The sequence below is a fragment of the Coffea eugenioides genome, chromosome 8 (genome assembly GCF_003713205.1).
Source record: "Coffea eugenioides isolate CCC68of chromosome 8, Ceug_1.0, whole genome shotgun sequence".
Taxonomy (NCBI): domain Eukaryota; kingdom Viridiplantae; phylum Streptophyta; class Magnoliopsida; order Gentianales; family Rubiaceae; genus Coffea; species Coffea eugenioides.
The window spans coordinates 41,915,869-42,038,406 of record NC_040042.1 but is presented as its reverse complement, the minus strand read 5'-3'; the positions used below and the strand labels follow the sequence as shown (position 1 = coordinate 42,038,406).

At 35.5% G+C, this 122,538-nt stretch overlaps 13 protein-coding genes across 18 annotated transcripts; 9 read left to right on the top strand and 4 right to left on the bottom strand.

Moving 5' to 3' along the window:
• The first annotated feature begins 20,524 nt into the window (after positions 1-20,524).
• Positions 20,525-24,626, top strand: LOC113779869 (eukaryotic initiation factor 4A-14). The gene is made up of 5 exons (XM_027325633.1): positions 20,525-20,762; positions 21,943-22,012; positions 22,231-22,340; positions 23,032-23,462; positions 23,705-24,626. The coding sequence occupies exons 2-5, from the start codon at positions 21,945-21,947 to the stop codon at positions 24,338-24,340; spliced, it is 1,245 nt and encodes a 414-aa protein (XP_027181434.1). The 5' UTR covers positions 20,525-20,762; positions 21,943-21,944; the 3' UTR covers positions 24,341-24,626.
• Positions 24,627-28,671: 4,045 nt separating this feature from the next.
• On the top strand, positions 28,672-29,623 carry LOC113779930. The gene has a single exon (XM_027325720.1). The coding sequence runs from the start codon at positions 28,895-28,897 to the stop codon at positions 29,345-29,347; it is 453 nt and encodes a 150-aa protein (XP_027181521.1). The 5' UTR covers positions 28,672-28,894; the 3' UTR covers positions 29,348-29,623.
• Positions 29,624-33,127: 3,504 nt separating this feature from the next.
• Positions 33,128-40,905, top strand: LOC113779974 (probable magnesium transporter NIPA9). The gene is made up of 9 exons (XM_027325788.1): positions 33,128-33,364; positions 35,475-35,573; positions 35,779-35,908; positions 36,818-36,906; positions 38,406-38,462; positions 38,578-38,636; positions 39,475-39,595; positions 39,912-40,060; positions 40,313-40,905. Exons 1-9 carry the CDS (start codon positions 33,254-33,256, stop codon positions 40,527-40,529), a joined length of 1,032 nt encoding a protein of 343 aa, XP_027181589.1. The 5' UTR covers positions 33,128-33,253; the 3' UTR covers positions 40,530-40,905.
• Positions 40,906-49,049: 8,144 nt separating this feature from the next.
• On the bottom strand, positions 49,050-51,748 carry LOC113779978 (cytokinin riboside 5'-monophosphate phosphoribohydrolase LOG8). Of its 2 annotated transcripts, none has more exons than XM_027325795.1 (7): positions 51,485-51,748; positions 50,904-51,001; positions 50,752-50,785; positions 50,332-50,431; positions 50,180-50,250; positions 49,953-50,096; positions 49,050-49,401 (listed from the first exon to the last, which is right to left on the bottom strand). In XM_027325795.1, exons 1-7 carry the CDS (start codon positions 51,596-51,598, stop codon positions 49,309-49,311), a joined length of 654 nt encoding a protein of 217 aa, XP_027181596.1. In that variant the 5' UTR covers positions 51,599-51,748; the 3' UTR covers positions 49,050-49,308. The 2 variants fall into 2 exon arrangements, with proteins under 2 accessions (XP_027181596.1, XP_027181597.1); XM_027325796.1 differs by having other exon boundaries at positions 50,752-50,782.
• Positions 51,749-63,896: 12,148 nt separating this feature from the next.
• On the top strand, positions 63,897-64,490 carry LOC113780808 (pectinesterase inhibitor-like). Its single transcript, XM_027326586.1, has one exon. The coding sequence runs from the start codon at positions 63,897-63,899 to the stop codon at positions 64,488-64,490; it is 594 nt and encodes a 197-aa protein (XP_027182387.1).
• Positions 64,491-66,795: 2,305 nt separating this feature from the next.
• Positions 66,796-67,507, top strand: LOC113780807 (pectinesterase inhibitor-like). Its single transcript, XM_027326585.1, has 4 exons — positions 66,796-66,900; positions 66,955-67,150; positions 67,213-67,220; positions 67,349-67,507. The coding sequence occupies exons 1-4, from the start codon at positions 66,796-66,798 to the stop codon at positions 67,505-67,507; spliced, it is 468 nt and encodes a 155-aa protein (XP_027182386.1).
• A 1,025-nt stretch (positions 67,508-68,532) lies between these two features.
• Positions 68,533-73,249, top strand: LOC113779146 (mitochondrial carrier protein CoAc1). The gene is made up of 7 exons (XM_027324609.1): positions 68,533-69,606; positions 70,341-70,426; positions 70,517-70,724; positions 71,551-71,683; positions 72,120-72,304; positions 72,640-72,768; positions 72,991-73,249. The coding sequence occupies exons 1-7, from the start codon at positions 69,415-69,417 to the stop codon at positions 73,090-73,092; spliced, it is 1,035 nt and encodes a 344-aa protein (XP_027180410.1). The 5' UTR covers positions 68,533-69,414; the 3' UTR covers positions 73,093-73,249.
• Positions 73,250-74,114: 865 nt separating this feature from the next.
• Positions 74,115-78,580, bottom strand: LOC113779114 (elongation factor 2). Its single transcript, XM_027324564.1, has 4 exons — positions 78,475-78,580; positions 77,425-77,487; positions 77,247-77,334; positions 74,115-76,823 (listed from the first exon to the last, which is right to left on the bottom strand). The coding sequence occupies exons 2-4, from the start codon at positions 77,425-77,427 to the stop codon at positions 74,383-74,385; spliced, it is 2,532 nt and encodes an 843-aa protein (XP_027180365.1). The 5' UTR covers positions 77,428-77,487; positions 78,475-78,580; the 3' UTR covers positions 74,115-74,382.
• Positions 78,581-84,345: 5,765 nt separating this feature from the next.
• LOC113781292 (IQ domain-containing protein IQM1) lies at positions 84,346-88,605 on the top strand. Its single transcript, XM_027327205.1, has 9 exons — positions 84,346-84,677; positions 85,247-85,749; positions 85,840-85,954; positions 86,046-86,111; positions 86,641-86,729; positions 86,828-86,915; positions 87,089-87,319; positions 87,415-87,516; positions 87,738-88,605. Exons 2-9 carry the CDS (start codon positions 85,277-85,279, stop codon positions 88,206-88,208), a joined length of 1,635 nt encoding a protein of 544 aa, XP_027183006.1. The 5' UTR covers positions 84,346-84,677; positions 85,247-85,276; the 3' UTR covers positions 88,209-88,605.
• A 4,159-nt stretch (positions 88,606-92,764) lies between these two features.
• On the top strand, positions 92,765-95,470 carry LOC113781293 (protein IQ-DOMAIN 1-like). The gene is made up of 5 exons (XM_027327206.1): positions 92,765-93,131; positions 93,280-93,540; positions 93,913-94,140; positions 94,263-94,376; positions 94,464-95,470. The coding sequence occupies exons 1-5, from the start codon at positions 93,066-93,068 to the stop codon at positions 95,154-95,156; spliced, it is 1,362 nt and encodes a 453-aa protein (XP_027183007.1). The 5' UTR covers positions 92,765-93,065; the 3' UTR covers positions 95,157-95,470.
• Positions 95,471-95,625: 155 nt separating this feature from the next.
• LOC113780974 (cytochrome P450 711A1-like) lies at positions 95,626-99,899 on the bottom strand. The gene is made up of 5 exons (XM_027326774.1): positions 99,526-99,899; positions 98,420-98,572; positions 97,331-98,108; positions 96,967-97,062; positions 95,626-96,396 (listed from the first exon to the last, which is right to left on the bottom strand). The coding sequence occupies exons 1-5, from the start codon at positions 99,780-99,782 to the stop codon at positions 96,067-96,069; spliced, it is 1,614 nt and encodes a 537-aa protein (XP_027182575.1). The 5' UTR covers positions 99,783-99,899; the 3' UTR covers positions 95,626-96,066.
• Positions 99,900-101,923: 2,024 nt separating this feature from the next.
• On the bottom strand, positions 101,924-105,103 carry LOC113781394 (heat shock factor protein HSF30). 5 transcript variants are annotated; one of them, XM_027327318.1, is made up of 6 exons: positions 104,643-105,103; positions 103,123-104,021; positions 102,752-103,045; positions 102,440-102,548; positions 102,113-102,323; positions 101,924-102,011 (listed from the first exon to the last, which is right to left on the bottom strand). In XM_027327318.1, the coding sequence occupies exons 1-2, from the start codon at positions 104,961-104,963 to the stop codon at positions 103,173-103,175; spliced, it is 1,170 nt and encodes a 389-aa protein (XP_027183119.1). In that variant the 5' UTR covers positions 104,964-105,103; the 3' UTR covers positions 101,924-102,011; positions 102,113-102,323; positions 102,440-102,548; positions 102,752-103,045; positions 103,123-103,172. The 5 variants fall into 5 exon arrangements, with proteins under 5 accessions (XP_027183119.1, XP_027183117.1, XP_027183120.1 ...); XM_027327316.1 differs by having other exon boundaries at positions 101,924-102,046; positions 102,154-102,323; XM_027327319.1 differs by having other exon boundaries at positions 102,154-102,323.
• Positions 105,104-107,883: 2,780 nt separating this feature from the next.
• On the top strand, positions 107,884-110,328 carry LOC113780806 (zinc finger MYM-type protein 1-like). The gene has a single exon (XM_027326584.1). It carries the CDS (start codon positions 107,884-107,886, stop codon positions 110,326-110,328), a length of 2,445 nt encoding a protein of 814 aa, XP_027182385.1.
• Positions 110,329-122,538: the final 12,210 nt, after the last annotated feature.

The following is a 122,538-nucleotide window of genomic DNA, read 5'->3' as shown; positions in this document are numbered from 1 at the left end:
TCATTGGAACAAATTAGCAGCATATGAGGTGAAAATTGTACTTTACTCCAATTTAGTCAACCGCAACGGATTCAACTTACATGAAAGTACTCATCGAATTTAGCAAAGCGCTCACCTTTCTGTTGTACTATATTCAACCGACCTCACCTACTGGAGAAGCTAAAAGTTGTTCTGCAGCCGACGTCCGGGAGGGATCACATTATATCCTCATCTGATGGAAAACCCTTTTATCTTTCCAACACAAAAAGCATCTTATCTTCGTCGCCGCTCTCTACCACTGACTCCCGAGCCGAACAAAGTCAACTTTCCTGGATGGATGTGTTCATTAAGGAGAAAGAAAAACTCCATGAACATCAATTCCAGCAGCAGATAACGAATCAAAAGGAATCGAATACATGCAAAAAGGAGAGAGAGAGAAGAGGTGCGGGGTGACAGATAGAGAGTGAGCACGCATAGCTTCAAGCACGGGGACACAATTAATCATGCAAGAAAACCAACCATGTGTGCTCACTCTCTTCTGTCACCACCCCCTTACCCAATGAAACTCAAAACCCTTGTAGATTTACTCCAGAAGACTATCCTCTGCAACCATCCCAGATGGAAATCAAGAAATTTTAACCAAACCCTTTGTGAGATTTAGCCCAGAAAACTCAGTCTGGAAATTTCCCAGATGGAAACAGGCTGGTTATGAGTGAGCCAGTGAAGGGGAGTTTTTTAGTTTTTACTCCTACTTCTTCCTTCTCTCTGGAAGGTTGGAAACCCTAATTCTGGGTAGGAATAAATACCCCCGGAGGGAGGAAGAGGAGAGGAGTAGACAGTACTGGCAAATATTGGGCAGTGGAGAGTACTGTTCCATTAGAAAAGGAGGAGGGCTTTTGATTTGATGTGCGAGGATCTGAAGGGAAGGCTGTGGTTTATATAGGACGGGAAGGGAGCTAGATTCCGTTACGTATGGAATAAATGTAGGTTTATCTTTTATGGGCCTCTCCTAATTTTATATTTCCAGCTTCCCAGAGATCTTGGTGAGAGAGATAGATTAATACTGGTGAGAGACGAGGAAAGAGAGAAAGAGGAGAAGACACGCTGGTCAAAACATCAGTAGTGCTATTCTGTTCTGTTCTGTCCTGTTTTCTTGTGTTACGTTATCTTTAAGGGTTAGATGGATACAAATCCAAGAGCAGTCCAACCATATTTCATTAATTCGACCATAACTACTAATACTACAGCACTACTGCTCCTGCTCAAGTGCTCATACCAAGGCATCTAGTAATTCTAAATCCCCACCATCCAATCTCATCTTTTTACAGTTTTACTTCCATTTGTAGTATCTTTCATCTTCCCAAAATCAAAAGCATTTCTGTCTACACCTGTGCTTATCGAACTTCCCTTGAGGAAAGTTTTGCAGTTTTTTAAGAAAAGGGAAGGATGGCGAGATTTTCCTAATTAAGTGTAATTAAGTATTCTGATTTCATGACCAAGAGATAGAGTGATAGACTACCCCACTCATTCACATTCACTATGATCCATGAAATCTGATTCCCACCGTGAACATAGTTGTAAAGGCAACCATTGATTACTGCAAAAGCATGAAATTTGGATCATAATTCTTATCATATGGTTTTTTTTTCTTTTCTTTTCTTCTCCCTTTTTGATTGCTAGAAGAAATGGGCAACCAGCTTTAGCTACCTTCATTAATTGTGAATTTTTCCCTTTCGTAGTGGGGTGTACAACTCTTGATTGGAGGTATAAGATGTTGACGACTTTGAAACTAACTGGTGTTCTAGGCTAAAGGATTATAACACTCTTCCAAATAAACAAAATCCTACAATTACTTGCAGCTCTCACTAATATAACTAAATATTGCTTACTAAACATTCTAAATCTCAACTCTAAAAAGATAAAGCTAAATGGATATCCTCAAAATTAGCTTAGTTTCTATGAAATTTTTGTATGGTTTAATTCGAAGTTTAAATTTGTTACTGTATGGTTCATATGCTGTATTTTGATTCTGAACTCCATATTTTAGACACAAGGGTTGTTTTTTCTTAAAAACATCATTTTGTTGTAAAATATTTTGTTATGCTTCTGAATCTTCTTCTGTGTACGTTAGTGAGCTAGCAATGTTCTGTCTATTTAATTGAAATTACACATTGAAGGATTGCGTAAATTTAGGTAAAAAGACAATTTAGATCTTAGAAGACTGTGGATTGGCCTATATTCAAACATGAAAAGGAAAATAAAAACAGATCATAATTTGTATATGGTCCTACCATATGCTAAATAGGATAGAGTGAATATTTTAATCACTGCTCCACCAACCCTACTTATCACAATTTTGCTAGCTCTAATCCAATGCACCAGTTCAATAAAATTATATTGCATACCCTAATCCTATTCAATCGATTAACAGGTCATCAATTAACCTGTAAAATAGAATCGAATACATAGGAAAACCTAACCCTTTTATATTGAAGGGAAAAAAAAGTGAATTAGATTAACAAAGAAAATAGCAAAAAAATATGCCCAAGTCAAATAAGAGTATTCAATCATAAACTCTAGAAATCCACCAATAGAATACATAATTAAAACATTACAAATCAAAACACATTCTATAAAAAAACACTTATTATTCCAAACGTCTATTTTTGTCTTCTTCACTTCTTAAAAGCTATCAGCTCATTGTTCAATAGTGATGATGGGTTCCTCCACAGCCAAATATGAAAGTTTTAAAATTTTGAAAAATTAGTAGATTGAAGAAGAACATTAAGAAAACTAGTGAAGAAAAACATCGATTTTATGAGCAAGGAAAAATAAATTTGGGGCAGAGAGAGCGATATAGGAATGGAGTATATGAGGTCAACGTAGTGATTGAGAAAAGGTGCAGAGGAGTTAGGATTATCCGATTAAGTGTATAAGTCGTAAATAAAAATATGTATGTTTAATAGGTTTCCTAATCTAATTTACTAGAAAATGCTAAATAATTATGAATTAAATTATGAGTAGTAATTACTTTAAGCAATCCTACACATATATAGGTTCGGGTAATTCTAATTTATAAAAATAAAAAATCATACCCTAGCCTTTTTTTTTTTTTGAATGTTCGAGTAATTTTGCCATTTACAAAATTTTTCTATTTGTCAAATTTTACCAGCTAGGTTTTTTTTTTGCAGTTACCCTTTTTTTTGTGGTTCTTTTGTTTTTCTTCTAACACTACTACTAGTTGCATGTCTGATTAGGCTTGGTTTTTATAAAGGGAAAAAAAAATTGAAGATGAATCAAATAGTGACGTTTGACAGACTTTGTGTAAGAGAAATCAGAGCCAAAAAAAATAAAATTCATGGATTTGAATCCCATAAGATGCCACATACTTCTCTTCCAAACAAACGAGAAGAAATAAAAAAACAATTATATTGTAGATTTACTCGTTTATATGCAATTTTTATTGATCGAAAAAAGGTGGAACACTGATGACTAAATGTGGAACTCACTACTTAGCAAGCCTTTTCGACCAATACTAATGCTCCAAATAAAATTATAGAATTCACTAATGTCACATTAAATCCAATTCAGATAAGATTGTAAGACCTTTATTTGTCTAATTGACATTATTTTATTAGTTAAAAACTAACTACTAGACTTGTCAAGTATTAGTTCTGATCATGATAAAATGCATTCATTGCAGCCAAAGGAAATAGCTAAATTTGGGTTAGCTAGGAGATATATAAGAATGCTATCGGAAAAGCTAATATAGAAAGCTAAAAACCTAAAAGTTGCATGTCAATGAACATTGCAATATTTCACAGAGCACCTGTAAAACACTGATAAGACTTCATCATGTTTCGCTTTTCTTCTATCCAATCATCAAAGTTTTGCCACCTTTGGCCCTACACTAAACTTACACAATCATATTATCAGAGTATGTAGTTAGTGAAACATACATAAATATATATATATATGTATATATTTGTATATGTGTGTGTGTTTGTGTGTATATATATATATATATGGTGAATAGAGTATGTGGTCATACGATGTTCCAAAACTTAAGTGGTGCCATCACCTAGGTCAAGTGGTGGGAACAATTGGCAACATACTCTCATAATATGATTGTGTAAGTTTATTGTAAGTCGAAAGGTTGCAAAACTTTGATGATGGAAGAAAAGTTATGTGGAAAAAATGAAGTGCAAGAAGATGAGGTAAATGAGAATAAAAATGACTTTCCTATAACTAGTAATATATTTTTTTTTTAATTTAATTTTTCTGCCAACTAGACATGCACAAAAGAAAAAATAACTAACTTATCTTTACTTTTCTATAGTTATCTTTGCAACCAAACATTACCTTAGTATCTATTTGAATAGAGGAAAAGTCATGTGAGAAAGTGAAATTTGGGAAAGCGTGGTAAAGGAAAATAAAAAATCTTTTGGAAAAACGTTTGTTTACCAAAAAAATTGAGAGAAAATTAGAAGTTAGTGATACTTAGTTGTAGTTCTTAAAATTTTTGCTTCTAAATAACCATTTTTTCTCAAAATTTTGCAAATTTTTTGCAAGACACAAAGTGCAGGAAAATTTTCTTATTTTCTTGCTAAGCACACACACACACACACAAATAATCATAACTAGTGCTAAATGCACACTCAATGTGTGTGTAATAAAAAAATACATATCATATATGGTTATATATTTTATATAAAATTTTTATTTGCTTCATCTTTTAAATCTTTTTCATAAAATAAATTTGTGTTGGTAAATTATAATGATTAGGAATAGTTATGTTGAAAACATATGTTTTAATAGTTTTAAGTTAAAATTAGTTATAGATAGTTATCTTGATAACATATGTATAAATAAAAGTAGTTTTATAAGGACAAAAATGGAAGTTCATATAGTGACTTTTAATGCTCACCTCAAACCCCTTTCCTCCTCTGTAGAGGTGTCAAAATGGATGACTTTGGGCGGGTTTGGGTTGGGTAAAATGGGTAATGGGTATAAGTGAGTCAACCCATTTATATCCATTTAATTAGATGGGTATAAATGGGTAAATCAAAAAATGAATTGGGTAACCCAATTGCCCATTTATAACCCATTTATTTTAACTTTTGTAAACTCATTTAAATTCATTTTTGCAAACTAAGTTATCAATTTATACCACTCTTTGCACCCATCATTAGTTTTAAATATTTACTTATAATGTTCAATAAGCCTAATTATCAATTTTTTTCCTATCCGTACTTTATGTCGCAAAATTACATGCTATTTAATAATTGAATAATAAGAATATAAAACTAAGCACGATAAAAGTTAACATAAAAACTTAATCCAAAAATTTTGAACCCCTATCATTTTTTTCATGTATAAATTTAAAATTTGATTTTGGAAAGATAGGAAAAGAGGTTAAAACTTATCATAAATTAGTAATGCTGAAAAATGAGCAAGTTAACAAACTAAGAGAAAATAAAATGATTAGATAAAACCAACAAATAATAATAATAATGAAACAAAAGTAGTTAACATCATGACAAAATGAAAATTTTGAAAAAAAAAAAAGGGTGAGGAAAGAGAGGAAACTTGGAGACAGACAATTTTAAATGGGTTAATTGAGTTTGATGGGTTACCCATTTATACCCATATGCAAAAATTTAAGATACTCATACCCATTTATTCATGGACGGGTATGGGTACATTTAATTAAATGGGTTGATTTGCCACCAATACGCCTCTGCGTTTATATATAGTATACTATAGATAATTAACTTTCCTTTACATTGCCACACTTTTCCTTGCAAGTTGCAAACAAATACTACCTTAGAATTTATAGTCACATGATATTTTTCAACTTAATTGTCCAACAACCCAAGATTCAAAGGAAAATGCTATAATCCCTTTGGATATGATACCTGATTTTAGAATTTGGCTCATCTCCAATAGATTTCGTCTCTATTTTTCACAATACATATCTGGATGTATGACACGTGTTTTTATTTATTATCAAGGATTAGGATTTGGAGAGAGAATCCATTGGAGAAAAACCAAATCCATTATTCTAATGCACTTATATCCTGACATATCATATAGTAATTTAAATTCTCGAAATAACATAAGGATTGATAATTTTTATTCTATATCCAACAGTAAATTTAATTTTATCGGTACAATACATACAAGAGACTTCAGAAGTCCCCACATTCAATAGGCTTTTCCCTTTTCTTTTTTCGGGCAATAATGTATAACTTTACTTTTGCTGGGCTTGATGAGTAACAATCTGGGTGCATAAATCTATAATTCATGGAACCAAAGATCTTGCACAAGATTTTTTTTTTTTTTTTTTTTTAAAACCTTGGCCACAATTAACGTTCTACGGGTGAATCACTATGAGATTATAAAAAGAAGGGAAAAAGTTTACTTCACTCAATTGGTTAACAGATTAAATGATGTGAACTAACAACGTACTGTGTCAATCGAAAAATTTTCTCGCAGGCTTAGAGATTATGAATCATTGTGAATGGCATTTTGCTGATTATGCGAAATGAAGACAAACTTATATATTGTGTATCTCTAAATCGTAAGTTATATATTACCTCATGTCCTCAACTATGAAAGTGTTAAAAAAAAAATCTCAAAAAGAGTGTATTAATTTCCCTCCCTCTGTGCTTAATGCTAGTGACTTAAACGAATAAAAATTCTTCTTGCTTTACCCCCATAGAAAAAAAAAAGAAAAAGAAAAGGATAACAGTATTTTGGGACTACTCAAGTTTACTTTCCAAAGTTTGTCCTGGAAAAATTTTCCACTCAGAACTTTCCAATTATTACAGACTAATCAAGTTACTAATCACTAATGGTGTAAATTTAATCACATGAACGAGAAACACCACATGAGTAGACGCCTTCCAGAATTGAAAATGGAAGTTATCCAGGTTAAAACATGACACAAATGATGAAGAGATGTTTTGATTTTTTATTTTCTATTTTTTTAGTGATGGAAGTCTTGAGTTTTTATTAAATAATTCTCAAAGAGTCAAGCATGAGAGCAGGCTCAAGAAAAGTTGGAGCAATATGCCGCCCTATTAATTCATATCTACAAAATCGTAATGAGTTTTTCTTGCCCAATAGGTACTCGTTAACACATTTAAAATTTACTTAATTTAACATGTATATACATATATTAATAATTATTACCATCCCTTACATTTATATACTTTTCCTATTTAATCTTACTTACCATCCATTATATTTATTTACTTTTCATAATTAATTTTGCATTTCTAAAAATATGACACCTGAAATATATCTTAGCGTTAGACAAACCCAATCTTAATTAAATGAAAGAGTAATCTAGATATGCTAAAGCAAAATAGAAATTTGCTCCAAAGTTAATTTTTTTAACTCAAAATTTATAGGCCTCATATCAAATTCAAAGATATGGAATTCTGTTTGGCAAGAACGGAAAAAATTTAATCAGCCATTTAGTCAAAAGATTAGGTTGCAAACTTCACAAGAATGTAAAAAAGTTTGACCAAAATAAAAAGAGAAAAGAAAAGAAGTATTTTATGTTTCTGAACTTGGGATGAAAAATCTGCATCAATAGTGGTCCCAAACTCCAGTCCTTGCTTTTTTGCTACAAACTAATTTGACTGTATCAATCTTTTGAGGAATAATAGTTAAGCTTCCAAGTAACAATGCACTGCTAATACTTACATGCATGCTCACTTAAATCCTAAAATTTGGAAACTCATTATATTTATGTCGTTTTCTTTTCCATAATAACTTTCACAAAATGGACACTTTTTGCATAATGGATTTTCTGTAGTTCGGATTGTTGTAGATTGTTGTAATTGAGTAGGTTCTTGTGTACAATTTTTTTTTTACAATAGCATGTTTAGATCAAGCCAAATAACATGAATTTAAATTTGAAATTCAAATCATGCAAATATAACATACATCTATAGCTGCTAATGTAAAAAAAATTATTACACTGTCAGTGCATAAAAAGTTAAATCAGTAATTTTATAATCATTAACGAATCATGGCTCCTCTCCCAAGTCCTTTCAAGTTTCAAATTCCCCAATTGTTGTTCTTCACTTTTTTAGCCAGTGCTGGATATATGCTTCTTGAGCTAGCATGGATTTGATTCCAATTGAAAAGCACGTCAGAATTTGAGTTTTTGGAGCTACATTTAGTTTCTGATTTAAGAAAATCAATATTTTGATATTCTCAACTGATTTTTCTTTCAAATTTTGACTTTTTTTAATTAAAACCCAAGAAAAAACTTGAGTCAAAAGCTACAAAAATACTTGTGATTTTAGATTTTGATTTTAATTTTTCAAAAAATCAGTTGAGAACAAGTCAGTGCATCCCCTACACATGTTATGCTTCAGATATGCCTTTGTTTATATGCATGCATTGGTGATGAAGAAAGGAAGAAGTCAAGGGCATTGAACTGAAAAGAAACAGAGAATCATGAGGGAAGGGCCCCTTTCTTTGGACAAAGATAAAGAAAAAGAATTAAAGATAAAGGCATGTAATTATTTATAAATTGATGAACCAATGAAAGTTGAACAGGGCCTCAACCGCATGAACCCACGCCAAGATCTTCTACGGCGCTAAAGCAGCTTAAAGTATATATGCTTTGTATAAATTACCTGTAATTAGTGCAAAAGAATCATTCACATTAATGCTCGAAATAATCAGTACGAAAGCGTGATTTGCAGGACGTCACACCCTGTATGGATTGTGGTTCGATTTAGTAAACCGTGATTGGGACTATAAAATATAGCTAAAGTCTTATTAATCAATAAAGAAACCCTTAAATCCCTTAGTTGTTAGAGCATAAGCATTTCTTTAATCATGCATGCGTGCCATATAAGGTAAGGATTACATCATTTGGGGAGCACATCAATTAAGATCTTCGTTTGGGGACAAATTGACATTGTTCTTAGTGTTCGTGTCTCATGGCATTTGCTGCTTGGATAATTATATTTAATGAGTAGGGTTTGTCTTAGCTTCTTAGGCTGAGGAGTTATCAACTTCACTAGGGAGATCTTTTAATTTTTTTTTTAAGGTAATTAAGGAATCTGACTATGTGGAATGTATTTCATGTTTAGTTCAGTGGTGGGAGAATGACTTTGTGACGATGATCATCCAATTTTCAAGCATCATTTCATTCTCTTCTATCCACTTTACATGTGTTTAATTTGCTGTTGTTACTAGTTGAAAAATCTTCTTTACGAGCCTAATTAAAGGGCCCTTTGCTAGCTATTTGAGTAATTAATTTCTTTTTGATATGATCAGTTGTCAAGTAGGTGTGTATTGTAGGCCTCCATAGTAAAATCAAATGAGGAGCCTCACAGTTGAATGTTTAACTAGGGCTTTCGTTAACGAGTGCTCGTTCATGACTGCAATTACCAAAGCAGCCATAGCCTTTGAAATGCCTTGAAAATGTGAAAAGCGGTAAGTCTATGTGTAGAGTGGAATGATTTTGCGATAACTAAGCAGTTTTTAGTTACAAACTTATATGTGCCACTCAATTGTTTCTTCTGGTCGGAGATGTATGGTTATGTGGTTGTAGAATGGAATTACTTAAAATTAAATCCCAAATATACAACCGCAAAGCTGCCCAACAAACTAATTTCATGGCAAAAGGTCCACATAATTAAGTAGGCACATCGCAAGACACAATTTCTTGTCAAAAAAGCATGACAATCATCGTGATTAAATGATTGAACGATCCTACTTAGGGTTGCGCGAGGAATTAATTAGCAAAGCTATAAGGTCTAATCACCAAATCTAGCTAGCAAGTAATAGTAGAAGTACTTGCTAACTGATCCCCAAAGTAGTCTTGCTAATACTCTCGCTGCAATGATGACAAGGAGTGGATACAAAAGAATGATTAAAAATACTTTCCCTTTACGGAAGTGGGAATTTCTTTACGATGGAGTTGAATTCTCTGGACTTTCCCTTTTCAGGAGTGGAGGATGAGAAGATTGCTTACATACAACTGCACGAGTTGGATTCTCTTCTTTCATGTTACAATGATCTGAAACATTTTTTTGGTTAAAATATCCAAAATGGGCATCCACTAGGACTATTGATGATAAGCATCTTCTAGCAAATGAATCTGTGAATGGCTGGTTAATAGTCCATATGGCTTACTGATTGGTCTGCCATGTTCTCACCCTATCTTCTTTCTTCCTTTCTTCCTTCTTTGACAAAGAGGCATTATAGATTAACTTTTTGGTGGCTTTGCCCTATCCACATATAAATGTTCTATTTATTTTTAACTTGTTCCCTAGTTTGTAATGTTCATACATAGTTGACTATGTACCTCCTACATGCTGAGATTGTTTCTACGATCAAATCAGACTGATAGAGATACCTATGGAAGCTCTTAATACGTTAATTTGCTTTCCTCACAACAGTTGAAATAGTCGAAAATAATTGAGAGTGAAATGGAGGGGGGATGGCGGGGTCCGGGAGATTCTCTATTTTCTTCTTGTTCTCTAACGCGTGAATAAGATCGATGTATTTCAGCCATTGGGATTGTACTGGTATATGATAGATAGGTTTGGAAAGAACTCCAAGGGAAGTTGAAGCATCTAGTTTAGTTCTCACCAATAATTGTTAGGTCAAGTAATAAGAAACTTCATGATCTTGTAAGCAAGGTTTCATGTTCGAATCTTGTGAATAGAAAAAACACGTTGGAAGAGCCATTCTCCTAAAAGGGATTTAACAGTGCTCGATTCCAAGTTAATATGCTCTAAATCGATAGATTTATATGAAAAAAAATTTCTAGTTTAGTTCTCACATGTCAACGTTAAGAGCCCGTTTTTTATCCAGCGTGACTCTAGAAACATAGAAGAAAAGCAATTGAAGCCTAAAATTAATTGCTATCCATGTTGTGGCAGGATAATCTCAATTTCGTAAAATTGATAGAAAGAATAAATCTATTTCTTTTTAAGTAGGAAGAAGAAATCTTAGTGAGAAAATAAGGATAAATCCTTTTGAATTTAGTATAAGCAAATAGGAGCCTTCTTTTACTGTTGTTGTGAATAAAAAAGGAAAAGAAAATTAACCCTAAAAATTTTCACATGAAATACCATTATCTATAATAGAAGAAGCGTTCTCCTGAAATATAATTTTCATGCTGTATTAATTTATTATGTGAACATCCATCCTTTATTCACCCTTCATTGAATTGAAAATTGTGTGTACATTCATGATCACGATAAGGATGTAAAATTGTTTAACTTGTAATCATGATGGGAAGAAAAAAGGGAAAAAGCTTACTTCTCCTAAACAAACATATAAAGAATTCATATTGTAATTTTCAAAAGAGAACCTAAAGATTTATGCAGATAGACAAATACAATTCAAATTGGCATACAGGTTGAGTTTGTCCAAGTAACTTGTATTTAGTAATAAGGTTTTGACTTCTCTTGCATATGGAAATTCTTTGATCTTTATTCTTTTCCTTTTGAAAAAGACACTCAAAGCGAAACAATTGCTTTATATTCTTTTTTTTAGATAGAAAACATTGAGAACGTTGAATTTAATGGTCCATTAAAAATGGGATAATTTCACAAAGCTCCCCTGAGGATTCTAATAATTACAGAGAGCTTCTCTTAAGTTTTAAAAATTACATATACCTCCCCTATTTTTATTATTTAATAACAATGTAGATCCAACAAGTTAAATTTTCTTTCAAAACTCCTAAATTGCCCTGTATACAAAACTAAGAAAGAAAAATATAGTATACGCAATTATTTTCTTCCATACTTTGCATAAATCAAAAAGTGTAATTCTTAACAACCATCCAAATATAAGATCTAAAATCAAGTAGCCGTCCAAAAAATCCCAAATTACATATACATTATTAATACTTGCTATGATAAAAAAAAACACATAAAACCCCATTGAAAACCAATTTTGTACCCCCAAATTAAATATCAAAGCTCAAATACCTTTTCATTATAACCTAATCTGACCTAGAACCACCATTACAACCCTCCTATGGATTTAAAAATATTAATCTCTCAAAAATAGAGAATAAATTCTACCTCCATAATAAAATCATAATAAAAATTTTCTAATCCAATGAAAGAAATCCTTATATAATTATTGATATTTTATAAAAGTTTTTCTTGACAACAAACAAAACATGATAAATTCCACATCTTAGTTCTTCTTTCTATTTCAATCATCAATTTCATTATTTTTTTCTCTATTATTGTGAGTCTTTTCATTTTCTTTTAGTTTGACACATTATCTACTCCTTTTGTAGATTTTATAATTTCAATTGGCTAATATTCACAAAACCGAGAAGATAATAAAAAAAGGTTATATTAATTGAAAAATAGACAAGAGACAGAAAAATAGATTTTTTTAAGTTTTGTAAATTTATTGCCTTAAATTTAAAATTGTCTACTAAGTGGAGGATACTATAGGTATTTTACTATGTCAAGGGAGGTAAGTGTAATTTCTTAAACCTGAGAGGAGCCAAGTGAAATTGTTAGAAACCTCAAGGGAGGTTTCTGAAATTATCCCTTAAAAATGGCATGAAAAAATATCTAGGTGTACCTAAACACAGCACATGTTTAGGTACCTAAATACAAACTATATTTCCTAATTTTTTCCCTCTGCTTGCATAACTAAATGTAGGTGCAACAATACAGGGGAAAAGAAGATTGAAGATCCAATGATTTCAGATCTCCACAAGGAATATTTTGTTGCTCTTCTTATAATGGAAAAAAGTTTCAAAAACATTTTTTTCCAAAGAACAAGGTTACCATATTGTATGAATACATACAAAATGCAGGTTATCCAATCTTTCAGGAAATCAGAACATTTGGCATCTAACAAAAAATACCTCTTTATATACACGATAGCTTAGCTTTTGTGGATATAAAATTTGTAGAATACTATTGTTCATAAAGCAGTGCTTGCATGGATAAGAAACACTGAAAAACTTACTCCTCAAGCTAAAGAGCAGCTGTTGAGACCATGTCACTTAACTCTTCTTAGTGCTTTGATAGTAGGTATCGTGTGTGAGGTATGGTAGCAAGATCGATCAGTCTGGGAGGTGCGTGCAGAATTTGTGATGTCAACCATACAATAAAAGTAATGGCACTCTTTTCTCTAGCTTTTTTTTTTCCTCACTGATTTTGCTTTTGAATATTTAACTTTAGTTTCTATATATACCATAGTGATTGATGTATGTAAATTGAAAGGTGATTGAAAATGTAGCAAGGAATATTTTCATAAGTTCTCTGCAAAAAAACTGGCAATCTAATCATCAGAGACTTCCACTTCGAGTCACTTTGACCAAATTGATATTACAGACTACAAAGTGAACTCTTCCTGGACTAAGCAACTAACCTAATTACAAGAATATACAACCATTATTGTGAACATCTATTATCGTCAATGTGACAATTGTTAAGAAAAAAGTTAAAAGAATATGCAACATTTATTTTGTTGTCTAGGGAGTGGACAATTATTTTGCTGTATCCCATAAGCGAACAACTTCAGGTGCTGTAAATCATCTGAACGATTCTTTGCGCCAACTTGAAATGTTAAATTTCATCCAGGAAAAAAAAGGACTTGTTTGAAATGTTGAAGATTTCTGAATATCTATGGGCAAACTTGAAGCATCTCTCTAGACTTCAGTAACTCTTTGCCATTATTGGATAAGAATGACGAGATTTCTCAAGTAGTGGAATTAGGTCGAAGATAGCATCATCGAATGTAACAAGTCTATGGTGGGCTATCTTCAGTGGACTAGCCGATCAGTCATAAGCACATTTTCTTTGCTTTTCAGAAATTCGCTTTTAGCCTTTGGATCCTATCTGTCAAGTGTGATTGTAATCGAATCGAGTCCAGTTCGAATTTGAGTATCACTAAATTTGAGCTCGAATTCGATCCTAAGTAGATATACTCAAACTTGAGTTCATCGAGTATGTATTTTCTTGACTCGAGGCATATTTAAACTTGAGTTCAAACTCAAGTTGAACAGTCCAATTTTTCAAATCCAAGCTTCAAAAGCTAGAAATGTCGGTAAAATATTTTTCTAATCAACTTCCAAAACAAAAATGTATAAAATTTGTATTTTCATATCCTTCAAAAAATCAAGAAATTCATCCTTATGCAATTTTTCAAAAGAACTGACCAAAAATTAATATTCAAATAGCAAAAGAAACAAATTTACCATGTTCAAGTGGAAGTGACTATTACTCATCCGGATTAATTATCACTTTGAATCTGAAGCCTTTTGCAATCTGTTCTTTTGATCGAGATAAAAAGGTTACTAACCTTGGCTAAATAGACTAAACCATCTCGAGTGATTACATGGAGGGAGAGAGGTGGACACTGATATATAGAGAGAGGCGGGGAAGCGGCTTGGGAGCGATGATAAGAGGATTAACGAAAGAAAAAGAAAAATGATGTAAGAAACATAATTGGCGGAAAAATATACGAGAGCCTAGTATATATAATACATGATAAGGCTCATGACTGCTTAAGCCTAGTATATTTTGTTACTCAAGCTAATCAAGTTCGAACTCGAAATGAACCTAGTATATTGGAACTTGAACTCGATTGGATTTTGTTAGTCTAGCTAATTGAGTTTGAACTTGACAAAATTGAGTTGAATCTACCTTTTTTCAAGTCAAGAATAGTTTGATTTTTTTTTAAATTGTAAGTGGGAGCGTTCGAATCCAAAAATTCTCATTGACACTCCCTCTCTCCAAATTATTCAACCTATCCAACTCCCTGAGAATAGCTCGATTTGCTTACACTCTTACTCTCAAATCTCTTCTACCTGTTAGGAGAAACTTCAAATGTTAAAAGAATTTTTTTTTGGGTCAATTGTCATATCCTACTTCTGCTTCTGCAAACTCCAAATGTTAAGAGAAAATTTTTTTTTGGGGTAAATCATCATATCTTACTCCTTTTTCTTTTTTCTAACCTTTTTTTTTTTTTTTGTTGATCATCATATTCTACTCCTACTCTAACTTATATTAGGTAAGGATCTAACTGGTTTTGGGGGGAGAATGGGGGAGAGATTAGAGGAAGAAAATTCCTCCTCTAGACCACAGGAGTAAGAGAGAGAATCCCACATTTAGACCAAAAGAGTGCACTATTACACGCCTTTTAGATTTTATTGTAGGAGCAGAGACCTACACTTTATATTTCACCTGGTGGCCTACTCGTCTAAAGAGAGTTGATTTGCTAAGAGAAATTTCAAATATTAAATTTTTGCAAAAGTGAATCTTATTTGAGGAAGTATAATAAATATGGATGAGTATATGCAAATGATAAATTAGTTAGGTGTAGTTTAGGTAATCAACAACACGGGTATCCGTTCGAAAAATTTTATATAATCCCAAATATTTGGCGTTTATCTGGATTCGGAATATGTTAGCGTTTCACACAGTAGTCTTTATTATATTCTAGATTTATTAGTTCTCGTGGGTTTTTAGATTTAATTATTTTACCTATGACATCTTCCATGTATTTTCTACGGTTAGGGCACATCTCATCTCATGTAGCGAAATTATGTCTTTCATTTTATTTTTATTTTTTAACAGTGCATTTTGGCAACGTAACGCTTACCATAGCCGTATCTGGCTTCTGAGCGTGGGACTTTAAAGGGCAGGGAAGATGGGTAGGAGGATGATGGCAGATGGCTCATCGCTATCTGCAACGAGAGGAGAGCATATGCAAAGCGATGGGAGAGACGAAGGGCCATCATCAACCCAAAGCTCCTACCAATCACACATCTTTTTTCTTTTTTTTTTGAAGGAACCAATCACACATTAGATGAAGTTGAAGTGACAAATCCAAGGACAGCAAGGATAAGAATTAGACATCCCCTAGGATCTCTTTCAATGGAAAATTCAATGATTTATGTCAAGTGTTTCGCCACATTATATTTGAGGAAATTTTGCTATCCAAACAAACACTTTTCATGATTCAAGGGTCATGTGTTCAGCTTTTTCTCATATATGACACTCTATTTTCCTATGGAATGTTCAATTATAGTCAAATTAATCTAGAGAAAAATTCTGCTAGTTAACCGCGGAAAGTTAAAATGATCCATAACAAAAATGACCTGTTGATTCAATTTTATTTTTTTTTGACAATCCTCATATTATATTCCTGCTTCTATTCTAATCGGATTCCAGCACGAGCAGTTGTCAGGTCAACCATATTTGCTAGCTTTGTCCAATTGTACGTGATATACATTCATTTCTTCGTAATGTAACTCATTTTAAATACAAAAATAAATATAGAACAATTTTTTGTGGATGGCGTTAAAAATAACGCATATATAATGATCTGAATCTTTTTTTTTTTTTGATCAATCATGACCATGAACCTTTCGGGAACACTAATGATCGACCCTACCCCAAGGCTTATTCATCTGTACTAAGAGAGGGCCCAATTAGGCTAAGGGAAGTTAAAGGAAAATAATCCCACCTCTAAATCAAAGGATTGCATTATCGCTCATCTTTTGGACTTTAATGCATGTGCAGAGGTTTGAACCCTAAACCTGCGATGCTGTATTTTATGTTTCATGTGGTTCATTTTAAGTTGTCTAACACGTTAAAATTGCTTCGTGTGTAACTTTTTTTTTTTTAATTACGTACCTTTTTTTTCTTAAGATAGTGATAACTATAAGATGTACACTTCTTGGAAGGACCACAAAATGCATTGTTTTGGTAATCATTCTGCCCTTTATTAATCCTAGAACTAGCTGATACGAGTTGAATTGAATAATTAACGTACTAACAACCATCAAATGTCTTCTACTCTATGTGTATAAAAAATAAATGTCATCCTCTTTTATTTTTGTTTTTATTTTTTTGGGACCTTGAATTTTTAATATGAAATTGGAAATAGAAAAATTGCATCAATCATCCCTCACATATCACTGATGTGAAAATTTAATACCTTAAAATGAAAACGAGTAATTTTAATCCCTCGTATATAAAATGTGGTCGTATTTTAGTCCTTCGATACTTTTTCGGACTAATTTTAGTTAGGATGAACCATAGTATCACTGCTTTATATTTAAAGAGTAAATTTGGCAAATCACTTATTCCATTGACCTAAATGTAAAGAACCAAATGGCTAGTATACCTATGGCACTTTAAAAAATTAGGCTTATATACCTATGGCTAGTCTTTTTACACATTAACGTAATGCCCAACCAAGTCAAATAATAAATATTGGACTAATACATATAAAATTACCGATTTAGAATCTAATACCTAAACGTCCTTTTAAAAAATCTAGATCACATAGCTTTCTCTTTTTCTGCTAATCAAAGTTATACAAAACTCTCCACTCCTAAATAAAAAATTTTGCAGCACACCAAAATTTCAAATTCAAACAGTAAATTCATATTTACCCAAGGGCAGATATATAGATCTATTTCCATGGCAACGGAACTTGGCTGAGTTCGTTTATTCCTTCCAAGGAATTTTCAATTGCTTTTGTGGGTGGCCATGATGACAATGGCGGCAGCAGCATGAGACAGAGGTGTGGAAATGGAATTCGTAGAAGGGTTTTAGAAGAATATTTCAATTGAGAAATCAGGTCATGGAAAAGGGAAATTTGGGCGGATACAGCAAAATCACAGGGTCAAAAAAATTGTCTTTAGTAGCTTGTTACTTGAGAATCCAAAGGAAGAATTCAATGGAGAATGTGAGGAAAAGTCTACAATTGGATGTTCTTCTAATTTCTTGCGAATCAAAAAACCTCAGCTTTCCTTTATGGTATGTAGGAGAAAGAATGTAACTGAAAAATTTCGAATCTAAAAAAAAATTCAAATAAATGGCATGGTTGTTTATTGTCCATGATATCTACCATCAGTCCTTTTACATTTGATTCAACGCAACGAGTGATTTGTCAAGTTTATCCTTTAAATATGGAGCACGTGATAGGTCAGTAGCTCATTTCGAATAAAATTAGCTTGAAAAGGCGTTGAGGGCAAAAAATAAGTACATTTATATGTTAGGAATTAAAATTGCTCATTTTTTGTTCCGAATGACTAAGGGGGTGCTTGTTTCACAGATTGGAATCGGAAATGGAAATGGAATCATAGACTCTGGTTTCATTCCAATATCTAGCTTGGTTCACATATTGGAATTAGCATCATTCCAATTCCTGATGCTTGGTTTGATGAGTGTTTCGGAATTAAATGCAATTAAATTCCAAATTTACCCCTGATATAACAATTCTTATAAAACAAAGGGATAATTGCAGGAACCTCCCTTATAAGAACAGAGTACCTATTTTCCCATAAACAAATTTATTTATCGGATAAAATAAAAATAAACCCGTTTTTCAATAAAACACCAGTTCTTTATGGCTTTCCTCCATAATAAGAACAGAGTACCCATTTTTTCATGAATAAATTTATTTATTGAATAAAATAAAAATAAACCCGTTCTCCAATAAAACACCAGCTCTTTATGGCTTTCCTCCATTATAAGAACAGAGTACCCATTTTCCCATAAATAAATTTATTTATCAGATAAAATAAAAATAAACTCGTTCTCCAATAAAACACCAGCTCTTTATGGTTTTTCTCCATAAATTGTCCATTTTCCCATTTTTCCATAAGCTAATTTATTAGTTGGATAAAATCAGAATAATTTTAAATCACAACGCCTACAAAGTCTTGGATTTGGGTTTCCAATATGTAATTGCAGATTTATTGCAGGTTTGGGTTTCCCATTCTTATCTAATGACATAACCCACAGCTCAAACAACTGCTTCATGTTATTCCAACTATGTGACGTCATCCAATGGGCGAAAAGATCCATCAATCCTTGAACATCCAGGGTCTGCGACAGCGCTTGCAATCGAGAACCCGCCCATTGGTTGAAAATCCCTAGCGGCATTAGGGAGGAGGAATTCTCATTGAGGGATGACGGGTAAGGGTTCCGCTAGTTTTGATTGTAAAGCGGATTGCCGGAGGCCGGGTTAGGAGGCAACGAATGGTAGTGTTGGTGGTTTGCGACGGAGATATTGGCGGAGGTGGTTCGGCGAGTTGAGCTTCCTGGGAAAGAAACGGAAAAGTGGAATTGGATTTGAATATGGTGAAGTCATGGTGATTGAGAGAAAGAGAAGGTAGAGGAGTTATAAATGTTGTCTGAGAGAATAAGTTGAGGGTTTTGTCCAAAATCTCCCAATTTGCTCGGAAATGATTTTTTAGAAATGATTCCAAAAATTGCATACCAATAGACTTAACCCAAGCAACAAATAAGGTGTTTATTCCATTCTTTGATTCCCAAACCCTTTAACCAAGCAGCCTAAATTTTCACATCATTTACGTGATGGAATGGACAATTGGTTCAATTTTTCCATTGGAATTCTCCACCAAATCGTGGCGTTGAATTTGATGTTATTTATCTAAGCCCTTTGGAGTTACGATATAGGGCTCTAGTAAACTGGACATATCTGTTCTCGGCCTGTTAAACAATTCATTAAGCCGTTCTTGAGAGATGTTTTGGCCCAAGTTAAATGCTCACTGTGGGCCTACTCCATTTAGCCGACGGTAGGAATACATGCTATTGCAAGAAATATAGACCTATGGCTTTTCCGCAAAATCAGTATAAGATAAGGTTCAAGTCCATTTTCATTAGTAGTAAGATTTGGGAGTTTTCAAAAAAAAAATAAAAAAATCCTTTGGGAATTTAACTTGGCATTAGCAAAATCCTAATGATAAAGAGGAACATCACTTACATGTTTTTTTTTAAGCACCATCTTCTTGAACTTACATGAAGATTTTTAGTAGCTGTTTCTTTTTTCTTTTCAAAGTGGTCTCTCTCTTTTTGTATAATCTTTTTTTTTTGTTTCACGAAGATCGTGGATTAAGCGATTTTCAAATATGAAACACAATTCCATCATAATTTACATGTAAAATTTCCCAAACTAAAATATATCCTCAAGTGTTGTAACTTGGCCTTTTCTTGCACCTTTAGCTTATCTTGCAATAATATTTTTATTTCTTGCTCATCACACTTCAAGAAAGCGTATGTTGGAAAACTTCCCTATAGAATATAGACTGTTTCTTTCTGAAACTTTTATAAAAATAATAATGTCCTTTGACTTTCTCTTTTTTTTTTCCCCCCACCAACAAATTTGTGCCGCCTTGCATATCAAGAAGTCAAAAAGTTGACGCATGTTGAATAGGTTGAACCTGTCTTTGTCAACCAACTGTGTCTTGGGTTAGGAGAGCCCAGATTTGCCAATGGAATTACCCAAGAGCCCAATCATCAGACCCATAAACTTTCCACCCAGAGACGCATATAAGAACCCACAGCCCAATCACGGTGTCACAGCTTTTAACCAGCCCAATCAAAACGACATCGTTCACACCATAAATCACTCAAACCGACATCGTTCAGAGCAACCCTGAGTGGCAAAATTGGAAATTGACAAGAAGAAGACAAAGCACCAGGGCAGCAAATCCCAATCCCTAAAGGCTTTGTGTGCTTTTTCCTCCCCTCTCTTTTTCCCCTTTCAGCGTCCCCGCAGCCCACCGCCCTTTCAAGGCATAAAAATAAACAAAGCAGCAGTCTTTGTTTTCCCTCTTTTCATCAGTTCACATTTTCTTTCTTTTCCTTAACTCCGCGGCGTAGATCCGAGGAGTTTCGGAAACAAAATCACAGCTTTAGCAAAACCCTATTTCGGCCTTCTTTCGCAAACCTCTCTTTTTCTCTTCAGATCTTCATCTCATCGCTACTATTTGCGAGGTATTCATCTCATCGCTGTGTTTCTTTATCTATTTATTTGTTGTTTTATTATGTGTAGCTCTTCTCTTTTATTTTGCGGGCTTATTTGGACTTGATTTACTAGATTTGTGGAAGATTGGATTTTGATGACCTTTCTGAGATTGCATATGATGGTCCGTATGGGTTTTCTTCATGTTTTGATGGGTTCGTCTTGTTTTAGTCGTTAAGTTTCGTGATTTCTTTTTTTGGGTCTCCGTTGATTGAAGATCTATTTGCTTATGATGTTTTTTGTTAAAAAATTTTTGTGCTTTTTGTGTTTGTATTGTACCTGTTGATGCGTCTTGTTGCTTTTATATGTCAAATAAAAGATGAGTCCTTTGTGGTGGTTTTTTCGTTGAAGATGGATTGTTTTGGCGCATGTGTCTCTTCGTATGCTTCTATAATGAAGGGTTGTGGTTCATTATGGTGGGTCCGACTTTTTTCTTTTCTTATTTCAGCTTTTTGCTCTTGGTGGAATGTTTTAGGGGTGTGTCTATGTTTCATTCTTTGAAGAGTCAGAAGATTCAAAAATAGTTGCTTGTAAATTTAATTAGGGTCATTGTGTAGATATTCTGCAGAAGCTAGCTTAAGAATCGCAGTGTGGAGCGTGGGATGTTAATCCATTGACGTAGATTCTCATCCTACCGTCTGCATGGAGATACCCAATTCTATTAAGAAGCTACCAACTTTTTGTCCTGTTTGGTTTTTTTGGGTTGCTTTTTTTCTTGTTGAGTTAGATGGTTATGAGATGATTCTGTTGGTGTGATTGTTCTCTATGCACTACAATGTTTGGTAGACTATGGCTTACGTTTTCCCCTTGTTTTCTGGATCATTGGTTTGTAAGAATTGGCTTTATGGTTTTCCCAGTAATCCATGAATACCAAATCATGACCCTTTGTGTCTAATAAGTTAATTAGGTGACTGGAGCTAAAGTATGATATTGTGATAGATCTCATGATTTAAGGAGATGCAACATGAGCTGTTGATGCACTGGACTTGAACTGTATTTCTGTAAATGGAGATATGAATTTTTCTTACGTGGAAGCATCTTTTTGCAAGAACTAAATATATAGCTCTTTGTTTCTTGAATTGTATCTCTAACAATTGGAATATTCATGTTATTGCTTTTTACTCAATTGATACTTGGTTGTTACTAATGCAGTCATGGCTGGCATTGCACCGGAGGGATCTCAATTTGATGCGCGTCAATATGATGCTAAAATGACCGAGTTGTATGTCCTTCCTGGCATTTGTCTCCTCTCATAAGAACAAAATCAAAATTGAAAATTTTTGGATTCCTAGTTATGTATTTTTATATGTTCGTTTAAAATACACCACTATCCAGTTCTACATCCCATTAATTTATTTGTGCTTGAGACTGATTAGCCTATGATTTGGTTATGATGTTTTAGTCTATTTCTTATTGTTGATTTTTGTTTCATCTGCATAGGCTTGGTACTGATGGTGGTCAGGAATTCTTCACTTCTTATGATGAGGTTTATGACAGTTTTGATTCAATGGGGTTGCAAGAGAACCTTCTCAGGGGCATTTATGCTTATGGTAAGCTGTGGCTGGGAATCGCTGTTTGCCTAGTCAATCATGTGGCATAGGCCTAAATTTAATCCCTTGCAGATTGGTTTGCTGGCATCTCTATATTGTTTCTCTCTAACTTTGTTTTAAATTTAGCTTGTCATAGTTGGTTAAGAAAATTTGTGTAACATGTGGCATATTGGTATCGAGTACAGCTACAATAATATATCCTAATAAGGTTGAAAAAATAAAATCTGTTGATCACCAATAAGGGTTCTTGAATAAAGTTTTAAGCAGATACATGTGTAAATTAGTATACGATTGACCTAGATCTGATTTAAGATTATTTATGTTAGCGGTTATGTGAATGGTTAGATGCTTCTATCTGCCCCATAATCTTCTGGATTACTCCCTTAGTGTTGTGAGGCACTCTACTTACTCAAGTTGCCATCTGTTTTGGTTTCCTTCACATCAAGCTAACGCTTCTTTGGTTTTGTGATGACAGTTTTGTTTTCTATTGCTCAATATGTTACTAGGCTGCTAATTTTTTCCATTCTTAACTGATTTTGTTTGTCATTGTGATTTTATGTTTTTGATATGCTATACATGCCTCCTTGTACATTTTGTTTGTTATGTTTTCTGCTATGAACTTTTTAGTTTGGCTATTTTGATAGTTTTTCTAAAAATATTGACTAATAAATTCTGGATTTTTAATTCAAAGGTTTTGAGAAGCCCTCTGCTATTCAACAAAGGGGAATTGTTCCTTTTTGCAAGGGACTGGATGTTATTCAGCAGGCACAGTCTGGAACCGGAAAGACAGCAACTTTCTGTTCAGGAATCCTCCAGCAGCTAGACTATAGTGTGGTTGAGTGTCAGGCTCTTGTTCTTGCCCCCACCCGTGAGCTTGCGCAGCAAATTGAGAAGGTTATGCGTGCTCTGGGTGACTACCTTGGTGTGAAGGTTCACGCTTGCGTGGGAGGTACCAGTGTCCGTGAGGATCAGCGCATTCTTTCCAGTGGGGTTCATGTTGTAGTTGGTACTCCTGGTCGTGTATTTGACATGTTGAGGAGACAGTCACTTCGCCCTGATTACATCAAGATGTTTGTGCTGGATGAAGCTGATGAAATGCTTTCCAGAGGTTTCAAGGATCAGGTTCTCATTTTTTAATAGTGTAGTTTTGTTGGCTTCTGCAGCTAGGTTTACATAATCATATTTGTCATTTCCACCTTTTGTGTTGTGCATGTATATGTTGGAAAAGTTGCCTCTCTCAGCCTTTTAAGAGAGGTTGTGTGTGTCATGTGTGCATATTTCTAGATTTCTTGGAAGACTGTGTTGCGGGTTGCAGATAATTTTAATATAAACTGCCTCTGATAAATTTACTTTCTTTATTTCAGATTTATGATATTTTCCAGCTCTTGCCACCCAAGATTCAGGTTGGTGTATTCTCAGCTACAATGCCACCTGAGGCACTTGAAATCACAAGGAAGTTCATGAACAAGCCAGTAAGGATTCTTGTGAAGCGTGATGAGCTTACTCTTGAAGGTATCAAGCAATTCTATGTCAATGTTGAAAAGGAGGAATGGAAGCTTGAAACACTTTGCGATCTTTATGAGACCCTTGCCATTACCCAGAGTGTCATCTTTGTTAACACCAGGCGTAAGGTGGACTGGCTCACTGATAAAATGCGTAGCCGTGACCACACAGTCTCAGCCACCCACGGGGACATGGACCAGAACACCAGAGACATCATCATGCGGGAATTCCGCTCTGGTTCCTCTCGTGTGCTTATCACAACTGATCTTCTGGCCCGTGGTATTGATGTCCAACAAGTCTCACTTGTTATCAACTATGATCTCCCAACTCAGCCAGAAAATTACCTCCATCGTATTGGTCGTAGTGGACGATTTGGAAGGAAGGGTGTTGCTATCAACTTTGTTACTCGTGATGACGAGCGCATGCTCTTTGACATACAGAAGTTTTATAATGTTGTAATTGAGGAGCTGCCAGCCAATGTTGCTGATCTCCTTTGAAGAGGTTTTGGTAAGGGCAAGGTAAATTTTTCCTTGTTTGGAGTAATTTTATATCTTATTTCGTAGGTTTAGCTAAAAAGTGTACCAGACTTGAAATTGGGAGCTGCGGGTGCAATGATTTACCAAGGGCACTTGCATCTCTCAGTTTGGTTTAAAATCAGAACCTGTTCTTGGAAATTTTTGTTGGTTGTCTTTGTATTGTAAGTGCTCAAAATAACTGCTGATTTGGAGTTGTTTGAATATTATTGAGTTCTACAGTTAGCTTGTCTTTGTGTTTGACCATGTATATGCTGTTCACAATTTGGTAGGAATTGTTCTTTGATGTTAGCATGCACGATGGTACGTTATTTTTAAGCAATGTGCTTGTTATTAGAGTGCTCAACTGCTTTGTTCATTGACCAACCAATTGGCCGTAGGATGAGCCTGCTGGAATTCTTTGTTGATTGCTTGGGCTGCTGGCTGAACTAATGTTAGTTAACATGGTGGTCTATGTTTTGATCGGAGGCCACAGGGTCCTCTTGCAGCTTTTGGTGAATTACCACAAATGTACGTGGCGTGTTCACGAGGAAAGCTAGAATTTTGGACATAGTTGGCAAGGTCTTTTTTGAGTAGCGGTGGTGGAGCTCAGTTATGAATTTCCCTTTTTTTTTTTGTGGTGGGGGTTTGGAGGAGGGGGTTGATGAGATGATGAAAAATTGGACATGATTTGTGGTATAGGGACAAATACATGCAATTGTGCCCCTTGAAAGAATTACATAAGCTTCAGTGGTGATTTTTTATCCTCATTGTCTTGGGAGGCTTCTGGCCGGCCTATATGCAGTCGCCTAAATTATTCATTTGGTTAATGATTTGATGTTCATTAGTTTTTCGAATTTGAATTCAAGGAAATTTGTACCATGTTTCAAGCCATTCATTCCAAGAAATGTGGAAGAGGCTGCAAGGGTTTTGAACCGGCAACTTTTTTTTTTTTGGGGGGTGAGGGAATGTAGGGGGTAGGGGAGGTTAACGCATTGGTGGCGTTAATTGAGGTAAAAATTTGTCCTCGTCCATATGGTTCATTTTCTCAAGCGCTGTGGTGAGACCTTGCCAGGCCAATTGAGCCGGGGGAGTTGGGGGACGGGTAATCTACCGATTGATTGAAGAAAGAGTTTGAAAATAATGCAGCAATTACAAAAACGAGTAATGCTTTCCAGTATAGATTGGTCCCATTCAGCTCAACGACGTTTCGTTCATTCTGACTTGATTGTGTCAAAGCTCCATCCATAATTTGGATGTAGATTCATCGTTGGATGAACTGCATTGCTGAAATTGAAGTGAAAAAACAGACGGTAGGCACAGCTACGAGTTGCCAACCATGGCACGGTAGAAATTCATAATCAGGTGTAAAAAAGTATAGAATAATTGTTCCATCCATCGGACTTTCTTGAAGACCCTAAGAAGAAGGAAGGGGTAATAAGAGTAGAAGATCGGTCGTTGCTTATTCATGAGGATGAGTGGGACATATTGATTGGTAGCAAGACTTTTTAGCAGCAAGAGCACATGCATGAGGAGTGAAATGGACTTTTATGAAACCCTCATCATTCCAACTTCGTAACCTCCTGGTTCATCTTTCACCCGAATATGGCCAAAGATTTCTCTTGGATTTGATGGAAGACTCTATTCGCTATGATGATGATTATACTCCACAAACCGAACCCCACAGCTGTTAGTTAATTGATGCTTCTGGGCATGCCGGAAAAAGCAGCTCATGGCCATAAGAGAGGCGGCCCCAAAACCCCTTATCCTGCTTAAAGGCTTGAGTGGGGAATGGCACGGTTCCACTGATACCTGTACAAACACCCAAAAATAATTAGACAGCCACCCCATCATAGCTGTGATTTGAAAGAACTTTCACATTGGTTGTCGTGCCTCATTTATGCATAGGCTTTTTGTGTGATGCGCCCTGTTTAATCTTATTTTTCAAGAAATCTAACACCTGAAATACATTTTAACGAGTGTCCAATGAACATCTGACTTTCTATCAAGTTAAGGAAAAGGGGGGAAAAAGGATATACCCTTTTTGAGAATTGGTTCGTGTAACATGGTATCAGTAAAGATACCAGGGAAAGATTAGTAAAAATGCATGTCTGGATATTCTTTTATTCCTTTCTAATATTAGATGCTAATGTGTCTCTTTCTCGTCCTATGAACACGTCAAAAAAGAAAAAACGCTGAAGATAAAGAAGGAAACGGTGGAAGGAAAGCAACATTCATTCGGCAATATAAAAACACAGTAGAGCAACGTTTCTTTGTATGTCCTTTGCTGGATTTAAGTACGTATGTTTACTTTAGGTACGTCAATGGGACAGATTTTACTCAAATTCAATCTAGATCCAATATATTTTGGTGGGATTTGAATTTAATTTCTGAAACCCATATCCAAATCCTATAAGAGAGTTATGGATCTGGGTAAGGTTTGATTTTTCGTGATCCATACCCAAATCTAGACCCGTGTATAAATAATTCAATAGAGTAAATTTTATATACACTGTCAGTGTGTATACTCTCATGGTTGGATAGATGATACATGAGCAAATTTTAAATTTCAAATTCAAATTTTACGCATGTGTCATTTATCTAATAGTGATAGTGTATACACTGATAGTGTGTATAAGATTAATCCAATTCAATAGTATATACACACATACATACATAGTAGTAAATTTATAATTTAATATTCTATGGTCATTAAATCGAACATAATAAGATTTCATGATTGTTTTCTTTTTCAAACTAATTGCAATGGCCATTATAATTGGTACAAACTCTTTTTTTAGAAAAAGGAGAAAAATAAAGACAAACAAATGAAAGATTGGACATGGATACAGAATTTTGACATTAAATAGAAGTAGTCAATAATATTTCTTTTTTTTTGTTCATCATATAGCATTCAACTTACTGAATATTAATTTCATTATTCTAAAGTATAAATTGGATGGTATTTCTATTATTTTTAAATTGTATATATTTTTAATATACTTTTACTTTAATATGTTTAGAAAAATACAACGGATGTCTATTGAATATCCAGATCCACAAGGGTCTGGATCTAAATTTATTTTTTTAGACTTATAAGGATCAGGGTCTAGTTTGAATTTAATTAAATTTAATGGGTCTGAATCTAAATTAAATGAATATAACCCAAACACTATTAATTGACGTGCCTAGTTCACTTGTTGAAGTAACTGCCACGTTGGTCAATCAAAATTTTCAGAAGAAAGAAAAAGTTGCTTTGACTATTTTTGGTTTCTTTCAAGTTTCAATTTTTCATATAATTTCAATGATAAATTTTCAAAAGTTGAGGCGCCTTGTGTTTTTTTTTCCTCAATGAGCCAACTAGCCGGCGGTATATATCCAGAAAATTCTAGTGAATGCAATTAGATGTTGTACTTCGTGCCATTCTCGTCAATAACTGTCAGTCACAAAATTTGAATTCTAAATTCGACAGTGGGAAATATATTTACAAGCTACTAGTATTAGTATCAGTATTAATGTATACTAGCATCAATCCCTATTGATCATGTAAACAGAATTTTTTTTTAAAATAATGAAAAATACACTAATCTTACTTTTTTGAAATATCAAATTTACAAGATTTTATTGAAAATTTTTCTTTAACAATGATAAGAGTACTTGGTTTCACATGGTAAGGGACCATTTTCAGGTTAAACACTCCCAGACACTACCTAATATTCACAAGGCAATTAGGCAACACACCCAACCTTAGGAGATATTGAAAAAAAAAACTGCACCAATGGTTTCTAACAATTGTAAATTTTTCCTTTCAATCATTCATATTTAAAACGTTGCACTCATTCCTCCCTCAATCAAACCAACTTTTCATGTGCATATTTTTCAAGTTGCATGGAAAGTTTTGTATTCCAATTTTGCTACTCTAACTTCTTGCTTGGTACTCAGTCTTCGGACGAAAATGCTTCCTTTTCCTTATGGTGACAAAGAAGTAATAATTAATAAATGGGATTTAGATACTTGAATACAACTCTTTTACACGTTAAAAAAACAACTGTTTTAATAGTAGTATAAAGGACCAAAAAAAGAGAAATATATTTGCATACAACCCCACAAAGTTAAGCTGGTATTAAGTAACTTAAATGTAGAGATAAAATAATACGTAGTAATACTACTACCGAAAAAGACTTTGAGCAACTCGATAAAACGGCCTGATTGACTGGTCTTCACTTCAGATTTCCAATGATTTCCATAAAAAATAAAAATAAAAATTACGCAATCAAGAATCACCTATGCCTACCAAATTCAAACATAAACAATACTCTACTACTACTATTATCCACCACCATCCTTCACCATCTATAGACTATAGGCAACCAGCCCCAGTACTTTCTTGTTCTCTCTGTCCATTTTTTTCCTGTAAAAGCAGGCAGGATCCTTTGCTGCCTGCTTTTACTAGTAGGATTTGTCAAAGGGTCCATAGTCAAAACTCAAAAAACTGATCATACTTTTCTCCTTCATCCATCCATCCATCCATCCATCCCCATGGCAGACTATAATTATAACAGATCAAAATCCTACTCTTATTCGAGCCATCACAGGAATAATAATATGCAGATGGACAACTACTACAACTATGGATCATCATATGATGGACCAAGGTCCATTTCTGCGTATCCTAATAATAATCCTCCTCATGACTTCAGGTCTTACAGCGTTTCATATTCTTCTTCCTATGATGCACCGCCGCCTCCTCTGCCGCTGCCGCCTCCTCCTCCTGGACCGGCCCAGCTGAAGGACTGGAAGCTCAAGAAAGGCAAGAGCATGGGTGGGTCAGCTTCAAAATCTTGGAGCTTTAATGATCCAGAGTTCCAGAGGAAGAAAAGGGTTGCTAGCTATAAAGTCTACTCTGTCGAAGGCAAAGTCAAAGGGTCTTTTAGGAGGAGCTTTAGGTGGCTTAAAGACAAGTATACACAAGTTGTTTATGGTTGGTGGTGATTTATACTTATTTTGCTTGTTTTTCTGCTCTTCTCAATCAAAAGAAACTACTCCTATGTGATTTGAAACGCAAGAGCTTGTGTTTTTTTTTTTCTATTTCCCCTCTGTGATCAAACATAAAATTTCACAAAATTGGACTTAATTTTCTTGATGTCTATTTATTTCCTGCTGTAAATTTGGTTCTGCAACAACTTTTTTTTTTCTTCTTTCTTCTGGGCTCTGTTATTATTAAATGCCTCCCTTTCTGGAGTAATCTAGCAGTACTACTTTACTTGATCCTGGTACGCTTCATTATTCTCCATTATGATCTGATTTTACTTTTTCTTCTGTACCATGCTTGCGTGATTAGGTATACTTTGTTTATGTAGTAGTTGCTTGCGTGATCAGATATGCTTTGTTTATGTAGTTTAAATAGTCCCTATTTTTCTAAGATTCCGCCAGCCAATCACAACCCGTTGTCTGCTAAGCGGATGCAAAATCGAAGGAAATGTAATTTTTGTGGTTATTTGTCCTTGTTGGTCATGGAAGCTGAAAAGCTTCTATCTGAAAATTCTTCACATTCAGAATTAGAAGTTGTTACTGAAGATGTTGGTACTGTTAGCTTAACTGGCTTGATAAATGACAGACATCTCTGTAATCTGCATCGGAATGGAGAATTTACAACTGGCAAGATTTTGTTTTTAAGGATATTTGGTAATTTTGGGTAGTACTTGTCAATTTGTCAACATGGAATTGGTTAATCTTTTAATCAGCATTGATAAACTAGATCAATCTTGTGCAGTTGGCTATAAGGGTGTCAGGCATGAGATTTGTCCTTACAGAATACATGTATCCAATATGGTATATTTGGATTGCTTGTTTCCGTTGAAAAATATTATCGTTTTCCGTGATCACATTTCCCTATCACCTTTTTCCCTCACATATATCAAATCGCTACAGTAATTTTTTCATGAAAAATGACGGAAAATGCAATCCAAACACAACCTGGACTCAACCAAGTTGGGCATCTTCTGGGTTTCAATTTCCACCATCAACTAATTCCTCTTTTGGGTTGGATACTTGGAGTTGGTTGCTTCTGCAATTTGGGGATTGAGTTCTGCTTGGGACATGGTTGATCTTGTGCACATTCTCTTCTGAATTCTTGCTCTTTCAGTAGTGTTTTCTTTTCCAAATGCCAAATAGAGAGAGAGGGAGAGAGAGTATTTGGAAACAGGTTGGAAGAAAGGGAGATTGATGGAGTGATCTGGATTAAAATCCTTGTGAACTCGATGATATCGATAACTGATCTTCGTTTATTTGCTTGCCAAATTGGTCCATAACTCGCTTAAGATTTTTGTACCCTGTCAAAACTCATAATGTTGTGGACATCCAATCTGGTTCTAAATATTACTCTGTCTTGGATTCTTGAATGTGTCGAGCAAATGCAAATGGTAGTCATTTGGGATCGTCAGATGTGAATTGTTTATGCTTTCATCTGCAATCAACACAACGCAATCTAATTGAACGGCTTAAAATGTCAAGGCTGGTGAGCTGATGATTTAGCTTACTACTTTTGATTCCTATTAGAACTATACATAACTGTTGGATGACTTGTATCATCACTAGTCCTTGATTTCATCAGCCGCCAAAGTTGTAAAGAAAGGACGTCTTTTGATTCAGGTCAGAAAATGTTGTGATTCTCTCGATGTGAATGCTTGAAATTTTGCAGTCTTCGTTGAATGATCTGAAGCCTGATCATGATGCATTCAGCTGTGAATTTGTCAGGGATAGTTACAGGTTTGAGTCATCAATTGAGAATCGCTATCCATCCTTTTTAAACAAGAAGCCAAAAAAAAAAAAATCAAAAGATCTTTGCAATATCCTAGTTTACTGAGTCAAGGAAAGTTATCTCGAATTGCATCGAGGGGTGAATTTAATATCTTGAAAAAGGGTACTGTGCCTGGAAAAGTCAAAGAATTAAGGGTCGAATTTTGTCTTGTTGGATTTTATCAAGCAAATAACTCACGGACTGGACCCCGGACACCCACTCCGTCAAGAAAAAAAAAATTAAAAAAAAAAATAACTCACGGCACCGGTTGGAGATATGCAAAATCATAATAAGAATTAGAAATGTGCCTCTTGAAATAACCAAAATTTTTCAAACTTTTCCCTCTTGTCAACAGGGCTTTTTTCCGGAAAAGAAGAAGAAAGAGTGAAAACAATTGAATGGTAAGAAGCGCAGGGTGTTGTGAGAGAAAAGCACTACCATTTAGTATCTACTAATCTAAGCTTCTCATTTAGTCATGATATTCCATAATAGTGAGAACGTTTGATCTTTCCAATGTCTTTCTAACTTGAGATTATGGTAAACAAACGTTCTCATATAATCCTTTCTTGTATTTATATATATTTTCTATTTAATCTTATCTATCCTCTCTTGTATTTATTTACTTTTTTTAATTAATTTTATATTTTTAAAAATATAACACTTGATATATATATTTTAACAGGTGCCCTAGACAAACCGACGGTAAACTTGGGAGGATTGTGGATGTGTAGAGTTAATTGTTGAATCACTGAAATGAATTCAAAAGAAGGGAAGTGCACTTGAATATTCAGGAAACGGTTCAACTCGTTGTGCCTAAATTCCATCTCTTTTAGGGGCAAGTTGGTTTGTTGTTGCGGTGAGCCATCGTCGTTGGTTGAATACAAGTTCAACTAATCGGGGACTAAATATGAGAATTACAGTAGAGAATAGGGTAAAGTGAGATTGGATATAAAAAAATTACTTCAAAAAAAAAATAAAAAAAAATTATATATATATAGAGAGAGAGAGAGCAAAAAGTGCAATTCATCCCCATGTTATTATCAGAGTGGAGTTGACGCATCGAAAGAATTAGTGGGGACATAAACGTGTCCAACTCAAATAGACATAGGTCATAATAAACAAGACCTGGCACAAACTTATGGACGTAAGGTTTGGTTTACACTTTACACCCCCAAAAAAAAAAAAATCTTACCTTTTGTATTTATTTTTTTAATTATATATATATTTTTTCTTCTTTCTCTCCTCTCACTTTTTTCCGTGACACAGAACAATTAGTCTCTTGTAGCAATATACCAAGTTGACAGAATTGCCACTTAAAAGAGAGAGTTGAATTCGATAATAAAGTGAAAAAAATTATAAATTTAAAATCTCTCACTTATTTAAAAAAAAAATCACTCAAAAGCGACACAGTCTCGATCAAACCTCTAACAAATGGACAGTGCAGCCCAAGTTAAAAGCCGTTTGAGAGAAGGATCTGAAAATCTTGGGAAAAAAAGAAAAAGAAAAGGAGAGAAAATTGAACTGTTAAGATAGACGGAATAACGATTAATTAACACAATTAAGGATTTGCAAACTATTTGAAACTTTTAATTATTGAATGACTGCAAACTTACAATAAAAATAATTAGCTGCCTCCAAAATTTGACTATACTTTTTAAATTTTGGTTTGATTTTTCATTGCAAGCAAAATTTGGATAAATCTCTCACCTGCAAAATTATATGACAAAAATTATAATAAATAGTCCAAGAAATAGAACTCAAGATTAGAAACAGCAAATTAATGATTTTAACGAGGCTTTAATCTGTTAGATAAAAAACTAAAAACTAAAAACAAAAATTGAGGTTACTGTCTTTTTTTTTTTTTTTTGTGTTTTTGTGGGGGGGGGGGGGTGTTGGGGATTGGTTGTTTGGGTTGATTTGTAATTAGTTCAGTTGTAATAAAAACTTAAAAAAGGAAAGCAGCTGAAGAGACCTTTGAAAGCAAAAGCCTTGGGAACGTATTGATAACAGGAAATCCCACCGGTCACCTCATTAAATCTGGCAAGTACAAGTATAACCCAGTTCCCTGGTGTGCTCGGGAAAAGATTGGCCGCGAAAAGATGTGGGAATCGATCTGCCTAACCATAGCAGCTACGGCCGGTAACAACATCGGCAAAGTTCTTCAGAAAAAGGGCACCCTTATTCTTCCCCCTATTTCCTTCAAGCTCAAGGTATATCTGAAAATTCTTCCTGGGCCTTTTCTTTCCCTTTCTTTTATTTTAATAAACATTTTCTGTGTTTCCAGTGCTAGCTGCATTTTTTTTTTCGAATTCCTGTATGCTTTGAATTGAGTTTTCTATCTAATGTTTTATTTATTGGTGAGTCTTGGTTGATCCCATTTCACATTCTGAGGTTCTGTATTCAAAATGCCCATTTATTTGAAGGTTTGGTTGTGTGGAAGACTGGAACGTTACATGATTAGAATCTTGTATTGGGTTATCTGATGATTTCGGTTTATTTTGCTTGTTGATATACTGTATGGGTAATATTAAGTATAAGAATTGTACTGTACCTCAGTAAAATCAAGAAGGGTATAGATGGTACAATGGTGCTTGTCAAAGAGTCCTGAGACAGAGGCCGAGCTCTGAAGCCTCCCAATGTAACCTTATCAAATGATATAGTGTGGGTGGATATGCCTAGCATTTGGATTTTCAGAGATTGTATTTTGGAGGGACCATTGTTTCTTGTTAGCAAATGCTTAAGCTTGTAAGAGTCTGATGACTTGTTACCGATTCTCGAAACAAAATAATGGCCTATTTGGATTCTTTTATTTTACTTTTTGGTTTTAGAGTGTGATTTTTGGTTCTAATTTTTTCCTTGAACGTTGGGGTACTAATTCTATTTTCATAAAAGTGATTCAGTGCAATTGTGCCACCACACGCAACAACATGTATGGTATAGTAATTTGTCAATAAGGACTAAGAAAAGTAGGGTATTTGAAAGTATTTTGCAAGCGTTATTTATTCTGACTCAAATTCTGATTAACTAACTTGATGCTGCCAATAGTAGCAATATTTTTTCTAATGACTAATTATCTCGCAAATAACTCCGTCATTATCAATTTTTTTTTCTTTGACTTAGGTTATCCTGTTTGTAATGCACATGAAACATTTCCTCTGTACAATTTATTTAACAAATTAAAAAAAGGCTGCTTGGATGAAAATTCTTGTGTTTGGATCAAAAGATTTCTTGTTACTGACTTCTCCTATGAGTTACATTGACTTAAGTGTACTTATCAGAAATTTGCTGATTTTTTTTTTAAAATATTTCGGAAATTTATGTTTACTCTCTTTAACAGGCTTATAGTTATTTTTTCGTGAAATGCTTGATTCGGATTGGAGTAGATATAAATGACAGTTGGAGAAGGATATATGTAGATCCATAACTTCTACACTGAGATATCTTCAGCTTCACTAGTTAGAAAATTTTTAAGATTTTGTGGCCATCTGATGGAATTTGACTGTCTTTTGTTTACACTGTGCATATAATTCCTTTTCGTTTCTCTTAAATGGCAAATCTCCCAACATGCCAATGCTTCTTTTAGTTCTATGTGGTTAGAATGTTACTACACTTTTATCAATGACAACTATACTTACATGTAGCAATAAATCACTCCAACACTACGTGCCTTACTAGCTTTTCTGTCAAACTTACATTCGCTATGTCAAAAGGCAAGGTTTTGAAAATCAACTGATTATCATAGATGTAATTGTAAGTTATACTTAATGAATTGCAAATTAATTTTTGCTTTTAAACAAATCTTATGCTTGAGATAATGTTTATCGTTAATAGGGTGGAGGAGCGAGAGAGTTGTTTAGAAAAGTTGGTATTGGTTCACTGTCATAGTTATATGTTTGCAGTCATGGAAATGCCTAATGTTAACATTTAAGATGTTTAAAGCAGACAAATTGAATATGTTACTGAATGGGAACCGAGTTTCGAACTTAATTGTCTCTATCTCTTGCTTTCTTTGCAAAATTCCATACTCTTAAGATAAACGTAATTATGCTCGGTGGAAGCCACCCTTTTCGGCTTCCTTTTGCATCTGTGGAGGACAATTGTAAGGAACAAACATATGACTCAGTTCAGTAGATAGATTAGCTGGTGAAATAAAGTTCTTTAAAGTTTAGAATATAGTCCTGTTATTCCATTATAAGCTGAATTTGGTCAACCGGAATTTAGAACTGAACTTGGTGCAAAATCTGCTGTATTTTATTTGCTACTGCCAATGTCGATAAGAAGTTATGTGTGCGTTGTCTGACGAATGATCTGTGTATGTAGGTAATAAAAGCATATGCTTTTAACAAAGCTTGGGTTATGGGTTTTCTGCTGGATATTTTTGGAGCCATGTTGATGTTGCGAGCACTATCCCTAGCTCCTGTAAGTGCATCATCACCTGTAATTTCTTAGATTACTTGTGCTTAGTTTCAATGTTCCTTGAAACTGTTTTTCCTGCATATCAATTTGCACTTAAGGACTTTCTTAGTAGGACAAAGGGGTTTAAGGTGATGAGGAAAAATTTACCAGAGATTCAGATGCTATGGATGTTGCTGAACATGTAAATTTCCTTTAATTATGATTTCAGGTGTCTGTTATTCAACCAGTTTCTGGCTGTGGACTTGCCATACTTTCAATATTTTCCCATTTTTATTTAAAGGAGATCATGAATGCTGTTGACTGGATTGGAATTGTTTTGGCTGGCATTGGAACCATAGGTAATGCAAGTTCCTTTGGTATGTCTTTTCTATTTGCAGACAAAGAAACAGTCAATCTTGATTCTGTTTGGTAATAAGATAACCTCTTCCCCTAGCTCAAACTAAATACTGACTTAATCAGTACAAAAATATCTTCAAACATAATTTTCAGGTTTTCGGTGGCAAAATTGCTACTTTCTTCTTTGTGTTCTATCTATTTGGCTATTCTTTGTTGTATGTAGGTTTTTAAAGACCACTGTATACTTTCAACATTTCTTCTTGTCCAATATATTAGAACATCTTCAGCCAAATTTTATCTTCACATCAGTATATTAGTTTGTCCAAACAATCTAGAAGAACTAAAGGTTGGAGACAATTAAATTTGTTTTGTTTTGTGGACAACCATAATTATATATGTTTATGATGTTTGATGTTATAATTGCTGTTGGGGTTTCTTTTACTGTTGTCTGCATATTTGATGAGCCACTGCTCTCATGCTTTCACCTCAAAATGACCGTTGCATTCAAAATGGATACAAAAGAGAAGGAATGGAAATAGGTATAAGAAACTTCATGAGAGATCCTCATTATTTCCTTTAATATTTTTCACATGCCAGAAAAGATAAGAGAAACAAAATGGAACTTATGAAGTACCTGAGTAAATTGTTAAGGACAGAAAAGTCCATTTTCTGGTAACAGGATTAAAATAAATATCTTCACAAGAAGTCATATTTTGAAGTTTTCTTTCATGGAGATGCATATTGCTTGCCTCATGTATCTTCTGTCACCTGATGCCTAATGCAGTTTGCTATTTCCATTTTGAAGCAAAGTGTGAACAAGGACTTGGAAAAAGTTTGATGATTAATTGCATCTTCTTCAATGATTAGGTCCCTTCTCAAGCTTTAATTTGTCAGTATCCTCTGATATGCAGGTGTTGGTGCTGGAGGAGAGGAGCAAAAGTCATCGTCAATCTCAATGTTCCGTATACTTTGGCTAGCATGTGCTGTTGCAATCTTGTTTGTAGGTATCTTACTCTTTGGACCATCTTTTGTATATTTCTGTTTACATGATTTCTAGCTACCAAAAAACCAAAGCTTCTTTGATTTTGGGTGAATTTTTTTTTGTCTTTGATTTTGCAACTTAGTGAATCATTTGTAGAAAAAAGGGCATATGTTACTTGAAACCTCAACTTAGAAATGGTAATCAACAATCTGTTAATCATTTTTAAATCTTTTATTGTAACATGGAATGAGGAATGAGGTACTTCAGAGTCGTATGTTTTTCTGTTTGAGGCACTAAACCCCACGGCTTGCTGGCCCAGAATTTTGCAATCCATCTGGGTACAAATTTAGTTAACATTTTTTTGAAACTTTGTGAACTATTCTTTAACTAGATGACAAAAGCCCATTTGCTAGCAACCATTGGTGTTGCTTGCATTGTTTGGTGGTTGTGGTTTATGTCTTCAAAACAATGCAAGTGTCAAGTCTAATGGCACTTTTGGCTCTAAAAGGTTAAACTAATGAATTATTTTATGGAGATGAATGGATAAACTGATGGCTAAAGGTTCCACTTATATCCTGTTTGTTACATGTGAAGATATTATTTGCATGGAGAATGGCCATGAAGAAGAATAAGAAGAAAATGAAGAAATGATGGTGATATTTTTGATGTGGAATAATAGATTGTGCCATCAATTCAGAAATATCAGTTTCATCAGTTCAGCCACTTAATTTGCTTAAGATCCAGATGCTAAATGCTGGCAAATTTGAGAAAGTAAGATTATGGAAAAACAGGGAGTGAAACTAATAGGTCAATTTGAGCCATTACATAGTAAACTATCAGGTTCAGAACAATGAAGTTCATCCAAAACTTTGATTATCATATATAGGTCCAGAATTGAGATATTCTGAGGACTTTTAGCAAAACAGCAATGCTAGTGGGGCATACCTTTGGTTGGATGTTAAAGTCATTATTTGCAGGAAGATGTTGGCTTGAAAAAGTATATTAGAAAAAAAAATAATGAGAAGCAAGTGATTCAAGTTGCTGTGAGTAAGGTTCTAAACTATAATGTAAAGAGTTAGTTTATAAGTTCCTAATTCTTTTAATTCCCTTTGTGGTTACATTGCGTTATTGTTCAGGAATCCTCATACATATAATGTTTTCTGTATGACTGGAAGCATCAATACTTGGAAAACACATTCTACTAACATGTAAACAGAAATTCTCTTTCTTACCCTTTTACTGTCTAGTGCATGTTGTCCATTGGGATAAGAGAACATCTTGCTTGGAGATTTCTGTGTCTTAATTTGAATCTTTGTGTTGCGGACAAGAAGTTTCAAATGGGAGTGCGTTTCATTGAATTATAACTGGTATCTTGCATATCTAACGAGTTGCAAGAACACATCTATATGTATGTTGGAAAATAATGGTTTTTTTTTGGCGTGTTGGGGGGGGGGGGGGTGGTGCGTTTGTACTTTTTGTACTAAGACCTGTTGCATTTACTAGTTTGCTGATTACAGGTCCTTCTTAATGGATGGCTGCGAATGTACAGAAGGCAAAGAAGGGAGCACGAATTGGTAATCTCCTTTAGTCTCTGCCTTTTTATTTTATTTTATTTTAACTCTTTGATCTGACTGTTGCATTTTATCTTCTAAGAATTCTTTATAATGAGAACCTTTTTTCACTGTGCAGATGCAGTATGAAGTTGTTGAGGAAATAATTTATGGCTTGGAATCTGGCATCTTATTTGGGTACTTTTTGAACTGGATTTTAAGTAAAAAGATAAAATTCTTGGTTTCATATGTAGCTTAGACATCTTTCTATTACTTTTTCCTTATTATGATTTTAATTACTATGTTTTCATAATTGAATTTCTAGTTAGCAACTTCTATTTTTTTTCCCTTCCTTTCTTGTCCATGCATTTGTACTTCTGATTGTAAGCATGCGATCTCTTTTTCTACTTTTGCCGTGTTAACTATATTATAACGTCATTCTTTTCCACAAGAGAATTGGCTCTGAAAGTTTCAAAACTGGAAGTTTCTTTGTTTGATCAATTTTCCTTCTAATTCTTAGAGTGCTGAGTATTTTAGTTTTGCCATAGATTTATGTTTTCGTTGTGTATCTATTTTCCAATTTTCTCCTGCAAAGCACTATAGGGTTCAGCATAGTGGTGGTAAACTTAAACCTAAAGAGATTTCTGGACTGCCTTCTAAAAAAAGTTTCTAGTGCTGTTGGTGATCCCTTTTTTGGGCAATGTTTTAGTTTTACCTAGCAGAGTAGGCAAGTATAGTTGATCTTTGCTTGGCTGATTATTTGCTTTAGTATCAGTGATGATGTTTTCAAAATTACTCCGGATTGTGAATTTTGTGGAATGTAAGCAAATTTCTGCCCTGAATCATGATGTCCATATATCTGTCTACTGACGAAGATGGACTGCAAAGTGCCTTGATCTGATACCATAGAGATGTTTTAATTATTAAAGGGATGCAAATTGCTTTTCATTTTTTCCGATAAAATCTTACCTGTTGAAAGTGTCCTCTTTGTTTGTGGAACTGCTTGTGAGAAACTACTTTGATGATCTGGTTGCAGGATTTCATCTGTGGTGTCAAAGATGGGCTTTGTACTATTGGAGCAGGGCTTCTCCCACTTACTGGTCCCCATTTGTATTTTAATGAGTATATGCTGCAGTGCTTCTGGTTTTGTTTACCAGGTTATTTGAACAGTAATCAATTTCATGTATGCTCGATTCCCATGATCTGACTTAGGGACAAATATTAAGAGGCCAAGGGAACTTTTTGTTCCGACGTTTGAAAATGCTGTGTTGTCCAATGCAAAGGCTAGCGCACCCACAACAATGTATATAAACTGTGTAATAATAATCAACACTTTTGCTTCTTGGAAGGCAGACAAGTTCTAACAATCAGAGACCCATCAGAACATTTTGAAAGCTAAAATAGATTCTTTTGGATGGATGCTTCTAGTGTAGCCTTAACATTAAGTGCTTATTATTCTCTTTTGTAAAGCAGACACGTGGCTTGAAGCATGGGAGGGCCATTGTGGTGTCCACATGTGCTGCTGTTGCATCAATTGTGACTGGTGTACTGGCTGGAATGCTTGCTTTAGGTGAACGATTGCCTGAAGCACCCATTGCTCGTCTCTGTCTTTTACTTGGATGGTACATAAATTTTCTATGCGTCCTTTTCCTATGTGTTACTCAGCATGTTCTAAATCTATATTCTACTTAATATGCTACTGTATTTTGAGCTTTACCATCAAGGGTGTCTGAACAATTGTAATCCAAAAGATCTTGTCATCATGTTTGACATTGCCTGTACATTTTCTTAATATTCAGGCCAAATAGATAGTTTTCATATTTCTCGTTTATTATCTGGTGATTTCTTGTTGACACAGAGAACATCTAATACAGGTTATTGATTATATCCGGCGTGGTTCTACTAGTAACTTCAGCAAGGCTGGTGCGGTACCTTCCACGCCCTTGGCGACGTGTTTTACGAAGCAGTGTTGAGAGGAACGTTGGCATTAGGCATTCCAGTTCAATCCGTGGTAGAGAACAGAGTCCAAGTACTGTTATTCAAGCGTCTGCATTACATCATTTGATAACATCTCCTAAGGAGAAAGCTTAAATTGATTAACACTGCACCCAGTTAGCATGCACCAAATTTTTTTGTAAATGAGCTTGATTTTGACTTGACATAATTTTTGGTGTTTTTGGTTCTGGAGTGTATAGAGCACAACCGCATGTTACAAGTGATACTAAGGGTGAAGTTCACTATGATGAGCATTTTAGGGCATGCTGGTATAAGCCTATTTCAAAAGAGTTTCAGTTGATTCCTTTGCTGTCTTATACGCAGTCCTCTTTTGTGCATTCTTTTTGGCTTATGGTAGAGAAGGGTCCACCCAATCTGTGTCTGTGTGTGCTTTAAGCACAAAAGGAAGCACATTTGAATCTTGATGATCAGATCAGTAACTATTTGCTTTCTTTTTTGTATGATTAGGATACATTTCCTGTGAGAAAATTAGAAGAAAGAAGCAGGAAAATGCCTTCCCTAGTTTTACCTACTTTGATGTGGGGTAGAAAGCAAAAGCTTCAGTATAGCATCAGCTGTTGTCATTGCTGATTAGCTAGAAACAAATAAATGTCTGCTTAGCTTTAGGAAAAGTAGTTGAATGCACGTAATCCCAATTAAGCACGATTGAGGTGGCGGCTATCACTTTTTTTTTTATCTTTATTTGATTTATCTCTCTGGTCTTAACCTCGAAGGTTCAGCCACCTGATCCTTTTCTGTAAACAGCCAAAAAATAATGGGTCAAAAAGTCACTGCCCTTGTTTGGAAAAACCTCTTTCTTATGATGATTCTCTTGATTCCATTCAAAGGACAATTCAGGGCCTACCCTTCTGAATGGCCCCATTTTGGCAGTCGATTCACACGTCAATTCAGTACCTTTATCGGCCTTTCCATGATAGAGTTGAAAGTTTAAAGAAGAAAAGAAACCTGAAAGACAGGAGAATGACATCAAACGGAAAAAGTCCTATCCACCCAGCTTGGCCACAGACAAAATTCACCTTAAAAGCCCCAAACAAGAAGTAAGATTGAATCATTTGATGTTCTCTTCTCCCCTCTTTAACATTCACAGAGGCAACATGGATTTCAATATCCAGTTGGACCAATCACGTTTGTAACAATGATGGTTGTCATGGTACCAGCAGAAATAGCTCCAACAACTAAAGCAGTTCAGTTCGAGAAGATAAAAAGAGGAGCTGTGCTGGGCGATTTGGTCCTAGAAGTACACAATGCCAGAGAAAAATGCATGTGAGAGCTGCAATGGCACATGCAAAATGGACAGTCTTATTTAAAATAAAAAGCTTCAGACATAAACTGAACTCCCACAGATGTGTCGAATGAGTTTGGTTCCTAAACTGTAGGACATGTGGGTTTCTTGTGTCAAGCTCGAATAACCACAGAATGATGTACATTAATAATTTTAAGATGAATGTGTACAGTTCAATAGTTTGAGTTCTTTTTTTTTGTTCTTTTTTTCTTTCCAGTTGCTTGGATTCGTATGAGGCTCAAACTCGAGACCTAGCCTGGAGATGACTCGAATACCACTAAACTAAGCTCATTAGTAATGATTTTAGGTGTTTATCTCTAAAGAAAAGGCAACATTGACCCCACAAGTAATTAACAACTTCAACGGCTTTCCGTGATCAAATAATCCTCTTATTAGTATCATCAATTGTGGCAAAGTTAATGCTCTCTCTGAAATACTTTGATAAGTGGATTGACTTTGTCTGCTTGACGTGCCACTCTCTGAAACTGAGTTAACTTTTAAATTGTAGAGTAGATGACAGTCTAAGGTGCAGGGAATCCCTTAACAATTTTCTAGTTGAAGGAGGTTAATAACCTCCTCTCCCCTAATATGATCTTTTTGTGTGAAACCAAAAGCAAGATTGAATATATGGAGAAGGTAAAAAGTAGGTTGAACTTTGAAGAATGTTATGTAGTAGAGGCTCTGGACAGATCTGGTGGTACGGCACTACTGTGGCATAGTAACATTAAAATGCTGGAGATCTATCATACAACTTTCGCAATTGAAATTCATGTGCAAGATCTAAAGACGCAAACAGATTAGTGGTTCATTGGCATACATGCAACTTGCTTGAATCAATTAAGAAGGGAACAATGGAAAGTGATTGGAGAAAGAAAGGGACTCTGGGAAAACAAGAGGCTAATAGCTAAAGACTTTAATGATATTGTGTCAAATGAAGAAAAATGGGGTGGGAAAGCAAGAGAAGAGTGGTTTTTCAATCAGTTTAGGAACTTCATTTCAGACAATCAATTGGTGGATGTAGGTTTTGAAGGGTACCTACAGACTTGGTGTAATAACTGGGGCAATGAGGGAGATGCAAAGCAGAGATTAGATAGAGCTTTAAGTGGTCATAGCAGGTCCCAAACTTTTGACAGAACTAAATGTAGACATGTAGAAAACTTTAGCTTAGACCATAGCATGTTGATGATTGACACTAATCCAAATACTCATAGGAAAAAGAAAAAATTTTACTTTGACAAAAAGGTGGATACAAAAAAAGAAGATTCAGCAGGTGATAAAGGATAATTGGAATAGGGATTTTGAAGGTTACAAAATGTTCAAAGTGACCAAAAAGATAACCAATTGTAGAGAAATACTTTTCAAGACAATGCGAAGCTAAAGATAACACAAATCAAAGAATAGTTGGAGGAGATGCAAAGATCAGGGGGAGAAAATAGAAAAGAAAGGAGAAGAGAACTAAAAAACCAACTGAAGCAGGCACATGCAGAGGAAGAATTGCACTAAAACAACAAGGCAAGATGCAACTGGCTGAAAGAAGGAGATAAAAATATTCAATTCTTTCATGCCAGTTTCACAAGGAGGAGAAAAAGAAATAGAATGAAGAATTTACAGAGAGGAGATAGGACATGGACTGGAAATGAAGAGGAGTTGGAAGAAGAGATAGCCAATCACTACCATCAATTGTGTTAGCAGCTTAGGGGTGGACTATCTAGATGAGATTTTGGATGGTATATCATATACAATCTCCCAACAAATGAATGACAAGCTAACTAGGAAGGTGGAGAAGGGGAAATAAAAAATGCAGTCTTCTCCATGAACCCAAATAAATCCCCATATATTGATGGCATGACTCTTTTATTTTTTCAAAAGTTCTACTCCTTCCGTCCCATTGAAAGTGTTATACTTTTCTTTTTTAGCTGTCCTAAAATATTTGTCATGTTTGACATTTCTAAGTACTTTATACGTTGAAATTTCCCTTATGCCCTTCATTAATGATGCATAAAGACAAATATGATGGGATTGTTTTCTACTTTTTACTTTGACCAGCACATGATTAAGGGTAAAAGTGAAACAAAAGAAAAAACTTTTTGGTGGAGTGTACCATGCATAAAAAGTACATATCCCCAAGCATGACTAAATATATGGGAGATAGGGAATAGTACATCATAAAAGATGATGTCATCAATGCCATTCAAAACTTTTCCCATTCTAGTCACATGCTCAGTCCTTAAATCACATTGCGATCTCACTAATTCCTAAAGTAAATAACCCCACCACCCTAAAGCATTATAGACCTATAAGTTTTTGCAAAGTCTTGTACAAAATAATATCTAAAATCCTTGCAAATACACTAAAGAAAGTGTGGATATGTGCATTAATAGAAATCAAGTAGCATTTGTCCCTGGTATGCAGATCTTAAATAATGTCATTATATCTCATGAATTTCTGCACTACTTAAAAACAAAAAGCAAAGAAGAAATGAATTTTTCGCTTTGAAATTGGATATGTCTAAAACTTATGACAGGATAGAGTAGAAGTTTCGAGAGGAAATAATGAAATGAATGGGTTCATGTGAAAAGTGGATCAACTAGATTATGAACTGCATCAAAATAGTCACCTACTCTTTCAATGTTAATGGTGAGATAAAAGGCTATATAACCTCAATGAGAAGAATCAGACAAGGAGATTGTTTATTTCCTTATCTGTTCTTACTATGTTCTGAAGGCTTTACCAACTTGCTCAAGAAAGCAAAAAAGAAGAGGAAAATCATAGGATGAAGATTTGCAGGTAAGGACTTGCAATTATTCATCAATATTTTGTAGATGACTTCTTTATCTTGAACAAAGCAGATCCCAAGGAAGTAGAAAAGCTTATGGAGATCTTGAGAAACTATAAGCGAGGCTTAGAACAAATGGTTAATCTAGAGAAATCTTCGATCTTCTTCAATAAGAATATTCCTCAATCACATCAAGTGGAAGTGTGCAGTAAGTTAGCAAGATACAAGTAGTGGCTTAGGGAAGATACCTTGGATTACCTATAGTATCTCCTTATCTGTTCTTAGTATGCTCTGAAGGCTTTACCAACTTGCTCAAGAAAGCAAAAAGGAAGAGGAAGATCACAGGGATGAAGATTTGCAGGTAAGAACTAGCAATTACTCATCAATATTTTGTAGATGACTTCTTTATCTTCTACAAAGCAGATCCCAAGGAAGCAGAAGAGCTTATGGAGATCTTGAGAAAGTAAAAGCGAGGCTCAGGACAAGTGGTTAATCTAGAGAAATCTTCGATCTACTTCAATAAGAATATTCCTCAATCACATCAAGTGGAGGTGTGCAGTAAGTTTAGCAATATACAAGTAGTAGCTCAAGGAAGATACCTAGGATTACCTGTAACAATATCTAGATCCAAAAAGCTAGTGTTTAACTTTATCGAGGAAAGCTGTGAAAAAAAGATGCAACATTGAAAAAATAAGCTGTTCAGGATTGCTGGTAAAGAAGTTCTCCTCAAAGCAATAACTATGGTAATGCCCATCTATGCAATGTCATGCTTCAAACTATCGGTTAGACTATGCAAAGAAATGAGCAAAATGATGTCTAATTACTAGTCGGGAGAGGAAAATGGAAAAAGGAAAATGTATTGGTGCTCTTGGCAACAAAAAATGGTGGCTTAGACTTCAGAGACTTGCACAATTTTAACAAGGTTTTGCTAGGTAAGCAAATTTGGAGGCTAATAACAATGCCAAACTCCTTGGTAATTAAAGTGATGAAAACAAAATACTACCCAACAGAGACCATCTTCAACTGTAAGGTCCATAACAATGCATCATGGATCTAGCAAAATCTAATGGCTATGAGAGAAGATGTTCAGAGAGACACTAAGAGGAAAATAGGAAATGGGAGAAGCACAAAAATTTGAGAGGACAATTGGATACCAGAAAATCTTTAAGGGAAGCCTGTTTCAATTAGATCTCAAAATTGCCAAATACGGAAAGCGAAGGACCTAATCCAAAACTTCAGATAGAAAAGACCCTCAGTGTTCAGATTATTAAACGAAGAAAAGGCAAAGAAAGTCTTGAGAATACCCAGAGGTCTGGCAAACAGAAAGGATTGTCATTTCTAGATACATAGTGTGAATGGCCACATGGTTGCATCAGGATACAAGAAACTCAGTAAGCAGGAAGACAATTAGAAGCAAAAAGAACAGTCAAGAGAAGAGTCCAGTTTGGAGAAGAAACACCTTTGGAAACACTTGTGGAAACTCAATGTAAATCACAACTTGAAGATATTTATTTGGAAATGCTTGAAGAAAGCCCTGCCTATGAATGAAGTTGTTTTCAATAGGACAAAGAAGGGATCTCCAATATGTGAAAACTATTGTGAAGGCATAGAAACTATGGAACACCTACTTTTTCACTGCAGACATGCTAAGGAAGCATGGAACCTATTACCAGTGAAATGGGATACAATTGAAGACCAAAAAAGAAACTTCAAAAGATGGTGAAATGCTTTAACAGAAACTAGTAATAGACTTGAAGGAATGGAACATATTGCACTAACGGTAAATATTCTTTGGTAGATTTGGAATGCCAGGAATGAGAAAATTTTTATTAGAACAGAAGATCATCAATCAAGAAAATTCAGAAAGCTTAGTTGGAGAGGATAGAATTTCAAGATACAAATGCAAATGAGAGCAAGGTAAGCATGCCAGAAACAATAGCGACTAAAGCAACACAAAAAGAAAGCAGAGACATAGATGCCCTAATACACATTAGTTTTGCTGTAAAAACTCAAGGACAAGACAGTCAAATGGGACTTGGCATCTATGCATTGAATGAGAACAACCAACTGATAGCTCAATGGGCAATAAGGGAATTTAGTGTAGGGAACAGTATGATGGACAATGTAGTGGCTCTCAAACTTGCAATGATCAAGGCAGGAGAACAACAATGGAGGAGGATTGAAGTGGGAATCCCACAACTGTAGCTGGTGAAGATGATAGAAACCAAGACCGGTGATATTAGACTGTTCTCTCATTTAAAGGACATTAAAGATTTAAACTCTATGTTTGTGGAACGCTCATTTGTTTTGGCTAGGAATGAGAATAGGACTGTCAATGGGGCTGGGCCAGCCCGAGCTCGGCTCGCTCGGCCCGACAGAAAGCCCGATGAGCCCGATCATTTAGTGAGCCGGTCTGAGTCTGAGCCTAAAAATTAGGCCCGAATTAAATGTGAGCCGAGTTTGGGCCTTATTAGGTTCAAACCCGATATAGGCCCGGCCCTTTAATTACCTATATATATAATATTTATATTTTGATATTATGTATAATTATATATCCAAATATATTATTACTAAATAATAAATATATACATAAATTACAAAACACAAAAATACATCTAAAAACTCTTTCATGAGCTTTCTTGAGAGCCAATATTGGTAATGCATAACTAAATCTCTAATTTTTCTTATTGGTTGAGTAAATTTTTGTATTGGCATAATATTTGTTGATTTTTTTTTGGTCTACAAACACAAAAATCATCAAGCATATTTTGATTTAAATCACAAGATTATAAAAAAAGTTTCAACTTTTAAAGATGTATTGGCTTATGATCGCATGTTTTATTACTATTTTTCATGCATTTTGAATGGATTAAATATAAATATTGTTGAAAATTTTTTGGTTTATATACGTTTTAAGAACTATTATTTGTTCATGTTTAGTTTTAATATTATAGTCTTGTAAATGTTAAATTAGTTTTACAACTTAATAGTTATAGTAATTATATTAAGAAAATTAAGGAGTAATAAGTGAGTTTGGGTTAAGCCCGATTAAGGCTCACAACCCGAATATTATGTGAGCTGAGTATGAGCTTCACATTTACGAACCCGAAACTCATAGCCCGAAGCCCGAAAATGATTCAAATCAAATGAGCTGAGCTTGAGCTCATCAAAGCCCGGCTCATTAGGCCTGATTGACAGGCCTAAATGAGAATAGTATTAAGACAAATAATATTTGTAATCATGCGTTAAGCACATCTTTTGATGTAAAGTGGTTAAATTCTCAGTGTCTTTAAACACTTGTATAGATCTAATTAAGTTTTTGCTCACTAAGTGTATAGTTCATACATAAATCTAATAAAATTATCTACCAGCTGGGGGGGGGGGAAGAGTAGATGACAGTCCAAATTTGGTACGGACACTACAAAACACATCAGAAAATCAAGATTCAGTTGTGGAGATCAATGAGCACAAGTTTTGGCCCTATCTTCTCCCAAGAAAGAGCAAAACGAACAAGACAGTAGTGAATTTCCGCATCATGAAGTTCAACAGAGAGATGATGCTGCCAACATGCAATCTAAACAAGAAATCCAGTCTGAACTTGATGAATGATGACGATATATAGATGCAGGGCAGGTAACTGGCTTTTCCTTTGTGTCTACACTTGTTTAGAATATAGAAAGACACGAGGCACAATGCGTGTTAATGGATACTACAAGAGATTTGAAATTAAACACGGTACCGTACTTTCTCTCAAATCGTCATCATGGGAACCTTTCAACTTCCAAAACGACATCCCTCAAGACACTCAAGACACAAGCCAAGCTTTCTTTAACGCGTTCTGTGCATCATGTCAAGCTCAGCCAGTTGGTTGATTGATAACGTTGTCATTGTCAGTAATTGCACCAGTGAAACGTCTTCTCTCAGTAGTGAGTTTAACTAATCAAAGGTGCATGAACACCCTATCCACTCCCCCACCAAAAGACTTATTAATGTAGTACAGAATTTCCCTTCTGTTGTAAAGTCAAAACCCATTATATTGAATGAACATTTTTAAATTTGGAGGCGAAAAAGGGCAATGCATCTTCTGTATCACTTTGCACACAGCCCTCAAAAGATAACAAGAAAACTCGTCAAAAGATGACAAGAAGGTATGTTTTCAATTTTGATTACTTCAATTCTAGAAATATTTATCTGCAATGTTCAAAATACAGCTTAGGAATAAAGATTAGTAGGTTTTTCTAGTATGGAGGAAGTCAGCATAGACCCCACAAGTTGATCTGGCAGAATTTGCAACTTTCTAGTTGAGAGGAACAAAGTTTTTTTAGTGGTAAAGGAAATGGGGCTCTCCAAGAGAACCTTCTAAAGCCAGGATTTGCAATTTGCATCACTAAATGTGGTATGCCAGATTTACTACTAAATGCTAAGTAGGACCACCACCACCACCACCCCCACCCCCACCCCCACCCTTTTTCAAGAAAAGAAAAAAATGCCACTGTAACATTCTGTTTTTAAACAGTTGTATAGCTCTTCCATCAAATGTGCATCGCAAAGGCTAACAGCCAACATCACTACTGAACAGTTTACTGATTGAGCATTCTAACATTGCAATCCAGAATTGGCTGTGCAAATCAGGAATGCCGACTCTAATTAAATGTAAACCACAAAAAATGAAAGGGGCACCTAGTAATTATAGTTATATGTGGCCCCAAAGAACCAGAATCTCATACAAAACTCAAATGATGGTCAAATCACATCAGGAATCTATTTTTGACATAGGCCTACCACAAACAGGGATTTCATTGGGGACTCTGCTCACTTGGATAGTCACCCAGTTTCTCCAGCTGCCAGCTTTCATGAGGGGCAACATGATCATGAGAAGGGGTGTATTGCTGCAAAATTAAACAGCGATTTATAAGATTCCAAGTATAATGGTTCCACTTCTATGTAGATCAGCAACCATCCTCGACAGCTCTACACAGCTAATGCATTAAAGGGAAAAAAAATGGCACAAGTTGTGGCTGGCTCATACTTGACTGTTTCATGACCTTAAAGAACCCCAAGTCAAAGTAAAGCTAAAACAACTCTCAGACAGTACGGTGTAAGGCTTTGATTGCATTCTTATAAAACAAGTATACCAATCATGTAACTTTAAAAAAAAAAATGGTATACTAATCACGTAAATCAAAATCCAAAAATTATTTTCAGAGGTAACTTATGATCTGATAGTTATAGTTGTAAGCCAATTCTACTATTCAATTCTTATCCATTGTCACAGAATGGCCCAAGAATCTTAATCAGCATGTGAAGCAAATAGAAACTTGATCTTGCCATCTGTGCATGGCATTGATCTTCAAAGTAAATTCATCCGAGCTCATGAAGGAAAAATAAGCAATAAAACTTTGGAAAACACACACACACACACAGGATGGCTGGCGAGTACCTCCATTTTGTCTAGAAGTTCTTCTGCTGTAGGAGCAGCGAGGACTATGTGCCGAGCACCTGGCTTGATGAAGCCTTCTTCAACTCCATTGTCAAACAATGCCAGCAAGGAATTATAATAGCCATCCACATTAATTAAACCTACCTGTAAGAATAATCAACTAGTCATCATACGGAAATCTAACACTTTATATCATTAGACCTCACAGGTGAAAGCAGATGAGCGACCGGCTTTTTATGGATGCCAAGTTGTGACCATGTTATCATTTCCAGTGTTTCTTCCATAGTTCCATATCCCCCTAAAACAAAATAAATAGACTTCATAAGTTTGTTTTAAGCAACAAATTTTCCTATCAGAGTACTCTTTCTTTCATACTCACCAGGAAGAGCAATAAAAGCATCAGCATGTCTAGCCATTTCAGCTTTGCGCTCATGCATGTTGGAGGCGATTCTCACATCCCCAACAGTTTCACCAGATATCTGTTTAGCTTCTTGTGTTAATAATAACCAATTTCAACTGTAAGTTTACATCTAGGTCTCAAAATCAGTTCCACCAGCAAGAGACTAGTAAGAATTCCATGTATTCTGAACCACATTCCCCTTTCAATGACCTTTGAAACAGCTAAGATTTTATTGCGTAACTTACATAATCAAACGAGTAACTAACAAATGTTGATATGATCTCTGAATACTTGAGCACTTGAAAATATTGCAACAAGTGCAAGGGAAAAAGTTTGTCTCAATTAAAAAACAGAAAGAGAAGGAGAAAAAGCATGATATTGCAGAGTGAATGCAGGTACCTCAATAGGCACGAGAGCTTTTGGAATCACCCTGCTTGTTAAGAGCAATCAAGATTATAGTGAAACCACATCAGTAGAACAAACAAAGCCCCAGGCATAATACCAATAAACAGTAGTACATAATGCAATTCAAACCAAATTGTATTGCTTACCCAAGAACATGGCAACCTCCATCATAAACTCTCTGGGAAATCAATCCCATCAATCCAACACTTCCGCCCCCATATACCAAGTCTATCTTTCTTCTCACCTGAAATGAACATCCATTTACAAAGTCAAATTAGCAAGACACGGCAAACATTCGGCCCAAAATATAGTCAAACCAAGCACAAGAAACAATCCAACGAGAAGTACTGCTAACAGAGTCTAAATAAAGTATAAAGATCCTTAGAAAAATCAATCCAGCCTAAACCTTAATCTTATTGTCAAATGCAGGAAACCAGTTTACTAAATAAAGGAACCACCGACTATATCAGAACTCCATTAGTACTAAAATGTGTAAGATTCTCTAACTCTCTTATTAAAAGTCAAAACCCAAGAGTCCCTTTTATCAGCTAGGATTGAGACTTTGTCAAAAACATCAAAACCCAATTCAGAAATTGTCACAGTTTTCACAAAACAAAGACTCAACCTTTGACAAAACAAACATAACCTTAAACAAAACTGTCAATCAACACAAAAGACTAGATTGGTTGTTTGACTAGGATATCCTATATAAGTAAGACCAACCAACCAGTTCATTCCCCAATTCAACAGCAGCATCACTGAATACTTTCCTGTGGCCTGGATTGCTCCCGCAATACACACAGATTCTCTTGAATTGGCTTCTGTTATTGCTCTCCTCCATATTAAAACTTGTATTGTCTGTCACGGCAAATTTACTTGTAAAATTCTATACTATTGCTTATCTGTTGTATTACCTCTGTATAGTAACAGTATTTTATGATACAAAGGAAAAAGAAGCAAATCAAAAAGTAAAGATGGGGTGTTATTAAAAGACAAGTGATACCGAAGACAATCTGGACATTTCTTGATAGAGTGAATATATATATACTAGTAGTAATAGCAATTGAAGTCAAGAAAAATGTGCTTTTATATATGTATATCTATGCTTCGTTTATGGTTATATATCTGACAGCACTAAAGCCCACATCACCCTTTTCTTTATTCAATTTGTCGGCTTTCATACATTGAATTAATCAAATAGATTGGCAGCAGCAACAAAAAATTGCTACACAAGAAATCGACAAGAGGGACTTCGTGATGGGCGTCTCTTCTACTTCTTCTTCTTCTTTTTCCCCCCCTTTTTAGACAGGGGAAGGAAATTGAATCTTCTTGATAGGTACTATATCACTCGTAGCATGCAGTTGCACTAGAAAAGTGAATTTCCCAAATTCTTCCGCAATTTAGAAGTCGGCTGTGGAGTGGGTAGTGGAGTGGGAGAGGACTCACGTCCCTTTCTTGCTCCTTTTTCTCATCATTCCCCATATATTTGGTTCCTAAAGCTATTTCTATCTTTTTTTTTGTATTATAAAACATTTTTAGTGTACTTTTTCTAATCATTTTTTGAATTAATGGATTGTAGTTTTCCATCAAAAAATTTTTATGTTTTTCTTGAACACATTTTTCAATCACTTCTTATTTCACATATGTCAAGTTATTATCGTACTTTTTTTTTTTAACAAAAACTCCTAAAAATAGCAATCCAAACGATCAACGTGACAAAGTTTATAAGTAATGTAGGAAATAAACCATGTAATGTTTCATGCCCTTTATGACTTTTTGTGTATGTTTTGTTCTTTGTTTCCTAGGTCTTGTGGCCCTTGTGCCCATTTTTTGTTTAGGAGTAACAAATCTAGGGAAACCCTTAAACTATCATCATTGTTTATTTTTGGTTCCTGATCTATTTTTTTGTTTCCAGCTAGCTTCTGAACAATTAAAAATGCATAGTTTAAGGATTTTTGGCCATTTTAGACATAAGACTAGCCAGAATTGAAGGGCCTTTTTGTCCAATATTAATCAAGAGTATCAAGAACTTAATCAAAAGCATCTAGGGTAGGAGTAGAAGTTGTAAATAGAAAACTTCATTTTCCTTAAACTCTTCATCAAATTTCTCTACAAAATTCCTAAATTCATTGATTTCATACTTGAGAGGTGCATAAAAAATCTGATAAAACTTTCGCTACTCAGATTTGAAATCAATGAATTTAGGAATTTTGCAGAGAAATATAATGAAGAGTCTAAGAAAAATGAAGGATTTTCTCTTTTCAAGACTTATACTCCTATTCTCGATACTTTTTATTAAGCTCCCATACTTTTGATTAAGATTGGAAAAAAGTGCCCTTTGATTCTGGTTGAACTTATGTTTAAAATGATTAGAATTTCTTAAACTATGCACTTTTAATTGTTCAAGATCCAATCGGAGACAAGAATAGATCAAGGATCAAAAGTGAACAATAATGATAGTTCAAGGGTTCCATAGGCTTTTACTCTTTGTTTTAGCCTTCACATCTTTGATGAGGCTTTAATTTTTTTAACCCATTTGGATTGCTATTTTTTGAAGTTTTTATTAAAAAATAAAAAGTATTAGAGTGATTTCATTTATGTGAGGTAAAAATATAATTAAAAAATATGTTCATGAAAAACGTAAAAATTTTCTGAAAAAAAAAAAGCCAATCCAAACATAGAGGAGCTCAATCCAAATATAGGGTATTATTTGAAATAATTACTATATTACTTTTTGTGATGTGATGTATGCGAGATAAAAAGATAATTGAAAATAGAAAAGGTGAGTCGGAAAATGTATTTATGATGTAAACAAAATATTATTTGAAAATTTTGGAACTCTTTTTCCTGTTGCATCAGAAACGGTTATCTTCTCGCATTCCTTCTTATTTACAATCTCTTTGTTTAGTTATATCTTGTGGGAACAGAATTGTATTCATAAAGATCCATTTTGAGGTACATAGTAATGTCTTGACTCTTGAGAGGCTACTACAGTAAATTCTGAAACTTTGGGCAGGTTCCTATTTGCATTTGTCGTTGGTTGTATACAATGCTCAGGGAAAACTTAAGTTGTGTTTTGCATCCCGCAATAATTTTCTACTACTCCTCCTACCATCATAAAATTAAGAACTTATTACTCTTTTCTTTTCTTCCCAAATGGGTTGAAAGCCACTTTAGAAAGCTCTTTAAATTGACGTCTTTACGAGTTTTTCGGATGACTGCCCGGTTAGCACTATATACATATATATATATATATGTATATATATATATGTATATATATATATGTATATATATATATATGTATATAGTCGCCTAAAGAGTCCAGGCACACCTTGGAGAAATCCATCTTTTATTTATAAGATAATAACCAATTATCACTTACACAATTCTTGCTTTCACCCTAAAATCTTTTTCTTTCTTTTTGGATATAGAGATTTTCTTTTAAATTTAAAGGGGTAAACTATCTAGGGAATGCCTAAATTATTTCAACAGTTAGTTTTTTGCCCCTCATCTATTTTAAATCTGAAATTAACCCCTCAATAATAATTTTAAAAAAGTCATATTTTGATCATTTAGTCCATTTCTACCATTGGAGCCTGGCCATTAAATCTATCACCTTGAATGGTGGAAAAGAAACGGAAGAATAAAAATCTAACATATCTTATTATTAAGGGGTCAATTTAAGATTTGAAATAGATAAAGAGTCAAAATTGACAATTAAAATTAGGGATAATTTCAGAAACCTTCCTTGAGGTTTTTCATAATATCACTAAGCTCTCTTGAGGTTTTTAAAATCTCACTTACCTTCCCTATCAGCTTGACAAAACTAAATATTCTTATCAAATGTCACAAATTGACAATATTACCCTTACTTTTAATAACTATTTAACCAAAATGTCAAAACAAAATCAAATTTTTAAAACAAAAAATAAAATTTTATCTAATAATGATCTATATTTCTCTAAGTCGAGATCATGGTGAGACAGCAAAGAATGTGGATAATTAAATCTAGTTAAAATCAACCACTTAGGAAGAATTTGGTGAATAATTAACACCTTGAAAACTTTCGTAGACAGTTTTAAGAAAGTCAAGCAATGTTTTTAGGAAATACATTTTAATACATGATGTAGTTTAAGTTGTATTGAAAATTAAAATAATCTCTTCATATGTATGAATTCTTCAAGGTGTAAATTTTGTTTTGTTCCAAAACAACTAAAATAAATAATTTAAATCAAGAAATTTACACCTTCCAATAAGTTAACCTTATTTTATTTTTTATTATTGTTGTAAACTTTATAAGTAAGATAACATAAGGGTAGTACTGGAATAAAATTTTTATCTTTCTTGCATTTCCTCCAAAGGGGCTAAAATGTTACAATAAATGTTAATTCAAGGGAGTTAAATGAGATTTTAAAAACCTCAGGAGAGCTGAGTGATATTATGAGAAACCTCAGGAGAGGTTTCTGAAATTATCCCTTGAAATTATGTAGGAGCTCCTTGGATAGTTTACCCAAATTTAAATAAACATTAGACTGTAGTCTGGAAATCAAAATCAAACTAATCTTGGGAGTCAAGCATAGCCTTCAAGAGGTAGGGAGGGAAAGAGAGAGAAGTTGGGGAGGGGGGGGGGGGTGGTGGGGAACATAAGCTAATAATCAAGATTTCTGTTTCTGTTATTATCATATGGTCTTCATTCTCCTTCCTCTTCTACTTCTTCATGAATTACTTGTAAACAACAACAACGTCAGAAACATGCATCTTCAGAAGCATGTCAGATCTTCAACTACATTCACCTACCAAATGCAGCTCCAGGCTCCATGTACCCATAGGTTCTGTCCTCATTTTCTATACTTAATTTCTTGTCTACTCTCTTTCCTTGCTAATCTAACGACTCTCCAATGGACACATGTCTGGTTCTAACCATTATGCAGACACTAGCATCAAGATTTCACATTTTGAGGTTGAAATGAAACAGGAACAATCCAACATGTCTTTACTTGCCGGATTAAAAGAAAGGGTCGTAAATACTAATTTAACATGAGCTAAAATTTAATTAGCAATCACCAATCATCTATGGCTTTTCGTTGATTCTATCCTCATCAGTTGCTACTCAGCTATACTGTTGCTTGTTCAATTTATTAAGGTATAGCGTTGTTTCCTTTTTTTTTTTTTTTTTTTTTTTAACTGAAGGTTGTTGGAACTTCCTTTCTTGATGTTTTAAATTCATTTTTTTTTTAGCTCAAAGTAATCAGCTAGATTCCCTGTGAAATTCTATTGCACAAGATAAGAGGAGAATCTTAACATTATGTTTGTGAGGAACTGAATTAGTTGATATGAATCCAGCTAAAATAAAGAATTCTGTGGTTGAGAATCCCATGACATCTCATAATTCCTTTTAACAGTTTATCTAAGTTTTGTTTGTATCGGAAAATCCATAGCCTCTGACAAATAGAATCAGAAGATAATTTAGTAAATTAGCAGATGAAACATGATAAGAACAGGCGAAAACTTTCATTTTAATAAGTAAAGCTTACAATACGTGAATCCGAGACCAACTTCATGCCTTTTTTTTTTAAGTGTAAAAGGGAGGTTTCAAATTCGGAATCTCGTAGCATTGAATTCAGGATTTTCACTTTTCTGCTCATGCCAGGAGTAAGACTTGAACAATTAACACACAATTAACACAAAATGGAAGGATCGATACAAATATACAATTCAATAACATTACACTAAACTCACGATTGTGGGATGAATGCCAATATTAGTTACACTAAATTCAAGGGGAGGAAAAGTGTAAGGCTTTGTTTGATAATCTAATTCAGTATTTAAATTGAAGGGATTCAGATCTTAATATGTTCGGATGCGTTTGATAATCAAAATTTGAACATTTGAATTAATTAAGTGACACTGAATTTTCTAGACAAAACTTTCCTCCAAAATAAGTGATAAACTAGTTACTTATTATTAAATGTGATATACACTCAATGTATTTGATTAACAATTCAATAATTTAATGAATTCAATTTTCAGATTTCAGTTTTCAAACTTTAGTTTTATCAAGCGCACCCTAAGTGTAAGGTCGGCTTGAATTCAAGACCTTCCACTTACAATAAAAAGAAAAAAGTTATACTAAATTCATGATTAGTACTCGGATTCTAATGTACTACATTTTCCTGGAGTCTCAACCTTTTTCTTTAACTATTAGACTGAAACCTCGTTAACTCGATTTTAGAATTAACAATTTGTGGAGTTTATAAATTCTGAACGAACTTGGTGGATTCGTACGAGTTGGGCCATTAACGTGAGAGATGAAAATCATGAGACTATGAGTCCATGATGATAAAACTGCCTTAGTGGGCTGCTTTTAGGCCACGCACCGCTCAATTGCTCATTTTGAACGACCAATTAAAATGCCTCAGCTACTTCCCTCCCACCCCCCGCCCAAAAACAATTTAGTCTTATACAAAAGAAAAAGGAAGAATTTGAGAACAAACTAAAAATTTTACGATAGTCTGACTAATGTCTGTCCTAAAAGAACTCGGTCTTGAAGGCAATGCCTCAACTATTTTAAGGTACACTCTAGCTACACTAGTTCTTTTGAAAAAAAAAACCAAAAGAGAGTTTTTTTGAATATCAAATTGAACACCCTTCTTTGATTTAACTTCATTTTTTAAAAAGACAACTCTGGCGTCTCTCTTTTCTTAAAGGAGGTGCGTTCGATCAAACTGAAGTTTTAAAATTAAAATCTAAAATGTAAAATTTAAAGTTTGAATTTATTAAGTTATTAAATTATTAAGTATTAAATTTGATATGTTTTAATGAAAATCACATTTAAGTGATAAGTGAATAGCTCGTCACTTACTTTTAGGAACAAGTTTTGTTTAGAAAATTTCAGTGTCACTTGATTAATCCGGATTTTCGATTTTTTTTATTATCAAAAGCACTTGAAGATGGTGGTGAAATCCGTCTCTAATTAGTTAGACAATCCCTTCAATGAAAAATGATAGGGAGACAATTTTAAATGTGAACATAAATATGTAGCCTTCATTACTCGAGACAGTCGACTTACTCCTTTCAACTGTAGTGAGAATTGCCATGTATTGCACTTACAAAAATACGCCAAAAGCAGAACTTGAAAGAAAAAAGAAAAAATTGTACGCGCTGGATGCGAATTCCAAAACTAGCAAAAGAAACGCTTAACACGAGGAAAAATCTTTGGTTTTGAGCCTCACCTTTGTGCCATGGAGTCCTCAATTCAAGCAATTTGTTTCGGGTACCAACTGAGAGCAAGAGAAGATTTAAACAAAAACTTTCATTTCAATTCCAGTAATTAAGCACCATTGCCTTCAGCATTCAAAAAAAAAAAATTTTTTTTTATAGATTCCTTCAAGAAATTGAACCTAGAATCTGTACAGAGTAGGTTAATTAAGATCAATAGGAACAAGAAAGTGAAGGAAAAAAAAAATAAAAAGAGGGATCCTCTTATCCTCCCCATTTTTCCCCACAGATATGGGAAGGGAGTTTCCCGTAGGTGAAAGTGCTGTAGAAAACCATCCATTTGTATCGATGTCATTGTTTCTTGCGTCTATTGCCGCTACAATTGCAATAGTTTCATCTTTATGTGGTGCATTATCTCGAAAAAAGGCAACAGCCTCCTCCTCTTCATCAGGTGCTGAAAATCAAATTAAAGAAAATAAGGATGTAAATATTCCTTCACCAACGTCTGGTAACGGCGGATCGCCACCCGAGAAAGTTACAACGTTGACAATCCCGGGATCATCGTCGGATTCTGATAATGCAACAAAAAATGAAGAACTTTCTCATCAACCATTGCCACCTCCACCTGGATTCCAGCATTTATCAGGTTCAACTTCTCACCATTACCGGTCGAATTCAACGGCTTCTTCTTCATCCCGGAAAAAGTTGCCTAAAACTATGAGCATGAGGGCGCTGGGAAATGGGATTGGGATATCATCCAGACAATCGTCCAAGAGGGATCAGGAGAATGTCCATGATGATTACGCTAGTAAAAAGAGAGATAAGAAATTGAAACATGAGGATTCTATTTGGAAGAAGACTATTATATTAGGAGAGAAATGCAGAGTCCCGGATGAGGATGATGATGCAATTGTTTATGATGAAAAGGGAAATAGAATTACAACCTATCATCGCAAGTCCACCTCTATGGCTTTGTCTAGGCAAAATTCAAACACTGATCCGGATGCAATTCCAACTACTTTGGAGGGACAGAAAGATGATATCTTAAAAATTTCCTAGCTAGGTAAATAAATACTACTATATATCAGAAGAAATGTTAATTTCTCCTCTTTTCATTTTTCTCGTCTTCTCTTCTTGTGATATCTTGGAATTGCAAGTGATTTTCTTCATGAAAATTATGATTTTGAGATGCTTTAGTTTGCCCTTGTTTTACAGTGTCTTAATTTATTGGGATTTAGTAATCTATACCCAAGTCGTGGAAGACAAAGGAGACCAATCAATAGTGCAGTCATCATAAAAACATCTTCGAGAAGATGCACAAAACTCTTGCACTGGTTCAGTTAATATGATTGTTTCAGGTAGAGCGGAAAAATTGTTCTTCTGCAGCTAGGGATAGGTTTGGACTTCAAACTTTGGTTCCATGCATCTAAAAAAAGCCATGCAGAAAAGTGCATCAAATAAGTACAGAACGACTCATGCATTCAAATCTTAAAAGTTAATTAATTTGCAACAAGTAGTGGACTGATATAGAGGAACCCTTGAATAGTTACTAATGATATTGTCACAGACCAGTAGTAATTTCCACATCAATTTTGGTATAATGGCAAACTTTCTTTCAAGTCTAAATTGCATCTGGACTCCGGAAGAAGAATTTTGGCATTTCATCCAAAATTGGACTGGTAAAAAAATTCCAGGCAGTAGCATTTACGAGGATTTTCTTTCAAATCCATATTGCATTTGGACTCTGGTAGAACGATTTGGGAATTCCATCCAAAAGTTGGACTGGAAAACCTTTATCTGAACTCATGAAATCAGAGACTGAATTATAGAGCAGAGAAGCAATGACTGACTATTTATGCAGCTTGATATATAATCACCAGATATTCGGCTTTGCTAGTTTACTTTAGCTTTGTTAAATTTGTCATTAATGAAGCTTGGAAAAAGCTGTTAAAGAAATTGAGAGGATATATATGTTATTCAAATATTTAAAACGCAAATCGAAGCTCTAAATTCACCACTCTTCACTTGAAATAAGCAAAATGTAACGATAACAGATTTTTTTTAAAAAAAAAAAGAAGAAGACATGTGAAAGTTAATTTTCAGAAAGTATGATTTACTGATAAATCTTTCTTCAATCCTTTTTTCCCTTTAATTTTCACTCTACTACTTTTGCAGTATATGGATTCTAAGTTGACAAGCACGTCTCATTAAGATTTAAAAGTACGTTTCTTATAATAACAATAAGAGAATAATCTTCAATGATATATGATCACTCGAGATTGTATAGAAGGAATCTTTCAATGATATATGATCACTCTGAGATTGTATAGAGAATAATCTTCAGTGATATATGATCACTCGAGATTGTATAGAAGGAATCTTTCAATGATATATGATCACTCTGAGATTGTATAGAAAATAATCTTCAATGATATATGATCACTCTCGAGATTGTGTAGAGAATAATCTTCAATGATATATGATCACTCGAGATGTATAGAAGGAATCTTTCCAGACGTTGAAGAAATTAATTTCGTTATCCTTGAGTTTACGAGTTTGTAATTGGAAAATGTATTACTTGGGATTTAAGAAAGAGAGTGTAACTACCTACCTACCATTTATGTCAATCTCTTCAATGAATTCCAAAAAGTGGGACTCTTTTTTTTTTTTTATTTATTTTAAAGTGAGATGTCTTGAAATCAGGATTTCTCATTTACAATTCCTCCTATTTTATCATCCTAATCAACCCTCCCCCTCCAAAAAGCAATGTTTTTAAACTCGGACCGGCCAGTGAACCGGAGAGGTTGCCGGTTCGGGTCCGACCGGTCCAACCGGCCGGTTCATAGGTTCATTGTTTTTTTTTTTTTTTTTTTGTGTTAAGTACTAAGCAGGTTTCATTCTACACTTGAACTTTACCAACATAACTTCATTTAAGTTATGATAATAATAAATTTCGTAAAAGTTATACATAAAACATGGAATGATAAATATAATTAAAATATCATAATTCACCACAAGTTTTCATAAATTCATTATAAACATAAATAGATACAATCCAAATGGTCACCAATTATCACAGATAAAAACACAAAAAATAAATAAATTAAATATTGAAATTCTTTTACAACCCTTAAAAAAATCCATAAAAGAGTTCAAGTTAAGACAAACCATTTGAATAGCAAACTTTTATGAGTGGCATGATAAGCAACCACACCACCTTCACAATTTAATCAACTTAAGCTGAAAAAGTTAAAATTTTATTATAAAAATATAAATCTAATTGCTCAAACTAAAAAAAAAACTAAAAATTTTTGAAAAACAAATATACAGTTAAACACATAAAAAATTAATTGCTACTAAACATTACTAATTAACATGTTATATTAAATTCAATGATCCTATACCATTAATTATTTTAAATTCAATTATCAATAGCTTCGATTATGTGCCAACTACCATATTTTTTACCAGCCCAATGTTATTATTTGTAATTCCTACCCAATTCCTACATGGATGTGCACTACTTTTGCAAAAATTTCATCCTTAATTAATCAAATAAAAATAAAACAAAAAATGAGGGAAACATATGAAAATTGAGGGGAAAAAGAAGAAAATGCAAAAAAATCAACTAAAGATAATAATATAGAAAAAAAAAGCCTTGAAAAGAAAAAAATTAAACTTACCAAGATGTTGGAAAACAAGAAAAGTTGAAATTTTCAACTTGTTTACAATCTGCTAAAGATAATAACCTGATAATAATGGTGAAGACTTGAGAAAATCTTGTTGTGGATATTTGGGTTAAAAATGGTTAAGAAGAAAAAATTGAACAAAAAAAAAAGAGAGAAGAACTTGATGTTTTAATATATTTTTTAGTCAAGTAGAATTCTCAACAAACTTAACTACAGTCTAGCAGTAAAATTGTCATATGCAAACCTGGAGACCCAGGTTCGAATCATGGCTACACCATTCTTGGTATTTTGTTGAAAAATTTAAAAACCGCCGGTTCACGGTTCTTAACGGTTCACACGGTTCGTCCGGGTTTCAACGGTTCTCCATGAACTTCCGGCTTTAGCATTAGACCGAACCGGTGACATGGCCGGTTCGCGGTCCAACCGGTCGAACCGGCCGGTCCGGTCCGATTCTGCAAACACTGCCAAAAAGTGGGAATCTAGCCAAAAAAAAAAAAAATCTCAAATCGTGATCAAATGATGATACTGTTGAAACCTTACCGCCGGTTCACGGTTCTTAACGGTTCACACGGTTCGTCCGGGTTTCAACGGTTCTCCTGACATGGCCGGTTCGCGGTCCAACCGGTCGAACCGGCCGATCCGGTCCGATTCTGAAAACACTGCCAAAAAGTGGGAATCTAGCCAAAAAAAAAATCTCAAATCGTGATCAAATGATGATACTGTTGAAACCTATCTGTAAAGGGTGAAAAATTTATCTAGTAAGTATGGATTAATCTTATATGCACTGTTAGTGTATATACAATCGTCATTAAATATACAACACATGTGCAAATTTAATTTTGAAATTAAAATTTTGCTCATGTATCATTCATCTAATCATGATAGTCTATATACTTAATACATACCTATAAAATGTAGTTCATGAATCATATAACAGATTCATTTGCTCGACAAATTTTTTCAAGGCTCTCACTGTTTGGGATTTCTTTTTAAAAACTATCATAATTTGGAAATTTTCTCATCTCTGAAGTGAAGCATAAAAATATGAAAAATAGACTTGCCATGCACTAATTTCAATATTTGAGTGGTACACCGTATTCTTTAAGATTTACAAGAGTACTAAGCATTAAAACAGGAAAATGAATGCACCTTGCTGATCATGAATAGTACAAAAAGATTCTCTAACCCTTCCCTTAAAAGCCAATACCACAACATTTTGGCTCTTTTAACTCCATTTATTTGTCTTTTTTTTTTCTAATTTTGGATATAATCCTTTATGATGGTTATTTCTCTTTAATCCTTTGCACGATTTCTGTGTTCAGTATTTATTTATTCCAAACATGGAAAGCATCAATCAAAGATTATACCAGGGAATTTAAGAAAAAGAACCCAAAAAATTAAGGAAAAGAATCTCATGATTGAGTTTTCACTATGTTTAGGCCCGTGCACACAGGCAAATTAATCACGCTCTTTTTACTTTTTTTTTGGGGTAAAGAGTTCATTACTTTTGATAGGGTTGTGTCCTAATTAATTTAGAAATATATGGTGGAAATAGGGTTTTGGTAAATAAGTACTTTAATAACTAATTAGACGGAAGAAATTTCCTCCAATTTTCACCTCTATCGCTTTGTCTTTGGCTTTTCCAATCCATTTTGAATGAAATCAGAATCTGAGTGAAACCAAATATCAAATCTAATAAATAAAGGTTCAAAAAGAGAACAGATGGAAGAGGCACATGTAAGCACAAGAAGGGAAATTTTTCAGAAATTTATCGTCCAACTCCTCAGCAATTATGAACCAAAAAAATAAGCAATTTAGGATGTAATACTTTGGGGAAAAAATTATTGTAGTATGTTAGAATTTTAGTACTTAATATGCTTAGTCAATAAATATTTGATGGGATTTCAGAGAGTAAATTTTTAAAACTCCTTTTGAAAAAAAAAAGTTTGATTGAGACTTAAATTAGGAAATAAAAAGGGAAGCTGTCCATGTACATCTGCACATTAAAACATGAAAAGCATAAATCAAAGATTTCATTAAGAAAATTCAAAAAGAAGCAGTCATTAGCAATACATAACAAGATGATGTTTCTATTATATGAAGATTGAGCATTTAATTCCGATAAAATCTTGAGATTACTTTTTTTTAAGGCGTTATGCCTATTTATTCACTCATTTACGTTTTGCATTTTCAAAGAATAACAAGTAACTTGTACTAGTGAGAAACAAGCCAATGGCAATTTCAGAATCCTTCTCCCCAAGAAAACACTTTCTTGCATTTCTTCTGGTAACAATTGCGGCAGGCTGCAGCAGCCGTACCACCCATGCAAATCCTAGCATCAAAGCATCAAGGGATCTGCTTAATTTCGTCTGCAGCAGATCATCCAACCCTCCTCTGTGTTTACAAGTCCTAAGCTCCGATCCTCGTTCCCGTAACGCTACTCTCAAAGACCTAGGATTTATTTCACTTGACGCAGCAGAATCCCAGGCTAAAACCACGCAAACATTGATCGGATCCCTCCTGCAGAAAGCAACTGATCCAAAACTGAAGGCGCAGCTCAAATCATGCCAGGGTTTTTATAACGATTCCATTAAACAACTGGATCAGGGGAGGAATGCCTTGAACGCTGGCAATCCCAGGGAATCAGGTGGCTACGTCTCTGCTGCTAATGCCGATGCTGATTCTTGTGATGAGGGCTTTGCAGGGAGTTCTACTCCAGAACCTTCGGAACTTCAAGATGCCGACCAGAAGTTTGAAGTTATTTCTGGCATCACATTGATTGTTACGGCTTTCTTGCTGCTTCCTCCTCCTCCTCCGTCCCATTAAAGTGTCATATTCTCAATTTTCTAATGTTAAAATAATTATAACAGTCAATCTTTACAGTTAATCAAAGGGTACTACTTTAGTATACTTCCAAATTTTGTGTTTAATCCCCACATTAATACATACGATCACAATTCATACATCCTCATATTTAGATATTTATTCCAAATTAACTATATAGTTTTTCAGAAAATTAGCGCTTGAGCCCTTCCAACGACTGCCGTTGGGAATGGGAACGCAAAATACAAGATAGTCATTTTTCAAGAATGATTACTTTATTTTCGTTTTAAGTATTGATGCTTTGCTGTAACCTGATTAACTTAATTTAGATTTTTAGATAAAAGTTTAATTACTCATAGATGCTTTCCATCTCTGAAATTAGTTAATTTGTGTGACATCATTCTAAAAAATATCACAAAATTGTGCATAGTCTAGTCAGTAAATATTCATATTATACTCGTATATACATGTTCTATATATAACTCAAAAAAATTCCATATTTTGTATATTTCAAAAAATATTCGGAGAAATACTCATATTTCTTACATAATCTTATTTGCTTATTATATTTCAGGAATTATATTTCAATTTCTTTGAAGTTTTAAAATTTGTAATGACAATGACATATCTTTATGATTCTATACAAAATAACATTTGTATCATAACATTTGTATACTTATACATATAAACATAGTAAGATGATGAATTTTTTTTAAAAATTATATGTTTGATACACAAATATTTGAGTAATAAAAAATTGGTATTAATGTATTATAATCTTTGAGAATTATAATAATTTTATTTGTATCTTTGGTTCTGTAAATTTCAAATATATTTTATTGCTTATGTAAGACATAGTAAGATGATGAATTTTTTTTAAAATTATATGTTTGATACACAAATATTTGAGTAATAAAAAATTGGTATTAATGTATTATAATCTTTGAGAATTATAATAATTTTATTTGTATCTTTGGTTCTGTAAATTTCAAAAATATTTTATTGCTTATGTAAGAATTTATACACATAATTTGGCCGAACTTATATTTTTCGTCAAACTTTTAATTGTATTATTTTTTTAAAAAAAATTGTACAATATAGCTACGTACTATACTTCAAAGTATTCACCGTCCCTTATTTTACCAACTATACTCTACAGAAGTAGTCCTCACAAAATATTCAACGGAACTAGTTGACCAAATTTAGCTAAGCAAAAGAAATTTCTAATTAAGACCCTGTTTGGGTTATAGGTGAGGGTTCAAATCTCACTTGCAATAAAAAAAATTCAAGAATTGTGTCAAAACACTCCCTTGGTTTAGCAAGGTTTGTATACCTACTAGTTCCCAATACAAAGCCTCTTTAGGCTCCTCCTTCCCAATAGTTTAAAATAGATAGATTATACAATTGTCGTAAAGTGAGATAATCAGGTTGTCGGTACAATACAAAGATCTAATTTCAAGTTTCAATGACCCAAACTGCAGTGTATGGGAAGTACCAATCAAAAAATCTTAGTCATAAGCCAAGGAAACTGATTAATTGAGTAATTAGAATGATATGACAACCGATTTTGAGTTTCCAAAATATCAAGCTTCATTATTTGCCCATCAACCCAACAGATTCCTCCTTGGAGCTTCCTAAAAAAAAGAAAAAGAAACAAGAATTCCTTTTTGCGGTGCCTATCATCTATTTATTTAGGTGATTTGCTAAGGTTTTTCTAACGAGTATTCAATGGATACTCTTTAATGCAATTAAATTCTATTCAATCTATCATATATATATATATATATATATACTTTTTTAATTAATTTTACTTATTCAACCTATCATATATATGTACACATTAATAATTATTATCCTCCCTTGTATATATACATTTTTCTTAATCAATCTTACCTTTTAGGCACCTTGTTTTAGACAGACCCGATTTTTCTATTACGAATATGTCACTAGGCCAAGCTAGATTTTATGATTATGACCTAGTAAAATAGATGTCTATTTAATTTGTGCCGAGAGTCAAAGATCTCGTTTTGACAATCAGTAACATAATTGCAGGATACGGAAACTAGCAATCAAAGATCTTATGCATCGACCTGAGCAATTAGAATAATTGCAGGATACGGAAACTACCAGTCAAAGATCTTATGGCTTATACCTGAACTGAGGAAATGGACCTGATCAGCGATTAGAATTTAGGAGTGCATCACAAGACATTCAATTTCCTGATTTGCCTACAAGCAACGCATTTGTATGTAGTACGTACGCGTGACTTGCTTGATGAATTCAACACTCAAAGAAAAGGCAAAAAACAATGAAGAAAGCAGCATTCTTCTTTCTTGTCTTTGTTCTGGTAGCAAGTTTAGTCAGCAGCCGCAAGCTTCCAGAGCCCGGCAATAGCATCAAAGCATTGACCCCTGTGATGGATGAAATATATGCAACAAAACAAGAAACCCTTCTTTTTGTTTGGTAGGTCCTAAACTCCATTCCTCGTACTCCCGGAGCTTCTCTTGAGGATTTAGCCCAAATTTCAATTGACTTGGCAGAATCCCATGCAAATTCCACGTACAAGTTGATTGAATCCCTTGCGAGAAAAACAAATGACCCAAAATTGAAGGACGTCTACCAAGCATGTCTGGAGAATTATGAAGAGTCAATTGACAGCCTAGGTGAAGGCAGGAATTAATTTGGCTTTGTTTGGACAGAGTATTCTTCCAAATAATTACTGTAGCACTTTTTGTGATGTGATGTATGTGAGATAAAAAGGTGGATTCAGAAATGTATTTATGATGCAAGCGAAAAATTTTTTTGAAAAAATTTGCTATCCAAATTTTCTGGGGACCCCGGCTGATGGCCTAAATATCCAGGCCTCGGCTGCTGAGACCGGAGCTGATACTTGTGAAGATGGCTTTTCAGAGGGTTCTTATCCAGAAGCTCCAGAGATTAAACAAGCAAATCAAAAGTTGGAAGATCTTTGTAGCATCATAATCGTATTGGTTATATCTAATCGTTTATTAATGGCCTGAACATATATTATGCTCTTTTTCAATTTTTTTTTCATTAGATTCAATATGCATCATTAATCAACTCCACTTTTTGACGGACGTAAAACTCTTTAAGTATGAGTTGGAGAGTATTAATCACGAGTTAGAATACAAACCTACCAATGTCATTTTCGATTGAATAACAACTCACAGAATTTATTCAAGAAATATTATTGGCACTCTACTTTCTGCTATTTGCACTTATAACATTTGTTTTGTCACATAATCTAATAAATCAAAATTATATGATTAGAATGTCAATATGAGTTTGATTAACAAAAAATGGGATTACGAATAACGTTTTCTAATTTATTTTTGTCTAAGCAATATGTCTTAAGGATAACCTTTTTTTTTGTAATAGCGTAAATGGGAGGGTTCGACCTAAGTCCTTCGAAGCCTCTCATGTACACTCCCTTTTTCAAAACGCTCCAACCCATCCCCCACCCCATATTGAGGATAACCTCTTTAACTTAATTCAAACGCAACATTCAAAAAATATAAGCATACATTATTAATATTTAGGATTAATCTTCTATATCATATATACACTATCATTGCTTGCAACATGATAACCAATCTGAATTTACATTTGAAATTCAAAATTTTGCATCTAATCATGATAATATATACTTATAAAAGGTTGAATTTCGCTATAAAGTGTTAAAATCTTGAAAGGACCTGGAAATAACATTTGCTCCATTTGGGTATCTGCCTTGTGGTGAGCGTAAATTATGGAAAAACAAGGCTTTAGACTGTCTAAGGCTGATTGTGCGGAAATCCCATAACATTAGTTTATGTACTAATAAATTCATCATCCCAAACAGGAGTAGTTGGATTTCTCAATATTCCTTTAGCACAGGCCAAACCATTCATCTGTTGGCATTTTTAAAGATTTAGTTTCAAGTGCTTTTCTTTTCTTTCTTTTTTTTAAAAAAAAAATAACTCAAGTATGTAGGTAGGGTCTGCACTACGCACTCTGGTGCAGACCCCAATATTAATTCCTCCAAATTTGAAGTCATCCAACGCCGCGCGACTCCATCGACCCCCTGTGACATTTCCAAGACCCGAATTAGGGAGACCTGTTCTTCATTAGCTTCAATCTGAAAAATTCGGTTTTGATTCCCGTAAGTTTCCAAGAAAGTAGGGAGATTCTTCACCCAGCTTACCAGCTTATTATTCCTACATATCTCAAAACCAAGGAAGATTCCCCAATTATCCAAGGTTAAATTACTCAGCATCTTCATCAAGCTTGTATCCGAAACATTTAGTTTTTGCGCCTAATTTCTTGTGGGTCCTGAAGATTTCGCCTTGGTTACATCTGGGTTTTGATTATTTTCTCTATTGGTTGCAATTCTCAAGAGGGTTCCTGGAACCTTATTGCCGTCACATGATATTAGGCCAACCGTGGCTATTGGCAATTTTGTATTTTTATCTGTATTGCGATCTGAAATTTGGCTATTCAGTTCCAAAGATTTGATTTTTAATCCGTTTTTGGACCTAGGGCTGTTCCCCTTAGTGATGAATTTTGATATAGATCTATGGGGTTTATTTGTTTGATCGAGAACGTGTGGATTTAGTTGTAGTGGTGGGCTTTGATCAGTTCTCTTTGTCCTCTTGTCTGTTTGATGTATCTTGTTATTGCTGAAGAGGAGTTTGGGCTTGTGAACAAGCGGTGGTCGATTCCGGGTGTTCTCAGGCCATTGGCTTTGCCATTTGAGCAGCAAGTGTTCCCATTTTGTATCCCACTGGATAGATGGGATAAGGAGTTTTACAAGTTGCAGGGTGGATAATTAATCTTAGCCCTATTGGATTGGATTGGTTTTTTAACTTCGGAGAAGTGTTTGGTTTCTTGGATACTAGTTGAATTTTCAGATTGATTTTTTTTGAAGATGGGTTCCTCCCAAGGGTCCTCTTTATCCACAAATGTGGCAGGGTTTGTTGATGGATCTTCGGCTCGCAGACAAGTTTCATATGTGGATCATTTGCCCGTCTATGTCAAGGAGCTGATTGCTGGAGGAGCTGCTGGTGCATTTTCTAAAACTGCCGTTGCTCCGCTGGAACGGACTAAAATTCTTTTGCAGGTGACTTGCTTTTGCTTTTGCATGGCTCCTGCTAAGACTTTTGATCTTTTGATCTTGAGACCTTTTTTGTTTTTTTTGTTTTTATATTCGAAGTTTCCCTTTCTAGTTTATTTTGTGTGTGTATCTCTGTATCAACTGATGTTTTCCTCGTTAGCAGTTTGCATTACATACTTTTTGTATGTTGTGGATCAGCTGAATGTATACTACTCCTAGCTCTATAATAATTGGGGATTAACCTTTCAAAATAACTTCATTGAATGCCATTTTCTTAACTAACTGGATTCCCTCATAAACAATGATTATCCTAGATGTCAAGTGCAGACGTTGAGCCTAGAGTTCCAGAATTTTATTTTTATCTTAGATAGGTATCCTTCTAAAGTCTCAAGAATTTGGTTCCTAGAATTGTTTCCCGAGATCTGGTCATTGGAGTTGGTCCAGTATCTTTCCAAGACATGTTTGCAAAATGATTTTTAAGCTTTGATTGCTTTTATTGAGATTCAATTAACCAGTTGCCATGACATTCCTATTGGTTCAATATGCAAATAATGATCATCTTGGCTGCTGTTATTGGGATAGCCATGAATCGAGCTGTTACTCATCATCTGTTGTTTCTGATTATGAAAGACAAATGTTCAATGTCTGTTTCACACTATCCATTGTAACCTAATTTAACATTTGCAAATTTAACTTCCTAACGTTGTTCCACCCACTGCACCCTCTATTCGAATATGCAGACAAGGACAGCAGGATTTCATTCTCTTGGTGTTTATCATTCTCTAAAGAAGCTAATGAAGCATGAAGGTGTGATGGGATTTTACAAGTAAGTTTGAGTCCTACCACTAAATGTTCTTTATATATCATCTCAAACTTTTCTGAGTTCTGACTGACTCACTCTTATTATCTCTTTTAGAGGAAATGGAGCTAGTGTCCTTCGAATTGTTCCATATGCTGCACTACATTTCATGACTTATGAGCAGTACCGGTCTTGGATATTGGATAACTGCTCTGTCTTTGGGACAGGGCCTGTTGTAGATCTTTTAGCAGGTTCAGCTGCTGGGGGAACAGCAGTTTTGTGTACCTATCCATTGGATTTAGCCCGTACCAAACTTGCTTATCAGGTATATAGTTTGGGAACCATTTCGGGACTTTTGTTTCTTCCACTGAGAATTTTATTTGGGTTTAGAATGTTATTACTAACTTTTCAGAGTTGATGTTGGTTGGTAGATGTAATACATGGCACTCTTAAGTGATGCTCCTACATATCTTGTTTTGCATTCTTGGCCTATGATATTATGATTTCATTCTTGTTACTTTTTGAAGAAATGGTTCCACAATGTGCTAGAATATCAGTATCATCGAGATGTACATTGTCCTTTCCTGATGTGGTGTGCCGAAGGGCTGTCTAAAATTGACCTTTAGTAAACAATGATGCCCGATGTTTTAAAGTTTTTGCACAACCGTATCAAACCACTGTGTACTCAGTAGTTAGTGATATTTATCCACATTTCCTTGAGAAAGGAGCATGAGTACTTGAGATTCTGTTTGTAACTTGTATAGCACACTTTGCTTTTGTATCAAAGAGAATCGGCAACTGTGATCAGACACCTCTTTTTGGGCGTAGAAATTCTGAGACTGCAAGTGTCAAATGCTTGAAAGTAGCATCCAAAAGAGATCAAATATGAATGATTCATTTATCTGTACAGATGGTTTAGTGGAACATGTGGACTGAAGACAGAAATAGGCAGTAATCAATTTTTCCAGTTGGCTGCCACCACTCTTTTGCATTAACCCTCAATGCTTCTAAATTTTTTATTTTCTTCTCCTGGACATGCTAAAGAAGTTTTGACATGGTTTATGTTGTGCTTCACCTGATGGTTATTATTCTTCTAAATTTTGTTTTTTCTTTTACCTGGTGGTTATTCTTTTTCTTCATCCTTTTTGCAGGTTGTTGATACAAGAACAACTTTGCAGAATGCTACAAGATGTATTTATGTGCAACCTGCCTACACTGGCATAAGAAATGTGATAGAGAGTGTATATAAAGAAGGGGGAGTCCGTGCACTTTATAGGGGTGTAGGTAAATATCTGCTTTTCATGCTATTTCTTAACTTATGTCATATTCTTTGTTATTGTGTTGTAGTTGATTTTAGTTGTGCATTGCTAAAATGATACTGATTCTTGGCTGCACTTATGTTGCTTACTGTGGTTGCATTTTTTCCAACTTCAGTTGTTGATGCCTAAAAGATTTGAATATATAGGGGTGTAGGCACGTCTACTTTTCATGCTTTATGCCACCTTCTTCTTTATTGTGTTTGGAATCAATTCTAGTTTTGCACTGTCAAAACGTGATGGTGACTCTTTGTTGGAGTTATGTTGTTCATTGATGTTGCATTTGTACTAAGTTGATGGTTGGTTTCTACAACTATTTGTCTGGTTTGCTCTTTAGTTTGCTTAGCTTAGTAGGTATTTGCTGTATGTTTGTATTGACGTCATGTTGTAATTACTTTGAGCAGGTCCAACACTTGTTGGTATTCTTCCTTATGCTGGTTTAAAGTTTTACATCTATGAAGAACTTAAGAGACATGTTCCTGAAGAACACCAAACATCTATTATGATGCGGTTATCATGTGGAGCACTAGCTGGTTTACTTGGCCAGACTTTTACATATCCTTTAGATGTTGTAAGAAGACAAATGCAGGTAAGCTGCACGAACTTTGGTTGGGATATATTGTAGTTTCACTTTTTTTTTCTGTGTTTTCTTCCCTCTTCGATGTCGTGTCTTGTAGCATACTGTAATTGGATTTTGAGCTGATTCTTGACAATCTTGTTTGAAAATTGCATTTTACATATAACCTTGATGCTATAACCAATCATTTTGATTGTTATTTTGTAATCGTGTGTTTTTCCAACTTGAAGTGCCATTGACATTCTAATGTGGCAGAAATACATGGATGTGATTTTGTGCATTAAATATATGACTAGTCTTAGGAATATATGCTAATCATGGATTGGATTATCATGTCACTGTTTCAGGTTGAGCATCTCCAACCTTCATTGCAAGCTGGTGCACCGCACAAGAGCACGTTGGACAGGCTGTTAACTATCGCCCGTCATCAAGGTTGGAAGCAATTATTTGCTGGCCTCAGCATTAATTATATCAAGGTAAAATTTTAAAACTCCTAGACCTGGAATGGATCATTATGCCTGATGCATTCCAAACTAAATTGTTTTTGATGATAGTTAACAGATTCTATGGAAACCTTTTGGGACGAAATTCAGAACAGCCACTTCAAAGTTTCCTTTTAATTGAGACTAGTTGAAAATTAGGTGGGATATAAGTACTTCCAACATGCTGATGTGGCTGGCTCTTTGATTTTGTTTCAGATTGTTCCCTCGGTGGCAATTGGTTTCACAATGTATGACATGATGAAGACCTGGCTTCATATACCTCCTCGGCAGAAATCAAAATCAATCTCTACTGCATAAACACACAGTTACATGCAACATTACAAAATGTTCCATTAGAATGTAATGCAGGATTTGTCTGACTCTCAGTCATATTATCATGTTAAATTCGGTGATCATGAATGACATTCAATTCCAACCTGAGAGTTCCATTAGAATTTGCTTGATTTAACTTACAGATTATTATGGCTTTCAAATCCCCAACCAACTAGCCTTTAATCTTTAGATTTTGTTAATAATTCTGTTAAGTGCACTTCACTCCTTGCACTATCATAACATTTGTAGTTTATGTCCGGCGGGTGATAACACTGGGGGGTCTGGAAGTTGATATGCTTGAAATTCTCCATACAGCAATAAGGAAAGTTTTTGTTCTGTTGTTGTCCATGCCTCTGACAGAATCAAGCTGGATGTTCTGTAAATACATTGAGACCAGGGCAGCTGATTTCAAGTCTCAGGTTAATTATTCATGCAATTCCTCAGGAAGAGAGGCACTTGGTTGCCCCTTTTAGGAGGATGGAATTGCCAAGGAGAATCACTGTGGTGTGGTGATCATTTTGGGTGTCAAACTTTCCCTACCCTACAAGGGAAGGCCAAAAAAAAACCTCTTTCGACAAAATAATCATCTAATGAACTGTGCAGTAGCCAGGGCATGGCGGAATCCAAGGATTCAAAGGAAACTTAAATTCAACCTGACAATAGACGAGGCAACAATATAGCATCTTGTTTTCCAAATGCTGGTGCCTAACCTTTTCAACTTTTACAAGAACTCGAACATGTTGCACAATCGAAAATGATGAATGAAAAGGCAAAGGATTTTTAACCCCCTAATTCAGAACAGCCACTTCAAAACAATTTAGTTTGGATCTGAATTTTCAAAGGAACCTGAGTTTTAACCGGAGTTCCATTCCACATCTTTAAATCTTCGAGGGCAACTGTGTCTAGCAATAGGATTCGTATTCCTCAAACTAAACCAGTTGAGCGCAAGACTGATCAGATTACTTCGTGTTTATTAGTCAAAAAACCAGTAACTAGAAACAGTAGTATAAAATAAGGGGAAGACAGGAAATAAATTGAAGTTCCAACCAATCTTGTAGTTCTCATGGAAACTGAAATCAAAACATAGAACAACACGACATTTGCGTCTTCCCATGACACATCTAATTAGAGTGTGACTCCACGGCAAGAAAAAGGGCTACAACTCACTCAACACCTAAAATGTTAAAAAAAAGTTCAAAAACGATGAAAGACAAAATTATACTCCGCCCAGCTTTCATGCGCTTATCAATGATATAGTAGCTGATTTCAGCAGGTTTACAGCTTGTCCTCGAACTCTGAAAGTGGTGTGATCTGATCTTTCAAACCCTTCCTCTTTCTGATCTCAGTAACAAGCTGAGCAGCTTGCGATCCAGATTCTAATGGATCCGAGGACATCATATCCCAGTGATCAAAGACACACTGGGGGAATGCCTGTCCTGATGTAGAAGCTCTCAATGTACCTGAGAAACCAAATGACTCGACGACAGGAAGATAGGCCTTGATATTGTAAAGGGGTGTGCCTGGCCTCTGCATCTCCTCAAAGACGTGTCCACGCTTCTGGTTCAGAACACTGTAGATGCCACCGAGAGCTTGTTCGGGTGCTTGGATCTCCACAAGGTACACGGGTTCCAAAAGTCGGGGCTTAGCAGTAAGTTGGGAAGCATAGATAACCCTCCTAGCAGTAGGAATAACCTGGCCACCGCCTCTGTGGATGGCATCAGCATGCAGGACGACGTCACAAACCTCAAAGCAGATACCTCTCATGTTTTCTTCAGCCAATGCACCTTCTTTTGAAGCCCACTGGAAACCAGCAACAACAGAATCCTTAATTTCATTCAGGTACTGAACTCCCTTGCACATATCAACCACCATGTTGGGTCCAGTAGTCTCAGGACCAAAACACCAGATTTTCTTTGCAAGATCCTTGTCCCATCCAAACTCCTCTGACAAGATCTTAGAACGATTCTTTGGATCATCCCTTGGACCAATACGACCATCATCAATGGCCTCTGCAAGCCCCTCTTCCAGGGGCCTAGCTTCCATATAGAGACGGTTGTGCTTGTTAGGAGATTTGCTCATCACAGTGCGACAAGACTTCTCGAGAACTGTCTCACGGAAAGACACCACTGGATCAGACTTAATAATCTCAGCACCGCCCATAAAATCATCTTGCAAATCCTTTAAGCAAATTTCAAGGTGCAGTTCTCCAGCACCAGCAATGATGTGCTCTCCAGATTCCTCAATCGTACAGACAACCATAGGGTCAGACTTCGCCAGACGTTTCAAACCTTCAACAAGCTTGGGGAGGTCAGATGCAACCTTGCACTGCACAGCAACACGCACGACAGGGGAGACAGAGAACTTCATTGCTCTAATTGGATGAGCATCAACTTCCTTTTCATTGGTCAAGGTTGCATTCTTGGTGATGAATTGATCCAAACCAACCATAGCAACTGTGTTACCACATGGCACATCCTCAACTGTTTCCTGCTTCTTACCCATCCAAATAACTGTTCTTTGGACATTCTTAACATACAAGTCCTTTTTCTCTCCAGGAACATAGTTGGGACCCATGATTCTAACCTTCATGCCAGTAGCAATTTTTCCAGAAAACACACGGCCAAAAGCAAAGAATCTACCTTTGTCAGATGCTGGAATCATCTTGGATACATAGACCATAAGAGGTCCCTCGGGATCACAGTTCCTGACGGCATTAGCATATTGATCATCAAGCGGACCCTCGTACAAGTTTTCAACACGGTACTTCTGAGCCTTGGCAGGAGATGGAAGATGGTAGACCATCATTTCAAGTAGAGCACTACTTGCTGGAAGCCATGTCTGCATGACACGCTTCATGAGTGCCTTTCCCATCAACTCTTTTTCATCAGACTTCATCGTTACTCCAAGCTTTGACAACATTGGCCACAGCTTGTCCTTCTGATCATTCATGCAAGTGCTGATGATCTGCTTGATGGGCTCATAACAGAACTGAACAAAACCACGCTTGCATGTAGGTGAGCCAGTGTTCTTGCTGGTCCACTTCTTGGTAGCAGGGTCAAAGAAATTCTCACCCCACAGTCTTTCCATCATCTTAGACTCATCAACACCAAACTTGGAGGCATACATTTTGGCGAAGTTACTAAGAGTGAAAGCCCAGCCATGTAAACCAGCAGAGAAAGCAACGGTACCTTTCTCTGGGTAAACCTGGACATCACCAAGGAGAGGATCTTCATATGTCGCCATGATAACGTTGGCATTCTCAATAACCTTCTGAAATGTTTGGTAAGCCTCCTCCCCCTCAACCTGGAGCTCAAGGAAACACCTGTCCATTTTGTTGACAGTTAAGACAGGCCGAATCCTTTCTCCCAGAGCCTGTCGAAGGACAGTTTCTGTTTGGACACACACACCCTCGATACAATCAACCACCACCAATGCACCATCAGTAATACGAAGGGCAGCAGTCACCTCAGATGAGAAATCAACATGCCCAGGGGAATCAATAAGATTAATAAGATACTCATTTCCCTGCCGCTCCCCTTTGTAGGCCTTTAAAGCTTCATCAGTCATCTCATAATAAAGTGAGATACCAGTGGACTTGATTGTAATACCACGCTCAGCTTCATCTGCTCTTGTATCCGTCATTCGAACATCTCCAGCAACTTCTTGAGCAATGATACCAGCAGCAGCCACAAGAGAATCAGTAAGAGTGGACTTCCCTGTGAGATGTCAACATGAGTTAGAAAGAAACTTCCACAGAATCAAAACAAATCTTACAAGTGAAATTAAAAACAGAAGCAGAAGTAAAAACAGAAATGAAGATGAAACTAAAAAAAAAATAGTAGCAATTTTAACAAGCAAGACATACGAGATGATGATATATAAGCTGTGTCATGAGGAAAATTCTAATAGTTGAAATGCAATTATAGTAACATACGCCATTTTCATGATTGTTGTTTAGAATAAATGCATTAGGATGAGAAAATACAGACAAATGATGGCATAAAACCATTTCTTTTCATCTTTTCTTTACTTAATGAAGGATTAACTAATCCACTTTCAAATCAATTCTTATGACTTTCTTATCCACATAAGGGTTATGATCGGGTTCTCCCAAAAGAATAATGGACAGTCCTACTTACCATGATCAACATGTGCAATAACAGACATATTACGGATATTGTGCTTGTAGTCCATAATCCTTCGAAGCTCTTCTGCTGTGAACTTCACCTGCAAGTGCCCCATAAAATTAACCATCAGTAAGAAACATCTAGCAACAGTTGATGTTACTCAAGTAGAACAGAGGAAAAACTGACTTACCATCTTGATAGGCTTTCAGATATTAACCGCAAAAGAGGATTGGATAAAAATAATTCACAGAACCTGCTCATCAAGAAAGTCAGAAAATGAGGAGAGACAGAAAGCATCATGATAACAAATAGAAACAGTCATCAAAGTTCTCCATAATTCCCTAACGCTAGATTATGCAATGAGACTGTCATATGTTGCGGAATTCAAAAAATATCCTTTCCATCTTCAGCAACAATAAAAATGAAAACACACTCCTGCATATGCTCTCATATAAAAATAAGACTGAGTCCATATCTATTGCTCCCTCACACCCTACTAATAACCTACTAATAAAGCTGCACCCATATCTATTGCTCCCTCACACCCTACTAATAAAGCTTGTGCACGGAGAAAAGACTCCTGCACAAAAAGATGCAAATTTTTTTCCAAAAAAGAGCAATTATTAGATAAAATGGATCCAGGAAAACTTCTTTTCCAACAGGGGTAACAACAAACTATATCGCCCTTTCAAACAAAAAGAACAAACAGACTTGAAACAACAGAATATGGCATAAAATCCAGAAAAAGATTTGCCAAGCACAAAAATAAACTGAAACAAAAAAATCCAGATCAGCAACAGCTACTATTAAAATCACAGACAGGAAAATTTCTTCCCATAAATGAAAGATTCTTTTATCGATGACCCCGTGCAGAAACTCCAGAATAGTAATACGAATAAAGCAAGCATCTATTCACTCATCGTTTCTGGTTTGCTTAGACACAACAAAAAAAACTCATCAAGAACAGCAAACTGATTAGTTTCCATCCTTCAAAGAAACAAGTTTTCCGAGAACCCAGATTGGATCTAGATCTAAATAAGCTAATCAACAAGTCAACATACAAAAAAAAGCTCAAAAAACAACAAACCCAGATGGAAAAAGTAAGACTTTATACCAGATAGATGCCAAAAACAACAACAGCCCAGATCAAAAATCAACAAATCAATCAAACAAGGCAACTAACTCTATGCAAAATCTAGCTATGTTAGAGCAAAATAAAAGGGGGTCGCGGGCATATTACCGAGAATAGGGAAAAAAGATGGAGAGAAGGAGGCGGCGATGTTAGAGGAGGAGGTAAGGCACACAGTGACCTTACAAGCTGCAGCCGCAGAGATCGAAGGATAGTGTGGGAGAATGGTTCTATTTTAGGGGTTTGCGATTATATATACTGTCGATTTGATGTCAGCCACGGCGTCTGCAAATTAAGCCCATCAAAGGCCCATTACTGTTCCTACTAGTTTTAATGGCTCACATAGTGTTTTGTAAACCAGGCCTATTTGTACAAATTCTACATCATCGGTGGGTTTACAGATAGTCCAGATATGGCTGGTGGTGGTGGTGGGTTGATCCGCGACCACAGATGGTGGGTTGATCCGCGACGACAATCTGTGGTCGCGGATCAGTAATTCAATATTGGTTGCCCTTTGGGTTTTGTGATCAAACAATTCGATCTTGTTAGGGCAACTAGCAGCGTGGCAATGGGCTGCTTGTAGCAGGGTATCATGGCTTAAAGCATGTTGAAATCGAAACTAATTCCCTAAGTCAGTATTTATCTAGTTCATCATGGTGGAACCACTCAGCTACCCTTTAATATTTTGTGAATGATTTGATGATTGCTCAGTTGTGATCGAGGAAAGGAGTGTAAATGAACAAAGTAAAACTCGAGCTCTATGGTACTTGAGCTGGACTCGAGCCAAAATATTCGAGCTCTTAAAACTTGAGCTCGATCTCGATTTAGTTTTAATTTGCTCGAAATTGAAATTGGATTCAATCAAACATAATGGAGTTCGATCGTCTTGAAGTACTACAAATATATATTTTATATAATTTTAGACAAAGAAAATGATAGACATTTAACTCTCTCTATTGTTGTCGATTTATGATCCCATAAAAAATTATACATTTGTGTAAATATTAGATAAAACTAAAGATGCAAAAAATAAAAAATAAAAAATCTAGAGGCTCAAACATCAAAACTTAAAAATTGGTCTTTCTTATAGAAAGAAAAGAGTTCAACATTTGAGAAAATAGAAATAATTTATTGACAAAATTGTTGAAAGTTAATTAAAGGGAGGCATTTGATTAGGGCAATTAGTTATCTGATTTATACGAGGGATTAATCTTGTTAGTTGATTACCTTTTTTATCCAATTGAATATAGATGTAATAGTTATCTTATTTGTGTGTTTGTGTATTTAGAAAATATAGTGATCTGCTGGTTTCTTTCTTTTTTTTTATGTAATTTGTGTGAGTAATTTTTAATAATAAATCAAAGATCAAGAATTCCACCTCTTTTTACTTATTATGGGCCAATGACAAATTTCATCAGCAGTACTTTACAATATTAAAATTTGACCCCACTTACCATGTGATTTTGGCTCAGCCGCTGGTCCCGTCCTCGCTCGCCTTTGAGTGGCCCCTATAATGTTCAACTCTGCTTGTACCGTCTTCTAATCAGTGGGATGTCTATATTTTATCCGCCCCTTGTTCCCAGTGAATCTGATTACACTTGACGAACTTCTGAGTCTCAAGTATAAGGCTGAGTTTGAACTTGTCCACCTATTCACACTGCTAGAATTCAGCTTAAATTTGATCAACGTGAGTTCAAACTTAGGATTGATCGAGGAAGCCGTATTAGGGATGATAATGAGTCGAACCAACCTCGAACATTGATGTACTCAAGCTTGAGCTTGAACTGTATTATCCAAACTCAAGGTTGAGCTTTGTGAACCGTCGATTTTGAGATGCAATTTATCCCGTAAAATATAGGAAGCTCAATTTGAACTCGAGCTCGCTCGAGATGCAAATTAAGATTGAACTTGTGCTCGAGTTCAAATGGTAAGATATATAATTTTTCTAAAAACATAGGTCATCAGGTAATCTAACAATTATGAAAAATCATGCACATATATGCATGCATACACACACGTGTGTGTGTGTGTGTGTGTGAAGTTCGAAAAGTTCAATGAGCTTTCGAGCAAAATACCTAAATGCTCGAGTTTGATTCTTTAATCCTATTTGAGTAGTTTGAACTCGAGTCAAGCTTTAACCCCTTGTGAGTAACTGCTCGTTTACCACCCTTTGTCCAGATGCTGACTATCAACTCTTGGTAGCTAATTATATTGTTTGACTCAACAACATTTTTCTTTAAAAAATTATTTACATGCATAAGTGCATTGGATGGTTTTCCTTGATAATGAATTAAAGAAAATCAAAGCAAATGGAACTTGGAAATTGATGTTTCTTAGAATAAATGAAAATCCTAGATCATATATTGATTCTAAAACCAATTATATATACTGTAAAATCTTTAAATGTGATCCTCATCATTAACTTTAATTCTATAAATGTTTATACAATTTCAGCTATGTTGCTTTTTCATGCATTCTCCGGATACTAAATTATTCTTATGCCATGGTGGAGAATGAAGTTCACTATCCAATTTCATTCTATTTTAGTTTCTTTTTTTTTTTGGGAGAACATCTTTTGAGATAATTTACTCTATTTTAACCAAAATATCAATGCAATGCTAGTAAAAATTCACCAGAATGTATATTAAATAAATAAATTCATAAAATTAGTGAAGAGAAATGATTAGGATATCACTTGTTCGTGATATATACAATTCTTAAGTGAAAATGACAATACCTTAAACTAGTGGAAATTTGTTAAAAAATTTTCTTGAGTAAAAAATGTCAATTCAATAAAACTTATAAGCGAGAGGAATTTGTTTCTTCATTAATGTCAACATCTAAAAAAATTTCCAATTCTACTTGGATTGGAGAGTTTCCTACCAACCAGTGAAGTCTATGTTAACAAGCTCAAAAATAACCCCAAAAGCATTATTACCCCAAAAACATATTATATACAAGTTCAAAGATACCTAATAAATAAATAAAAACCAACACCCTCTTTTCTCTTCTACCCACCACCTCCCACCAGCCGCCACCTCCTTCCCTTCCTCCTTTTTGCAGTGCCAGTCACCCCCTCAAAAATACCTATAGGAAAGCTTCTCGTAAAAACAACCAGTCTATATGGAGCTACCACATCCACGCACAGATCTCTTATCCGGGATTACTCGATTTTAAAGGAGAAAAAAAAAAAAAGAGTTGTATCAATAATGTAGCGCTAATAGTTTTGTGCGAGATAATAAACGAAGGGAAAATCAAGATCACCGACTTGTCTTTCCAAAAGTCAATGGTCATGACTCAGAGTTTTCCAGAGTGCCGTTTGAAACAGGGAATAAGAGGACGGCAGTCGGACGGCAGCAGATGTGGACTTGTATGAAGCTTACTACTACTTATCTAATCCAGTCCACCAATCATTTTAACAACAGAGCAAGCAAATTCATCCATACCATGTTAAACAAGCCATTTCTTTCAACGCAAATAGTCAATGAAGTTCATTATCACTAGTAATGAAGCCACAATTGGAATTTGGACAAGGATGTTTCCCCTGTGCGAAAGGGCACTGGTCGTGCTAGTACTTGAGAGAGTTGGTTCAATGGTCTGTGGCCTCGTTCATGTTCAGGAACTCGCAGTAAATGCTTGCAACGTGCAATTTGCGGAAGGGATAAAGGTTTCTGACTATTTCATTGGTTTTCCTTTAAATTTTCAAAATTAAACTAACCTCTCTTAAAATTTATTATCTTGTAATATCTACATCCAACTAGCAATTAAAATGTGATATTAGAAGAGAGAAAATAATATAATTTCACAATTGTCCCTCCTCTACTAAATTATTTAATTAATCCAATACCCAGCCAAACATTAATAAAAAAAATACCATAATTTGCTGTTTAACATCAGAGATTAAATCACATATGGTATAAAAAAGAGTACATCATTCTATATATTTTATTTAATTTAAGATCTAAATACTCTTTTTAATTATAAACTAGTTATCAAACATGATCAACAACAAATAATAAAAAAAAAAAATCTATAACCAAAATATTACAAAATGCAAATTTTAATACCATAAAAAATTCAACAACTAATCTTAGTATGTTGACAAGAATATTTATAATGTTAAAGTTTGTTCTCTATAATATTTTGGTTGCAAATTTTTTGATTATTTAGTGTTGATTATGTTTGACAATGAGCATGTAGTTGAAAAGAGTAATTTGGATATTATATTAAATATAAAATATAAAATGATATATTATTTTTTGATATTATATTTGATTTGATTCCTAATGATAAACAACAAATTTTAGTGCTTTTCTTTAATGTGTGGGTTAGGATTAAATTAATTAAATAATGTAGTGAATTAGGGGTAATAATGGAATCATATTATTTTCTCTCTTATAATATCACTTTTTAATTATCGACTGGGCATAAATGTTACAATATAATTAACTTCATGGGAGGTTAATATAATTTTTAAAACTTGAAGGAAAGCTAGTGAAATAGTCAAAAATTTTACGAAAGGTTTCTTATCCGCAACGGATCTTCTGTCCCACATCCTGTGCCACTCTCTGTCCCACTTTTTATTATATTGTTATTTCTCCTACATAAATATCATGTTTTAGTTCTTTTTTGTTTCCTTAATATTCAATAACTATTAATAGTTATTGGATCTTAAGAAAACTAAAAAGAACTAAAACATGATATTTATGTAGGAGAAATAGCAACATAATAAAAAGTGGTACAGAGAGTGGCACAGAATGTGGAACAGAAGATCCGTTGCGGATAACTTCAGAAACCTTTCGTAAAATTTTTGACTATTTCACTAGCTTTCCTTCAAGTTTTAAAAATTATATTAACCTCCCATGAAGTTAATTATATTGTAACATTTATGCCCAGTCGATAATTAAAAAGTGATATTATAAGAGAGAAAATAATATGATTCCATTATTACCCCTAATTCACTACATTATTTAATTAATTTAATCCTAACCCACACATTAAAGAAAAGCACTAAAATTTGTTGTTTATCATTAGGAATCAAATCAAATATAATATCAAAAAATAATATATCATTTCATATTTTGTGGAGAGTGACACAGAATGTGGAACAGAAATTATCCCTTCACGGAATTAATAGCTTTACAACTCCTTCTAGGCTTCTACAGGTTAACGTTGTTGTCTAGACTGCTTCCTTCCATGTAACATTTGTCAAACAAACTTCCCAGGGACAAAAAGCTCGTGTTTATACCGCTTTCACACTTGACACACATTTTTTTGATAAAATATCAAACACATATTTCAGACAACCTTTTATTTTTGTAGATACATTAATCAATAAAAGTGATAGAAAATAAAATGTTTCTAAAATAGCTGAAGAACGACAAATGGAAATCCCACATCAGCAATCCATGGACTAAACGCTATCTAGTGAATTAAAACTCGAATTGAAAGATTTAGGAAGCGAGAATTGCAAATCCCCAGACAACAATACAGTATCGAGTTGTTTGGATCGCATTTTCTGAAATAATTTTTGGCCAAAAGAAATTGCTATAATGAATGTTCCCGAAAAACTCATAAATATTTTCCCAAAAATGGCAATCCATACAAGCTGTAAACTTTTCCTCCTCACAATTGCCTGGAAACTGTTGCAAAAGTTGCTTCAAATATGTTCTTGCGAACTGAACTTAGAGGAGGAAAAGATTTCACAAAGAAAATATGTAATGTACTAAAATTGATTTTAACTTACAGAAGGAAAAAAAAAAAAAAAGGAACAGGAATTGTAGCTAAAACAGCCACAGCATCAGCAAAGACCAAACGACCAGGTCACGATTCAGAAAAGTTGAAACGGAGCTCTTGATCCCCATAAGGGTCAAAAGGGTCCCAAAAAAGATGATCTGTTCGTCATAAAGCCACTAGTTTTATTTTAATCTGAGGGTGGGGCGAGCTCTTTTGGCTGTATGATTTGCACAGCAGTATTCTTTAACCAGTGAAAAGTAAAAACACGAGGCTCAATTGGCGTGTTTCTTGAATCCTTCCTGTGAACTTCAGTGAAAGCCCAGTAGACCCCTTCCCATCTCACGACCTTTTTCTTTACGTGTTCAATTGATTTGCTACTTGCTATAGTTTACTTTGACGGCTTTGATCATTCAAAAAAGTGGGCTGCACTGCATAAGTACATGTATATAAGCTAGTAAATTGAAGCGTCGAAACCATGCATTAAGTTGCTGAGGGGCTCTGTGACTTTGAAGCTCGCTAAAGAAGAGAAAGAGGAGCCAGGAATAGAGAAGCTATAGGCTGAATCTTTGTATTTCAAGGTTTGCATTATAATTCTTCTGAGCTGTTTTGGTTTCTTGATTGTGTTTCCCTTGTTGATTTCATTAGTCAGTGGTACCAAAAATGCCTGTGCTTGTTGAGGATAAGTAGGAATCAGGGTATACAATTGCTTTGTTGAAATCTCGCACCTTTGTCTCTTTAGTCCAAGATTTCTTGCTGGAGATTACTGCCTGCAATTAACTACTTTCTGTTTTTATGTAAGAAAGCTCGTGCTGTTATACGAAGGTTTCCCTTGTGTGCTTTTCTTTAACAGGAAGGACGCTAGGGTGTTCCGGAAAGGAACAGTCACAGCTCATTTTTGTCTAATTTTAGCATATAAGCTGTACTTCCCTAGTTTACATGTAAATATTCTTTTCAGTAATTATTAGACCGAGCAAGTTGAATGAACTCAACACGGGGGAAAAAACCAAGCAACAATACAATTTACGGATACCTTAAGGAAAAAAAATCTTGAAGTCCTAATATTTGATCTTTCAGAAGTTCATTAATTTTTTTTTTTTTTTTGGAGAATTGGCGAGCTTAACATGTGTTTTTAACTCTTATTGGACAGGGTTCGGTTTTTTTTTTCGAGGCATAACAGATGGGACTTTGTCTTTCAATAATTTTGTCAGCTTGGAATGAGATACTGGAACACAAGATATTCGGTTTATTTAACAAAGCAGAAACAGTTGTGAGATCTGTGAGCTTTGGGAGAAGAGAAGGAGAACTGGTCTTCAGAACATTTAGCTTTAAGAAAAAAGAATTAGAAACTATTCACAAGTTTGATGAGTCAAAAGTAAGCCCGAGGGTTGATACACAAAAGCTGAAGACTGTTGGTCCAACGAAGGGTTTAGTTGTCGATAAGGAATCCAAGAATTCGCTGTCTAGAGATAATGATCAAGAAGCTGTTAATAAGTCTAAGCTTGAAGTTCTGATTCCAGCGCCCGTTGTGGTATCTTCTCCACGACCTATTACTAAGCTTGATGATGCAGCAACTAAGCTTCAGAAAGTCTATAAAAGCTACCGCACAAGAAGGAATCTTGCAGATTGTGCAGTTGTTGCTGAAGAACTCTGGTCAGCTCTTCATTATTAATTTGTTGTGAAATAACTAATCATTTTCTGCTTATGTTTATTGGTTTCTCATATATTTCTTGAATGCTTTAGGTGGAAGGCCTTGGATTTTGCAACTCTAGAGCGAAATTCCGTATCATTCTTTGACATTACCAAACATGAAACTGCTGTCGCACGGTGGGCACGTGGTAGGACAAAGGCTGCCAAGGTATGCTATAACAATTAGGCACATTAAGCTATTGCTAACTTCTAAGGCTGACATTAAAGCCATTGCACTCTACTGATGAACATGCTTACAGGTAGGAAAAGGTTTACTAAAGGATGAAAAAGCTCAGAAGTTAGCTCTACAGCATTGGCTTGAAGCTGTAAGATCATAACTTCTTTTAGAACTTTCCTCTATTTTGTGCTTCCTTCGTAAACAATGTTCATGTTGATCAAATTAGGATATAGGATTTTAAAGCATAACCACTGGTGCTTTGATGTTCTCTGAAGATCTAATAGGGGATGCTTGTCCTCGCCTATATCTTTTTCTTAGTTGAAATCCTAAGGAACAGAGATGAGAACAGTGCATGAAATGGCTAATCAAACTGCATGCCCTTGCATTCTTATTGAAAAGTGATGGCATCTAAACGGTTAATATCTGATACTTATTGATAAAAATTCATGCAAGCAAACTTGTGAGTGTTATTGTAACCAAAGGACAGAATTTTGGAGTGATTTGAAGGGTCTTGAGTTCTGACTAGTACGAGTTGAAACAGGGTGAAAGAATTGAATGAAATTGCATCATATACATGTGGTTCCTTACTGATCAGACTATCAAATATGCTAAAGAACTTTACGCTGAACAAGTGGAAATTGTACAATACTGATGCATTTCCCTTCTTGGTTTTGCAGATTGATCCGCGGCATAGGTACGGACACAACTTGCACTTCTATTATGATGCATGGTCTGAAAGCAGAAGCTATCAACCCTTTTTCTACTGGTAAGACTACCATGACGAAACTGCCTTTTTGTGCACAAGTTCTTCATATCTTCCGATAGTGGTTTCCTGTGTTCTTAAGATCTCCAATTTTCTTGAAGGTTGGACGTTGGTGGTGGCAAAGAACTAAATCTTCCAAGCTGTCCAAGAGTTAACATGCAACGCCAATTTATTAAATATCTTGGACCTGTAAGCCTTTTTTCCTCTTCTTTTTCAGGCAACACACATCTCCTTTGCTGCAATAATTATGAATACTTCACTAGATGTACCAAATATGTGCACGTAACAAACATACTAAATGGTATCACTGATGCATATGCAAGAATTAGGTTTTAAAACTCTTCATGTATTTGTACTAACAGAAAGAGAGGGAAGCCTATGAAGTAATTGTGGAGGATGGCAAGTTAGCGTACAAGCAAACTGGCATGCTTCTGGATACAAATGACCGTTCAAAGTGGATTTTTGTTCTCAGCACATCAAGGTCCCTATACGTAGGACAGAAGAAGAAGGGTGTTTTTCAACATTCCAGTTTTCTATCTGGAGGAGCTACAACAGCTGCGGGTAGACTCGTTGCTCATGATGGGATTCTTGAAGTATGCATTCTTTTAGGCGCATGAAAAGGATACACATTGTTACATACACATTGCATTGCCTTTATTTAAGCTTTAATTTTTCTCGTTTTCTTCAGGCAATATGGCCATACAGTGGTCACTACCTTCCAACAGAAGACAATTTCAAGGAATTCATAAGCTTTCTTGAGGAGCACCATGTAGAGTTAAGCAATGTCAAGGTAATCACTCTGCAATATATTTTACCTTGCATCAATATTTGCTAATGAGCGAATTTGGTCAGAAACATAGTTTCATCAATTTGCATCTGTTTTTGATTGTCCAACTTCAATTGCAATTGTCAAATCTACATCAACAACCACATGCTGGTCTAATTCGTTCTCCTAATTAACGTTCAAGTTGCTGCTAGACAAAATGACTCATCGTCCAATTTGTACCGCAGCGCTACACAGTTGATGATGCTAGGACCTCATTTCAAGAGGTTGATGAGGAATCCAAATCTAAGAAAGAGAAGTTACAAGATCTTTCCACAACTGCAACAGCTACGGATGCAATTGCTACCGATTCTGATGGTCCCTGCAATGAAGTTTCCCTTGCACCTGCGTGTCAAGAAAATATCCAGGCTGCAAAGATACCAAGTATTAAAGAACCCAAATTTGACTTGGCCAAGCGTTTATCTTGCAAGTGGTCCAGTGGTGTTGGACCACGAATTGGTTGTGTTCGAGACTATCCGATGCACCTTCAATTTCAGGCACTGGAGAAGGTAAATCTATCGCCTAGGCCTGGGCTGGAAAAGTCCAAGAGTTGCATTCCCATTCCTTCCCCGCGACCAAGTCCTAAAGTTCGCATGTCACCGAGGCTCTTATACATGGGACTTCCTAGCCCAAGGGTGTCTGTTCCTTCTGCTAGTTAAATACTGCATTGCCATCCCAACAGAGGAACGACCTACACTATCACCTGGAGGGTACAAGGCCGCTCCTGGGCAGCCCTTGCAAAATTCTTAACTGTTTCATTTTATTTATTTAATTTTTTTTTTCATTTGAGTTCTCAAAAGGGAGCCTTAATTGTTTCATTCTTTTATTCTTGTTGTACATGAAGTGGACTTCAAGAGTCTGCAAAGATGAAGACGTTGTGGCACTTTTTTATGCCCTCAGTCATCAGTTCTTTATAGCTCAGTGAATTGAAAGAGGACTAGCTTAGAGAGATGACTTTATTCTTGAATTCTTATTGTATTTGAAACAGCCTTAATTTTGTAGTTTGTGAAGCAAATTGCAACAACTCCCTAGTTGAAAGATCGCCTTTAGTCCGTCTTTCCCTCTCTGTTATCCAAAATTTAAGACTACATATTGTTAATAGGGTCTTATGATTTTTCATTCCATCACAAACTTGTACTTAGGACACAGACCATTTTTTTTTTATAATCCATAAATATTCGCATCCGTTTTACGTTCTACGGACTTATTCTGTTAGAGTCGAATCTAGCCCCTTGTGGGGAAGCTTTAGGACACGACCTTGAGGACCAGGAGAATTGGTCCCGAAAATTTAAAGCATCCGACACAGAACCCCATCAATCTGCTGACAAGCAATGGCCTCAAATCTCCATCAACTTGTACACGAAAGTGCATGAAATTTTTCTAAAATCTGTGTGTTTGTGCAGCATTTTGTTGGCATGTTCGGATTTCAAGGTAACTGCGTGTAGTATATCCGGAATTTGTTAGCTATAAATTGTCTTTTTGACAGTAGAATGGAGACGTCAATTTGTCGGTCAAACATCGAATATTTAGGTGGCAGGAGAGTTAGTTGGTAGAGCAAACTCTGAGATAATTAATTATTTTGTTCCCCAGCGTGAATTAGGCTTCTGTATTCCCCTCCCCCCACTCCCAATAGGCTTCAGTCTTGAGATGTTTCTGCATTAAGCTCCAAAACGGCTAGCATTCCAACAACTCTATGCCAGTTGCCACTCCAAACTCCACAAGGCCAAAGGTTTCGATTGACAAATTGAATACAGTGCCAAAGAACTCAGACTGATTCTACACTTTGGCTTTCTTCTCCATGTGTAGAAATGGGCTATCCCTTTAATATGTTCAAACAATTAGGGGAAACAACAATTATATCACCACAGTAATTCGTGCATTTTCTGGCATGCAAACATATTTTTCTCCTTATCACCGTGTTAACTAATTAGAATGACACAAATTTGATGATTTCTTGCAAGATGACAAGGGGAAAAAATGATGAAAAGTTACTAGTTTTTATTTTACTAAATAAATGTGAACAGAATTTACATGCATTCAAAAATTTTTGTTTAATACTTGCATGCGTAGAATGGTTCAAGAATCATGATGGGTCATTTTTTTTTTTTTTTGCCAGTTTAGCCAGTAAAGAGTCAGAGATCGTGCAAGAATTGATTTCCATGACAAGAAGAGAGATTATTCTATTTTGTTTTGGAGTAAAAATAAAATAAGAATCCAAAATCAATTCAGGATCAGGGCACCAACCTGTTTCACTTTCAAAATTCAAAGAAGAAAAAAATTTTATAAACCCATGTGATGCATTTGAAATTAGAAAGAGGACCGCACCAGACCACAATGGGACGAAAAGGTAGAGGCCAAATGAAGAAGTTAAGAAGTTAGAATGGCACAGGAACTCTCACTGAAGTTGTTGTGATCTTGGTTTCATTGCACGACAATTTTTGTATTTGGCAAATTTTCAAAGATCACGCTTGGAACAGTAGTGATTTTTACACTTTTTAGTGTTCGACTAATCATGCTTCTTCTTCAACTGCATTGGACCGCACTGAAAATAAAGGCCAAAAAACAGAAGGCAAGATACAAAAAGGAGTAGTGTTCTTCTTTGTTGTTTTTTTCCTTGTACTCCCTCCCTTTTTTTATAACTGACGTTTAAGAAATTTGCTCTAGTACTTTTATCTGTCGTTTTATTATCCCCATATAGTATTAATTATTTTTTCACAATTTTACCCTTTTATCTCTCTTTTCCAATACAGGGTTCTTAATTACTACTCCTAGTTTGGTGGGAGTTAGTTTGCATTGCTTTTGGCCTAGTAAAACAGCACCATTTAGTACTCTAGTGAGAGAAAATATGGGTGAATTGGATAATTAATGAGGGTACAAAAGGAAAGTAGTGTACAGATTTAAGCAATGAAAAACTTTTCTTAATTGGTGTGCAAAACCTTAAACGTCAGTTATAAAAAAAGGGAGGGAGTAGTAGTTTATTTTTCAAGACTTCCTTGTCCCTTGGACAAATAAGCTGTTCTCCAATTTACCAAGTAAATAAAAGAATTCATTCTTTGCAGTCTGCCATTTTTGAACCTTAATATTTTCTCATATTCTCTTTCACACTTTCCAGTTAGTCAGCATTTTCTGTGTCCAATTTTATGCAATATACACTTGAAAATTTTGAGATGGCACTAATTTGAGTTTAATGTACTTCCCTATCTTTTTCCGAAAGGAAACAGACAATAATGTAGAACATCAATGGCAAAGTTAAGCTAAGCATTAGTAATGTGACATATCTTTGCAGTTATTTTTGTTTTACCATGATTTTCATGTGAAATTACTAATCCTTCCCCTTGTCACTTTAGCATAGCCCATGGGTGAAAGGAAACCGAAAATAATAGGGAAGTAGAAGGAAAGTAAGAAAAAAAAAATGTTCTTGATTGACCACTGTTTTTTTTTTTTTTTTGAAAAAGAAAAAATAAGTACAACCCACGATGCCCTTTCAATTTGCTGGAGGAAAATTAAAAACAATATACAGATTCGTCTTGGTTATATAAAACTATGAAATGGTATACTTTCATTGTGAAACAAAAAGGAAAAATCGTTCAAAACATCTCTTATATCTCATTAAATAAATCTTTTCGTCTTTCACTTTTAAAACGATAACTTTACGTCCTTTATAAAATTAAATTGATAAATTTTGATCCTGATGTTGATTTTTGACCACTTTTTTTATCTTGAATTTATCATGTGACTCACATATGATCATTTTTTTAAAATTAAAAAAAGTTAGAACCCATTTGTAATTAAATAAATAATCCGATCCATATTTGTTTTTTAACCTAAATAGTATGATCTAATTAGAACCATATTTATTTTTTCCCTAAAAGGTGGGATCTGACTCAATCCATGATTATTTTACCATTAAAACGGTAGGATCTAACCTTTTTGTATATAAAATATAACTACATATAGGTCATGTAGTGAAATCAAACTAAAAAGTGATCGAAAACTTAGGTTAAAACCAAATTTTGTTAACTTGAATATGTAAGGGATGTAAAGTTAATATTTTAAAAATGAATGATAAAAAAATTCATTCAGTGACATGCGAGAGATATTTTGAACGACTTTTCCAAATAAAAATATGTTAACAAACTTTATACATGAGAGATATGAGAGCAATTTATGCTAATTTTCTAAAGTTTTTGCAAGAAAGAGTTTGGATTAATTTGTGAATATTTGTGTGAATTCCAAAGTTGTGATTTTGGAGTGAAGATGATTTGAAATTTTTTTTTGAATAATTTTGGTAATACTTTTTGTGATGTAATGTGTACGAGATAAGAAAAAGCTAATTAAAAAAAAATTTAACAAGTGTTTATCATGAAACAAGAAATTTTTTCCAAAAATAACTATCCAAATAGAAAAAATCTATTTGGAAAAATTCCTTCTTATTATTCCCAATAAAACACATTATTGTGTTACAGTAAGTAATACTAAACACGAAGGAAAAAAAAAAATCGAATCATGTTCAATCCAAACGTCACATTGGTAATTTCCGGGTAATTATGAACTCTTTCAACCGTTTTCTTTGAAAGTCTATAACTCCATTCCATCATCACTTCATTTTTCTTGAAAACTTTAACCATGATTTTGGAAAATGAGAAACCTTTTGTAAGATCAGGTTGACCACCCCAAAAGAACACATGCAGAAAGATAAATGTTCCCCCATAAAATCCAAATCAAATTTAAGCTTGGTGAGTATTTGATCCGAAAGTGGGGTGCTTTGGGATAGAAGATAGATAAAATTAAAACAGCAGCAGATATATCTTCACCGCACTGACTTTAGAGATTCTTTGTCTGCAATCTGCATGTCTTTGGTGTTATTTTTCAGCTTTCCACAAAGCTTCGTGCCTTTTTAGGCTGCCCTGTCCGCAGGGTCAATGGACAACACAGAGTCGTATTTCCAGCAGCATTCAAGCCCATTCTTGTCATTTCCTCGTACATTTCGAGCGGGAACAATGTCCTCGGATCCTCCTAGGGTCCTGGAGTGGTGTCCGTTGTTTTCTTTGAATTTCAAATATCAAAACCCAACGGCTCATTGGACAATGCGACAGAGAAACTCTCTGCCCACACCACCCACCACGACCACCACCACCACCAGGACCAATAGCTGTACTTCCCCACCCCACTCCCCTCCTCAACACACAAAACACACATGCCACTCACCCACGAAAACACGCAGTAATTTATTTATGCCCTATTAAAGCTCTGCCTATATCTCTCTCTGCCTGATTGTGGGCTTGTCTATTTTTTTTTTTTCAGTTACATAAATGCCCTCTTTTTTTATTCTTAAAATTTCTCTTCTTAGCTAAAAATTTAGCTTTAGCTGCTTTGCTTTAATCTGGTGGGAAGCTGCTATTTCTTCATCCTTTGCGTCATCCCTTTTGCTTATATTTTTTTCCTTCATCTGAGGGAAGATTGATCTTTGAGCTGTTTTTGGAGCTGAAATCTGGTAGATCAAGAGCTTAGCCCAGATGGGTGCTTCAGGAAAATGGGTAAAAGCTTTAATAGGATTCAAGAAACCAGAAAAAGATGACTATGTAAGCTCAAATTTTTTAAAAAGATTCAATTTTGCTTTCTGCTTTTAGCTCGAAGGATTTCACAAAAATTTGATCTTTTTTCTGTATATGTGCTGTGAGTTGGTCTTAAATGTCTTTTGCTTGCTTTTTGCATGGGCTTTTTATGTAGGAAAAGTTGGGGGGAAAAGGCAAGAAATGGAGGCTATGGAGGAGTTCATCAGGGGATCTGGGTGGGTCCTCATCATGGAAAGGATTCAAAGGGCATCGTAGGAACAGTGGTGGATCAGAAGCCTCGGATTCTTCATCAGTGAATAATGATGCTTTCACAGCTGCTGTAGCTACTGTTGTTAGAGCTCCTCCAAAAGATTTCAGGGTTGTTAGGCAAGAATGGGCTGCAATCAGAATCCAAACTGCCTTTCGTGGATTTTTGGTAATCCATCTCTCTCTCCCTCTCTCTGATTTTGCCTATCTAGCAGCAGTGGTCGCAAGATGAAAAAAATGCAGCAATTTAATCTTAGGCATTCCTTGAACTCTGCTAACGTTTCCTATCATTTTAATTGGTTAATTATGGCCTGTTATCTGTTTTATCAAGTGCTTGTAATAATATTTGTGTGGGTTATTGATAAGAGGTTGTAGAAGTTTATCCAACTTAATACATATACATTATGTGTTAGTCGTATGAACTTTATGCATTAATTCATTGGAGTGGCCATGTCTTGATTCAAAACAGTAGATGAGGATATTAGTTGAATTCATCTAATTTGGTGTCGGATCTGAAAGTGGTGTTGAATTATGATTTTAGGCAAGGAGAGCCTTGAGGGCCTTGAAAGGACTGGTGAGGCTCCAAGCTTTAGTCCGTGGCCGGCAGGTGAGAAAGCAAGCTGCTGTAACCCTTAGGTGCATGCAGGCCCTGGTCAGGGTACAGGCACGGGTTAGGGCTCGCCGTGTAAGAATGTCCATAGAGGGACAGGCTGTGCAGAAAATACTAGATGAGCATCGCAGCAAAGCTGATCGTTTGAAAGAAGCAGAGGTAGATTTCCCTTATTGCTGTTATTTGAGTATATCTGGTGATGCCTCTTTTATTACTTTGGGGTGTTTATGTAATTTAATTTAATTAACTGAAGTAGTTTTCTGATTCTTTGTGAATTTCAGGACGGATGGTGCGATAGTAGGGGAACACTAGAAGAGGTTACGACAAAGATACAAATGAGGCAAGAGGGATTGTTCAAGAGAGAGAGAGCACTTGCTTACTCTATTGCCCAGAAGGTGCTTACAGTTTCAAATATTACTTCGTAATTTGTTTAATCTGCCTAACAAGGAGGAAAATGGATAATCCTTCAACTTTCCTTGCAGTGCAAATTTAGCCAAAATTTTGATTCCCGAACAAATGTCTCGGTCCCCTCCCTTAAAAGTCATGAACTTGACAAGAATAGCTGGGGATGGAGTTGGTTGGAACGTTGGATGGCAGCAAAACCATGGGAAAACAGACTGATGGAAGAAGCCAACAACGATATTGCTGAAAAGACTCCACATTCAAAGACCTGTTTGGATTCTTCCAAGGGTAACAACAGATCAAGGTCATCTGAACCTGGCTCAGTGAAGGTAAAGAGGAACAATGTCACTACTAGGGTATCAGCAAAACCTCCTTTAGTTGGATTAGCTACTCGCTCATCCTCGAGCCCGAGTTCTGAATTTAGATACGATGAGAGCTCAGCTTCATCTTCAATATGCACATCAACAACTCCTATATCTGGAACTACTCCTTTGACGTCAGACAGGACAGAGGACAGGAATAACAGTAGGCCTAGCTACATGAACCTGACTGAATCAACTAAAGCTAAACGGAGAAATCAAAGGATTCTAAGGCAGTCCATGGATGAATTTCAATTTCTCAAGAAATCATCAGCATTCTCCAATGGTGATTCCAAAAGCAGCAATGGGTCTGATCCATCTTCAGTCCACTTTTCTAGGCCTCTGTGCCTGCCTACTAGGATGGAGAAATTCTCAATGAACTTGACAGAAAGGGATAGTTGCTTTTATCAGTAGGGGAAGGGAAGGCTAAGGTTCTTCAACCATCAGGGATAATTGCTTTTATCAGTAGGATGGGAAGGCTAAGGATCTTCAACCATCAAATTTGTTGCAAGTAGTTTACAAGGCTAAGGTTCTTCAACCATCAAATTTGTTGCAAGTAGTTTACAACAGCTTGTTGTTATATATCCAAATGCTCTAATTTTTTTTTCTGATGTGCCAAAACCCCTTGTTGAAGTACTAGGACGTCTGTGATCTTTGGTTCTTGATATCATGTAAGTTGTGATTTTGGAGACGATAACTTCGTTATGGCACTCAGTTGTTCAGAACAATTGATGATCTCATGCGATGATTGCATTTGGGATGAGTTTCGGTTTAGCTAATACATATCTAGTGACTGGTTAGTGGTTCTTTCGCTGTTATTCCTTAGTTGAAACCTTGCCCCTTCCAAAACCTCAAAAAAAGAGAAGCATAAAAAAAAGGGTAGTATCCTTTTTTTGTTATTGCTGATCGGCAGTCGTGCTTGTATGGCAATCACTAACCTGTATGATGGAAGCTAAGAGTGCAAACAACAGGAGCAAAACAAAGCCCTAATGTGGCATATTTAGTAGAGATCTGTGGAATAATTGAACAAAGTAGACTTAAAAGCCTTGCAAGACCCCAAAGCACAACTTTCCCAAATTACTCATCTACCAGACTGCTACCACCCTGCCTGTAGAAGATGGCAGGATCATAGCTGTGTTTGGTCCATCACATGAACATCTGCTCTGGAACCAACTAGGTACATAATAAGATCATCTGCTGCATGGAATGCATTTCGTAGAATGGCTCATTCATCATTGTAACATTGGGAAATCAAATTCACCATTATATGGAACGATCACCAAGCTGATTTTCTTTCTTTTCTTGTTCCTTTGTTTATTGTCATTCAAGTACGTTTGATAGCTCTTACCCTGACACCATGCTTAAAGTTCAGTACTATGCCATAGTCAAGTTCCAAAGGTTTTTCCATGTCTGAAGAATGACGAAATATATACTTCCTGTACAGATGAATCATCGAAAGTTTAAGTTCTTGTATGGAGAATTTCTGACCTATGCATGCTCGTGGCCCTATTCCAAAGGGACTATTTGCATAAGGATGCCTTTGCTTCTGTTCTTCACAGTCTGGATCAAATCTCTCAGGTTTGAACTTGTCTGGTTCTGAAAAATTTTTTGGATCTTTAGCAAGAACTCCAAGAGCCAGCCAAACCCATGTACCCTGCATATGCATATTATGAGATAAATCAGGACATCGCTTACTAAAAACAAAGAAAGGATGATAACAGAAAAAGATTTCCAATGAAAATTGATGATACAATTTCATCTTCTTGAGTATCCTCCAGCTTACGACCAAGCAATTCCATGGCATTAAAAAAGAAGTACTGTTACCATGTTTTTGGGCTTCGTCCATTGGAAATCTATCACAATTAACTACAAAAATGAAGCCACCCTGTGGCAGAGGACATTATCTTAAGATGATACTTCTAAACCATTTACCGATTATCAGTGATCTAATACAACTACTATGCAATAAATAATGCACTAGTTCCTATTTCACCATTTCAGAATTTCTTGCAATGCGTTCACTACTTTTCATCAGCTTCTTTACATCTTAAAGAATTTTAACTTTATAAAACTGATTGAACTCAAAGTTACTCAACTGAATATGCCTTTCCTGACCATCAAAGATGCCCTAGAGGAGTATTGTTGAAATTAAACCATTCCTTCTCTAAAATAAGTGCGATAGCTTATAAGCATAATCCTTGCGAGATAGAAAAGTAAAACCAACCTTTGGAAGGATATAACCTCCAATCTTTACTTCTGCTGATGTTTCTCTTGCAACTAAGGGGGAAACTGTATAGAACCTCATTGCCTCTTTGATCACCTGGAGTCAAAGAATTAAAAGAAGAATGAGATAAAATCCTTTATTACATCATTCATAAGAGATCTTGAACATCACAGGTTTCATCAGTTAGGGAAGACGAATCAAGTTTTGACAAATAAGAAGTTGCAATTTTGATTAGATTGTCGAGCACAATAGAAATCCTACTAAAATCCAAGATCCTCGTTAAGTTATGAATATGTGTATGAATTTGTTGATGAATTTTTCCACTAAAAGTTCTGGTGAAAATGGGAGCGGCAGGCAAAGTCACCTGATCAAGATATGGAAAATTGTGTTGAAGATCATGGGCAGTAGGCATCTGATCACGAGGACCAAACTCATCAATCTCTTTCAGCAATTTCTTCTCAACTTCTGGATGTCCAGCCACCAAATAGATAATAGTCGATAATGTAAATGATGTGGTTGCTGAACCAGCAAGTAAATGTTCATAAGTTACAGCACTGATATAGTCTGGTGTAAAGAAGTTCCTTGATGTTTTCTCTGACTCCCTTGCACGCAATATGAGCGACAAAAAGTCCTTTGAGTCAAGGCTCTTTTCTTTCATTCTCTTAGCCACAATTCCATCAAGCCGGCGAGTCAAATTCTGGTTGGCTTGGTCTACTTTTCTGTCCATAGTTCCAGGTATCCTTTTAAGAATCTGGCGGAATGGCTCTTGTAGTATGGGAACAAGCAGCCCGAATATGATTGAAAAGGATCCAGACAAGTCCATCTTAAGCTGTGTTGTAGAATATATGTGTTGATTGATAAAGTCTTGGACTTCATTATCATTTTGCTGGTGGCTCATTCTATTGGCAGATTCATTGCCTGCTTTGGGCTTGGAGAGACCAAAGTCTACTCCAAAAGCAGCTTGTCCAATAACATCTGTAGCCAATTTCAGGGAGAGTTCAGAGAAAGTCACGTCTCCTTGCGATTCAAGATTTTCAGTTGCAGCTTCTATAAATGATTGCATTGTTGGTATCAGCTTGGCAAGGTGAGATGGCTGATACACCGACAGTATGGTATTTCGCATTGTTGACCACCTTGCATCCCTGTAAAGGTTGCAAGTGACATGTCTTTTATGATTCATTAAATTTCATGAAACCTAATCTTGATTAATTGCGACAACTTAGTTCCTATCTCACTGAGACATCCAATGCCAAGTTTATCTTCTTATTATTACATATTTTGCAGTCGGTTGCCATCTTGCTTTTAGTTACCCAGGAGTTTAGCATCATTGCAAGTAGTATACAGATTTAATGACGACAATCCAAGTCTATTTGTTGCTTTTTATACTAGATTAGTTATATTTGGATCGGGGAGGCAAGAAATTAACATATTACAGTCATAGTCATTGCAATACCTGGTGAAGAAGAGACCCTTCTGATGCAGGGGAGATGCTGCTATAGGAGATGGAATGCTTCTGTTGGAGATGTCTTTGAATTTCTTGATCCCAACTTCTCTGCAAAGTTCTGGATCAGCCACAATTACCAGAGGCTGTCTGCCCATGTGAAACCTGCAATTGAAAGTATTATGAGGCAAGCACGCAGGAGATGAACATGAAATTGTTTCTCGAAAGTAGTTAAAGAGCTTTCCAGCACCAATGGATCAATTTACTTCAAGACAATTCTGTAGCATCAGCAAGGCCAAGGATAGCTACTGTTACACTCAGAATAAGAATAACAGATCCAGGGTAAAAAATCTTGATTGAATACAAAACACACTATTACTTTTCGGACCAACTGCAGTTCTATGTTGTTCTAAAATCCTTGTGACTCATATCATGTGAAGTTCAACGTGTACAAAAATTTGAAGTCGAAATTTGGACAATCTTCAGATTCATTCACAACAACTCTATTGCACTCGTCCCTTTACCTCTCAGGATGAGAAAAACTTTTGTACAACCAAACAGGCTGATTGAGTACAGGGACTATGAATTATGTCATCTTTCGTGGAGCCGACATGATATACTGAGGTGGAGTTACCACTGAGGAAAAGAGTTAACAGTAACCGCAATTTCTTCAGCAGAGATCAAACTCTTTTTACCCCACTAGAAGAGATGCAATTGACAAACTCAGTAAAACAAAACACTTATAATCAGATTTTTTAGTCAGCCACGTAATTACTTTAGTGACCTCATTCTCTTGAAGCAAGCAAGCAAGTGGACCTAAATCCTATGCGTTTAGAAGTGAAAGGGGTCAGCACAAGCGTCGACAGACAAGATGGTGATTAAGATGTCAAGATTTAACATCAGCAAAATGGGAAAAGAAACATTCTTGCAAAAGTCAACCGTCAAAGCCATGAAAATTTTCAGCTCAAAGAGCACAACTATGTTAGTAGCTGCAGAATTGCGAGATGCAAGAAACAAAGGTAGAAGCTGCCTAATGATTTACTCTTTGTAACAAATGGCAGTATTTTTTTTCTTTCTATAGTTTGGTGATAAATGAACAGAATAAGAGAACGACTGACCTGAATACAGGACCATAGGTTTTGGCAAGAACAGCAAAAACGTCAGGGCCATATGTAGCAAGCAAGGGAAGGTGTCCTAATAGGGGCAGAGATGGAGGACCAGGTACTTTCCTGACAGCCCAGTAAGGTCTATAGAAGTACCACAAAGTCCCAGCCAATAAAGCCAATACGGTGAATGTTACTGATACAACTGGTGCCTCAATTAACGGTCTTCCAAACTCCATCAGCTCTTGAACCTTTGCACCAAACAAGTCCATCTTTCCTCGCAGAAGAGAGAGGGACAGACAAATGTGAGCCTATTGCTGGCAAAGTCACCAAGTGTAGTGAGCTTTTCATTGTGGGAGGATCGCAATATAAAGGAAAAGGATTGGCAAGGGCGGCATTTGGCTGTAGCAAGGAACGCACGCGGGTTTTGGGTTCTTTGAAACTGCTCGTCCTGTAATAGTCAGGCTGTAGATTTCCGTCTATTTTTAATGATGAGAAGGGGTAATTGGTGGGTCCTTTCAATTTGTCTCTTCCATTTTTTTAATCTCAAGTAGTCAATAAATTAGTCTGTAAATGATAAATATCTAAAAATTGCTTCATGTATTGCGTATGCTTTTTTTTCTTTTAATTTTCTTTTAAAGAGAGACTCCAAATATTACGAGGAAAATGGAGGGTTTGGTAGTCGAATTGGAAACTTTGTTAACATTAGAATTTGTCAAGGAACAGTGGGTGAAAATTATCACAGGAAAGAAAAGAAAAAAATCCATTTTTCATCCTTAAACTTTGAGTTAGGGGCATATTTCGTTCTCAAATTTTTAGACGCATCACGTTTAGTACATAAATTAATTATTTTGAACCACATTTAGTCAAAAAACGGTAAAATATTCAATTTAGACGAAAAAGATTGACGTAGCCGTTGATTTTGACTGAGAAATTTTTTTTGCTTAACGACTACGTGCCAAACACATAACTTTCTCCATTCAAATTAAGTAATTTACCGTTTTCGAACTAAACGTGGCCTTATTGAGGACTGGTTCACTAATAAGGCCTTATTGAGCAGTTTGGTCCTTAGCAATTTCAGAGTATGATGTGATAATTGAACCGCTTAGAGGCTTTAATTTGCAAATTTCATATTTTCCATGATCACTTCTTATAGGTCTTTGTTAAACGAAGGATAAAAGGGATAGGAAAGGAATAAACTGAATAAGTGCGAGGAAGCATTTGGACCAGCATATACCGAACTCAGCAGCAAGAATTACCATTGCATGGAACAAAGCAGAGAAAGAGATGGATTGATGAAAGTCGCAGGACTATCCATGGAGGATAGCTTCTCTTGCCTTAGATTTACTCCCAAAAGGCAACTGTGATGGCATAAAATGATAAAATTCGGCCCACAAAGCTTCTGTGTCTAAATTGACATCAGCAAGGTCCAACTGGGGCATTCAGAAGGTGTATTGATGTCAGAAGTTTCTGACTGATACTTGGTAGTGGATTGCCATATGCAGAAAAACTTGTTTAACAAAATGATTTAGAAGATTGACCACTCAAAAAACTATATATCATCTGTAAAAAAAAAAAATTAAGTTGATCGATATCATTTTGTGGTTGACCCTCTTGTTTTGAAGATCTGCATATTTTCGTTTCTCTTCTTCTGCATAAAGAAATAGTCGGTTAATTTCCTGGGAATTTGACATCTGTTGGTCTTCAATATTGAGATTTAATTACTTCTTGGATCCTTGAAGCCAATAGCCATTGGTGAGATTAGAAAAGTTCTCAGAGTTGTGTTGTGTTTGGACATTAGTTGGCTAAGCCCACAAGAATATGCTCACTTGGATTGGGATTGGATATTGGTATCATGCGTGATTCTTTTATGTCAAAATTGTCTTTTACTCAGGATCACAATTCACAGCATCTGCAAATTCTGGCCTGTCATAGTCCTTGTCGTCTACATGCTTTTGAGAGGGATGAGACGAGGGTATTCGTCAAATATAAACCTCTCCTTTTTGTCTATTTATCCTCTCATCTGAACACGCATCTGATACCAGCTTTGGAATGCCTACAAAATCAAAAACTGACACTTAGCAGGAAAAACCTGATCTTTTCTTGTTGACTACATAGGGGTGAGTGGCATGTGCCCCGTATTACAAGAACATCATCAGGGTATTGGAAGTGGACCTGCCATTGCCAAAACTGTGCTTCAATCTCATCCTTCGTTATGGGTAATTACCATGTCAAATCTGGAAGACACGGGCAACAGCATTTTCAAAGTTAGATAGCCTTCAATCTATAACATGTCATGAATAACAATAGTTGTGATTAGCCCACCACTCATTATGTTGAAAGGGTCTCAATCTGATGCACAATCTTTCTAGATTTTCGCATTCTGCTGTGGAGAGGATCATCATGACATAAATGGAAACATCAAGTTTTAGCATCCAATGAACTCTAAAGAACAACTGTTTCTGATCACAATTAAGTAAAAGAAGGGCACCACTATAAAACTGCAATACCAAGCAACCACCAAAGTCAATTCAGACTGCCACCAACAAAAATACAAAAAGAATCAGCTGGAGAAATCACGAAAAAGGAAAAAGAGTAAAACCGCTAAAGAATTCTTGAATCCAAGATTAATGCTGCTGGTACCCTGATTAAACGTTTCCATCTTCTTTTGTTGGCTAAATATAAATGGAGCAAAAATGTTAACTTTGCACTCCTGTCAAGGTTAAGCAAGCAGCTGCAATCCTCAACGCGTAATGTAACAGACTTGGGACTTCCCTTTTCACAGGTGGAGATCGAGAAGCTTCACAATAACCCTGTAATCAAAAGCCAAACGCTGCCTCAAATATTCTGTTTTATGGGGAGTGGTTGGAAGCAGCATAGCTTGTCCTGGTCCGTTAATTCTCTCTAAAAGGCCTGATCCATAACCCACCTGCATTCTGCTTCGACCTTCTGCAACATCGAATAGGTTGTGCCACCTCTCCGGTCAGAGTCCAGCCTCCAAGATTTTACAGCTACTGTGTGAAGCCAGGTTAGTTTTCCTGCAAAAGAGTTTCAGCGTGATGCTATATCACTTTAATCAGTACAAGCCCCAAGCATAAAACCTTGTCGGACAACCATTTGCCGAGCATAGAATTGAGCACTTGGGCTATATGGATTCAATCATGAAAAGCAAATATAGAAATTTCAGCAGAATGAAACCACGATAAGATGACACTGCTAAAATTTTTGCATAAAAGAATACCTTTATACATACACAAAAGAAATCTGAACTTGATACTACAAGTCAACAACATACAAAATGAGACGGGACAAGAAGAGCAAAAGACACGGTAAAGAATGATGGAGGTGACTCCCTCGTGACATTCTCTAAGCATCTGCATCTGCAAAACGCACCAAAAGATGTAGACTAGTCAAAAAGAGGAAAACTTTCTAGACTTTAAGAAACTCTAGAATACAAATATTTTCCATGAGATACTAAAAGGATACAGAAAAGCAGGATCAGTTGATTGGCCTCCATGCAACCATCACCTCCCGCCTATACGGTAAAAAAGCATTAGGCATTAGCTGCTGCAGAACAGCAGAAAAAGGCCAGTCGAAATTTTTGAGGCATACTTAATCTCAGACAGGAATGTGTGTCAAGGACATCAGAGAATCATTTAGCCTCATTTGCTTGTATCGTCAGGCTTGGCGATAAGATATCCCATTTGATCGACAAGGTCACTGAAACCCTCACCCCACTCAGGTGTTTCAGCAACCAAATCCTCAACCTCCACATCAGCCTCTGGTTGATCTCCCAACAACACAACTTCTGCTTCATTTTCAGTAACAAGATCTCCAGTAAGCAATTCCTCCCAGATGTGTTCAGCAACTGGATCGACATTGGCAGCACTAGTAGGAATTGACGGTGAATTCAAGTTTACAATACTGCTTGGTTCGTCATCCAATGCTGCAGTAAATAGCAAAGTCTCCATCTCTCTTTGCATATTCACCAGTTCTTGCTCTCCGCCTGAGTCATTGAGAAGTTGATCAGCATCCGCAGCGATTGATGCCACTTCTTGCAGGTTCTCCACACTGGGGGTCATTGTCAGCCTCCTCTTATGCCCAATCTGAATTCGCTGTTGTTCTTGTCTCTGTCGATGTCTATCCACATATGGCTGGAGAAAAGTCGGATTACTAAAAGCTCTGGCTAGGAAACTCATTGTCTGCTGTTGTTTTTTCTCCGTACCCTTAAGTCTTTCGTCCATCGCCATGACATGGTCCCTTGCAGTCTGCTGTTGTTGTTTAAGTTTAAAGACTTCGGCCATCAACGAGTTTCTGTCGCTCTTAAGTCTTTCAATTTCTTCTTCCAAGTCATAGTGCCCTAATTCAACACAAGGACCGCCTCCTTCTTGTTGGGTAATGCTTGGTATGACATTCCTTCTCCTCCTGATGGTCTTCAGGAGATGTTTCTGCCCCCCAAGGAAACACTCATTTGCAAATTCCCATCGATCGGGATCCACTTTTCTGAAACCCTGCAATCAAATGCACTCATTCAGGACCAACTAATCCACTATCAAAATCAGCATCTACTTACCGTTAACTTAATCTGCATCACAAGAAGAAGAATCAACCTAATAGTGTCACAGTGCCAACTAAGCATATTATGCTATTGTTAAAGTTCATCAAGATCACCAGCAGTTTATTATCGATAAAAATGCACCAAAAAAATATAAAAGCTGCAGCAGGATTATCAAAAGATACTCAATGGAACATTTATAACAGCAGGAAGCAAACAACAACATTTGGTCGAGTGCACCAATTTGCATCAAACGTAAAGAGGGCGGGGCACTCAAATCACATCCCCATTACGCAGAACATCTCAACAATTTACAAACCACAAAGAAAATGAAGACAAAACATCAAAACCAAATACTAAACCGCATTCAGCGGACAAAGTAACCAAGAAAAGATCAAATTGTGCTAGAACGTTGAATCCAATAAAACGGTTCGGCCACAACCCAAAGTTGAACTGAACTCAAATGAAACAGAAAATGGAAAGCAACCCATGAGGAATTAGGCACAATTAGTCAGTAACATCAAAGAAATATCAAAACTTGATTACACTATTCGAGAAAGTAGTAGTCAGTACTTACATAGGTATTAAGCTGGCGGACGAAGCTTGAGAAATTACTGTGCTTGAAGTACTTGGGAAGCAGAGAAGTGGAAAACTTATGGGAATCCCAAACAACGAAGCTATTTCTAGCTTTACTCCACGAGATTACTGAATCAGTTGAAGGATCTTCCACCATATCAAATGTCTTGGTCAAGAACGGTGGTGGTCCCATGTCATGCAAGCCCTCCATTGGCCTCGGTGAAGAAGATGAACCAGCAGCAGCACCAGTGCTTCCGCCTTCACTGAATGGAAAGACGAAGCCCTCTTCCTCTTCTTCTATCTTGATGGTCACATTTTCCATAGCTTAATTGTGAAGTAAAAATTCAATCTTTCTCGGGTTTGGTATATGGGTTGAGTACTGAGCAGGCAGGCAGTGGACTGAGGAGTTATGGAGCTAAGTCATTTTCGAGTGAAGAAGATTTTGGCAGAAGGGAATTAGGAAATGGGATGTTGGAAAGAATTTAGGGGGCAGAGAGGGAGAATGATGCGTTATTTATGGGGCAGGATTGGAATTTTCTGGAGGGAAGAAGAGATATTTAGAGGGGAGTGGAGAGTTCGTTGGCCTTTTGAGGAACTTTATGGGAAGGTTCTTTGACAATTCTGTCCTTTGGAAGTCAGTGATGGGTCTTGAGATTTTGTGGGACAGCTGGTCTGGTGTGGTGCCCACACGAGGACGCTTGTAAATAGTTCTAGAAAGTTCTTGATAGTTCCGGAAGTTTCTGATTTTTGGACCTCTATTCTTTCCCTAGGCATAAATAAGCCTTTATTTCTTTTGGGGTCCTTTTATTCCCCTAAAAACAAATACCTCAAATTATTGGAGGGAATGCATACAGTCCTTCTTCTTTAACATTTTCATGGCATTTACATGCTTATTTCCCTAATTTAAAGGGTTCAATTGTTTTCCTCTCTTTCTATCTCTCCTTTTGTGTTGTAAACACCCATGATGTTTATGAGCTACTTGGTATAGTAGTTCTTGTCTGGTAATTAAGATGGTAAAGATTTGGCATTTGTATTGAGGGCATTTTAATTTGAATCTTGTTACTGTTTAAACTATCATTGATAGATAAATTGTAAAAATCATCATAAACCGTTTGATTATCAATTGAAACACCATTGCTAAGCCATCTATAAGAATCACTGTGTTGGGACAGTAAATTATTTGAAATAATTTTGTGGAAAAAATACTGTAGCACTTTTTTAATGTAATGTATATTAAATAAAAAAGTGATTGAAAAATATATTAATAATACAAATAAATAAGATGAAAATAATGTGTAATCCAAACAATGGCATGCCTTGACCTCCTCACCTCCAAAAGAAATTAAAGTGATAGAAAGCACCTTTGCGCTGATAAAACCGACAAATTCCACTGGTTCTGTTGGGCCCTTGTTTGTTATTCTACGTGTTTGGAGTCCACCTTGTACTGGGCGGGTTTGTAATTCTATAACTTTAAAGTCAGCCCAGTTCATTAGTTAGTTTCAAGTTAATTCTTATTCTCCATTTGAATCCTGCTGGTTTCCGTAAAAAATATATATATGAAAATGGATGAGAATTAGAGAACATCTGGTTTCCTCCATAGTTGGGCTCTTCCTATTTTAGTCCTGACATGTTCCATCTTGAGCTCACTCGGCAGGCCAGGCTTGGATTTAACTTTACAACTGTAGGATGTGTGGACCACATTTGGGCTCACTCAAGATGAATTCTCCAAAATTGGCATCCATCGGTCCATTAAGCCTGGCAAATGAGGACGACCAAAAACCATAACCTTGCGGGAGGGTAGTAACTTTATCAGTTCTGTAATTATTATTGTATCTAGACTAAATCAATTTGGCACTTAACTATGCAACTTCTGCAGATGTACCACCAAAGATTAGCTTGGAAATTCGGAATCTATTCTTTTTCTGCAATCCACATCCATCCACACTAAACTAAAGCGTTTAGTTTGAAGATAGCAATATACAAAAACCATGAATAATGAGTTGGATGGTACGAGAGAGATGGTGTAAATGATAGGTTTTGGGTTCGAAATCTTCTCACTTACACTGAAAAAAAATTCAAAAAAAAAGGCAAGAATTTGTGCATTCTTTTAAATTGAACTTTGGCCATACATAATGAATTTTGCTTCCATATTGACTACCACAAGTCTTATGTACACAAATTCATCATCCCATTTTTTTTTTCCTTTTGCTTTAAGCTACGACTTTGCTGAATGGGATGCTAATGTAATACTAATAAAAAAAATTCATCAATTGGAATCATGGGTGACGCAAGCAAGGCAGCAATTGAGCTGAAATGACAGGTCTGTAAGAGAGAATGGGGTCCTACTATCCAACGTCATCATCTGAATCTATGTCGGCTCAATAAGTGCTGGTAGTGGAGGAGTACTCGTTATCTTCCCCCGCTGGCTAAGGATTGTACATTTGTACCATTGCATTTTGCATGGTCTAGCCGTCTAGGTAATTTTTTTTTAACAATTGGAGGGGTGTAAAATTTTTTTTTTTTTACTTAGAAATTTATTTAGTGAAATGTGGGTGTAAAAAAGTTCGCCCGCTAGTTGTTTGATGAATTGATCGAGAGGGACTTGTATTATTTTTCGTACTTGTAGCATTGAGTTTTATTGGGCAAATAACTTGTCGCATTGAGTTTTAGTTTTCTGCTTGTCATTTTACTGATTTTATTTTATCATTGCTTTATTTATCATGGTTTTCTAGACAGCAAGCAGTAAGACCTCCTGAATATTTGTTCCTCTAGAATTGTCTATCTTTGTTTCTCGACATTGTGCTGAGAATTTGCTATGCAATTTAAGGAGTTTAAATTGTACATATTTATTATGGTCGGTTTCCGTTTATACTTAGTAAATAGTAATGCTTGTTTAGACTATAGAAACTTTTACTGGCATGGATAGTTATTGATTATTTTTCGGATTACAGTAGTTGATGAGTTCAAGTAGGTGTTAGTTGTTCAAGTTCAGCCGATTTAATAACAAGCTATGAAAACTTCCTTGAGATATGTTTGAAATGAGAACTTGTTCTGCTCTAATGGAGATCTTTTATCATTTGTTTGCATTTTATTATTGAATAATACTTTGTGCATGTCACTTATGTCTACTTAGGTTGCAAATGTTCTTGCTGCTTTTATTCCATCTCTATAGGCCATAATCAGCATTTCTCAATCAATTTTATTTCGATTACATGTTGTTGTTTGTTGCAAATGTAGTGGTAATGGCCAACAGGACAATTGATTCTTTTTTCAAGAAAAGACGCCTAGAACCAAATGGAAGTGGTGAAATTCCTTGTCCTCTTCGTGATTCTTCTCCTAAGCATCAAACAAAGAAATTTTGTAGAGCTGAATCATTAGAGTTTGATATTTCATCCATAGAACGTGATCCTGGAAAGAGAAAATCCATTTGGAAATATCTAGAGCATCAAAGGGATGAGGTACGGAGAGCATATATTAAGTTTGGGCCATACCAACCTGAGCTTCCGATTGAATCAATGGTTGTTGACAAGAAGGGCCGACGTTTCCTTTTCTCTTGGTATAAATTGTTTCCAGATTGGTTGGAATTTTCTCCAACAAAGAATGCTGCCTTTTGTCTTCCTTGCTCACTTTTTTCCAAGCCAACGGACCGTTTTGGATCAATGGCCTTCACAACTAGTGGATTTAGATCTTGGAAGAAGGTAAATGATGGAAAAAATTGTGCTTTTTTAAATCACATTGGAAAAGATCCTAACTCATCACACAAAGTGGCAATGCAATGCTATCATGATTTGGGAAACTCATTGCAACATCTTGACAAAATTATTGAGAAGCAAAATTCTGAGCAGGTTGCAAAAAATCGGTTGCAACTTCAAGTTTCCATAGATGCTGCAAAATGGTGTGCATTTCAAGCGGTGGCTTTTAGGGGTCATGATGAAAGTTTAGATTCTAACAATCGAGGTAATTTTATTGAGTTGATCAAGCATGTGTCTTCTTATAATGAAAAAGTGGCTGCTGTGGTTCTTGATAATGCTCCTCGAAATGCATCTTATACTTCTCCTACGATCCAAAAGGAGATATTGTCCATTTGGTCAATCAAGATACAAAAGCATATTCGAGAGGAGATTAGTGATTCAAAATTTTCTATACTTGTTGATGAGGCTCAAGATAGATCAAAAAGAGAGCAAATGGCTATTGTTCTTAGATTTGTGGACAAGCAAGGCTATATTCGAGAGAGATTTTTTGACATTGTTCATGTGCACGAAACCAATTCCTTGACTTTGAAGAAGGAGATATGTGATGTCCTTTCTCGCCATAATCTTAGTGTGCAAAACATTCGTGGCCAAGGATATGATGGAGCTAGTAACATGCGTGGAGAATGGAATGGACTGCAAGCATTATTTATTCAGGAGTGCCCCTATGCATATTATATTCACTGTTTTGCTCATCGACTGCAATTAACATTGGTATCAACATCTCAAGAGGTAATTCCTGTGGAACAATTTTTTACAAACTTATCTCTTCTTATAAATTTAGTTTCATCTTCTTGCAAACGGGTGGACCAACTTAGAGTTGCTAGAGCTGCTAGAATTGCTGAATTGATTGCTATTGATGAACTTGAGACTGGTAGGGGTCAGAATCAGATGGGTACCTTAAAACGGCCAGGGACTACAAGATGGGGGTCACATTTTAGTTCTATCTGTAGCTTATTCACAGAATATGAAGACATTTGCTCTGTCCTAATTGATGTTGTCAATTATGGAAATACATCAACTCAAAGAAGTGAAGCTGACAGAGTTTATAATTTCATGACATCCTTTGATTTTGTTCTTGTTATGCATATGATGAGGGACATTTTAGGATTTGCACAAGTACTTTCTCAAGCTTTACAGTGCAAATCTCAAGATATTTTGAATGCCCTTAAATTGGTTTCAGTAACAAAGGATCGACTTCAAAGTTACAGAGATAATGGATGGAATGAATTGTTCACCAATGTAAAGACATTTGGTGATGCACGAAATATAGAGATGCCTGATATGAATGTCATTTATAAAGCAGGTCGAGGAAGAATTCGAAAACAAAATGATCCAATTACCATGGAGCATCACTACAGGATTGATGTGTTTTTTGCAACGGTTGATTCTCAAATACTTGAAATGAAGAATAGGTTTAAGGAAGATGTAATAGAGTTGCTTATTCTTAGTTCAGCATTGCACCCCAAAGATAATTTTCAGGCTTTCAATATTGAACAAATTTGTCAACTTGCAAACAAGTTTTATTCAGCTGACTTCACAGATCAAAAGAAGTTACACTTAAGAACTCAATTAGAGCTTTTCCAGATTGAGTTTTCCTGTAATTCTCAACTTCAAAATTTGTCATCACTTCAGGAGTTGTGCCAAGTGTTAGCGAAGACAAGAAAGTCAATGTGCTATACTCTTATTGATAGATTGATTCATCTTATTTTGACTCTTCCTGTTTCAACAGCTACAACAGAGCGTGCATTTTCTGCTATGAAAATCATCAAGACTTTTTTGCGTTCTAGGATGGAGGAAGACTTTCTTGCCAACTCTATGATAATGTATATTGAGAAAGAAATTGCTAGAACTTTTGATGTAAATTCAATCATTGATGACTTTGATAAAATTAAAAGTCGTCGTGCACAATTTCATATGTCTCACACAGTCAATTAGATTTGTAAATATGATGATATTTTTGTATATGTGAAGCGTATAAGTAATTTTCATTCTATATAAGGTTGTTTCTAATATTGTGGTATATATGTTCACATTATTTTTTTTTGTAAATATATTTTACTTTCATTGTTATAGACTCGCCCCCCCCCCCAAAGTTAATTCCTAGCTCCGCCACTGTCTGTACGTGATTGTAAATGACTTTAAATTTATCATGCAAGAAGAAATCAAGGTCCTGTTTGGCAAATAAGTTTTTGATCAAGTTTGTCTGCTATAAATTTTTTAATAATTTTAACTACAATAATCTCAAAAAATTTCTCAAAAATTTTAAACTATACACTTCAAAATATTCAAAAAATTTAAACACTTTTAAAAAAAAATTTTCAACTTTTACAGTAAATTACAGCAAAATTTTAGACAAACATCCAAAAAACACATTTGCCAAACGAGGCCCAAAATTTGCATAGACTAACGGCTTGTTTGGACTGCAATTTTTTTGAATTTTTTTTGAGTTTTTAAACAATAATGTTCTCTTAACATATTTTTTAAATTATGTTTTCACTTTACATGTATTACATACTAGATAGTACCACAATACTCAAAAAAAAAAAAAAATTCTTCTGGAGAATACATTATGAACAATGTCTTGATTTTGTTTAATTAGAGATGAAATAGAACATTTATATATATATATATCTTTGTATTTAATGTTTTACATGCCCAAAAAGGTAAACTCGTTATTAGAAACTCTAGAATTATTAATATTCATTCATCGTCTGAAAAATTGGCAATGAGTTCACTTTTTATTGATTATCAGATGATTTTTTCATGACTAAAATTGAGTCGGGTCAATTCTCCTGTTTTCCCTCCTTGTTTTTTGAATTTCATCTCTTCCTATTTTTTTAAAAAAAAAATCTTAAAAAAAAAGACCCCCTCATTTTTTTTTTGTATATAATAAACCCTTTGGTGTCTTGGAGCGAATTTGGTCCCCAACTAATACAGAATTGAGTCGGGTCAAATTACGCAACGGGAGAAAGCTCTCCCAGCTTGTCTCTCAATTCACAAGACTTTGATAAAGTAACATTTTTCCAAGACTATACGCCTAAAGATTGATTAATATTTTAGCATAAGGTCCTAATAGATAAATGTTATGGGGTGGCATTTCACACGATCCAATGAGTCGTACCTGAAGTTGTACCTACACATGGTCTGGGGTGGGAGTACGGGCGATCGCCGGCATCGGAAGGAAGGTGATTGCTGTCTGCTTAGACGTTGGGAGGGATTGCTGCCAAATTGTTTCTTTAATTACCTGTTGCACGTGCACCTTCGGATACTTTGTCCTCTAGTGTCCTGCAAGAATTTCATTACTGCCTCAGTAATGCACGATTAGCGAAACAATATAATAGTATTTCTCCAGCAAATAAATAACAACAAATATATTCCTGATCGCTTGACGTTGCATGAGTAATTTAGAAAGTCCATAATATTTTAATTGTCCTTGAAAATAGCGAAGTAAACTTCAATTCTATACTGTTTAGATTGGAAGTTTGCAACCACTGCCAGCCTGGTTCCTATGACTTTCAGGTGAAATATAATATGCTTGGGGCAGTTATTGGAGTCATAATTGTAAACCCTGTAGAATTTCTTGAAGCTTTGATGAACCAACCATAATTCACAACTTTTAGTGCTAAATAACTTGGCTTGGCATTGGGATTAGGTAGTAGCAATCATGCACGGAAGTTTACACAGACCCTATATTCATGCACTTATTCAATCTATGGAACACAGAAATCAGGGCAAGCGTGAATAAAGTCAAGGGAACAGGGATCTAATTGTTCCAATACAATTCGAGCAACTCTGCATAATTCATGGAATGAGGATATGGTTGCCCAAAGCAAGGAGGGTGTAAACTAGCCAAGCAACTTCTTGATGATGTTTAAGCAGCTCAAATAACTTTTTGAACTTGAATTCAAGCACATATATGTAGAGGTCCAAAAGTTCATTGAGTTTGATCGAGTTAAGTACCATATATCAGGTTTTATTGATGTAAAAATTTTGTTATTTCCATTGTTCAGTAACATATGAGATTCATCAATTATGTTACTTAACTTTGATCATGCACGATTGTTCAGTTATAGTTGAATTTTAGTCCCGATCAGTTCGTGCACTAGTCTGATTCGATGATTGTTCAATCACAACCTTAAAACAAAGTCGAGCGTAAAGTGCATGAGATGATTCATGATAAGACCTACACTGGGGTCGTCTAGCTTGGGGTGTGGGTGCGTGGATTAGTGAAGCCACCTTGTAGCAGCAGCCCATGGAGGCTTGGCCCTTGTCGGGATTTCAATCCCACATCGGTCTTGGGAGGGAAGGGTTTGGGTAGATAATTTAAGTCTCCTGGAAGCCTTCAAAAGTTGCCGGCTTTTGAAGGTAACCTGGGGCTTTAGGTTTATTTACCGAATTCTTACTTTCGTAAGAAAATGCATGGAAAGAAACATACCACTGGGGTCGTCTAGCTTGGGGGGTGGGTGCGTGGATTAGTGAAGCCACCTTGTAGCAGCAGCACATGGAGGCTTGGCCCTTGTCGGGGTTTCAATCCCACATCGGTCTTAGGGGGGAAGGGTTTGGGTAGATAAGTCTCCTGGGAGCCTTCAAAACTTGTCGGCCTTTGAAAGTAACCTAGAGCTTCAGGTTTATTTGCCGAATTCTTACTTTCGTAAGAAAATGCATGGGATTCATGATAAGACCTAGGTACTATGTTTATCATGAACTTCTATAAAACGTAAAACCTCGGGTGCACAAATGAGTTGCCTATGCTGGCAGACATAGAATCTTTCAATTGGTATGATTCATCTAATTGACACGAATACGTTTTCTACAAGATTGTATTCGTAATGATGGGATATTACCACCATTATTGGTACAAAAGTGCAGGACGTAGTTTAGATCATCTCAAAGTCAACAATGGTATTTGCTTCGTTCCAAAATCATTATCCATGCGAAAGTTTTAGTTTACATCTGTGGTTTAAGAGCTGTTGCTTAGTGGTGGTGCAGACCAGTAACAGCCTCCCGATATGGGGGAATTATTTAGATGATAAAGCACATGAGTGACGTAGAGATAATTTGTCCCACAGCCACAAGCAAACAAATGGTTGTTAGTGTTGTCTTGGCTGCTTCCAACTCAGCAATTTCTCGAACATTACTACCGTCCGTCAAATCTGCATTATTTTCAGGCTAGCTAGCTAACCGATACCAAGCAAGGAATTGGTTTGGATTGCACTTTCTGGAGAGTTTTTGGGGAAAAAAATTTGTTTGGATTGTATTTTCCGTCATTTTTCATGGAAAAATTACTGTAGCGATTTGATATATGTGAGGGAAAAAGGTGATAGGGAAATGTGATCACGGAAAACGACAATATTTTCCGACGGAAACAAGCAATCCAAACAAGACCTAGTAGGATTTTTTTATTATTATAAAATATGATGTATGTGAGATTAAAAAAAAAGGGTAATTAAAAAATGTGAGAAGGAATATTAGCTGAAAAAATTTTCTACAAAAAAAACAAAAATAAAGTAATTAAACTTGGTAGTCCAGTAATTAAGTAATTGCCCTAAAAAGTTGTAGGCTGTCCAAAGTTTGAATCTTGAAACCCTGCTCCCAGGGAAACTATAAAGAAAAAACGTTGTCTCAAATATGGTGATTATTTGGGATTCACTGGTTCAGTGATTAGAGGAGAACTCTTAAAGTTTTCTTCACTGTCAAATTCAGAATTCAAATCCTCAAATTAGGAATTGGGGGTATTCACGGTATACATATATATATATATATATGTCGTTTTTGTATCCAAATTTATTATGTTAACACATAATATTTAAGATACAATTGGCACGGATAATCGCACAAGAAGAAAATCCCTTCCATCACTATTCAATCGTTGACATGGCGATTTGACCCTGTGCACGGTGATTGGTGACCAAAACCAAGGGTCCCGTTACCCCCGCACTCCCAAACAAGACCAACAATAGTGAACTGTACTGGTACAACTTCTTTTGTTGTTTTCGTTGCTGCTAAGGTAGCTTGCAGTCGCTGCTCAAGAATACGCATTTAGAAAATTCTGTTTCGTGCAATAATTTGTCAATCACACGAGAAATAAGACGTACTAAAGAAAGGGTTCAAACTTGAATTGACAGAAAATCATGACACAAACTTTATCATCTTGACCAACTCAAGGACCTGTTGTACAACTTTATCAAAGTAGAGTAGAAATTTATTTTACAAAAATAAAGGTTGGGGAGATATAAGCTGCCTGCAATAGTTTTTGCATTTGTCGAATGTATGAACTTGGAGATTCGGCCATATATGATACAAGAAGTCCAATAACATCTCTTCATCACCTTCTACGAATTTGCCAATTATTCATCGTCTATCCCAATCTCTCAAAATTGCTGTCCAATCAATATTTAGCTTTCGGTACAAAAAAACAAAGAGATAGTGGAAAAATGATTTCATTTGAGTGCTGTTATGAACAACACTTGTATCCCCCTCCCATTGATCGACTTTAAAGTTGCATGGCAAAGGCCTAAGTGGGTGGGGAAGTTGGGAAAACGATTCCCTCTGGGGCCAAGGCTGTGCAGGCCAAAGTGAATCTGCTTTGACGACCATTTTGTCTTTCAGGAATGTGCTGGAGTGGTTGCTGACTGCTAAGTCAATTCCAGTTCAAGAATCCCAAATCATTCTCAAGGGGAAACATATTTATGAAACAGTAGAAAGATTCCAATCACACGAAGAATCTTTTCATAAAGATTTTAAGGTTCTTAGGAGAGTTAGTAGCATCAGTTACGCCACAATCTGGTCGATATAACCGGACAAGGAATGATAATAAGCAAACCAAGTCAGCAGTTAAGAATTGATACGAAACAAGGAAAAAAAAAATCGATCAAGATTCATAGGCTGATAATTATTTACGACTGACAGCATAAAATTGTCATCGATCCATTGAGTTGTGATACAAATATTCAAAACTCTCAAAATCTTAACATGGAAATCTAGATGTGCTTGGTACAACTGAAAACTAAGGCCCCGTTTGGTAAGTGAGTTTTTTGGGTATTTGTCTAAAATTTTACTGTAGAAGTTTTTAAAAAAATTTTTGAAGTGTGTAAATTTTTGAATATTCTGAAGTGTATAGTTTAAAAACTTTAAGAAGTTTTTGGAAGTTACTGTAGCTAGAATTTTTTAAAAAACTTGTAGCAGATAAATTTGGCAAAAAACTCAAGTGCCAAACAGGGCCTAAAAGTCGAATGACTACGCTTTGTTTGGATTGCACATTTTTGTAGAAAATTTTTTTGAATATTTGTTAGAATATTCTTTATCATATTTTTCAATCACTTTTTTATTTTATGTGCATCACACCTTAAAAAAATAAGAGTAAATATCAAGAATGGTCATTGAACAATTTAAAATGAGACAATCTAATCAACGATTTTTTTTAGCCAAAAAAATCACGCAACTCCTTAAAACAAGCTTTTTGAGTCATTCTCTGCTAAATCAATCGGAAATGACCTGCATTTTTGCCCTTGAAAACTTATAATAGTAGTTCAAATGCGTTTTTTTCGATTGATTTACTAGTTAAATTGGACAATATGACCCAAAAGGCTCGTCTTAATGAGTTGAAAGGCCTTTTTAACCCCAAAAAATATTGGCTACTAGACCGTACGTGCCATTATAGATAATTTAGTGATCATTTTTATCATTTATTTTAAAAAAAAATATTACAGTGTATTTTTATAATAAAAAGTAAAAACTCCAAAAGAGTGCCAATCCAAACGGGCTCCAGGCAGTTAAGGAACTGGCAAAGACAAAAGCAAATGAAAAGGGCCCTCCTTCTATGACTGATGCAATCCCTAATCTTAAAATTTGGTCATGGCAGACACTATGGTTACCACCATCAACGGTTAAGCTTGACGCTTTTTTTTTTTTTTTAGGTTGAATGACGTAAAACCAATGGGGGTGGGAACTCGTTCCCCACACACAATTAATTAAACCCATTATTGTTATACTCCGTCTCCATCTGGTTGCATTTCATACAACATATATTATACTAAAATGCAAATGCAATATCCACGTTATTGTATTAAATAATTAAAAAATTACAACAACCCCAAGAAATTACAAAGCACAACCTATCCCAAATCCCTCTTTAATAAGAAGAATAAAACAAAAAGAAATGGACTAAGTTTGTAAATACTATCAGTGTAAAATTTTTTTAAACTACTGTACATATATATAACTACATGACATGTATTTAACACCATTCGTACGTAGATAGTAATAAAAAATTAAAAAAAAGGAAAAAGTGGTACGCTACTCATATTTAACACCATTCGGTGATACATTGATAGTACATAAACAATTTTTTTAAAAAAAAAGAAAAAGAAAAAGTGGTTGCAAAGTAAAATTTTTTTATACTAATAGTTGCAAATTTATTCTATATGTATAAAATTTAAAATTAAATTACGTGACATATATTTAATACTGTTTGTTCATATATACACTGATAGTACATAAAAAAAATTACAAAAAATGGAAAAAGTGGTACTCTACTATACTAAAAGGACGTAGATCATCTTCATTTAAATACATGCTACAAGCTGACATAAAATTTAAATTTAAAATTAAATATACGTGACATATATTTAATACCCGTTTGTTCGTATATACATTGATGGTACGTAAAAGATTAAAAATAAAATTGAAAAAGTGGTACTCTACTGTACAAAAAGGACGCACATCATCTTCACTTAAATGCGGGCTGCACGCTGACAAACCACGTGGTGGTTTCCCAGTGGTCCACTCCATCCCAAGACTAACGAAAAAAAAAAATGGGAAAGCAACTAATGGAACTAAGCCCACAATCTCCATAGCCGAAGGAAAGTAACACAGCGAGCCACGTGTCAAGATGACGACGTCAGGGTGACGAGGACTGCAAGCTCAGATCCGATGATTACGTCATCCCGGAGGGAGGTCTGGCCCCACTTTTGGGAGTTGGAGTCCACCATAAGGAGACAATTTAGTAGCAGCAGACTAAGCAGTAAATTACTACACGTCAGCTTCAGTTCTAGTTGGCATTGAGTTACGTCAGCGGTCGGCCCACCACACGGGGCCCACCAAAATCGGCGTCGAAGTCAAGATGACGTCATGCGGCATTTTAATAATTCTAGCGTACGCCAACAGTCCATGTGATCTGCCCTTTGCCACTCCAATCGGGACCGTATACCCAAATATCGAGTCTTGACTTCACACGCCCTTTGCTGTTTGTTTGCTATAGTATTAGTAATTGTTACCCCAAGAATCAAAGGTATTAGGTGGTCAACGGCCAACTCCAATTGACGTTCTTCAGAAACTTGCAATGGTGATTATCGAATTTTTTGGATTTTAGTCCAGCCTTGTTTGAAAATTCATTTTTTTATCAAAATTTTATACATATTCATAAACATATTTTTCAATCGTTTTTTCTTTCTAAGGATCGGCCAAACGAGCCAACCCTACAAACCTCCACAAATTTTGTCGACCGTATATCTTGATAGCCTTGTAGCTCTCACCAATCCCGGGTAAGAGTGGCATATTTAGCCAATCGATCATTTTTATTTTTAATTATTTTTTATTTCATGTATATCAAATCGCTACAGTGTATTTTTTACAAAAATTTCAAAAAAATTGCAATCTAAACAGGATAGCTCAAAGAGCTTCTTTTGATTTCTTAATCTTAAATGAAATGGACTGGGATTAGTGAAATTGTTTAAAAATAATTGAATCATCAGATAATGTCCTCCCAAGACACGTACATAAATCTTCATTTAGTACAGGGAAGTCACCTCACATTTAGAAGGACCGCATAAAGATTGGTATTAGTCTCAATTAGGAAAACAAAGAAATTCTTCTACTATACCTCTCCTTTGACATACTTGGCATCTAATTATGAATTCTCAACGGAATTAGTGTATCGGTTCTTTGTCATTAGCACTTCATCATTTCATTGAGAAAAAGGAAAAGGTGAAATTAGACACCGATATGGCCCATCTTGCTCAAAACATAAGCTTGTCGACGTATTTTGGATTGGATATGAGTAATTAGTGGTCTAATTTAGAATAGACGTTTCATCAATTAAAAAAATTATCAAAAAGCATATGCTTCAAGCCATCATATATCCATTCATTCTTACAATACCCCGTACTACAGCCACAAGCACCAAGAATTATTAGTAATAGAATATGATTTGCCTAAATCCTAACCCTAGAATATGAAATATGGATTAATACTGCATAAAATCATCCCAATAGTTAAATGAATCAAACATTGAGCTTTGAGCAACAATAGAAACAAAAACGTAACTTTAGGGGGAAGAAAAGTAATCCCTCCTCTAAAAAAGTACTAATAGTTTTTCTGGATTCCTATTTTCACAAAACAATAAATTATTAAGTCTAATGTGGTGAATTTGCAATATAACCCTTATTAGTATAAATAGTTTGAAGTGTATTGGTATATGTGAAAACTATTTTTGAATGGTAAAATAACCAGTTGTGTGAATTCGTATTGTGTAACAGCCCCACTTTCCCCTAAGGCGAACCAAAGGGGTGAGCGGACTGCCTGCCCAACTCTCGCCAGGACTCACGATGCAGACTAGAACTATCTATAGCGATCCGGAACTTACGAACGAGCGTAAACGAGTCAAAATGGTAAAATAACCCAAAATTTAAAAAAAATGAAATCCGAAGTCGGCCATGAATAGTGACCGACCCGTCAGAACCCAACCGAAATAGCCAACAAACATTCACATCTGAACTTTAGCGTTTACAAATCAAAATGACATACAAAAGTTTTCAAAAGTTAATATATACACACGGTTTGCCAAATCAAAAGAGAAAACGCCCCAAAAGTACACTTAGGGTTTTAATACATGAGCTATACAAAAGATATGTTCAACTAGCTCAATTTGGTAGCCATTTGTCAAATCCAGACCAAAAGGGTTTATTTTCCTGTAAGGAAAACAAAAGGAACGGAAAGGGGTGTTTGGTGGACGGAATTCGGTGATAAGAGGGGTCTACGGACGCATTGGTTCTATATACGTTGACGGAGAGTCAACCGGTTTGGATCAAGTATTGCGCTGGAAATTTGGCTCCTGAGAGCCACCCGTATCCTTCTGATTTGAATCATTGGTTCCTTTGCTTTACATCTGACATGTGTATCTGATTTGTTAAATGTGAAATGCCATGATTTTAATGCTATCTGTTTGGTACCTCATTGAGCGCAAGCTCACCCCTTTCCGTTCCTTTTGTTTTCCTTATAGGAAAATAAACCCTTTTGGTCTGGATTTGACAAATGGCTGCCAAATTGAGCTAGTTGAACATATCTTTTGTATAGCTCATGTATTAAAACCCTAAGTGTACTTTTGGGGCGTTTTCTCTTTTGATTTGGCAAACCGTGTGTATATATTAACTTTTGAAAACTTTTGTATGTCATTTTGATTTGTAAACGCTAAAGTTCAGATGTGAATGTTGTTGGCTATTTCGGTTGGGTTCTGACGGGTCGGTCACTATTCATGGCCGACTTCGGATTTCATTTTTTTTAAATTTTGGGTTATTTTACCATTTTGACTCGTTTACGCTCGTTCGTAAGTTCCGGATCGCTATAGATAGTTCTAGTCTGCATCGTGAGTCCTGGCGAGAGCTGGGCAGGCAGTCCGCTCACCCCTTTGGTTCGCCTTAGGGGAAAGTGGGGCTGTTACAATTGGTATCAGAGCCACTTCGCGTGGTCTCTGCGCGGAATAAGCTTGGGCCAAGTGGTGTATGGTCCTGATTTCATGAATATGTTTAAGTGCTCGTTTGAGCGTAAGTTATGAACCAGACATGCCATAAGTGTAAAGATCTTTATCATGGATTTACTCTTGGGACTGGCCAGCTCGAGAGGTGAATTGGTCTTATTTCGGATTCTTGTGGCCTGAAGTACTCCCACGAGTTGAAACGGTGTTAGTATGTGAGATTTTGGCATATTGGGAAATGATAGGCTTGTTTGGGCTGGAATGAGTCATGAGGTTATTGGATATCTAGTTGGCTGGGTAAGTGACCGTGAAGGGATCCGGACGGGGTTATTTTAATTGGGTCTGGGACTATATCGCCTTTACTCTTGATTTGCTTTGATACCGCTATGACATAACAGTGGTTTGAGTATTGTGCATAGGATTATCTGTCTAATTTGGCATGTATTGGTGTATCTGATTAACCGTTTTCTTGATACATGGTGTGTTATATGTGCATATGTCATTGGTGTAATTGGTGTGCTAGAATTTGATTACTTTTGTCACTTTACTGTGGTTATGCGTTGAATTACCTTGGGGAAAGGGGAAAAAGAAAAGAGAGAAAAAAAAATATAAATATATATATATATATGTAAGGAGTAAGCAGTCGTGGACGTGGTCGTGGCCGTGGAACTAAGCGAGGCCAAGAATCAAGAGAAGAAAAGGGAAACAATAACTGTACGAGGATCGAGAATGCCACTTGTACTTAGGAATGTATTATGACTCATTGTTTTGCCCGACAGGCTAGTACCCGAGTTCCTGCACTTCCGTAAGATGACACATTGGATTGATCCATATCAGAAAATTTCGGTTATCCGAGATGAACTAGAGGTTCAAGGGAGGCTGACCGAGTACTGGGAAAGGCAATGGAAGCAAGAGTATTCGGAGAAACTTGAGCTCTTATACCAAAACATGGAGTTAAAGAGGAAATACGAAGAGATTTCCAAGGAGACTGTAGCAATGGCACAAGGTAATACTTCTATGGGGACGCCAGAGGAAGCTCAAAGGGCAGGAATTGTAAGGCCACAGGGGACGATCTTCTATGCCAAGAAAAGAGGCAAGAAAAGGGGTAAATTGCCAGAACAGGGTGAGCAAGGTAGGCCCTTGGCGAAGAAGGGTCGTGGAGCTAGGGGTGTGACAATTCTGGAGACACTTAAGGAGGATACGCCGGGAGGAAACTCAAGGGAAAAAGGACCACTGAGGGATATCTCACAAGGAGATCAGACCCTAATTCCTCTACCATATTGTGGCTATTGTAGAAAATCCAATCATTTTGAAGAGAATTGTTGGAAAAGAGGAGGGAGATGTCTGTGTTGTGGGAGCGCCGAGCATCGAATTGCTCATTGCCCGAGTAAAGCGCGTGAAAAGAAAGGAACCCAGCAACCAACCAAGACCGACCCTGGACCGTCAAGTGGAAAAGGGACTGGAATGAAGAATCTCGTTTCTTCTGACTCTGAAGACGAAGAAGGTACAGGCCATTGGTTACTTTAAATTTGAAAGGTAAAATTTCGAGGGCGAAATTCTTTTAAGGGGGAGAGAGTGTGAGAACCCGTAAATTGCATTTTCTAGGTTTTCGCATTTTTCATGGCTTGTTTTCTGCACTTTCTGTATCCGGAAAATTTTCTAGATAAATTTTATGAGCAATTATAGTTTTTAGATAATTTTTCTAGTATTGGAGAGTTTTTAGAAAATTAAGAATATATATTGGACGTGGGACCCACTAGTGCGAAAAGTTCGGAAAAATTCGGCCAATAAGGTTAAGTTTCGGATACTGTGTAAAATTTATCGGGTGTTAAGAGATAAGTAGAGAGTGAGATTGATTGATGTGAGAGGAAAAAGAAAGATAAGATTTCATTAATGTAGGTGACAAGTGTCACCACTACATTGGTTTTGACTTAAGAGTTACTATTCACTATTTTGACTTTTGACCAAAAATTGGTTAAATATTTCAAAAATGCACAAAAAATTACCATTTCTTACCTCTTGTTGGCCGAACCTCTTGTGCAAGGAAGGAAGAAGAAACTCTTCAAGTTCTAGCTACTACTTGGTGCAAATCACCCAAAAACATTTGCTTACATCCATTTCTACTCCATAAAAATCTTTCTAGTTGGTGATAGAGGTTGTTTGGTGAAGTTTTCTTGAAGAGCTAGGGTGGTCTACAACTCCTCTTCTCTTATTTCTTAGGTAAGTGATGATTAAACATTCTACTACACTTATTGATGCTTATATGGTGCTTAATGGGACCTAAAGTGATGGATTATGTGACTTGTTTCTTGATTTGAAGTGTTTTGGTGGAGTTTTCAATTTTATGATGAATTTTCTGGTTTCATATGATCTTGATGGTGTGGTTGTTTTTGATG

Excerpts from the sequence above, each read along its gene's own strand:
- LOC113780974 (XM_027326774.1), bottom strand. The coding sequence starts at position 99,782 with ATGGACTTGTTTGGTGCAAAGGTTCAAGAGCTGATGGAGTTTGGAAGA. Across the intron at positions 98,573-99,525 it reads ACCTATGGTCCTGTATTCAG|GTTTCACATGGGCAGACAGC; the intron begins GTCAGTCGTTCT and ends TTTCAATTGCAG. Across the intron at positions 96,397-96,966 it reads GAGGTTATATCCTTCCAAAG|GGTACATGGGTTTGGCTGGC; the intron begins GTTGGTTTTACT and ends ATGCATATGCAG.
- LOC113780807 (XM_027326585.1), top strand. The coding sequence starts at position 66,796 with ATGAAGAAAGCAGCATTCTTCTTTCTTGTCTTTGTTCTGGTAGCAAGT. Across the intron at positions 66,901-66,954 it reads GCATCAAAGCATTGACCCCT|GTCCTAAACTCCATTCCTCG; the intron begins GTGATGGATGAA and ends TTTGTTTGGTAG.
- LOC113781394 (XM_027327315.1), bottom strand. The coding sequence starts at position 104,963 with ATGGAAAATGTGACCATCAAGATAGAAGAAGAGGAAGAGGGCTTCGTC. Across the intron at positions 104,022-104,642 it reads TCCGCCAGCTTAATACCTAT|GGTTTCAGAAAAGTGGATCC; the intron begins GTAAGTACTGAC and ends ATTTGATTGCAG.
- LOC113779978 (XM_027325795.1), bottom strand. The coding sequence starts at position 51,598 with ATGGAGGAGAGCAATAACAGAAGCCAATTCAAGAGAATCTGTGTGTAT. Across the intron at positions 51,002-51,484 it reads TTGAATTGGGGAATGAACTG|GTGAGAAGAAAGATAGACTT; the intron begins GTTGGTTGGTCT and ends TGTTCATTTCAG. Across the intron at positions 50,251-50,331 it reads TGCTTTTATTGCTCTTCCTG|GGGGATATGGAACTATGGAA; the intron begins GTGAGTATGAAA and ends ATTTTGTTTTAG.
- LOC113779930 (XM_027325720.1), top strand. The coding sequence starts at position 28,895 with ATGGCAGACTATAATTATAACAGATCAAAATCCTACTCTTATTCGAGC.
- LOC113781292 (XM_027327205.1), top strand. The coding sequence starts at position 85,277 with ATGGGACTTTGTCTTTCAATAATTTTGTCAGCTTGGAATGAGATACTG. Across the intron at positions 85,750-85,839 it reads GTTGTTGCTGAAGAACTCTG|GTGGAAGGCCTTGGATTTTG; the intron begins GTCAGCTCTTCA and ends TGAATGCTTTAG. Across the intron at positions 87,320-87,414 it reads CTCATGATGGGATTCTTGAA|GCAATATGGCCATACAGTGG; the intron begins GTATGCATTCTT and ends CGTTTTCTTCAG.
- LOC113779869 (XM_027325633.1), top strand. The coding sequence starts at position 21,945 with ATGGCTGGCATTGCACCGGAGGGATCTCAATTTGATGCGCGTCAATAT. Across the intron at positions 22,013-22,230 it reads GATGCTAAAATGACCGAGTT|GCTTGGTACTGATGGTGGTC; the intron begins GTATGTCCTTCC and ends TCATCTGCATAG. Across the intron at positions 23,463-23,704 it reads CCAGAGGTTTCAAGGATCAG|ATTTATGATATTTTCCAGCT; the intron begins GTTCTCATTTTT and ends TCTTTATTTCAG.
- LOC113779974 (XM_027325788.1), top strand. The coding sequence starts at position 33,254 with ATGTGGGAATCGATCTGCCTAACCATAGCAGCTACGGCCGGTAACAAC. Across the intron at positions 33,365-35,474 it reads CTATTTCCTTCAAGCTCAAG|GTAATAAAAGCATATGCTTT; the intron begins GTATATCTGAAA and ends CTGTGTATGTAG. Across the intron at positions 35,909-36,817 it reads GGCTGGCATTGGAACCATAG|GTGTTGGTGCTGGAGGAGAG; the intron begins GTAATGCAAGTT and ends TCTGATATGCAG.
- LOC113781293 (XM_027327206.1), top strand. The coding sequence starts at position 93,066 with ATGGGTGCTTCAGGAAAATGGGTAAAAGCTTTAATAGGATTCAAGAAA. Across the intron at positions 93,132-93,279 it reads AACCAGAAAAAGATGACTAT|GAAAAGTTGGGGGGAAAAGG; the intron begins GTAAGCTCAAAT and ends CTTTTTATGTAG. Across the intron at positions 94,141-94,262 it reads ATCGTTTGAAAGAAGCAGAG|GACGGATGGTGCGATAGTAG; the intron begins GTAGATTTCCCT and ends TGTGAATTTCAG.
- LOC113780808 (XM_027326586.1), top strand. The coding sequence starts at position 63,897 with ATGGCAATTTCAGAATCCTTCTCCCCAAGAAAACACTTTCTTGCATTT.
- LOC113779146 (XM_027324609.1), top strand. The coding sequence starts at position 69,415 with ATGGGTTCCTCCCAAGGGTCCTCTTTATCCACAAATGTGGCAGGGTTT. Across the intron at positions 69,607-70,340 it reads GGACTAAAATTCTTTTGCAG|ACAAGGACAGCAGGATTTCA; the intron begins GTGACTTGCTTT and ends TCGAATATGCAG. Across the intron at positions 71,684-72,119 it reads TGCACTTTATAGGGGTGTAG|GTCCAACACTTGTTGGTATT; the intron begins GTAAATATCTGC and ends TACTTTGAGCAG.
- LOC113779114 (XM_027324564.1), bottom strand. Across the intron at positions 76,824-77,246 it reads TATTGCACATGTTGATCATG|GGAAGTCCACTCTTACTGAT; the intron begins GTAAGTAGGACT and ends GACATCTCACAG.
- LOC113780806 (XM_027326584.1), top strand. The coding sequence starts at position 107,884 with ATGGCCAACAGGACAATTGATTCTTTTTTCAAGAAAAGACGCCTAGAA.